The sequence below is a fragment of the Lissotriton vulgaris genome, chromosome 12 (genome assembly GCF_964263255.1).
Source record: "Lissotriton vulgaris chromosome 12, aLisVul1.2, whole genome shotgun sequence".
Taxonomy (NCBI): Eukaryota; Metazoa; Chordata; class Amphibia; order Caudata; family Salamandridae; genus Lissotriton; species Lissotriton vulgaris.
In genome coordinates this window covers 129,076,790-129,220,968 of record NC_141700.1, presented here as the reverse complement: position 1 = coordinate 129,220,968, position 144,179 = coordinate 129,076,790, and the positions used below count along the sequence as shown (strand labels likewise).

At 45.6% G+C, this 144,179-nt stretch overlaps 1 protein-coding gene across 1 annotated transcript; it reads left to right on the top strand.

Moving 5' to 3' along the window:
• Nucleotides 1–37,189: 37,189 nt before the first annotated feature.
• Nucleotides 37,190–119,990, top strand: LOC147673631 (immunoglobulin superfamily DCC subclass member 3-like). The gene is made up of 14 exons (XM_086946386.1): nt 37,190–37,258; nt 56,908–57,216; nt 65,009–65,153; nt 68,167–68,297; nt 72,356–72,493; nt 72,908–73,066; nt 103,117–103,282; nt 106,077–106,327; nt 107,577–107,741; nt 107,856–108,044; nt 110,833–110,937; nt 112,637–112,766; nt 117,783–117,942; nt 119,673–119,990. Exons 1-14 carry the CDS (start codon nt 37,207–37,209, stop codon nt 119,766–119,768), a joined length of 2,196 nt encoding a protein of 731 aa, XP_086802512.1. The 5' UTR covers nt 37,190–37,206; the 3' UTR covers nt 119,769–119,990.
• Nucleotides 119,991–144,179: the final 24,189 nt, after the last annotated feature.

The window sequence follows — 144,179 nt, the reverse complement described above, 5'->3', positions numbered from 1 at the left end:
AATAAAGAACAAAAATGCAGAAAAAATGCAAATCCCTCAAAACACCCAGAATCACACCGGTGCGGGGAAGAAAGAAAAACACTAAACGACCTCACGCTTGCAAGTTACCATGGTTAGAAAGTAATAAAAAAGGCTTCTACAGCGCGAAATCGCGCTTGCCGGCAAGCGATAAAAAGAAAAAACTGCGCGCCAGCCACGCGTGTAAAAATAGAATAAAGCTTCTGCGCCACCTTGCGCCACTTAACTGGAGGATTGAACTCATGGGCGTTCTGTGGGGAGTGCCCAACGAGGAAAGGAGAATTAGGAAATTTTCATAGCGCGTCCTCGTGCTAATCTCTGAGGAATGCCGGTAACATTTTTGGATGACAGAAACAAAGGGCGGAGAAGAAGCAATTCCCAAGGAGCTGGAAATGAACAGGGACAGGAGCGTACAACTCGGGGCTAAGGCGTGGTCCAACTAGAATCAAAGCCAAGCACTCTAGGCAGGGTTCTTAGCGCTGATAAGCTGTTAGGAATCAGCTGACTGGTACCTGTGCAGTATGGGAAAGCACACCAGCCCCTTACCTTCCTGATGCATAATGGGAAATTTAGTTCAGAACCTCACCCATAACAGGATAGTTAACACCATAGCTCACAAGATCTTGAAGGATCTTCTGGAGAAAGTGGACTTGAATGAGTACCTCCAAGTTTAAACTGCAGATACCAGGGTTAGTGTCCCACATAATCTATATGAAGTAACACTCCGGATGAAGGGGGACATAACTAGAAAAATAAGAGCACTCTTTTTGGGAGAAGCTCTCTCAGGGTTATGACATTCTTCTAGCTGAACAAGACTGGCCACCTGAATTTGTCAGGGAGTGCCCACATGGTGAAGACATCATTATGCCAGCCTTCTCCAACCATATTCCAATTCATAAAAAATATACCTATGCCAGTTAATTGGCAGTAGCCCCGGCTCCTGCATTATACAAAAATCATGTAGAATGGGATGAGGATTCTCCTCACCATAACATCCAATTGAAAACTCAACCAACTGCGCAACAGCAGTATCCAGTTAAGCAAGAAGCTAAAAAACAGGTCAGGGAGATTTTAGATCAACTTGAATACCAAGGGGTTATTGAAACATGCACCTCGTCAATGAACAATCTTTTGTTTTCTGTCTCCAAACCAGACAATACATATCGTCTAGTTTTGGATTACAGACATTTAAACTATTGTTGCAAAACTTTTGCAGTACAAAATACACACAGTGCAGCATTAATGAATAACATTGTGCGTAAAAAATATAAAACATTAGATATTTCTAACGGTTTCTTCTGTCAAAACATTGCACCAGAAAGTAGGTATTTGACCACTTTCTCAATTATGGGGACACCGCGTTACTTCTGTCGTCTCCCTCAGGGATTCAAGAATAGTCCTGGGTTATTTTCAGCAAGGGTAACAGAGTTACTACAAACCTATGATGATGAGGCATCATCATAGGTTGATGACATCTATCTAACAGACGATGACTTGGATAGGCACTTGAACAGGGTGAACACCATTATATTGGGCTTCGCCTCTGAAGGTTATAAATTCAATTTAAAGAAATCGAGAATTGCCCACATCAACGTCCTTTTTCTAGGATACGAGTTATTAAGTGAAGGCAAAAGCATGGCAGCCAACTTTTTAGAAAAGTGTGTGCTGCTCCAACCTCCAACCTCCAAAAATGCTGAAAAACGTAGTCAATTCTAGGTTTCCTGAATTTTGGAAGAACTTACATTCTAAATTACGCAGAAAGAGTTCAACCTCTCTACGAATTAATCAAACCTGATTTCAAATCAAGTAATTGAACTCAAAAACACACAGAAATTTTGCGTTCAGTGCAAACAGACACGTTAGCAACAACACATTTACAAACTCGTGTAAACGTACGCAACCTTGTAATCCGAATCATTCTAGGAAGATGCGGATTCACGTACTTAACCTTTAATGAAGGTGAAAAGGTACGATTCTAGGATTCTTAAATTTCAGAAGAACTTACATTCTAAATTACGCAGAAAGGGTTAAACCTCTCTACGAATTAATCAAACCTGATTTCAAAACAGTTAATTGGACTCAAAAACACACAGACATTTTGCGTTCGGTCCATACAGACATGATAGCTACAAAACATTTACAAACACACGTAAACGTACGCAATCTAGTGATCAGAATCATTCCAGGAAGATGCGGATTCACCTACTTAACCTTTAATGAAGGAGAAAAAGTACCCATAGCTTACAAATCACACTTGTACACACAAGCAGAAATTAAATTCACTTCTACAGAAAAAATTCTGACCGGTTCAAACTGCAGTAGCAAAAGAGAGAGCCCTGGCACAGGGTAAGTGCATTATGGCCGTTACTCCTGTACCTGCCTTAGAGGCAGTGACCAAAGCGAGCATTCCAAATGCAAAGGCTTTACATACGAGATGAATACAATGGGTTAATTCTCTTGCTGCGACAGACGTTGAATACGTTTTTGACCCATATTTGAAGACACAAGAATTTCTCCAATACGAACAAGAATGTCCTCTGCAGACTGAAATTCTGCCTCTAGAACAGTACGAATGTATAATTTATACTGACCGATCAGCACAGCCCGCTGTTGGGGGTAAACAAGCTTATAGTGCTGCGTGCACGATCGTTAAAGGTTGCTGGCGAGATGACAAATTCCGACCTATGGTCACAAAAACTCAATCTCTAAGAGATTGTACAGCTCAGCGAGATGAACTACAAGCATTCAAGATGGCGCTTGAAAATACTGATCGCGAATTCCCCACACTCATAATGTGCGATTCCTATTACTGCATCCAATCTTACAATGAATACTTGCAGAACTGAATTCAAAAAGGTTTCAAAGATGCAAAAGATGGCACAATCAAGCATAAATTGCTTTGGGAACAAGTAGTTCAGTTACGACAAGAACTACAAAAGGCTCAAGTGATACATACACTGAGTCATCACCGTGATGGCGTTCACGTTGCAGGGAATTCATTAGCTGATGAAGCCGCAAAGTCAGCTGTGCAAACGGTTTCCGTAGCTGCAATCACTCGTTCAAAAACAAAAATAGACAGTGAAATAATGCTAGCTGTTAATGCCACAAGCAAAGGCAGCGGTGCAGTTACCTCAAAACTATCCACTCAAATACTCATACATAATTGATGCAAACTCCATTCCTTTTGCTGGAATCCCTAGAGTGGGGGATAGAGTAATTCCAAACAAGGAACGTAGAGTAGCTTTGATACACGAAGCACATTTGGGAGAGGGTCTGATACATTAGGGGATCTCTAAATCTATACTAGAATTGAAGGAGACGTACTGGTGGCCAGGGATGAATGGTCATATTCACACTTTTGCAATTAACTGCCATAACTGCAACAGAGATCGCAGCAGAGAACGCCACCAGATACCTGACTACAGTGTAGCCAGCCCAGTACAGACACCGTTGTTAGACCGCATTAGACTATCTACACGCAGACGTCCCTATGGACGAATGCTGTCCCACAACTATTAGGACAGATTTATTTAGATGTGGCCTCAGCGCTTGGCTGACGCTCGAAGTGTTATAAAAGATTTGCGAGTCTTTATCGGCACATACGCAGTCGGCACGCTACATTCTGACCAGGGTCCTGCGTTTAGCTCAAAAGCTTACAAGGAGGTCATGGCCAATCTGGGCGTTGCATTGCGGTATTCTAGTCCTTTCCATCCTGAGGGAAATTCGGTAGTGGAGAGAAAAAACCGGGACATAAAGCAATCTATAACAGCTAGGGTATTAGGCTTGGGTGACGGGTGGGTCAAACATCTAATAAGTGTCCAATGTAGTCTTAACAATCTGCCAAGAAGTTCTCTAGGGGGAATCACTCCATATGAAATCCTTTTTGGTACTAGAATGATTGTGCTGGACCTCGATTGTCACACTTCAGTGGTAGAAAAAAAAACCTTTGATATCAAAGACCGTTTGGCTGTTTTGCAGGACTTAAATGAAATAAGGAAAAGTCAAAGTAACTTGTTCCTGAAGCCAACGACCACTGAAGAGAAACAATCCGTCCCAGCAAGACCTGTCTGGATTTCAAAGATTGGGGATCTAGTCAGAGAAAAGATCGCGGACAAGAAGAAATTTGGGCCTTCTTACAGACAACCAGTACCTGTCCTAGCAATCCACGGATCAAGAACAGTATTACTCCCGCACCTTGCTGGTAAAAAGAACAGGTTCGTGCCCATCAACCTGGTCAAACCACATCATGTGGCCGATCATAAGTAGTAGGCCAAGTGGACTCCAAAGATGTAGCAGACGACCTAATCTAGCTACTATCCAAGAGGTTCAAACTGCAAGACTTACCACCTTTGAAGAATCTCCAGTGTGAAATGAATGAATATGCAACAAAGCAATGGAACTTGTACATCTTGAGACCCAAATAACAGTTCGTCAAGAAACGCCTGTCTACAATGAAATAGCAACTGACTATACAAATGTAAAAAGTGATCAAGTGGTTCCAGTGATTTCAACGAATCCTTATGCAATCCCTACAATTGACAGAACTGCCTCTGGCAATTTCATTAACTTTGATACGTTTTCCGAGGATCCTAGTGAACCTGAAACAACACCAGTAAAAAGAACTTTCAAAGAAGAAGCTAAAGAACTTTTTCATCACCTAAAAAAGACTTATCTGGTTTCACCATGGATTGAACTTTGGATTGTGTTTGGTGTACATTTTCTTCTACTTTGGTTGACTCTTGTATTTACTTTGGGAATGCTGATAAATGGAAGATATGCTGAAAAGGACACAGCAAGTAGGAACATAAACTTACTCCTCAAGCCACACAAATCATCTCATCGTGAACAAAGATACTTGTCATCAGTGAACATCACAGCCGTTCCTATACCTGGTGGTATAGCTTGGGACAGAACTGATTATGACATCTTTGGTCCTGCAGAGCTGTTGAAGATTCCACTTTAATTCAAGATTTCCTTGAGCGACTTTGTTTCATCTAGTACCTTTTCTGATGATTGGGACGTTGAGATTGGTAATAATATGATGTCAGATTTAGAAATGTCTGCAAAGTTTACAAATCATGAATACTTAGAAGGTTCATCAGATTATGAACAAATGTGTTATAATCATTATTGTCAACATTTCTTGCATACATCTGCAAATCCTAGAAATGTATTAACTTATAATCAATGGGAACATTGTCCTACGCCACCAAAGGGTAGCTCACAAACATTTTATGACACATTTCCATACTTTTCAGGTTTTAATACTTCAAATCCAGAATCCTTTTACTTTATTAATGTTAATAGAACAGGAATGAAAAGTATGTTGACAAATACCAAGCAAATTTATTCTGTGGCCTTTAATGCTCAGCTGTCTTCATTAGGTTTTGACTTTTGGAAAGACAACATTGAGACAAAAACTGTCTGAGGCACAAAAGACTGGCAGGTGCAGGGATTGGAAGCACTATTTAGAGCCTGCCTCATCCCTGAGCAAATTGTTTTTGAATGACACTGTGTTCAACAGACATCTTGTCTTGGGTTAGCCAAGATAAAAGATTTAAACAATCCGTCCATACTTACACCTGATAGTAACAACAATTCAAAAGGGGTGGTCGACGTACATACTATTTTGCTTCAAAACAGAACAAATCCTGATTGGAAAAAATGGTTAATCTGGCCCACGGACACAAACACCTGTCAAGATAGATTCCTGAACAAGAGCCAGGGTTTCTAATTCACTAGGCCAGATCCAAGATATGTTCGGAGACAGCATCCAGGAATAGTAACATCATACAGTGTAGGGAAACTGTGCCTTGAGTGGCTACAAAAATCTACATTAAAGGAAGTAAAACAACTCTTATCTTTACTTAAAGATGGCGTTGATCTGAGGGACTTCTTACAAGGACCTACTAAACCGCGTCATAAACGTTTTATATACGCCGGTATCTATGCTATTAATAATGAAGTGTGGAAAATTACGCAAGCAGAGACTGCAGAACGGATACGAGAAATTGATTGTATTAATTTAGAGAAATCTCTCGCTGTAGTTGTCAATGGGTTAACAACTCTGTCATCCAGAATATATTCTTTGGACAGCATAGTATCCTCTGCCATAGACATAATGGAACAGGACTTGGTCATGTTGCAACATTGTCAGTCGCAATTGCGTTCTATAATGCGAACCTCCCCATCACAGATTAGGCTGGAGTTTGGCATCCAACAACAGCTCCTGGCATGTCAGGGGGCCTATATCTGTGTATGGGACAAAGTAAAGGAAATCTGTACAAGGAACACTGAACGAATATCTGTGGAGGGAGATAGAGCAATCTCCGACCTCGCCAGCAGCTAAATACTTAGCAAAAAGTCTTGTAAATACCAGGCTGGAACAGCTCTGGGCTTCCTCCTCAGATCACAAAACGTTTAATAAACTGGTAAAGAAGTCGATTAAACAACAGTCGTGGGTACAAGATAAAGCAGATTTCTCAAAAAGAACGCACGCTTGGATGATTTTGAGTTCATATTCGGCAACAACTACCCAGAACTATTTTGATCTGGGATATGCCCAAAAAACAAAATGTGCTATTTAAGGTACAGGCTAGGCCTGTTGCCCTGCATTCAGCATCTCCCACACTGGCTAAAAAAGAAAGCAGGCACGCTATGCCGGCTATGTGGTAACATGCAAGAAGACATGCTTCATCTGCTATGCTCTTGTGAGAAAATTTAAGAGGAGCGGAAACTTCTTTTGAGACACCATTTTATTCGACACGGGACACGCACACGAAGGAGTGCAGTCCATACCTGCTTTTCATCCCAGGACCCTCAACTGAGCTGCAGCCATGTAAAATTCCTAAAGGCTGTGGAGAAAAAAATGCCAGGACTTGATTCTTGAACCGATTGATCTTAATCTGTGTTATAATATAAAATATGTCTACTGTCTAAATACTTGTGTGACAAATGAGAGGCTAACACGATCTTTTTATAATTAGGATGAACAGAACAGCAATGTTCACACCATGATGTTTTTAAAATATATGGGATTTTATATTGTGTTTTACTCTAATTCATATTTTGTATTGTATTGCATTGGTTTTAATTAACTGCGCAAATAAAATTTACTTACTTACTTACCCTTATCGCGTTCTATAATGCTATTAGGCTGGACATTACAAAGCCTACGTTCAGGCTATGTGCCTTGACGTCTAATCAACACTACGTCACTGTTTTCTGAATTTAATCTCACAGATAAGCAGGTAAAACTGGCACAGAGGGAGCAGACTATAGGGTGCTGAGCATTGAAAAACTGGAAAGATTGCCATTAACTGTTTATGAGAAACCAGCCACAGAATGGATAATACATGGTACAATCACTCTGCCTGTTACAATTTTTTCCATTTTCAGTATTGCTTAAAACGTATACCAGCAGGCGTCTATGAAAGGTTGGGTAAAGAATACATCAAGACATCCTGGGATTTAACATGTACACACAGATGTTGGAGTGGGGGGAAAGAAGTGTTTCTTAGTGGTACGAATTGTGAAAACACACTAAGCGGGTCTCTCCTATGTCAGGGTGTTAATTTACATGGGGCCTGTGATGGTTCCTCGAACAACTTATCCTGCCACCTGCAAGGTTCACCAGCTGAAGTGATTGATCCACTTTTTGGGCAACTTTCTAATGGAAGTTACATTATGTTGAATGATCACAACTGCTGTGGCATGTTGCCAGGAATACCCTATCTCGTAACTGTGTCAGCCAGGGTCACTTGCTGTATGCAAGTATTGTTTCCAAAAACCAAGACAGTCCGGAAGTCACCGTATTGGCCTTCACTGAACAGCTCTTCTATACAAACTGATACTTTAAGCAGAATGAAAGCCATTCTTTTATAAAAAACTGTGCCACTGACCTCGGCCAAAGAGATGTATGATCTGCAAGTTGCAAGGACTTCAGCAGAGATGCATGCCCTTTTATCCACAAACTGCCCTATAAATTTCTCAGAAATGTTAGGTCGTATCTTAAACATGTCTGACACGAGTGGTATTGTACATGTATTTAAGACAGTTTTTTCTGGACTGTTGGCACCCTTTGAAGCAGTCCTAGGAATATTTCCAAACTTCGTGCACTCTGTGTTTGGGGGACTGCCTCTCATTTTGAGGCTCGTAGCAGGGATACTATTTTTGCTCCTACTCCTCTGATATGGCAAGCCAACTCATCAACGACACCCAGTTCACCTTGGAAAACATTCTTCTGGCGATGAAGTGTCGTGAGCGCATAATCCAAATGTTGGGATTAACTAGTTTAAGAGAATTGAATACCACATGGTTTCTATCATTCAGACCAATTTGGCAAGATTGCATCTTACCTGTTCTGCAATGCCTGCTATACGGAGAAGAATGCGTGCTAGACATCTGTCTGACACTCCCATCAGTCATGCCAATGAAAGTTGATACTTTGCTTGGACCAGTGACGGCTCATGCACTGTGTTGTCCCCAACGGCTACCAATTCTGATGACTGCATTCATTGAGATCTCATAGACGCAAAATGCTGACGGTGAGGTACAAGGAGCGACAGCTACCATCTACTTTGAACATTGCTAATGCGACCAATGCTGACGGCGATGCTTCACATCTATGTGCGGTTAATCTTCTTAATGAGGTAATCCAACTTTCACCTACAATGGTAGACAAATTCTTTACAGACTTAGAATATTTTATGTTTTCTCCGAACAATAACACTGACTTTTGAGTCGGCACAGTGTTCTGAGAGACTCTGAATTCGACCTTCGTTTTTCAAAACAAGTTTTTAACTTTGGAACTCTGTTTTTTCTATGATTAATTTTGTTTTCCAAATTTGTATTTTTCATTTTTTTGTCGCAAAGTAATCTGCTTAAAGTAGAACTAGAATTCTTTGAAAAACTTCCAAGAGACAATATTTGACCTTGTCCACATTCAAACAGTTTATATATTCTGCCATGAAATGGTCTCGACCTTTTCTTCTGTATTTAAGAGCCATTTCATAAATGTATTTTCATGATTCATTCGGATAGCATTTTCAAATGTCATCTATATGCTTTGAATGAAACCTTGCTTTTAAATTAATACAGCACAAATGCTCTTTTCGTGTACTACCAGTACCAATACATTTGTATGTGTTTTGGGTGGGTTTTTAACACATCATGTTTAGATATGTTTTAATGTGTTTAGAACTTAGTAATGTCGTACATAATAAAGTGGAGTGGGTGTTGTATGGCGTTTTAGGCTCAGAGTGAATTTTCCCGATTCAGGCCCTTATATAGGTACAATTCACATTGCCTTTATATAGGCATAGAAATCAAACCCTTATTTAGCCCATGCAAACCAAATACAGGCATGGCTACTTCCACCCGTACCAAGCGTCACAACAATTTCTTGGAAAATCGGCTTAAGTAGTCCGGGAACTTCCATTTGCTTGAATATTGATTTCTCCAAGAACTTAATTAGTTTTACAATGAACAACTATTCCCAAGGGGTTCATTATGACATTCTGATGCCCGACTTTACGTCAAACTATGGCATTCCTAAACATCTTCAAGGTATAAATATACCTTCACTTGCTATAGCAAACTACGGTGGTTCGGAGCAGTTCAACGATCTACTTGCCCGACGCAGCTCGCTACAGCAAATGCCGAAGGAAGCCGACTCTCCAGCTGACGCACTGATCAGGAAGCTGTCCCTTCTCCTGCCGAGAATCCAGCTCCAGTGTTTCCGGCTCCCCTTGCGGGGTGTTGGGAAATCGAGTCCCAAGACAGAGATACCAGATCTCCTTCATTCTAACTAAGGTATGGAGCTGATTAGAACCTAGATAAATCTTGGATAGATTCTTGGCAAAGAAAACTAAACCTATGCTACACGATACTTACGTCTTCCCACGTACTAGACTTGGGTTAGGTACATTGGGGTAGGCGTATTTTAGAAGCACCAGTTGAGTATTTTAATCTATGTATTTATGTATGTATTTTTATATGGCTTAGAAACCATACAATGCTCTTACAGTATTATTTTATAATATTGTTCTCGCTGTACGCAATATACTTTGCAGTCTGCATAACGATTGTAGCAGTTCACTTCTCTTGCATGAGAAAGAAGACTATTCAATAAACCCTTTTTATTGAAAACGCCCGTCTCTCTATTTCTATGCAGCTCTGTAGAAACGAAGCATGCACGATTGACTGAGTGAAATACTCATCTATTGTTTCTGCAACTCTATAGATATATTTCTTATTCTTGGGAAATAAAGTTGTTATGTTTATGCAGTTGTCAGAAATTAATCCCTTCTTGTGAATTCGAGAAAGTTTCTAGTGACCTCTGAGCTAGCTGGCACTCAATATTAAGTTTAATATATTTGATAGAGACCTAGTCGACCTCAGTCCTATGTCTCATCTATAGGATATATTGTTCCAATGCGCAGAGCCTATTTGGAACATAGGAACTACACTACACGCACACCATGCACTCATCAGTCACTCGCACAGATCACCCTTCACTCTTGCCCTGCACCACACACAGGCACACCACTCACCCTGCATTTACACCACTCACACCACCCTGCACTCACTCCTCTCACTCTGCATGCATTCCTTTCACTCTGCATGCATTCCTCTCACCTAACACCCACATCGGCCCTCCCCTCATGTTGCATTCATGCAGTTCATCTGACACTCACATTGGCATAATTTCCACCCTGCACTCGCACCACTCAAGCTGCAATCTCTCACACTATTCACCATTACCCAGCACTTACATGAGCACACTTCTTACTCTGCACATATAAAAATTAAACATATTTCTACAAAGGCAACCACAAAATACCTGCTCTTTCCTTAGTTCCAGATGCCTACTTAATTCCATCTGCAACAACGGGGCTGGTGCAAGAGAGGAGAGTGGACTGAGTATGCGGGATGGCGCCAGGACGAATACTAGGGCTGAGGCTTTGGGGTAGGGTGATGGATTGAGGATTGTGTGAACACGTTCAGCCATTCCTGGCTTTCTATTCATCACAATGCTTCATTCCGGGACTTGTAGTTTTTTGTTTTTTTTTACATTGTAAGTTGGGTCACGAAAACCCAAAAATGCAAAGTGTTACTGGGTAAAATTCATGGTTGCTGAAGAAGTCAAGCATTTCATAAGATCAGCTGGATGCTGTGCTATTACATGTTAGAACATGGATTAGTTCATTTCCAATATGTACCTGCTTGAGCTACACGTGAAACCAAATATAAGACCTGTACAGCTATTTTAAGGAAGTGTGCTCTCCATTCACATCATGCTTGACAAAAACATTGGCCGGGGCAATATATTATTATTTTTGAATAGCGTTTAGAGAATATGTTTTTATTAAGGTTGACTAAAAAGCAAGGCAGGAGGGCAAGCTTTTCTTACACAATAAAAGCAGATTGACTAATGGAAGTGTGAGTGACAGTGTACACATGTATGAAAGAGCGCTAGAGATATAGTGAGAATGTGCGTGTCATTGTATGTGTGTTATGCGTGCAAGTGTGCTGCTAGTCTGGCATGTTGGAGGTTATTCTTTTCTTATACATAAGTGCTCTAGTAGAATATAGGTGGAATGTGTTACCTATGTAAATCTGCAGGCCCTGACATGCTTCTATTAAGACACCATCATTGGCTGTTGGGACTTGAACTATCTAACTGAGAAAGCCGCTATCCCAGTCATACCCAGGGCAGGGACACACCACACGCGCCGCAATACCTGGCTGAATACCCTGACATGATGCTCTTCATTCTTAGCATATGGGATGGGCACATAGCAAAATGCGGGAACTGGTATTTTGGGTAACTCTTGTCATAAGATTTCCTGTACTCATTTTATGGGGGGGTGTCAATGGCAAAATTCCTACCCTTGTATACTGGAGGTAATGTTTAGTGGTACCCATGGCTGTGACTGAAGTATCCATGGTCAATTTCTGACACTGTCCTATTGAATGTACTTCTTGGCATTAGGGGTTCACCTTAAAAAAAATGATGACCTTGGTATAGTGGAAGTAATTTCTAACTTAAGACAGTTGAACAAAACTAGAACTTCTAGGAAAGCCAGGCCTCCCTGGCCCACAATGAAATTACTGGAATATTTCATGAATGCACATAGGGGTTTGCAGTGTTTTAGCAAATTTGATCCCAAAAGTTTCGAAACATTCTCTAGGGAGAAGTCTACTCTCCCTTAAATCACCTACAAGAAATCTGTTAACTTGCTTTGGTTTTTGGAATTTGGGGAAAGTATCACACCCTACCACTTACATAGATCTTTTTCCTCATATAATGGGCATGAGCTTAGCTCTCACCCCATTTCTGGAAATGCTTGTCCTGCCCAATTGCTGGGAGCAGGACTGGCTTTATGGTGGTGTGACTGATGCATGCATACATGGCATTGACTGTGGTGGGTGACACTGTGTTTAACAATAATTTTTGGTTTAAAAGCACATGAACTTCCTTGTTCATCAGGTAGTTTTCAGGCAACAATAAAAATATCAAGATAACTCTGGTAATTTCTGTTTTTTTTTAATGAGGGTTCAGAATTGTGTCTGGTTGCAGTTTTGGCTCATCGTAAAGTAGCACGGAGGGTTAATGATCCTGCTGCAAAGTACATTTAGCATGCCCCCCCCGCGATTGGGTCTAGTTGCACCCGTGACTAAAACTAAGGCTCTACTACATCACTTACATAAAGGGGAACCCCTAGGTTTATGCCAGTGGAGCCTCATCTGGCTCTGTCTCGGGGAAACTTGTCAGCTGGTCCGTGACAGGGCCACTGGTTAACAAATGTTGGAAGGCCTATTGTTTAGGGCGGGCCTTTCTTGGTTAATTTCCTGCCTGAGATTTCCATGCAAGACTTGTTGGTCCCAGCAGAAAACAAGATATGTCCTCGACATGCAAGTAGGAAACTCCCTGTACATCATGGTCATTTCTTTTTTGGCCAGTAGGAAATACATTTCCACTGATAGGGCTACATCCACACTGGCAGGAGCACTTTAGGCAAAACTTTCCCAAAATACAGATGGCTACTTTCATTATGGTGGGCATGCTGACACTGGATGGGCCGAGGCAAACCTTCTGCTGCCCCAGTAGTTTAGTGGCCCACCCGCCTGAAGTTAAATTACCTCATAGATGTTCCCAGAGTCTGCGTTTAGACTTCAAACAATCTCCTTTGAAGCATCCGAGCATGAATTAATTACATGTGACAGGTTTACTCAAAGAAATCAGGATGTCGAGCTCTCTGGCAAATGTGTAGATTTCTGCATCTCAGATTCTAACAAAATTAGTGGATTCAGCTTTTTAGAGACTTTATCATTATAAAGAAATGTCTGTTTTTACATGATCACCCCAATATTTTGGAGTGATGCTGGTGGTTTCTCGACTCTGAGAATGCACGGAGGCCTGCTAACCAGACCTAGGTGCCAATGTTATAACCCCTTGCAAAATGTATGTTGAATTGGCTAATCCCAACTTACATAAGCTGTCTAACTTATAAGTCTATATTATATAGTACCAAGAGTACACAGAGCAGGTAAGACGGAGTGTCCCCACAGGGCTGCAGGCTGGTTGTGCCAACCTGTGTGGGACAAAGTACAACATGGCTCTCAACATGCCACTGCAGCCTGGAAGAACAGTTTTAAACTGCTAGTTTCAATTTGCCACTTACATCTATGGCACAGTCCCCACTTCCCTTAACAATATATTTAAGTCTCCCCTAAGGAAGGCCTATGGAGCCCTGAGGCAGGATCTGTATATTATTATGCAGGCCATATGCTTTTAATATGTTTTGACAGCAACACTTCCAAACTGTCGTTTTTGCTGAGGAAAAGTTAGTAGTCCATTGGCTAACACAGAGGTACCAGCTGACCCCTCAGCCCGGCTAACTTCTGAATTGGACTACTAAAATGGATACTTCAAGATATCAAATTAATCATGCATTAAACATCACTCTATGCCAAAGTCAAATTTAATGTCACTCTTAAGGAAAAGTAACTTTTAGAAGGTTGCCACTCTGTTGGACTGCCCTGCTCACCCCTGGACCTGGCAAGAGAGGCTTCACTGCCTGCTGGACTGCACCTGCTGCACCTTGGGCTAGCAAAGAAAGGACTGCGCCTGTGGATCCTGGCTTGAGGGAAAGTCGCTCCTGTGCCCCAGGTCAAAGAAGTTACTCCAAGGGCCAATCAGCTGACCCCTTGGAACCAAATGGACATAAGCCTCCACCAAAGGATATTGCTCGACCCCGCTGTGTACAGAGACCTGTAGCCCTGCAGCAGCTGACCGTCTACTGGCTTAAAAAGGACTTTGAAGGACCCAACCTCTGTGGCTATAGTTGCCCCATCACATCGATGGTCCACGGTATAACTGCAAGGACACCCCCATTGACCGTACAGCACCGAAAGCATCCTCCACATTCTGCATCCTCAGCATCTGGACTACTCCATTGACATCTACGGCAGTCTTGATGTAAAGTGTTGGATTGGACTTGAGACTGCTTTGGTGACCAAGTAACTGTCCAGATACTCCTTGTAACTAAATTGGTATGTATTCATTTGTAACATTAGGTTTTTGTCTTTTTTCCTTTAATTATTAGTCCTGAATCATTAATGTAGCCCTAGAACACATTTAAATATTTATATTTGTTGTTTGAAGCATCCACAAATAAGCGTTAAAAATGCCGGCTTTAGTTGATTTTGCTTTTTTTTGTACTGGCTGGGACATCAACATACCGCAGCGGTCGATTAATTTCAAGGATCCGCGAAGGTTAGAACAATGTCTGGATACAGGCGGACCACTGATCGGGTCCGATTGCTGCACAACGAAGGTCAGCTAACCCACGTTGCCCCCACAACTGTCATACCACGGACACCCCGACAGGCTTCAACTGCAATGAGCCTACGCATCTGCGTGACAAACCCTGCACCCGAAGGAATCATACCAAGCGAGCTGTAACAGCAATAAGCGCGTATTGATCGCTTACACCCTACTCCCCACGCCCTCAGCATCGGCGGAGGCGTACATATTATTCAAACCAGGCAAACTAATTGTTAAAGTCCTGAAGATGATCCCTTTATAACTAGAGCACGGGATCGAAACGTTGACTCCTTTGAGTAGAGATACACTTAACTAATGTACATTAATGTGTGTATGTGTTACTCCAGGAAATACTGATAATATTGATTCAAAACAGTGCCCTGATTGCTCACGTTCTTTGCCTGAAACACTTTTCCCTTTACTACCTTTCTTCCTATCCTTTCACTTACCTTCTCAGTACGGTACAGGACTGTGCCTTACTGCAATGAAATGTTTTGTTGCCAAATGTATTTGAACCTTTAATACTTGACCTGATTAATAAATTCCCTGTCCGGCTGGACAAGGATAGAATATATAGCAGCCTATTGTGGTCTATATAATATTACTGTATGATTTTGCTTAAGCTTAGGACCTGTGTTTTCCTTAAACTTAACTGATACCCATGGTCCATAGCTACCTATTGGGTTCCCCTTGTTTATTTAAAAAATTGGTTAATCTGTTGGCCAGTATTTTGGCCAAAATCTTAGTCTCTATATTTATGAGGGAAATGGGTCTATATGAACCACATTTCTGTGGTGGCCGCCCCTCTTTGGGTATCACCACAATAGTAACAGTCCTCAAGTCTTCGTCAAGTGCAACCCTTTCCCGCACCTCCAGATACATCGGCAGTAGATGTGTGCTAAAAAGTGGCCTATGCTGCTTAAAAAATTCCGGCGGGAGCCTGTTAGGACACACGGACTTTTTTGTTTTCATCTGGCCTATGGCGTCTACAATTTCTTCTTTTGTCAATTTTGCCTTGTGCTTCACTGGACTCTAGTCGGGGGAGTTGCATAGATTGTAAGTATGTGTGTATCTGTTCAGTGCCTGCTAGAGGTCGTTTTGCATAAAAGGCCTCATAATATCCTGCGAAAGCATGCGCAATCGCGTCTGGGGTCTCGTGAACCTGATCATCTTCCGTCTGTATTTGGGCTACCCATCTGCTTTCCATCTCTTTCCGGCTGAGCCAGGCAAGCAATCTACCAGTTTTATCACTGCCATCATACAGTCTCCTATGCATCGCTTGTTTCGCATGTTGCACATCATTTTTGGCTAGCGCGAGATACTCATGCTGTAAGATTTTCAGCTTTCTTAACCTGTGAAGAATTTCGATTCGGCCTGTAAGAGCTGCGCTTCCATTTTCACTACCTCCTCTGTATCTTTGCGTTTCTTATGCGCGATAATATTTTGAGCCCTGTCCCGGAGGACTGCTTTGTAGGTTTCCCACAGAATAGTGGCGGAGTCTACCGACCCTGCATTTTCCCAGAAGTATAACTCTGTGTCTGCTCTAAGCTCTTGGGTCACCTGCGGGTCTTGTAGTTCCCACAAATTCAATTTCCATTTTCTAGTTTGGTGTTGTGACTGTGCACCAATTGTTAACCATAGGGGCGAATGGTCCGAGAGACCCCTCGCTAGGTATTCAATCCTTTGTATTTCCCCTACTTCTCCCGCCAGGGTAAATATGTAGTCTATTCTCGAGAATGCCTTATGAGCCCCTCAATAGGAGTATGTTTTGGTCTGGGGGTGCTGTATCCGCAACAGGTCAGTAAGTGTCAGTGTGTCTACAAACCGTATAAGTGGAGTTTCCCTGGGGCCCCCTTGATAGACTGTTGTGCGATCCCATGTGGGATCCATCACATTGTTAAAATCTCCCCCTGTGATGTGGGTGTGCGAACCTGCTTCAAGACGAATGGCTGCCATTCTTTCCATTGTCTGCTTCTGTGGCGTGGGAGGCACATGTATGCTAATAAGTGTAATGTGTCTCCTGTCCCAAAGCCCTTGTACTGCCACATATGTCCCGTAAGGGTCACTCCAGGTGCGTTCTATCCTGAATGGCGGATTTTTCTTACTTAATATAGCAACCCCCTTGCCTCAATAGAAAAGCTCGCATGTGCCAGAGTTGTGTATGGTCTGCGACCCAAAAAATTGCATCTTGTGCCCTTTAAGTGTGTTTCCTGTAAGAGGATCACATCAGGGTTCAGCCGTTGACATTCCATGCTAGAACTGAATATGGGGAGTGATTAACTGTCATTCTTGCTGTGTCTGTATTTCCCCTGTGCCTCCCCCCGCTCCGTACCCTCCCCCACCCCGAGTGGCCTCAACCAATACATTCCTACTTAGAACATTCCTTTTTTGTTCCAAAAAACTAAAATAAGCTCACCCTTCCATCCCCCTCACCCCACACTCAACCCCCACCCAATCGACTCCCCCACGGGTCAATGTGACCAACTTTGTCGCTTGGATCAGGAGAGGTCTGTCACCTCCCCCCCCCAACCGTTAAACCTTCAAATTAAATTACTCTCAAATACACAAAAAGAAAAGAGAACTGCACACACAAAGGGAGGTGGGAAATCCCATTTCTCTGCTTACTGCCCGTACCACTCTCCGAGCCCACCACTGCTCATCATTCGGCCACCTCTCCGTGTCCAGTTTGTGTCTCTGCACCAGCTATCATGTCCAACCCCCCCAGGTTTTCAAGAAGGTTATGTTCTGCATGAGGGGATGTTACCCCTCCGAATCTGTGGTGATGTCTTCGTCCGTACAGTCAGCCGACCTTAGTTGGGCTGCTTCATCTCCTGCAAGTCTCTTGTGATGCCTGCCCCTCCGCTAAGTGCTCTCAGAGACCGCCACTCTCGGGGTCCTGCCTGTGGCCCCCCTGGTGTCATAGGGAGTTGTCCTGCTAAGGACCCTCTGGGATGTCTCTCCGTTCCTCCATTTGGGCCTCTGCGTCTGGGGCCTGTTACTGCGTCCGCTCGGGGCTTTCCCACTGGGCGATCACTGAGTCCCCGGGGGTCAGAGCACTGGTGTTCCTCAATCCAGTGCCAAGCCTCTTCTGGTGTCGTAAAGAACATTGTCTTTGCCTGATATATCACCTTCAGTTTTGGCGGGAAAAGAAGCATGTAGGTGATTTGCATCTGTCTCAACTGATCTTTGACTGAGTTGAAAAATTTACGCTGTTTCTGGGCTTCTCGCGAGTAATTCGGGAACACCATGATTTTGGTATTGTTGAGCCTGATTTCCCCCTTCTTTTGAATACCTTGAAGGACAAGGTCACAGTCTTGGTAGTTGAGAAACTTCGCAATCAGCAGTCTTGGCGTCGCCCCTACTGGAGGCAAAACACCTCTCGATGATGAAGCACGGCAGAAAGTGCGTGTTGGGCAGAGTGTCTAGTATCCACGTTTTCAGAAAGGCACTGGCAGCTGTCCCCTCGGCGTTCTCCGTAAAGCCGATAAAGCGGAGGTTGTTTCTTCTTGTCCTGTTTTCCGGCTCATCCACTCTCCACATCACCTCCTTCATGGCCGTCTTCAGTTCTGTAACCTCCTTCCGAAGGGTATGCGTAGTGTCCTCCACCTCTGATATTCTGTGCTCTGCCTGTGTGACTTTTTCTGACACATTGCGTAGATCCTGACTGAGTAAGTTGACATCAATCTTGATGCCGTCAATTTTACCTTCAAATGCCTCCCTGGAGGAGCAGATAGCCCGAAGGAGAACATTGTTGTCTGCGCATCCATGGTGGTCGTTGCTGGGGGGTCCGTCCCCAGCAGGGGCTTAGCAAATTTATCCAATTTCCCCTGCTTCTGAGTTTTAGTATCCTTGTTACGCGCCATTGGTGGTCCCTCTCCTCAGTGCCTAGGTTCCGTGATGAAACCGCTAGATTCCCTCCGTCCTGTGTGAGGGGTTTGCTGTGTCCGTGTAATAAGTCTCTTAAGGCGCTATTATTACTCTTCCGGGCCAGCCACCGTGGTCCTCCTGTCTCCGCCTGGTGTCTCTCAGCTCTTATGCCTCTCCACTGGTACCTTCACAGCAGCAGGCCTCCTCTGCCATCCTGTGACAAGTGGGCTATTCTCCTCCTCCTACGCCGAGGCGGCTAGGGCCCACAGGCCTGGAGTGCGTTCTTTCCGGTGCCCTGTTCCTCTCCCCTAGTGGCGGGCACGGACCACCCCACGCTGCCCGGTGGCGTTTTGGCAGATGTCAATCGCCCCCGATGCCAGGTATCAGCAGCACTCTTCCGGGATTGCAGGTCGGCCCCACAACCTCTTTATGCCCATTTGCCTGATGCAGGCACGGTATTGTGCAGGCTCACTTTTCTCGGTGCGACGTCAGATCGCTCCCTACTGGTGTCCTAATGGCCTCTCCTCGGGTGCCGGCCGGACCACAGCACGCCGGTCCCGGCACCGTCCTGCCATCTCTTCTGCCGGTGTCCCCCGTGCACTACTCGATCCACCTGTCACTGGTCAGACTGCATCGCTGCTACCCCCCACCCCCAGCACCGCCAACCTTTATCGCAGCTGCCCTGTAATCCAGAAAGGTGAGATGGGAAGGGGGGAGCGAGAGCACCTTCTAGCAACCCTCCAAGCAGTCGCCTCCCCAGGATCGTGGTCTTTTCCCTCCAACAGCCTCACACACAGTCACTGCAAAGGCCAAGGAGGGGGGAGGGGAATGAACGTCCCACTTCTCACACCAGCGCTCCGGCCGTCTCGGGATCACTAGTAATCCTTGCTGCCAACTTCAAGTGCATCCACAGAGGCAACCAGTCTTCCGAAACATCGGGAAGGGCAGGGAGCGAGGAAGGCAAGTCACCGCCTACCCTCCGTGCGCCAATGGCCGCAGCCGCACCACAACTGTCCCTCGTCGTCAGCCTCCCACGGTGCCTCGGTCTTTCTGGCGGGCGGGGGTTGTGGGAGAAAAGAGAGACACGGCTGCGTCACCCTCCGGTGCAAATCTCTGTCGCGTCTTCCGGCTAAGCCGCATCCTTTGCCGCCATCCTGTCCTTCCTGCGGGGTCCCCTCCCCTCCCCTCGTCAAGTCTCCGGCCACCTCGGCATTGCACGGTGCCCCACCGACCCAAACCTGTTCTCGCACAACGCTCCCCGCTACCTCATGCAGGGGTGCATGCTCCTGGACCGTCTGAGAGCTCAAGATATTATCAGATCACTCGCGGGTTTGGAGAGCTCCGGCAGGACACGTCTAGTCCGCAATGCTGCTTAGCCACGCCCCCCTTGCCAGCCGCATTCTTATCCCTGATGACCCGGGCCGGTTCAGCACCTACCGATGCGAATCTTGGTGCCGAAGGCACCCTTGGGTCTTACATCAGTTTCTCAGCCTTATTTTGAAGGGGTAGGAATGGAGGAAGATTAAAAGGGGTCACTGGATTCTTTTCAAGACCAGCCTGAGCACGAAATGGACTGGTATGTGGAATTGGGTGAGGCCAGTGGACTGGCTACCTTTGCAGTCTGGCCTGCTTTCTCCCCCTACCGTGGCTACAGAGGAGGGAGCTTCATATGCTATGGTGGTGAGAAGGGCAGCTGAGGTCCTGAACCTTCAGCTCACTTCGGTGGAATTCAAGATGAACATCTTGACAGAGGTCCTGCAACTGAGTGTCCCCTTCTCAAGAACCCTTCCTGCCTTTCAAAGAGGCCTTGACCCCTGGGAAGTTGGCCCAAGCCCGGCATAGGGGCTCCTGTGAATAGGGCAATCACTCACTGCCAATGCCCTTCACCGGGTGACCCAAAATTCCTCACTAATCACCCAGTCCCGAGAGCTTGATAGTCTAAGCCTCCGTCTCACAAGGTGTGTTCCCTTCTGCACCCCTGGACAGGGAATCCATGAGGTTGGATAGTTGGGGCAAGAAAATGTTTTCTTCCTCCAGCCTCAGATTGCAGTTGGTGAACAACGCATTCCTATTGGGCAGTTACTCTCTCTCCTTGTGGAAAACAGTTGTGCAAGTGCTGCCACAGGTCCCGGAAGAGGCCAGGGCCATTCTCTCCCTAGCTATATCTGACAGGAGAGCTACGGCAAAGTTCACCATTCGTTGCGGGCTTGCCACAACCGACTTGCAGGGCAGACAGATGTCATCGGTAATGGACGGCAAGTTAGTGACAGGATCAGCCATCACCTCCACCACAGCCATCACTTGGGGCAGGTTGTTTTTTCAGATAGCCCAAAGGGGCTACTCCCTTTCCTTCGAGACTACCCGTCCCTCCGTGCCTCTAACATGACCAGCTGAGGGAGCCCCACCTGAACTTGCTTCATCAGGAAGTCAGGACTCTCTTGGTCAAAGGAGCCATAGAGAGGGTTCCTGCAGCAGAAGTAGGCTGTGGTTACTATTCCCGGTACTATCTGGTCCCAAAAAAGGACAAGGCCCTTCGTCCTGTCCTAGATCTGCGAGCCCTCAAATACTTCCTCAAAAATGAAAGTTCAAAATCCTCACTCTGGCTCAATTCTTGTGTGCCCTAGACCTTGGAGACTGGATAGTAGTGTTGGACTTGCAGGACGCCTGTTTTCACATTCCCATCCTGCCTGCTCATCGGTGTAACCTGCCGTTCACGGTAGGCCACATGCACTTTCAGTTCACAGAATTCCCCTCTGGCCTTACCAGCGCCCCACGGGTGTTCACCAAGGTGATAGTGGTGGTTGCAGCTCATCTGTGCAGATCAGGGGACCAGTCTTCCCCTATATAGGCGACTGGCTGTGGAAGGTGAGCTTGCCCCAGGCTGTCCTCTCCCACCTCTAGACTACAGCTTACCTCCTTGCTTTCTCTGTGGTTCACTATCAATGTGCCGAAGTTGCACCAGACTTCTTCTCTGACGCTCCCTTTCATCGAAGCGGTTCTGAATACAATGCAGTTTTGGGCCTATCCTCCTGAGCGGTGAGTCCAGGATATTCAGACTATTATACCGATGTTTCGGCTTCTATCCTGGATTTCCGTGAGACCGACTCTGAGGCTGTTGGGTCTTATGGCCTCCTGCTAGTGACACCTGCCAGATTCTTCTATCCATCAAGGGGGGAAAGCTGGCTCAGGTGTTCACGGAAACCACAAATGCCATGTGGTACAGCAACAAGGAGGGTGGTGTGGGATTGTGACAGTTTGTCAAGAGGCCCTGCGTTTCTGGACATGGCTAGAACAGCAGAGCATAATCCCTGGTGGTTCAACATCTGGTGGGTTCCCTGCACGCCAGAGCAGACAAACTAAGCTGTCGATGCCTAGTGGATCACAAATGGTGTCTCCATCCGGAGGTGGCGCAAGGTCTCTTTCAAAAGTAAGGCGAGCCTTGGTTATATCTGTTTCCCTCAGCCAAGAACAAGCAATGTCAGCAGTTTTGTGCGCTGGAGTTTCTAAAGCGGCACTCGCTCAGAGACCCTTTTCATCTCGAGCGGAGCTCAGTTCCGCCAATACAACTCCTGTCCAGAGTGCTCAAAAAGATCAGGAGCGACTGGGCACACGTCATTCTTGTGGCTCCAGACAGGGCACAGAGAGTCTGGTATCCCGAGCTTCTCCAATTGAGCATCAATCCTCTGATCAGGCTGCCCCTTCAGTAGGATCTTCTGTTGCAGCAGCATGGGAGGGTCCTTCACCCAAACCTGTCAACTCTGCACCTACTTGCATGGAAATTGAGCAGCGATAGTTGACAGCATTTGACCATCCTCCCACAGTCTGTAATGTTATTTTGGCAGCCAGTCGTGCCTTTATCAAGACTGTGTATGCCTGCCAGCGGACAAAAAAATGGTCAAATATTAAACAGAAAGGTCTATTGATCCTCTTTCTGCTTCTTTCTATTTTGACCCTTGCCCAGCAGGGCTCTGCTCTGGGTACTCATAAAGGGTATCTTTTGGCCTTGTCTGCCTTCTTGAAGCTGCCAGACCAACCCTCTTTATTTAAATCCCCTATTGTAAATACATTTCTTAAGGGGCTTGTACATATGTTCCCACCTGCCCCACTCCTCATACCTCGTTGGGACCTTAATTTGTCTCTCACCTTCCTGATGTGCGCTCTGTTTGAACATCTGCACAACTGCCCCCTCCGGCTGCATACCATCAAAACAGCTTTTTTAGTGGCAATCATTTCTGCCAAGAGGGTGAGTGAATTTCAGGCTCTGTCATCCAAGCCTCCTTACCTGACCATCTTCCCTGATATGTTGGGGCTTTGCACTAGGACCTCTTTCTTACCGAAAGTTGTAACACCATTCCACATGGGGCAATCAGTCACCTTTCCCACTTTCTATGCTTCTCCACACCCCTCTAAAGAGGAGGAGCGACTCCACCATCTGGACCCAAATACAGCGTTATAGTTTTACCTCGACCACACAACTCTCCATAGGGTATGTTCGAACAAGATTGTGCTTTGCAGAAGAGGACTATCACGCCATGGGTCGTCCTATGCTTCAACATTTGCTACACTCTTAGCAAAAAACAGCCTCCTGAAGGCTTTAGTGTTCATTTCACCAGAGCCAACGCTTTTGCCACTGCATTGCAATGTGAAATTCCAGTCCTCAACATTTGCCAGGCAGCAACGTGGGCATCTCTATACACGTTTACTGAACACTACTGCCTGGACAGTCAAGCCGAAGAGATGGCCTTTTTGGCCGCTCTGTCCTGCAGGACTTCCTGGTCTAACCTTGTCCGCAGTCCCTCCTCTGCAGATGATATTGCTTGGGTATCTATTCAAAGGTAAGGAATCTGCCGCTAGATGTCTCTATCAGATGGATAAGTTACTTACTTTTGGTAATGACTTCTCTGGTAGAGACATGATCTAGCCGCAGATTCCTTACCGACTCACCCATCCTCCCTGCACTGCAAACTGGTTTTTAGGGTCAAGGCTGATCCCTTTCTGGGCCCTAATTGTTCTAAACACACCACTGTCAGTGCACTTCATGCCTCTGCCCTCCTGGCGTGGAAACTCGTGAAAAGTGAATGAGGTCAGCGTGCTGAGGTAGCACCTGTATAGGTGACGCGGATGTCACTTCCTGTGCGGACATCGCCACTGTCACGCAGAGCCGACTGATGCTACCTACTGGCAGGCAAGGGTATTGCTCAAGAAAAAGTCTACCGGATCCAGCCTGACACCTGGGAAATTCAAAGGTAAGGAAACTGCAGCTAGATCATGTCTCTACCAGATAAGGCTTTACCGAAGGTAAGTAACTTGTCCATTTAGACAAAGACTCTAATATGTCTAACTTCAGATACCTGCTTCCAAGTCTTGTGGTGGAATTGCGAGTACAATATCAACCATTACTGGGTAAGATTATAGTCCAAAGCAGAACTAGAGTGTGGTGCCTATACCTCACTCCACAGCTTTCTTACACGTGCAACACATAATCACTAACCCCAAGTGGATGGGTGTTTGGGAACTCCCTTTCCATGCAGTGTACAGTTAATATGTACAATTAGATGATTAATCTATAACAATGTGTATTTTATATCATACTTACAGATCCTACAGCCTGTGAATTATCAACACTACCAGTATGTCCAACTGTTGTATATATATATGTAGTGGTTTTCTTCACCCACATGTGAGCTATTTCAGAACTGAAAGTCCACAGGTCCTGATGAAAATCTGAGCACCTCATTAGACAGGGCATTGAACAGGCTGAAACATGTTGACTCTGCTCTCGGTTTGAATTATCCTTTTTTCTTTTGTCTCATGCAACTGGGGACAGAAATAAAGGCTTGTAGTCTACCAGGAGATAGTTTTAACTGCACTCTGTCCTCTGCAGCCCCCTTAATTTTCATCTCTAAACACACACCTTATTTATACAGATACCCTGCCATCTTGAAAAGTAGACCTCAAAAGCTTGCCTCCAAGAGGATAGCAGCCCACATTGGTACCCTGCCAGGTCCCCTTGTGAGGAGGGCCCATTATGAAGCATGCCACACAAAAGTGGGTTATGGGCATCCGCCCCAAAGTGGTGGGTCAAGGGCACCCGTCCCCGAGGACATCCCTGTCTCAATATCACCATACATCTTCTAATACACGCAAACATTCTTAGACCCGGAATACTCTGTTGTTGTACAGAAGAACACATGTATGGATGGGGCTGAAGTATCTCACTTGAATATACATTCTAATGGATATAAGCCTGCATCTCTATAAACATATATATACAAACACACATTAATATAAATCAGATTCATGAATATAAAAACATACATGAGTTTAAAAAAATACACATCGACAGACACCTGAATGAAAATACATATGCCATGATATAAACACACATCTGCATATAAATATGCATATTAAATAATCATCAAAAACGATCCTATTTATACTTATTGTTGGCCTCCATAGGAAACAAATTATTTTTGTTGCTAGGAACGATAGCCATGTGAACCAGTTTGTGAACCTCTTACGGGTTTATGAACTAGGTACCTGATAAGTACAATTTTAAAAATCATTATATGGTCACGGTATTGCCAAGTCTCAGCCCCTGCCCTGGTAATGGATGTATGTCGTTACAACGCATACCTTTACAACGCATTTTTTACACCGCAACATCCATTACAACGCATTCCATTACAACGAATTCTTTTAAACTACCTTTACAACGCATTCCACTAAAACGCATACTACATTTACAACGCATGCCATTACAACGCATACCATTACATTGCATGTATGGTAAGTATTGGATAGTGTAGGGGGAAAAATTACTATTCTAACTCCAGGGGTGTGCAACAGTAGGGTAAGTGTTGGATAGTGTAGGGGTAAAAATTACTATTCTAACTCCAGGTGGTGCAACATTAGGGTAAGTATTGGATAGTGTAGGGGTAAAAATTACTATTCTAACTGCAGGGGGTGCAACAGTAGGGTAAGTGTTGGATAGTGTAGGTATGCGTTGTAATGACTGCATTGTAATGACATGCGTTGTAGTGGTATGCGTTGTAGTGACATGCGTTGTAATGGTTGCGTTGTAATGGCATGTGTTGTAATGGATGTTGCGTTGTAAAAGTTTCGTTGTAAAGGTAGTGCGTTGTAAAAGTTGCATTGTAAGTGTTGTTTCCCCCTGGTAATGGACCCCTGCTCCCCATCACCCCCTTTTGGCACAGACCACACACAACACTTTCTTTCTGAAACATTTGGACTAGGGGTCTTAAAATCCCGGCTGTCGTTATTACACACAAAAACATAACATTTCCAACTTTAAATATCATTTTTACAACATAATACACAGAAACCGCATAACACCCCATACATTATTATTTACCAATTTTGGGGTGGATAACCTTAACAGAGACACTAATACAGAGTGTAGAAGGGTGGCTTAGTATATGGTACACACTTAGAGTGCACTAATCCAGGCAACCCTTATGTTGATTTTAGTAGTCTTTGATAACCTTAGGCTCTCAAAGTGGTAGCTGTGTAGAGCAGCTTTAAGTCTTATCTTGAAGAAGTGTAAAGCTGCTTTATTTTACCACATTTAATCAACAGTGTAGATTATATGAAAAAGAACCACACAGTGTTTATGAAAAATAAGGCTATTTATTACACAACACAATCACTATCAAATTAGTATGTCTCCTACCCAGAGTTATCAGCAATACACAAGAATACTTCAAAGAAATCAGGTAAGTAGCACAAATATACAATGGTCTCAAAAGGGAGACCAAACCACATACTAAACAAGTGGAATGCGAACTGCAAGGAAGAACGGGACTTGGACGGGACTTGGAGCAAAGGACTCCGGGAGCTGGGAGAACTAGGAACTGCCCAAGGTAAGTACCGAGGAACCCCACGGAAACTGTGTGCAGAGTGGAAACACAGCCACATGCCCAATAGAAGTCAATAGTGAAGTTGAAGTTACAGTTTTAAAGTAAAAGGACCCTTTCCAGAGGACCCCGAAGAAACACTTTGGAGGAAGGAAGGTTGGAGTGCCACCCCACCCGTGGATGCCCCAGGAACCAGGTTACCTGCACCAGAGAAGCCAGGTGCATAGGGGTGAAGTGATGTTGGAACCTCCAGTAGACGACAATGGAAGACTTGGAATGAAAGGCCTCCGGAAAAGTTGGTGAAGAAGTCTGGTGAAATCCAAGGGTGGATTATTGAAAAGGAGAACCTGCCAGCAGAGGGGAAAGAGTCTATGTGACTCGGAGGTGACAAGGAGGCACAGAGGCACAATGCCCACCCTTGGCAGGGAGCTCAGAAGAGTTGACGGGGACCTTTTTGCTGCAGCTGTGGGGACTGTACAAAGCTGAGGAAGACCAGGAGCTGTACACAAGCTGTCCCACGTTGGATGTCACTGTCTCGTAGTCGGTGTCCGGCAGGAGCACCAACAAGTCTTGGTAGCTGCAACTGGCGTAGAAGACGATGCAATTGTTGGGACCAGCAAGTGCCAAGGGATTCACCAAGTGCAGGAGAGTCAGAGAAGTCCCCGAGCAAGCAGGGGAGCCCGCCAAAGCAGAAGAAGACCCTTGAGAGGACCCATAGGCCGAAGGGACAGGAGTCACAAGAGGACCTCGGGCAGCTCACCAAAGATGGAGGCTCACAGTGCACGGGATGCAGTGAGGATGCTGATCTTCGAGGGATGAGGTGCTGGAGGCTGGAGTTTCTTGTAGCCCAAGATCTCTGGAGTGCAGAGTCAACAAGCCTTGGCAATGGCAAGTTGACACAGTGCACAGGGATTTGGTCCCAGCAGTTCTGAGGAGGGATACTGTCCTCAGACTTGCAGGGAAGACAGGTCAGGCATCAGGAGAGCCACAGAACCACCATCTGTTTTGCTGGGCCTTGGGAAGTCTGTAGGACGACAGGAGCAGCAGACCGGCAAGCTTTGTTGCGGTGCCTACAGATTTAGGGGTGTGACTCCTTTACTCCAAGGGAGATTTCTTCGGATGTCCTTGATGCCCACAGGTCTTCTGGAGAACCTGAATGAAGCACAGAAACAGATGAGGCAGAATACTTGCAGAACAGCGAGACCAGGAGCAGCAGGAGTCTTCCTTGATGCAGTCTCGGTTCCAGGCGAAGTACAACGAAGTCTTAAGTCGCCAGACTGTCGAAGAGTGTCTTGATGTCAGAGGTGAGTCTTGTTCCACGATGAATCTGAGGACCCACATACAGGGGAGCCCTAAAATACCCACAGAAAAGGTTGGAATGACTCAAGATGCCTCCCAGAGGAAGGGCTAGACAGAGGGGAGGATACTCCCCTGTCGTTTGGCCAGTTTCGTGCCAGAACAGGAACCAAGGGTTCCTGACCTGGTCCAAACAGGTGTATGGAAGGAGAGCACCAAACATGCCCTTCAATGCAGCCTTGTGGTGCTGGAAAGCACCCTTCCCCCAGCCCAATACACTAAGTCCTGTCTGGGAGATGGTCGCACCTTCCTGTGAAAGGAAACCTATTGCTCTACCTTCCCCTGCTCAAGCTCAGCTCGGCAGAAGGAGAGCAGAACATTGTCTGTGGTCAGCAGCAGCACTAGCTTGCTGACAGACCCTGAATGGCTGTAACCGGGAGTACAGACGGCTCCCCTAAAGGGCCCACCAGTACATGGTATCATACCTACAACACCGTAATTGGTATTGGGGTATTATTCTAACTTGTTTGATAACAAACCTGACCAGGTTTGGCGCAGCCATTATATAGTTAGACATCGTGTAATGACTGATGTCCACTATAGGTCTTAAAATGGCTGATCCCACTTAAAAAGCCTGGAGCATCGACTCCAGGATGGTAGGGGTGTCCTGCTCAAACAGGGGCACTCTCACACTTATAACCAAGCACCCTGCCCTCAGGACTGAAGGGCCTACCTTGGGGTTACTTATAGGTTTTACGTGCAATTACCTCAGATATCAGAAAACGTATCTGTCATGAGAGGTGCAAGCACCATCACACAGGCTGCAATGGCGGGCCTGTATTCAGAATTTAAGTGGCCTTTCATGGGTGTTACAATACATGCTGCAGCCCATGGGAGACCACTGGTGTATCTATGCCCTGGGTACCTTAGTACCACATATTATATACTTTAAAGGGTACACCAGTAGCCTATTGTGAAAGTACAAAAGTACTTACCAAAGCCATTTTGGAAGAGGGAGCACAGACGCTGGGGTCCTGGTTAGCAGGATCCCAGCAAACTAAAATCAAAACACTGACACCAGGCAAAAAGTGGGGGTAACCATAAAAGCAGCTCCTACTTTACTACACATAGCCATTCCTAACCATAGCTAGTCTTGTCCCTGCATATCCTGCATCGAGCCTATGAGTGAGATCATGGCTCGTCCACCTGTGAGCCCCCCTCCCTCTGGAGTGATCTTGTGCAGGGGACCCACCTGCCTGCAAGGTTACCTACCTCTGGCACCCCCCTACACCCTCAATATCCCCACAAAGGGCCTGTCCTGCTAGCTTAGGTGCCCACGTGTGGATTGGCCTTAAAAGGCCTGTTGGCTGTGTCCATTCCCACACCCCCTGCACCCTCTAGCCAGCTTGCTACAAGCAAGCAGCGAAAGAGACCACTTTGTCTCTCTGCTGCCCCTTTTAAAGGGGCAGGGTCTGGCGTGAACCAGCTACCCGGCAAACCGGAAGTATTCAACTACTTCCGGGTTGCTGCACCCATATCGACCAACACCTGCGCGACTTGTAGGCTGGTGCCTGCGGCATCATATGCTGCCACCATCAGCCCCACTGGCAGGGACCGGCATCCCACCATAGGCACTGCACCCCCTAGTCTGAGTCACCTTGGCATATGGTCAAGATATCACCGAGTCCTAGCCCCTGACTTGGTAATGGACCCCTGCGGTCCCCTCCCCCCAGAGCCCGCCCCCCCCCCCCAACACCCCCTTTTGGCGCAGACCACACACAACACTTTGTTTTTGAAACTTTCGGGTTAGGGGTCATAAAACCCTGGCTGTATTTATTGGACACAAAAAAATCTAGTATCAAACCTTAAATATCATTTTTACAACAAAATACGCAGAAACCCTCTAACACCCCATACATTATTTACAATTTGTTGGATGGCTAACCTTAACAGAGACTAATTCATAGCTATTACTAACCATTACTGGTCTTGTCCCTGCATATACAGCATTGAGCCTTCGAGTGAGATCGTGACTGGCCCACCTGTGAGGTCCCCCCAAAGGCATCTTGCACAGGGGACCCATCTGCCTGCAAGGTTACCTACCTCGTGCACTCCCATCTCCCTTAATATCCCCCAGAGGGCCTGTGCTGCTAGCTTTGGCTCCCACACACCTGTCTGAGGATTGGCCGTAAAGGCCTGTTAGCAGCATGCACTCCCAACAGCCCCCCACCCCCTCACCCTCTAGCTGACTTGCCGGAACCACCCTCTGGAGGAGCCTGAGAGACCGCTGTCTCCACCTATCCCAAGTAAATAGGATGCTGTATATGGACCGTAAGTGCCCCACCAATCATGACCTCACCTGCCACATGCCAGGATAGTTCCCCCGTCTGTCCCCCCTTTCCCTCCACAAGGTCATGCCCTGCTTTGCCCATGGGTCAGCCATGTGAGAATATTCTCCAGAAACATCTTGTTGCCTATTTTTTATAGGTGGACCCCATCCTGTACAAAAGAGCTCTCCCCCTTTATGTACCCATGCGGGATAGTCTGCAGTTTCAGAAACCTAAACAACTTGTCTACCTTCTTATTAATCCATTTCACACTGTGATAAGGGGCCCAGACCAACCCCCCTCCTTCCCATAGCAACCGTAAGATGATGTGGGACCATGCTATGAGTGATTGTGGGCACCTCTTTGCCAACCATCCCATGTCGGTAATCAGTGCCTCAAAGAAGCCTCTCCTATCAAGGTGTACCAAATCATTGCACTCCAGATGTACCATCAGTACCCCTGGAGGCGTACCACCCTTGCGGAACCATGCCTCTAGTGTGTTCCTCAACTGTCCCAGACAGAGCCCCCCTTGCCTGTGGAAAGACACATGGAAACCCGCCTGGTAGGTCCGGTTGTCAAAGTTACCTGCGGAAAAAACATGATTTAACCGTTGCACTTATGAATAGCCTATTAAAACTTCCATCAACTCTGGCACCGCAGCGTGCGCCAGGGATGCACAGGAATCCGGTAATTGACGCAACACTGCAGACTTCCTTCCTGCATCACAGGACAGGAGAATCCCTTTGCTGTGGCCTCTGTGGCAATTCGGAATGAATGGGAACTGAAATCCATGGAGTTAACTCCCGCCGCCCTGAGCGTCAACCCAAGCACCCTGGGGAACTGGAACCTTGTCAATGGGATGCCATCGGCATGTACTAAAAGGGGGCTTCCCACCCCCTTTGGCCTATGCGCCAAGATTAGTTTGAGGTTGCTCACAGGACAACAGGCATTACCTGATGCCTTGTGCAAGATGGTGTGGTCCCTTATGCCAACCTGGTCTATCTTGGACCACGGTACCGCAAAACGAGCCCTCTGAATTTTGTACGTGATCCAGCTGCAGCCCTCTCTGTCAATCTTTTTTGTTCTTGCCCACCACTTCCCCACACTTAAGGCTCTGTAAAAGGCCACCGTAAATGCTGTCCTGTAGAGGTGAGCCTCCTCGGTGGACCTACAGACACTCTCTAAGACACCCATCACTGCTGCTAATTTGTCTATACCAATGGGGCGTCTGGTATTCCGCTGGGTCCTCTGCAAATGCTGCCATCCCCGCAAAGCCCCCTGCACTCTGAACGATCTGGCTCGGTCTTGGTGGCCCCACATCTATGAAGAGAAAGAAATTGCTGCTATGGGCGTGGCACGCAAGCTGCAGAGCGCCCCCGTTCCTCAGTGCTCCCAAAAATGACAGGATCGAAAACATTCAGGCCACACCCTCTCCCACCTGTCCCCCAGGAAACTACAGTACGCGATGAATGTCCCTTTATGAGCCCGACTCGTCTTGTGTGCTAAACTGGCTGCCACATGGTCCGATAGGTTTAGGCAAAAGTGTCCAAAGACGGCCCGGAAAAGGTGTTGTGCTTCCACTGCTTCTGGGTGGTGGGACCTGAAAACGTGCATCTTGAAACGAGACAGAGCATCAGCTGCAATATTCAGCACCCCTGGACACCTATGTTGGTAACCAGCCCTAACTCCACCCAGGCAGCCAACCAGCACTGCGCACACCATGCCGTGCCCAGGATGGCACCAAAACCCTCGCTACCCGCAGCATCCGTAAGAAGGCCCGGCTCCTCACTGGTCTTGACGAGGCTGGGCCACACCATTGTGTCATTTAAGTCTTGCAGGAATGCCAGCCAAATATGCATATCCTGACGCACCTCGCTTGACCACCATAAAACATCATTATGATCCCACTCTAAGTCAGGACTAGTTGCCTTAACTCCTAAACTCCTTGTCGTATTCTTTCCATCCCACACCGACTTAACTCATCGTTCGCACATGCAATACTGTTCTGGTAACACGCCAGCTCTGAACCCAAACCAGTGAAACGCTCAGCTAAGATTGCCTGATAAATGGAAAACCCTTTAATCCAATTGACTAAAGTCTCCTCCACCCTCTTCTTGTACTGCCAATGACCCCAATACCTGGAATGCGTGCACTCTTTGCACATTTTTGATCCATCCCTATCCGGTTTGTCCAGGATCAAATTAAAGATGTCCACATACGCCCCTTTCCAAATATCTTCCTTCACTTCGGGCGCAATATGTCTACACAACTGATCCCGGCCTTACCATACCTCTTAGGATGCCTATCAACAAAACACTAATGACTGTTTAATCGCACTAATTGGGTGTTCCTTTCTTTCATAAGGGTGAAGGGCTGAGTGCTCCCACCCGGTTCTGAGTTTGTGACCCTGATAACAAGTACCTGGGTCCTATAGTGGATGTGTTATTCATTCCCAAACCTGGCCTGACAGTACGGGCTTCACTGTTCCCATTGGGCACAGGGTCAAGACTAATTTGCATATGGCTGGGTCTAGACTGGACTGGACTGGCATGGGGAGCAAATAAAGCGATAGATTTAGGCCCAGATCTCTGTACTGGTGCTCATGTTTGACATTGTTCTGTATTCTGTCCATCAATTGTTCTTTTTGCATTTGTCACCCTGAGTGGAAAGAAAATCAAATAACTGTAGGGTATCTTTGGCCATGCCCTCTGCCCACGACTGAACAATGCCACTGAAGACCTTGAACTGCAAACTCTTGTGCTGATTGGTTTGATGCAGGGTATGACCATAGGGCATGCCTAGGGCTCCAAGTGGTCCTGGTCTCAGACCCTGTAGTAATTAAAAACCGACATATCGGGAACTATGCCATTGTCCTTAACCGTCCTGCTAAAAACACTGACAGACTTCTATACAATTAACGTAAAAACGTTAAGATAATCCATGGCAGCGATTTAGTTCCAGTTTATTTCACGTTGTATTTAATGTTACATTTTCTAACAGTGTTAGCTATTTCCTAAATTATATATTTTTCCATGTAGCATATTACTTTTGCATAATGCTTTAGCTTAAATAGCTACGGATCAATGACAAAGCCAATAGTCCTAGCTGGTTTTAGCTGTATGTAAGTTGTTGTGTTATTATTAAGGCTGCTGGTTTTCCGTTTTTATGGATTTTTACAAATAAATATAGACAGAAAACAATGTGTTTTCTGCCTGCCTTTATTTTTAAATATGGATAAATACAGACAATTGAGCTTCTTTTAAGTGACCGTCCTGTCTTTCATGAATTATAGGCCAACAGCTGAGCAGATGGACAGCATGGGAAATTTAAAAAAAGAGGATGCAATTTCATAAATAATGCCACGTGTCAACATACATTTGTGGTACAATGCTAATATTTACCAGTGGATGTTCAGTTATATAATATTTGGCAGCTGAAATAGCTCAAACAGACTGACATCAAAGTATGAGTGTGCCTCTATAAGTTAAATAAATATGGAAATGTACAGTTTTACAACTTCATTGTTCCGCAAAACAGAAAATAGATATGGATAAATACAGACGGAAATGCTAAAAAAAAAAAATCATAAAACCAGGAGCCCTGGTTATTATATATGGCCTCTTCAAAAGAAAGCTCAGAGAGGCACACACGTACCGGGCACACTGTGGCAATCACAAAAATATAGTATATAGTTTATATGTTTAAGTCCCAGCCTTAATTACATAGGCCACACACCCTTTACTGACCGCCCGCTTTATTCATCCCACTTACAGCCCTGGTTATGCCCCCGCACCCCCCCCGCCTCCTAGTCGCAACTAAAAGACCCATTTTACATGCTCGAAGCAGGCACAGCCCCCCCCCCCCCCCCTCCATACATTGCTGAAGCCTTCACATTGCACATCAACATCATAAATGCTGTTGTCAATTCTATCACTAGGTTTAATGGGTCCAGCAGTATTTATTGCTTGTGAGCAGAACTGCAGCAGCCTTTATCACTGGTTACATTTTTAAGGAGAAATCTGGGGGACGTCGGCACCTCTGCTTCACAGCTGCATTTAATGTGTTGACGTATATTTATGATGTGAGGGGAAATGCAGCAGCCGCCTTTATCGATAGATTCCCTCCTTGGAGTTGCTGATAGTAAATCTTTGGCCTTACATTAGCATCTCATGTCTGTGGCCATAACAAGTACATGGGCTATGTCTTCATGGGGACACTTAGTTGTTGAAAGTGGTCTTGCAGCTCCCTTTGATGCCTGGCAGGATAAGCCTTGCTTGGGAGTGAGGCAGCAGACTTTCATTCACATGTTCTCTACAACCGCATGGATTGTATTATTTGTGATGGTATACAGGAGTGAAAATATCCACGCGCAGAGATGAAGACCCTTTTGAATAAAAACACATGAACAGAAACATGTTATATGAACATGTGCATACATGATGGAAATTCACACCTATATATAAACTCAAGCACATGGGTATAAAAGCGCACATCTTAAAACACAAACAAGGATATAAACACACTCACATGGATATGAGGCATGCAAGGATTTAAACACAACACACATTAACATCACGCCCACCAGTGTATAGGCAGATCAACAAATAAACACATTAATGGACTACAGTATGCAAAAGGCCATAAACACACTCATGGATGTGAACACGCCTACATACCCAAACCATAAACATAAGATAAACATATACATATGTAAATATTAAAGTTCACACAATTATAAAAGCACACGCCTAAACTCCTATGTATGGAAAGATACGAGTACATAATACCACTCACACAGTGGAGGAGAAGGGTACCTGCGGCTGCGATCTTAGATCTCCGCAGGATACCCTTCACTTTGTTTTATTGTGCCCATTTTACACTATGCCAAGACGCAAGTTTTTGGTGGGGATCCTGAAAGACTTAAAGTTTAAACATGCTTGACGGGCCCTGAGGTTCCTACAGGAAGCGGAGGACGCTTATACCCTGTTCTGTACGATAAACTTTATCTGAATAGCAATAAGACTGAGGAATACTAGAGAAACTGGCCCCTAACATGCTTCGAACATTTAAAAATTTAAATCCCCTAGTCCATTCCCCAATGTCAGATAAATTTAACATTCATACCTTTTATACAGAAAATTATTTACTGTTTTTAAAATACCTTGTGTGTATTTTGTATCTGTGCTTTTATGGTGTCTTTTTAAGTACCGAATAAAGATTATAAATTGAAATTGAGTACATAATACAAAGACTTGGGATTAGAGACACGCAATAGAAACAAACATTCATTTTTAAACATACATATACACGCACCTATATATAAACGCAAACATTCAGTCATACATAACAGACCCATATATACGTACAGATCAATGGATTTAAACATGCACATGGGGATAAACAAAGACACACGTGGGTAGGAAGACACACACGTGGATTTCAACACACACACACACACATGAATATATAAAAAGACACTATATAAACACCCACACATATCTGTATTTACACCTACATATGTGTGTACATACTACAAATACATGTGTGATAGAAACACAGGCGCCTCGTTATCAACTCATACGTGGATAAAGATGAATACCTCCTACAACCATGCTGATACATGAATGCACACTAACAAACGGATGTAAACACACATGCTTGATATTAACACATGGGTATAAACACACATTGGAATATAAACATACATACGTGTAGCTATCACTTAAATGTCGATATTAAACCACTGGTCTATGGATGTAAAAATAAACCTCTAAAGACAAACTTGGATATGAACTCTCACACACAATCATATAAACACACAAATGAGGATGTAAAAAGCAAGCAGGAAACACATCCACACACCTATGGAAACAGACCTATTTATCAATACACATGCACTTTCTCTGGTGTCCTTGCTGTATTGTATGTTCTGCACACAGGCACACACATCCACACCTCAGAGCGAACCCAACGCACACGCGCGCGCAGAACACGCTCTGCTCCCCCTGTACACGTGCTCCCCACATCTGAGTGTCATCCGTGGGCCTAGACATCTTAAAGTTGTGTTAAAAGTTGGCTAAGGAACCTGCTCACTTTTGCTACACCAGCGACCCTATAACTGGAGACCACCACACAGCGCGTGACCCCCTGTGTACCCCACACCTCTCTGCCCCACGGCTAGGCCTCCAGACGTGCATCCCCTGATGCTGTGGGGGTCCCGCCCATTGGTACCCACCATCCATCTGCCCCCTCCATGCACTGGGCCAGACTGCTGCTCCCATGAGCTCCCCGCCCCCCAGGTCCCTTTGTGTCCCATCGGGCAGCGACCCCCCATCCTGCGCCCCAGCCTTCCTCCTGCCCCATCTGCACCTCTCGCTGACCCCGGCAGGCCCGCTCCAGACCTCAGCAGGGCTCCCTCCGGACACTCCATTGACCACTCTCCCTTGGGGAGACCCACGAGGAGCCGGGACCTCCCCTTCATCATCTGCCAGCAGCCATTGGGCGTGCGGGCCTACCCCAGCCCCCGAGCCCCCTCCGCCTCACCCCAATTGTGCCTCTGTCTTCCTTTGACAGGGCATCAGGGCCGAGTAACAATAGGTCATCACTTGAGCCGCTGCCGGCCTGCCAGGAGCATCGAGCGACCCAGGGCGGCCGGACACAAAGCTGCGCCGTCGAGTGGACACTGGACACCCTGACCGCGGAGACCAGGGCACCGGGGCGCGCTCCTTGGAGGACCACTCACTTGAGGACCGGACGCGACCAGCATCCGCGGAGAGGCCTCCGGCGCCGCGCGCATCACCCCGCATCCCAAGGATGCTGCGAGCGAGGACCACTTCTGAGCGCTGACCCCGCGCGCTGCCTCTTGGACCCGCGGAGCGCTCCTCCGCGCCTCGCTGCTTATAAACATTGTGTGCGTTTCTGGGAACGACCCTTGGATCTGGTGATTTAATTTGCAACGTTTGGGACCCCGTCTTGGCAGGATCCAGGCATGTTCGGCCTCGGGACGTGGCTGGCTGCCTGGGCCATGGTGCAGCTCTGGGGTAAGTTAACCCTTGACACGACTCCCCCAGAAGAGAGATGCTCTCGGTGGGACTGAGCCTGCCCTGCTCGGGGGTCTTCTGTGGGGGCTCAGCTATGAGGAGGAGATGGAAGAGAGGGTAACTTTCAAACCGTTCCCGCCACTTCCAGGAAGTTTTGTCTCATCATGAAACTAGAAATGAATGGACCGACGAGGGCGGCCTGCCTTAAGCGAGGTCCATGTGGCTAGTGGCCTTCGCGATTCATGTCCTAGGGGGGAGGTTAGGTTTGTCCTGCAGGAGCTCTTTATCCCGAATTCTCTTGCTTGGCCAGTCGTCCTTTTCACCATACATGACACATCCCCAGCCCACACTCTTTCGGTGTATGCCCTTCTGCCACACTCTTTACTGCCACAACTTAGGAGTCACCACCCACTTCAATATATACCTTGCTGACAGACATTCTCGGGAGGTGGGGGACCATTCAGAGCCCGGGCCAGGAGCCTCGGTCGGAACTTTATGAAGAACCAGGCCATCGACCCAGCCTCAGACAGCACCTCCCAGCCAGCACCCGCACCCCCAGCCAGCACCCCCAGCCTTCAGACAGCACCTCCCAGCTCACAACAGCCCTAAACAACCAAGCGGAGGCCGAAGGCCCCACACACAAGATTGTTGGGGCCTCGCTGAGGTTGTAGGGCTCAAACAGCCCTGCCCACCAAACATGCCAACCCGTACAGCTGCCCACAAACCGGGACAGAACTTTCAACCCGCACCCAACACAGGCCGAGTAAAGGATGCAGTGAATATTAAGGCATCGAACAGAATTACCAGGCTTACTAGCCAGGGCACGAGGTAGCATCCGCTGCAGCCCCTAGTCAGACCCACCGGAAGGCCCTTCTGACCACAAAACAAGCTCACCTTCTGAGATCCACACTTTGGGTTACTGAGAGTGCCGCCATGCCCTCCTCGGGATAGATTGTGAGGGTGGTAAGAAGGGCTGAGCCGAGGGCAGGGTCTCAGAGGGCCTTGAAGCGAGGCCCTCGGCTCAGCCCTCCGGCCTCGTCCGCTGTGCACCAGCGCCAATATTTGCCTCTTCCGTTTGCTCTGGGCCCATGGAGACACAGCCATGTTAGACAAGCATTGATACCTCCCAACACGAGAGAAGGGACGGAGTTACTTGAGAATTCTCGCCAAGGCTGGGAAGTAGTCCAGCGGCCATGCCCGAGATAAAACCGCGGTTTTTGTAGCGCTTAGCAGGCCCTTCAGCATCCAACCGTATGTCTAATCAAATATTGTGCAACTCAGTTCAGTTGTTTTATTAAATCAGGAAGATGAAAGGCCGAGCCGCCCCTGCCGGTGCTGATAAACACATTTCTCTCGCACACGCACATATCTCAAAAGCTCTATCACATACACGCCTCAATCATACACACCCATACACTCCTCATGCACACACACTTGTCTCGCGCTCACACACACCACTCTCTCGCACACACACCACTCTCGCACACACACATACAACTCACACGCACATACACCTCTCTTGCACACGCACATACAACTCTCTCGCACACACTCATACAGCTCTCTCGCACATACACATACACCTCTCTTGCACATGCAACTCTCGCACTCACACATACCACTCCCTCGCATACATACCTACACCTCCCTCGCATACACACATTTCTCGCACACAACCCTCTGTTTCTCTTTCACACACTCTCTCCCCCTTCTCTGAAGCGCAGTAGCTGCTAACCCCAGTAAGCTGTGTGTATAAGAGCCTATGGCGGCCACTGCTGTTTTAATAACAATCGTCGCCGTGAGACGCAGTCGCATCTCTCTGGAGGTGGCAATGGGGATACTCAGTTATTGAAATCCCTTTTTCCGAGGGCTCCGCGTGTAAAAATGCCTCCTGGGAGAACGGGCAGTGCCCCGCAGGTCACAGTGAGGCCACGGGTTCGAATCCAACCCCCCCCCCCCCCCCCCCCCCGATTGTGATAAACAAGAATGGTATTTTAAATGTAACAAATCTTTATGTTGTGCAAATAATTCGTGCCTTAAGAACATTTCCTTGTTTAGAACATTTGCAATCTTACTGCAAGCCCCCACAGCCAAAGGAACTTTTGTGCTTTTAAAAAGCATTGATTCTGGCTACACGCCTTGCTTCGGGGAGGACACTGCAGTGTGGGCAGTGGGACACCCGGGTTTGCACTGACCAGCTGGTGCACTCTGGCATTTATATTCAGTGCAAATGTCGGCATTGCACTGATGGGTGTTGAAGATGCCAATCTGCACAACATTCTGGTGTGTGCCGTTTGGAGCAGGCGGTTGGCTGGTGGTGGTACCCGAGGAACCACGTGCGTTTCATCACCCCTAAAAAACTTGTGGATAAGCGGAGTGTCTAATGATCATCGCGTTACACGAGAGCCTGCAAGGTAGCTCAGTCGATGGAGCGCCTGCTGCAGCGGTCTTTGTGTAAACTACATGTCAACATTGTGAAGCGGGCAGGTTTGTCCAAATCTTCCCTCCTCCTGAGGTCAAAACAGTTGCCCCACTAAGATGGGTAATACTGTCATTGTAGGTACAGGACAGACCAATGTTAAACGCTTTAAAACTCAAATTATTTTGAAAATTGTGGAGTTCCCCTAAGCAGAAGTGGGTAACATGATGGTATAGAGTATTACTTTGAAAAAAAAAATAATGTTTGATTGAGGCAATGCTCTACAATTCTTGCCTCTTCTATGTAGCCTTTTTCTTGTGACATGTTGATTTTTTTCCCATTGGCATCATATTATAATTAATCCTGTAGCGAGCCTTTTTCCTACTTTGTTTTTCATGGTTTGCTTTTAATCACCTCAGGGTACCTCGTGGTAAGGTAGTTTTCGTGTGTTGCGTTAGATTGCCTTGTGTCTTAGCCTGTTTGGAATTGTCTTGCTTTTTGTGCTGAAATGTGAGGCATTTTCTGTTTGTTTGCCCTATGGTGCCCTGCTTTGCTCTGTGTTGCCTTGGTTTGCCATGGGTTGCTTTTTTTCAAGTCTTGTGGTAGGTTCTCTTGTGTTGTTTTACTGACCCCATTAGTTGTCTGTGTTTGCCGTGTCGCTTTATTCAAGGCCTGCAATGCCTTAGGTTGCCTTGTGTTACCTTAGCTTGACTTGTTACTCTACTTTTCCATGTGTTGCCTTTCATCGCTCTGTTCTTTCTGTACCATATGGCTTTGCTTGTCTTATCTTCCTTAAGTGAGCTCTAGTTTTTGTTATGTGGCTCTAATTTGCAGATGTTGGTTTACTGAGCCATATGGCGCCATCGTCTAAGCTTGCATTGCCTTAGTTTGGATAGGATAGTCTTTGTGTGGTTTGTGTTGACTTAGTATGCCATGCCTTCTGTTGATTACGTTTATCTGAGTTAGTCTTCTGTTTACATCTTTTTGCTTTTTTGCTTACTTTGCCACATTTTCGTTCCATTATTTTGACTTGGGTTTCTTTCGTTTTCTTCATACGTCCTTCAGAAGTTGTGCGAACTTCTCTTCGTTTGTTACTGTTCCTAGAGGTGCCTTCTTAACCATCTCTCCTCATATTCTCGGGTTTGTGTGTCCCCTTACATTACTTTCTGTCAGCAAAGATTTTCATGGTGTGTTTGTGTTGACGCGAGTGGTATTTTCTAAAGAGGTTCAAGATCAGTTTGGTCGCCCGACGGAAGTTAGGCCGAGGGCTTAGATACAGTGAAGACCTTGATATTGCCCTAAGCCACTTTTCACAAGGGTGGCAGGAGGATTTTTTCGATGAAAAGGGGTAATCAGAGATGGGTAGTAGGGTTTGATCAGTAGGAAGGGATAATCAGAGATGGGTAGTAGAGTTTGATCGATTGAAAGGGGTAATCAGAGATGGGTAGTAGGGTTTGATCAGTAGGAAGGGATAATCAGAGATGGGTAGTAGAGTTTGATCGATTGAAAGGGTTAATCAGAGATGGGTAGTAGGGTTTGATCGATTGAACGGTGTAATCAGAGATTGGTAGTAGGGTTTGATCAGTGGAAAGGGGTAATCAGAGATGGTAGTAGGGTTTGATCGATAAAAAGGGGTAATCAGAGGTGGGTAGTAGGGTTTGATCAGTGGAAAGGGATCATCGGAGATGGGTAGTAGGGTTTGATCGATAAAAAGGGGTAATCAGAGATGGGTAGTAGGGTTTGATCAGTGGAAAGGGGTAATCAGAGATGGTAGTAGGGTTTGATCGATAAAAAGGGGTAATCAGAGATGGGTAGTAGGGTTTGATCAGTGGAAAGGGGTAATCAGAGATGGGTAGTAGGGTTTGATCAGTGGAAAGGGGTAATCAGAGATGGTAGTAGGGTTTGATCGATAAAAAGGGGTAATCAGAGATGGGTAGTAGGGTTTGATCAGTGGAAAGGGGTAATCAGAGATGGTAGTAGGGTTTGATCGATAAAAAGTAATCAGAGATGGGTAGTAGGGTTTGATCAGTAGGAAGGGGTCATCCGAGATGGGTAGTAAGGTTTGATCAGTGGAAAGGGGTAATCGGAGATGGGTAGTAGGGTTTGATCGGTGAAAAGGGATAATCGGAGCTGGGTAGTAGGGTTTGATCGATGAAAAGGGGTAATCAGAGATGGGTAGTAGGGTTTGATCAGTGGAAAGGGGTAATCAGAGATGGTAGTAGGGTTTGATTGATAAAAAGTAATCAGAGATGGGTAGTAGGGTTTGATCAGTAGGAAGGGGTAATCAGAGATGGGTAGTAGGGTTTGATCGATGAAAAGGGATAATCAGAGATGGGTAGTAGGGTTTGATCGATGAAAAGGGGTAATCAGAGATGGGTAGTAGGGTTTGATCGGTGAAAAGGGATAATGGGAGATGGGTAGTAGGGTTTGATCGATGAAAAGGGATAATTAGAGATGGGTAGTAGGGTTTGATCGATGAAAAGGGATAATCAGAGATGGGTAGTAGGGTTTGATCGATGAAAAAGGGTAATCAGAGATGAGTAGTAGGGTTTGATCAATGAAAAGGGGTAATTGGATATGGTTAGTAGGGTTTGATCGAGGAAAAGGGGTAATCAGAGATGAGTAGTAGAGTTTGATCAATGAAAAGGGGTAATCAGAGATGAGTAGTAGGGTTTGATCAGTGTAGGTCGATGTATGATGTGCTGCTGTACTCCCGTCGAGTTCTGGGGTTTGTAGTCCTTTTTCATTATGGAATAAAATAGACTACAAGACCCAGAATTCAAAGAAAAACGTGAACTGGAGCAGCGCATGACGCATGGACCTAGGACACTTGGCGGGCTGGTTCAGTCGGCCAGTTGGCCTCTTCTTTTGTGAACTAAAAGGCACCGAAGAGGTGAACAACATGCAGCTTTCTGCAGGATTTAGGAAATGTTGTGCCATGTCTCAAAGGTCCACGGTGGATCTGAATGGAAATGTGGGACACGGGGCTGTGAATTCCAGCAGATTAACAGGCTCAAGGGAGCAAGCTGCTGATAGCTTCTTAATGAGCTTAATTGCCTCTTAAAGTTTTATTAATGAGGGGGAGGAGACGGTTTGTGTAAGGGAGGATGTAAGGCCTGCCTTCTGCAGATTGTCCCCCTGAGAGCGCCTCTCGTGTTCATTAAGCCATGCGCTGCCTTGTTTACCAGGTGCTAGGACACGGGGACCTTTTATTGCAATTACAGAAAAAAATTGTCACCAATTTACGGGTAACCATGAGCTTTATAGTTCAGAGATTTTCTGGAGGTCACTTATGGTACCTTTTATTTTATCTCAGATGGGGCAGGTTGTAAGTGGACGCTGTGGCAGCAAGGGGGCGATGCTCCTGTCTGATGCTTTCTTTTCAGCAACTATTCTGGTCTGTGATTTTTGATCCAATTGTTTTCATTCATGCAGCAAGACTTCAGCTCCCAGAGTTCATCTTGTTGTTAAATAAAAGACTAGGACAGGAGTATTGCAACCTGGTGACATGGAGTCATCTGGTAATCTCACAAGAGTAGCGTGTTTGATGGCTTGGAGCAAGACAAAGCTTCTAGTTAGTAAGACGTTTGCTGTAGGTTAATATGGCATGTCAATGTGTGTGCAGGAATGTGAATACATGTGAAAACAGGCCACATTATGACAAGAAGACGCTTTCAATGTAGTCAGCTGCCCCTGTGTCAAGAGTGATTCCTTTCCCCAGACTGACTTGGCCGCCATCAGCTTTTTGCATTCAGTCGTTTGTTGATGTCTCATTGATAAATCTATGGACTGATTTGAAGAGTCCAAAAAAGAGCTTTAACAGCTCACAGACATGGAATCTGCCAACCAGCAGAGCTGCTGTCCTCGAGCCACAGTTTGCTCATTCCTAGCAAGTGTAATTCATCCTGGTAATTGTATTATCTGAGGGTAATTTGTCTATAAACTTACTGGCAACGAATACAATATTTCAGAAGTTGTTTTTAGAACCTAGAGAGGAGGCGCTCTGTTGTCCCTGCCCCTTGCCACGAGAGCACCGCGGGCCAGGCCCCTTTGCCTCGTACAAGCTCCCTGGATGCAGAGACATGTAATGACAAGAGGAATAGAGCTTGGCGCGCTGCCCTAAGTTGCCCGATAGTTCCAGGGCACACTGATAGCAGCTTCCCAGCAGTTTCTTTAGAAGTTAGTATCATGCCTGTTCATCCTAGCAGTTCAGTACAATTTACAGAATGCACCGATTTGTCACATGGCCTTTTAGGGAAGCATTCGAAGTACACAGGTGTCACAAAGTCATTTGTTAACTTATGCTGGCAAAAATGCCAGGCTGTGTGAAGGGCCCCGAGCCCCACCTTTCATCGGTCCGATGCATGCACCCCATCTGTTGAACACTCTCAAGAAGGAGGGGGGGGGGTGGGGGTGACGGGAGACTGGTAGTTCTCCACTGCCCTTAGACCAGCAAGGACAGTGCGTGTTTTAGGGGCTAAATGGGAAAGATTATATATGCCCTGACTGGAGGTGGGAATAACATCTCCTGGGAGATAACTGAGTGACTAAACTAAGACAGTATTTACAGAGATATCAACCAGCTCCCCCCGTCATGGAGGGACTTTCAGCAGTCCTGATTTGTCAGACAGCTTGGTGTGATGGGGCCAGTCACCAAGGGCTTACAGAGGCAATAGTGAAAGTGTGTGCACCAGCACGCTCACCACGGTTGGGCGCACTTGATGAAAGTATATAGTTGTATGCTGTGTCGCGTGTTATGGGTTTGCATGTTATTTAACATAGTCATGCTCTGGCATGTTTTGTCATGTTGTCGCATGGTGTGTTATGTTATGAGGTGGCATGAGTTATGTATGGTATTAAATACTAGGTTGTATAATGGCATGGGTGCTGTGACATAGCTTGCTGTTGTGGCATCTGATGTTACCTGCTAGGTTGCTGCCTATCATGTTATGTGTGGCATCACCTGCTGTGTCACAGTACGTCAGGGCAGGGCATCCTTTGATGGGTCATTTTACTTTGTTGCAGCAAGGCTATGTCGGTGTGTGATAATTTACATTGTTGCATAGTACGCTACAGCATGTTATATTATGCTGTTGTGTGTTATGTTGTTTACAAGATGCTCTGTGGTGGTGTAGTTATGTTGCGGCATAGGATATTATGTTGGTGTGTGATATTTTTAAATGTTGCATATTATGCTACAGCATGTTATATTATTTTGTAGTGTGTTGTTTTGTTGTTTACAAGATGCTCTGTGGTGGTGTAGTTATGTTGTGGCATGTGATATTATGTTATTTACAAGATGCCATGTGGTGTAGTTATGTTGTGGCATGGGATTTTATGTTGTTTACAAGATGCTCTCTGGTGGTCTAGTTATGTTGTGGCATGGGATATTATGTTGTTTACAAGATGTAGTTATGTCGTGGCATGGCATGTGGTGTTGTGGTGTGGAATGTTTTGTTGTTTACAAGATGCTATATGGTGGTGTAGTTATGTCGTGGCTTGAGATGTTATGGTGTGGAATGTTATTTTTTTACGAGATGCTATGTGGTGCAGTAGTTGTGTCGTGGCATGGCATGTGGTGCTTTGGTGTAGAATGTTATATATACAAGATGCCATGTGGTGCTGTAGTTATGTTGTAGCATGGGATGTTATGATGTGGAATGTTACGTTTACAAGATGCCATGTGGTGCTGTAGTTATGTTGTGGCATGGGATTTTATGTTGTTTACAAGATGCTCTCTGGTGGTCTAGTTATGTTGCGGCATGGGATATTATGTTGTTTACAAGATGTAGTTATGTCGTGGCATGGCATGTGGTGTTGTGGTGTGGAATGTTATGTTGTTTACAAGATGCTATATGGTGGTGTAGTTATGTCGTGGCTTGAGATGTTATGGTGTGGAATGTTATTTTTTTACGAGATGCTATGTGGTGCAGTAGTTGTGTCGTGGCATGGCATGTGGTGCTTTGGTGTAGAATGTTATATATACAAGATGCCATGTGGTGCTGTAGTTATGTTGTAGCATGGGATGTTATGATGTGGAATGTTACGTTTACAAGATGCCATGTGGTGCTGTAGTTATGTTGTGGCATGGGATGTTATGGTTTGGAATGTTATGTTGTTTACAAGATGCCATGTGGTGATGTAGTTATTTCGTGGCATGACATGGGATGTTATGTTTTTTTACAAGATGCTATATGGTGGTGTAGTTATGTTGAGACATGGCATGTGGTGTTATAGCGTGGAATGTTATGTTGTTTACAAGAAGCTATGTGCTGGTGTAGTTATGTTGCAGCATGGCATGTGGTGTTATGGCGTTGAATGGTATTTTGTTTACAAGATGCTATATGGAGGTAAGTTATCTTGTGGCATGGCATGTGGTGTTATGGCGTGGAATGTTATGTTGTTTACAAGATGCTATAAGGTGGTGTCGTTATGTGGCGGCATGGCATCTGGTTGTATGGCGTGGAATGTTATGTTTACAAGATGCCATGTGGTGCTGTAGTTATGTTGCGGCATGGCATGTGGTGCTATAGTGTGGGATGTTATGTTGTTTACGAGACGCTATGTAGTGGTGTAGTTATGTTGCGGCATGGCATGTGGTGCTATGGTGTGGGATGTTTTGTTGTTTACGAGATGCTCTGTGGTGGTGTAGTTATGTTGCGGCATGGCATGTGGTGCTATGGTGTGGGATGTTATGTTGTTTACGAGATGCTATGTGGTCGTGTAGTTATGTTGCAACATGACATCTGGTTGTATGGCGTGGAATGTTATGTTTACAAGATGCCATGTGGTGCTGTAGTTATGTTGTGGCATGGGAAGATATGTTGTTTACGAGATGCTATGTGGTGGTGTAGTTATATCGTAGCATGGCATGTGGTGTTATGGAATGAAATGCTATGTTTAAAAGATGCTATATGGTGCAGTAGTTATGTCGTGGCATGGGATGTGGTGCTATGGGGTGGAATATTATATTGTTTACAAGATGCTCTGTGGTGGTGTAGTTATATGTGGTATGGGATGTTATGGTGTTTAATGTTATGTTTAGAAGATGCTATGTGTGCTGTAGTTATGTTGTGGCATGGCATGGGATGTTACGGTGTGGAATGTTTTGTTGTTCACAAGATGCTATATGGTGGTGGTCTAGTTATGTTGCGGTATGGCATGTGGTGCTATGGTGTGGGATATTATGTTGTTTACAAGATGATCTGTGGAGGTGTAGTTATGTTGTGGCATGGCATATTATGTTGTTTAAAAGATGCCATGTGGTGCTATAGTTATGTTGTGGCAATCGATATCAGGTTGTTTACAAGATGCTCTCTGGTGGTCTAGTTATGTTGTGGCATGGGATATTATGTTGTTTACAAGATGCCATGTGATGTAGTTATGGTGTGGCATGGGATATTATGTGGTTTACAAGATGCCATATGGTGCTGTAGTTATGTTGTGGCATGGGATATTATGTTGTTTGCAAGATGCTCTGTGGTGGTGTAGTTATATTGCGGCATGGCATATGGTGCTATGGTGTGGGATGTTATGTTGTTTACAAGAGGCTCTGTGGTGTTGTAGATATGTTGTGGCATGGGATATTATGTTGTTTACAAGATGCCATGTGGTGGTGTAGTTATGTTGTGGCATGTGATATTATGTTGTTTACAAGATGCTCTTTGGTGGTTTAGTTATGTAGCAGCATGGAATGTGGTGCTATGGTGTGGGAATGGTATGTTGTTTACGAGATGCTCTGTGTTGGTGTAGTTATGCTGTGGCATGGCATGTGGTGCTAGGCATGGAATGTTATGCTGTGGCATGGTGTTTTATGTTCCAGCATGCTGTGTTGTGTTTTGCAGTGGGCGTATATCGTGCAGTCTTGTAGCATGAGCTCCCAACCCCCAGGCTGCCTCAAGAGTGTCGCCGTAGCCCCTCCCCCAGCGCTTCTCTGCTTCCCAGAAGGCCCTTAGTGATGCAGAGGCACAAGAGGGGCATAATTAGATCAATTATGTTGTCCACTGACACCAGCAGGCAAAGGAGCTGCCGCAGCCTCAATTGTGCTGAGAAGAGCAGCCTCAAGGCGCAGGCCAGGTTGTCATCACAGCATAAAGGACTCGATTACAAACCCTAGCACCAGGAATAATTGGGTGAAAAGTTAGGGCAGCTGCAGTAGAGGCGCGTCCCTGCACCCACTGGGCAGGCGCGCTGGAAAGAACGGGTCAAGGGATGCTTGTAGGGCTGGAGGGGAGTTTAAATAGAGAGCGGAAGGAGAGATTTAAGTGAGAGCCAGCAAGGGACATTTCAGGATGTCTGAGGAACATGCAGAGTTTAATGTGAAAGAGACCCCAGGAACTGGATAGAGCGATTTTAAATGATAGCTGGGAGGACAGCCATTAAGATCTGGGAAAAGGTTTAAATATGAACTACGAAAAGGGGAGATATCTGGTATCATGAAGGAGTGGTTTTGCGATGGACCTGGGACTATGAAGGAGATGGTTACATTGGCTCTGTGGAGATGAGAGGGGAATACATGACAACTGGGAGCAGAGAGTAGAGGTACAAATGAAATGATCTAGGAGTAACAAGACGGTTTTTAAAGGAGATCTGAGGGGTGAGATTGGAAGAAAAGTTAAAATAAAGTATCATGAGCAGGTAGGAGTCATTTAAAGGACGCATGGGGAGCTGGAAGAAGGGAGGGCAAAGGAAGGCTGGAACAGGGAGGGGAGATCCTAGAAGCAAAAGAATAGTTCAATGGGGATTTGAGGATTAGGAAGGCTTGGTTTAATGGAGGGGTCGGCTTTGTTGTAGGTTTAATGGAGCTCTGGGGCAACCAGAAGAGATTTATAGGAGATTTAGGGTAAGGAGAAGAGATTTATAGGAGATTTAGGGTAAGGAATAGAGATTTATAGGAGATTTAGGGTAAGGAGAAGAGATTTATAGGAGATTTAGGGTAAGGAATAGAGATTTATAGGAGATTTAGGGTAAGGAGAAGAGATTTATAGGAGATTTAGGGTAAGGAGACGAGATTTATAGGAGATTTAGGGCAACCAGGAGAGATTTATAGGAGATTTAGGGCAACCAGAAGAGATTTATAGGCGATTTAGGGCAACCAGAAGAGATTTAGGGTAAGGAGAAGAGATTTATCGGAGATTTAGGGTAAGGAGAAGAGATTTATAGGAGATTTAGGGTAAGCAGAAGAGATTTATAGGAGAATTAGGGCAACCAGAAGAGATTTATAGGAGATTTAGGGCAACCAGAAGAGATTTATAGGAGATTTAGGGCAAGGAGCAGAGATTTGTAGGAGATTAAGGAAGCTGGAATCAGGGGGTATATGTGATGAGATTTGAGAACCTGGCAAATGTTCAAAGCTGGCTGTCACCCCATGGAAACTGCTCTCAAAGATGTACAACAATTACAGTCAATCTAGATTAGCCCAAAAACTCTTTTGGTGACTGTCGGCCACAACCCCAATTTTGGTGGAGCGAAGGCTTCTACTTCTCTTCTGCTGAGGGCAGCCCTACCATTGTTTTACGCTGTCTGTTTCTGAAGGAAAGCACTCCCGGTTCATTGCTGATGGCCGCTGTACCTCTGTTATCCCAGGAAAGCCCCTATCCACTTTGCTGATGGCAGCTCACGCTCTGGGACTCTTTCCTCGTTTCTTCCTGACCTCTGCCCTCTGCCTGTCTGCCATCCCGTGGCTGTCAGGCAGGCACATGCCTGTCCCCGTGCCCAGACCCTCCATCACCCACAGGGGGCTGCCAGCCTTGGCGCGGTGCCATGCTTGGAAACACACTCCCTCCTCCCTGCGGTCACCCTTCAAAGACTTGGCCGGCCTTCCATTGAGCTGTGCTTGCAGCCAGCTCCTCCCAGCTCATGTGGCTGAGCCCCTCGGCCTCTCGCTGCCGGGTGGTCTTACATAATGGCGGACACTTAAAAAAAAAATTTGTTCACCTTTAGCACTAGTGTACTAAGATCTTGGCATAAAGGGGGTTTACCCATCACCTCAATACATATATATGCTTGTTACAAACTTTGCTGCACTTATGACTAACACGCAAGGCCGTCTGTTTCTACTTTGGCAGGGGTTGTTGGATCATGTGTGTATCTTTTACATTATCCCAGTGTCAGCCAGACGTTCCACTGCCCTAAGATGCATGAAATGTGGAGGCGTGACGTCACACAGCCAGGGATGTTTGGGGGCCTCTCTGAGTCAGCCATGAAGGGAACATGTTTCTCTCGTCAGGTGTTGGCAGCAGTAGGTAAATCTTGGCCATATGTTTGTTCGTTCAGTCATTCACGGTGTCACTGGTGGATTCAGGATGAGAGGGAGAGACATCTGACAAACAGGAAGTAGGGGTTGAGCAGGTGTGGGCACAGAGGCACTCGGACAAGCAGGTGGAAATAAGGACTTCAAACCTGCGTTCATGCCCCCCACGGGGGTGCGCTTTTGGGACCTGGGAGGTTATACACCCAGGGACGTGCAGTGTGGATGTGCGTAATGACGTGTTCTCGATTGCAGCTCTGGACCCAGGGGGGTGTTTGCCGTATCTGAGGAGGTAGAGGGGAGCGAGGGCCTTCTGGTCACTCCCCAGATAATAGAAATACCTATGCATATTTGACTGGTCAGGCAGACGGGGAGCGAGAGAGGGCCTCGAGCCCCAGACCCCTTTATCTGCCCCAGGACAAAGAGTGGGGGACCCCGCATCTGGACACAAGGCCCTCCATTCCACAAGAGGCCCTGCCATCCACGGCCTCATCCAAGCTGCCCGCCGTCGGGGTCGTCGGAGGGCACGGCGCCCACAGAGGGCCAGACGGGTGACAATGGGGCATCCGGGGTGAGTGACGGGGAGTCATGGGAAACTCACCTCCAACTCATCATGCATGCGCCCGGCGGGCCAGATGGAGGGCCGGGCTCCTCCCGCAAGGTGGGGCCCATTCAGGAGGCCGCCATTGTGGTGGGATGGCTCCACAATGGCCGCCGGTGACCTCGCCTGACCCGCGCCATTGTGCGCCTCCCCGGGCCGGGCCCCAGCGCCTATTGTCCCGACCCGTGGGCTTCTAGGATGTGCTTTCTGGCCTCGCACCCTCTGTAAGAAAGACATCAATCAAGACAACTTTCTCCCCCCTCCTCCCTCCCCCATTGTGGTTGGCTGAGTTAACTTTGCGAGTGTCCCTCCCGCCACCGCCCCCTCGGCCTGAATTTAGTGCCGCGCACAATCCTTGTCATTCCATGGCAGGGTTTGGGGGGAGGCCGTGGGGCTGAGGAACATTACACTAATGGCCCCCAAATGAGATTAAAGCAGAGGGGCTACCCCTGGCTGGGCCGCACTCCCCAACACGAACGGTCCTGTGTCCCCGCCTCAATGGACGCACAGACTCACACCAGGCGCAGTATAAACATTTTGTAAGCCCCAGATACATGCTGTGCATTCAGTCTCCAAACAAACCCTACTCTATGCACATACGGAGGAGCGGATTGACTAACTCGTGGCGCAATGCACACAACTTGTGTTGCTGCGACACTCCCTTGCACCATTGTTTAAGGGTGGGTACATTCTGCCAAGCATATGCTTTGTACTGGAAGGGGAACCCCTTCAGGTACAAAAAGTATGCTTTAAAATGTGTCCCACTTTGCACGAGTGCTGTTCAGTGCAAAACGCGGAATAAGATGGTAAAATGTGGTAGGTTTTAAAATTTGCTCCACTGTTATGCCTGCATTGAGGGCGCGTAACTTTTGGCCCAAACCCCCATCCATAGATGTTAATAGACAGGGATTTGTATTTCCAACCATGGGTGATTGCCCGGGAACGCCCATGTACCACACATGGACAACACCCTTGCCGCAAGGGAGCGCATAGCACTGCTTTGCAACACTTTCGACATCTTTCCAACACAAACGCCCCATACATATAATGCAGCATAATCCCCTTGTCGCAAAGAAGCGCATAGCACTGCTTTGCAACACTTTCGGCATCTTTCCAACACAAATCCTGATTTGCATTGGAAAGTAAATACCACCAGAATACTTTGCACTGGATCTGCATCACTTTTGTGAATCAAAAACACCCCAAACTGTTAGTAAATCTGGGTGAAAATACCACTGGTGTACACACACACACAGACCCAAACACACACGCCCTCCCCCATACATATAATGCATGGGACACATAAACCAGGCATTGATGTGTACACAAAGTGCATGTTTCATACATACAGTCAATACTTACTACAAACACTTAAAGAAGAATTCACGCCCTACAATTTGGGAATGCGCCCTATTCATTTCGTGCACACAGTAAAATGTTTGGAAGATCCATACTCTTTGTTTGCTATAAGCATTATATTTCATATGCAGAACATACATCATATTCCTCATATACTCTTTCCAAAGACACACAGGCAATTTGTAGCACACACTCACAGCCTCGGTGTCTATGCGTTACACAATGTACGTGTGGTACAGCACCACAGGTTGGCGGCATCAGACCATTAACGTTGATTCCTGGCAACCACAGTGGGCACATCTGGCTGGCAGGCCGCTCCATGCCAGGGGGCCGCCATCTTTCCAGCCCTGGGATCTTTCCTCAGTTATTCAGGAATCCAGGTCTTGGGTCCAGGCCTGTAAACCCCCTGTGCTGCCGGCCTGGAGCTGTCTGACGCCCCCCCAGTGTGGGGGACGCGTAGGGTGGCTCGCGACCCCTCCTCGTGAGGGCTTTCCTAAGGTATGAGGTTGTGATCCTCAGGGTGGGTGGTGGTGCAGGTAGGGATTCCACAACAGTAGCCCTTGTTTCTCCGTGCTTTGCTCTCCTTTGGCTCATGGACAGTGGGGGTTAAAGGTGCTGATCTCTGCATGGGGTTTGGTGAGAGACCAGTGTGTGGATGTCCCCAGGCCGGGCCCTGGAGGGGGCGCTGCATGAAGCACGGAGGGTTACATTCCCTGCCGCTGTAAGCGGAGGGTCAAGAATGACTTTGCATGGATGGCTGCATTTGCAACTAGTTACGCTCCATAATTTAGTAATTTCTGGGATCACAAAAGATGATGTTCTACCACAATGCTAAAATGTCTAACACACACCCACGCACACACAAACACTCTCTCACACACTCTCTAATACACACTTTCACTATCTCACACGCACTCTCTCATACACACCCTCGCTCTTTCACACACACACACTCTCTCACATACACTCTCTCTCACACAGTCTCACACACACACACACTCTCTCACATACACTCTCACACACACTCTAAAACTCACACACACTCTCACACAAATTTTCTCCATCTCACGCGCACTCACACACACACTCTCATACACACCCTCTCTCTCACACACACACTCTTTATCACACACACACACACTCTTACACACACACACTCTCTCTCACACACTCTCTCTCACACAGTCTCACACACACACATTCTCTCTCTCTCTCACACACACTGTCTCTCACACACCCACTCTCCCTCTCACACTCTCTCCCTCTCGAGTTAAGTGTAGTAAATCTATGACTACCCCTGTAAACGTACCTTGACAGCATGCTGCAGTCGATATTTGTGATCGCGAGATTCTGACATAGATCCCTATTTCTTATTCAGACAGAGGAAAGCCCTAGAGGGAATTTGTGTTAGCCAATGCTTTATACTGGGCGGAGGCGCTGGCCTGTCCATGGTTCCACATTTCTTGAACTTCTGCTATGAAAAGTGCAGTTGGAACCATGCACATCTTGAACCTGCTTAATGTGAAATGGCTTTTTTTGTTTTGTTTTCACCACTGGAGTTGGTTTGCCCATTTGCCCAGCAATCCATTTGGACGTCAAAGGGCCAGAGCAGATCTTGTCAGATCTCCAGGTCCTGAACAGATGGGGCCAGATGCCAGTGAGGGGCATGGCAGAGGGCCATGAGGGGGGCGCAGTGTTTACTTATTACAGAGTAAATTACCTAACCATAGTTCATGCCCTGTCACAACTCGACATGAATCCAAGTGGTCAGAGGGGGTGCCTAGGCCTATTGTCAGCTCTGGAGATTGGCCAGCTCTGCTGGGGGCAGAGCCAGTTACATGTTATGCTGGAAGGAAACCGGGATATTTAATAATAGGACAGGCAGGAGCCTCTGAAAGAACAGTAGGGCTGGCTGGATAGAATTTCAACCTCCGCTCGACTATTTAACGCCCCTAACCAACCACAGCAGAACAGGCTGTGCTTTGTTACACCTATCCAATCCACAATAGGAGAGACAGGGCCTCTGAAAGAACAGTAGGGCTCACTGTATGTCAAGCCCCACCTGACCATGTGACGCCTCTAACCAATCCACAATAGGACAGGCTGAGCCTTGTCACCCCTACCCAATCCACATTAAGAGAGACCGGGCCTTGTCACCCCTACCCAATCCACAATAAATGAGACTGGGCCTTGTCACCCATACCCAATCCACATTAAGAGAGACCGGGCCTTGTCACCCCTACCCAATCCACAATAAGAGAGACTGGGCCTTGTCACCCATACCCAATCCACATTAAGAGAGACCGGGCCTTGTCACCCCTACCCAATCCACAATAAGAGAGACTGGCCTTGTCACCCATACCCAATCCACAATAAGAGAGACTGGGCCTTGTCACCCCTACCCAATCCACAATAAGAGAGACTGGGCCTTGTCACCCCTACCCAATCCACTAAGAGAGACTGGGCCTATGAAAGAACAGTAGGGCTCACAGAATGTCAAGACCCACCTGACCATGTGATACCTTTAACCAATCCACAATAGGACAGGCTGAGCCTTGTCACCCCTACCCAATCCACATTAAGAGAGACTGGGCCTATGAAAGAACAGTAGGGCTCACAGAATGTCAAGACCCACCTGACCATGTGACACCTTTAACCAATACACAATAGGATAGGCTGAGCCTTGTCACCCCTACCCAATCCACAATAAGAGAGACCGGGCCTTGTTACCCCTATCCAATCCACAATAAGAGAGACCCAATCCACAATAAGAGAGACTGGGCCTTGTCACCCCTAACCAATCCACAATAGGACAGGCTGTGCTTTGTTACCCCTATCCAATCCACAACGAGAGAGGCTCGGCCAGGTCACCCCCTATCCAATCCACAATAGGAGAGACAGGGCCTCTGAAAGAACAGTAGGGCTCACTGTATGTCAAGCCCCACCTGACCATGTGACGCCTCTAACCAATCCACAATAGGACAGGCTGAGCCTTGTCACCCCTACCCAATCCACATTAAGAGAGACCGGGCCTTGTCACCCCTACCCAATCCACAATAAGAGAGACCGGGCCTTGTCACCCATACCCAATCCACATTAAGAGAGACCGGGCCTTGTCACCCCTACCCAATCCACAATAAGAGAGACCGGGCCTTGTCACCCATACCCAATCCACATTAAGAGAGACCGGGCCTTGTCACCCCTACCCAATCCACAATAAGAGAGACTGGCCTTGTCACCCATACCCAATCCACAATAAGAGAGACTGGGCCTTGTCACCCATACCCAATCCACAATAAGAGAGACTGGGCCTTGTCACCCCTACCCAATCCACTAAGAGAGACTGGGCCTATGAAAGAACAGTAGGGCTCACAGAATGTCAAGACCCACCTGACCATGTGATACCTTTAACCAATCCACAAAAGGACAGGCTGAGCCTTGTCACCCCTACCCAATCCACATTAAGAGAGACCGGGCCTTGTCACCCCTACCCAATCCACAATAAGAGAGACTGGGCCTTGTCACCCATACCCAATCCACATTAAGAGAGACCGGGCCTTGTCACCCCTACCCAATCCACAATAAGAGAGACTGGGACTTGTCACCCATACCCAATCCACAATAAGAGAGACTGGGCCTTGTCACCCCTACCCAATCCACTAAGAGAGACTGGGCCTATGAAAGAACAGTAGGGCTCACAGAATGTCAAGACCCACCTGACCATGTGATACCTTTAACCAATCCACAATAGGACAGGCTGAGCCTTGTCACCCCTACCCAATCCACAATAAGAGAGACTGGGCCTATGAAAGAACAGTAGGGCTCACAGAATGTCAAGACCCACCTGACCATGTGACACCTTTAACCAATACACAATAGGATAGGCTGAGCCTTGTCACCCCTACCCAATCCACAATAGGACAGGCTGGGCCTTGTTACCCCTATCCAATCCACAATAAGAGAGACCCAATCCACAATAAGAGAGACTGGGCCTTGTCACCCCTAACCAATCCACAATAGGACAGGCTGTGCTTTGTTACCCCTATCCAATCCACAACGAGAGAGGCTCGGCCAGGTCACCCCCTACCCAATCCACAATAGGACAGGCTGGGCCTTGTTACCCCTATCCAATCCACAATAAGAGAGACCCAATCCACAATAAGAGAGACTGGGCCTTGTCACCCCTAACCAATCCACAATAGGACAGGCTGTGCTTTGTTACCCCTATCCAATCCACAACGAGAGAGGCTGGGCCTTGTCACCCCCTACCCGATCCACAATAGGACAGGCTGGACCTCTGAAAGAACATTAGAGCTTGCTGAATGTCAAACCTCTCCTGGCCATGACACCCGTTCCCAGTTCCACCAGCCTTTGAGGGAAATCTCCTTTTTTGCAATTGGACTGTCCGCCTCTGCCTAAGGCCATACTTTTGCCTTCACGGGGGCAGCCTCAAAAGAGATTAGTGCTGGATGAGGGAACTCTTCAGTGGACAGTAAAGTCGTCCATTGAAAGGAACAAAAAGCGTTTCCCTCCTCGCTGGTCTCCTGAGTGGCTGCAAATTCCTACCGATTTTCCGCCTGTGTCAGACCATGTCTAGCTCATGTTATGTCTTTTTTTGAGGACAAGCCGCGAGAAGTCCCGTCGAAGCGACAGGGAGCCAGACGGCGCACGAAATGGCGGCACCCCACTACCGCTTTCACTTTGTTAATGTCAAGGGCACTGGTCCCCTTGTATGTACAACATAAATTCAGCAAACACATTTAGCAATGGGACATGGGGGGACTTGATTTAGGGTAATGGAGCAGGAGTGTGGGCTTTGGCACAGAAACTCAGGATTAAGCTGAATGAAGCAAACTTGCCATCTCATTGAGGCTTCCAGATTTATAGGTGGCAGATGAAAAGGGCATTCTTTGATGTCTACTGTAAGAGCAATCTAATGCACAGCATGATGTTCCTTTATTATGCACAAAGCTGCTAGCCGTATGGAACTAACTTTCTCTATTTTTTTTACCCCCACACAGGGCTAGGCCAGGCTTCAGAGTTGGCCTTCGTGATGGAGCCTGCCGACGTCATTGCTGTGAGAGATCGCCCATTGATACTGAACTGCCAACTGGAAGGCGAGGCCCCCATCAGCATCGCCTGGCACAAGAACGGGGTCCCACTGCGGAATGATGCCCACACTACCATCCTTGCCAACGGCTCCCTGCGGATCGAGAGTTTTCACAAGAAGCGAGGTCCCAACAATGAGACGGACGTTGGGGAGTACAGCTGTACAGCTCAAAACCGCTACGGCCTTCTGGTCAGCCGCAAGGCCAAGGTGCAATTGGCATGTAAGTTGCTAGAGAGTACGTGGTAGGCTGAAGCCGCGGTATCACAGTTCTTTGAGGTAGGCTCTGCTCCTTACATGCTGTCAGTCGTGACACCGGAGGTCCATTGGGAGAGGCACTGAATCTCATCTTCGAGGACACAAAAATCAGTGTGGGGTAGTCACCTCACTCCAGGCCATTAGACACTGTCTCCAGGCTGAATGTTTCACCTAGAAATCGTTGACTTCAGATGTGTTAGTCTAATTTGCTTAATGGAAGCAAAACCAGACTACAACACCCAGAATGCATTAGGATATTTCATGAAAGTTCGAGATCAGAAACAGTGTCCGTAGTGTCATGCACTACATATTCTTTCTCAAGAAGCATTCAAGCATGGGTAGGGCATTGTTCCAGCTGCATTACCATATTATCCATTTTCAGTCACATTAGTATTAGGTCTGGCGATAGCCAAGCCCTTTTGATTTTATTAAAGATTATATATATGCAAATCCATATCCTTCACTGGCAGTCACCAGTAGGTAGTTATAGTTAGAACCTAGTTTCCATAGGAAAATAGCTTTTGTTTTGCTAATAACTTTGGTGCCGTTTGATAAATCTTCACACATTTTTCCAAACTAGTGTGCCAGTCCCTCTAGCTGCTGTCTGAAAAGTTTCAGAAGGATCCGTCTCATGGGGGCCGAGATAAAGGGCGGGGGTCCCAGTACGTGTTTGCCCCAAGCAATTTTCCATAGGGATTTTATACACAACTACAGCCCGAACTGCTGAACGGAATTGCACCAAATTTTGCAGAAAGCTAGATTGTGGTGTATAAAAAGTGCTTTTTGCAATTTGGAGTAAATCTGTTCAGGAGTTTTGGAGTTATTAAAGTAAAAATATTTATGTATATCTAGTTACAGGTACCCCTCCGCGGATTTGTGGATCCACGCGCCAACAATGTCTTGATTGGCTGGCACCTGAGAAAAAATTTGCAGCCTCAATGTTTTGCATCAGGACATGATTCCCAAGGGAGAAAACAAAATGTACAAATTATAGGAGTCAGGCTAAAGGTACCCTAACCCCATGGGAGTAACGGAGGGGTCTCTAAGGGACTCCTCATGGGCAAGAAGTTGTCCAAAAATATTTTTTCAGTGAGCACGCAAGGATCCCCAGATCCTCACAGATTCAGGTGGATCCAGACCCCATTGAAAAAAAAAACGTACACCCACTCACAGACTCGCACACCTACTCCCACACTCAGTCACTCACACACTCACTCACACACCCACTTACACACCAACACAACCAATCACACACCCCTCTCACACACCTATACAGCCACTCACACATCCATTCACAGACCCACAAAATCACTCTTACAACCACTCACATTCAGGCACAGCCACTCACATACCCACTAACAACCCCACACAACCTCACAACCACTCACATACTCATTCAGACACCCATACATCAACTCACACATCCTCTCACCACAAAGCCACTCTCACTTACACAGCCACCCAAAAACCCATATAGCCAGTCACACACCCACACCATCACTCACATAGCCACTGACACACAGGCACTGATACACTTATAGAAATTGCAATAGCATATGTTTGTATCAAATATTTTTTTTAGTATCGAATGTGTGCTATATACCTGTCAAACCCCTTATTTTTCCAAGAATTCAAGACGGATACACAGATCCATAAAATGAATTTTAAAAAATGTATTGAAAGACTGCATACGTTACCTTACCTTAATTAATTTTTTGTTTTAAAACATAATAAAAAGAAGTGTGTAAATAAAATGTCTTTATAAACTTGTGAAAATGTATATTAGTGAATTGAACTTATGGGTCAAATTATAGCACAATTTATATAAAAAAAACAGGTGAAATTCACTAAAACAGCAAAGGTTATTGGGACATTCTAGCTACAAGATAGCATAAAAAAATTGCATACATTTACTTAAATAACCAAAGGTTACAGGTATGTTGTAGTTCAAATATAGAATTTAAAAAAGTAGAAATTCACTGAAAAAATCAAAGGTTACAGGTTCATTGTAGTTAGGTTCATAGTTTACACGCACAAAACCATAAAAATTCAGCAGTTATAGTTATCTCAAGTAACTATAACTCGAGCACCCGCCTTGCACTGCTAATTACCTCACATATTACATCACTATTGACATCTTCTAATGACATCATTGATAATATCACTGCAACATTTGTAGTGAAATTATTGATAAAAACTGTGCACGGCAGGGGCACGATTTATAGTTACCTGAGATAACTATACATGCTAAATTTCTATGGTTTTGTTTGTGTAAAATCTGAACCTAACTACAACGTCCTTGTAACCTTTTGTTTTTTCAGTGATATATATTTATACATATACATATATACAGCTCTCTTCATCCATTGGGCTGATGTTGTCATTCAGATATTTTGCACACTATGGCATACAACTAACTTCACTGAGAATGATGCTGTGCTGCTCTTTCACAAGGACCTCATCCGCACATAAAGTAGTTCCCTTCAGTGCCAAAATGCACTACGACAATGTATGCTTTTTAGATCCAAAATATATTTAATTTTAATCAGTGTTTATTTTTTATGTTGGTGGGGGTCCTACCTATCTGGCAACAATAAAATCTCACACAAAAAAATTCAAAAACAAGCACTGGCAAAGCCAAAATTCTGGCATCAGACGCCAAATCTATTAGCTTTTCCATGGCTTGTTTCTTTCAACTGCCTGACACACTAGGCTCGCTTACTTTTGTGCTTTCTGTTGTATGCTTAAAAGAAAAAAGGATTGGCAAAGCCAGAAGGTCTGGCCTTGGCAAGCTAATGCTACGGTTAAATGTGTTTTTGTTTCGTACAGCATGTACTTACCAAAAACAAAAGAACAAAAAAAGGCTGCTGCTTCAACATGGTGGCCTTTTGCTTTCAATGAAAAATGTAGTAAAATCCTCACATTCTTTATTTGGAAATTCCACTGAGACGTTTAGTTAGAAAATGCATTCAAGGCTATTGTGAAACTTTGAGACCTAGCTCATATCTCTCGAAAACAAGAGATTAGCCAGGGAGGTTACAACCGTTATTTCCCTCTAACTATGGCATGTCATGTACCTCTTCATGGACAAAATCCACAGTAGATCTCCAGGGGTTACCGCTCCAGAGGTAGAACTTGTGATCCACAGTCCCCAAAGGACCGCATCCTTCTGGACATGTTCCACTTTATAAAGAACGCACTATGCTTGCAATTGTCTCTTGTCATGTTATGTTAAAGAAAATTTGTATAGGGCAGTGTTGGTCAGTTGTTGGGCCTCTTGGCTCTTTGTACAGACTTCTGTCTGAGGCTGTTTGAAGGGAGGTTCTTTACGAGGACATTCTTTCCAAAGCAGTGTTTGGAGTGGGTGGGATCTTTGGTGGGTGTGGATTATCCTCAGGCAGGTGTCCCATAAATGGGAGCAAGGGGTGGGCCTTGCAACTTTACAACCCAGCTTCTCTGGATGTTGCGTGTGCAAGTGACGATCCGTGCGTGGCGGTGTGCAGTGAGGATTCAGGTCTTGATCCTCCCTTAACCCTTGCTAGAAATTCTTTGCCTGTGGTGAAATTTCCTCCATGCACTAAGGTTGTTGTCCTCTTTCTATAACTCTGAAATGTCTCTTCAAGGCTACTCCAAGCCTTATTAAACAAAGAGAACATAAAAACTTCAGACGAGCCTGCCTCTTACAACACCAGGTCCATTTTGTCAAACAGGAAGGGTTTGAAGCTGTCGTGTGCTCGCAGCATCCTTTCTAAGAAGCGGGAGCACAGAACACTGAGCTATCTTACCAGCTAGGAGACTAGATGATGTGTGGATGGTCCTTGTCTGTCCTAGCTGACCCCCATCTCACCCCGAAGGTAGGGTTACCTTCACTGACCTCTTCATAATGGAAGCCATTTGCACAGGGACATTGGCCTGAATTATGGCAGTTCCTGTGCCCCATAAAGAAGACCAGGCAGGCGAGTGGAGAAAAGGACGGGGTTGAGGGGAAGGCCGCATTTCAATGAGAATGGGGCGGTAGAGGCGGGCGCCAGGAATTAAATTTATACTCCAAGCTGTTGGAAGAACAGGCCAGGCCATCTCCCTCCCCAACGCTAGGAAGAGTTACAGCCCTTTATAATTCAACCCTGGGGTAGGCGGACATCAGTCCCAGATCTTCCTCTCGGAAAGAGGCCTCGTAAAAAAGGTTCCACAGGGATATCGGGAGGCCGGGGCCCTTAAATGGCCAATGGGTCTGCGGCAATGTCAACTAATTGATATTCTGCTTATCATACAGCGTACTCTGTCCAGTTGTTACTGGTCAGTTGAGATATCATGCTCTTTTGGCCCTGGACCAATGGCCTGTCTATTGTCTCAGCGATACTGACTCTTCCAGCATCAGACCACGCCTGCTCTCGCGTCTCTCCCATAGACCCTTTCCCCTAGTTCCCTGAGTTCTTGTTTTCCTATTTTGCTTCTCTCTGTAACCCCAGATGTCCCTAGTTCAGTTTTTCTCCAGCATCTGTTTCATTTCTTTCCAGCACCCCTGTTGGAGCATCTAAGGTTCAGGTGTCAGCAGGAGTGAGAATTGAGCAGCTTGCAATGAAAAGTGAATTGCTTACCTAAGAGAAAAAACAATGACTCCGGCATGAGTCAAGTCAATGTGGCCATAGAATCTGACCAGGAAGCGGACCTTGCTCTCCCCCTGTCACTCTTCATTCCTTGCTGTTTACTTGTATGACCATTCTGTTCTAGCTCCATCAGAGAGAACTCTGCCTTTCATCCCTTTGAGTTACAATGCATGTCTACATGGAAAAGAATGAAAGAGCACACATGATAATACAAAAAAACCCTACAATTTCTAATTCTTCATATAATTGATTATAGTAGCATAGGGCCCAGGTGAAATTTGTGTTACCTTCGTGTAAGCCCGCGCAATTTTGCTAAATTCATGTTACAATTGTTAAGTGAAATTCCCGAAATTACACTATTTCGCCACGACATGTAATTATACGCCATTCGCTGTACTCATTTAGTGTGAGCGCATGGGAGCAAGGCAAAAGACCAGAATGTGAGCCTCTGTTTTTGCAAATTTTTTAATTTTATTTTCCTCTCGTGGACGTATTTCACATTATTCGTTGGCACCAAAAGCGGTTTTGCATTTGTTGTAATTTTGTGTAATTCTTCTGATATTTCACATAGTTCCGCAATAGCAAATTATGCAAATGTTGCCCACCTCGTACCCAAATTAACACTTATATGATCAATCGAAGTACAAAGCGATCTAGCGCCTGGCCATTGGCTTCAACCATCTTTTTTGAAGGTTGATAAAAATAAAATCCATCTATTATTGCAATACCTTGGATGACGTACCCTTGGCATTGCTTGACTATAACTTAAAAATATTAATTGTGCTAATTATGGCGTCATACATTGCTTATATTAAACGGCTCTGCTAAATTCTGAGCTGGCACCAAGTGTGAAAAGCATCTGTAAGAGAGCCATCGCATTGACCAATTAAACACTCTGTTCTTTTCAGTGATTCCTTTCATGTGACTGTCGTTGACACTCATTAGTTGCTCATTAAACATTGAACGGCTTCTGCGTTTTTTGCCTTTGGGTGCCCTGTTGGGGTCTAGGACAGGCAAGCAGAAATTTGCATGTTCCAGCCCATTCTGGAAACGCTGTTTAGAATGCCTACACGCTGTTTCCCAATTGGCCGGCAGCTCGGATCCTCGCGCACGCTGACTTCACGCATTTTAAAATCCTGACGCCTGCGCACGCGCATGCCACGCCTCCTTGCCGGCACAGACCCCTGTGGGCCTCTTGGCTTTCCTTCCACAACGCTACCAATATCATTCCCACCAATAGAACGATCACTGACAGAATGAATAATCAAATAATGAAAAATTCCACAAGGAGCAATCGGCAATAATTACAGGTAGATAACCACAATAGGAACAGCATCAACAAAGCTAAACCATTAGCATATAAGAACAGATAAGGCACAGGGCACTTAACTCTTGCTGTGAGCAGCAAAGAAAGAGGAGTATGGGACTGTGCAGACGGCTCTTATGGGCTGTGGAGGCGGGGCTTATGAGAAAGCATCATGGGCAATGTAGTTCATTTAAACTAATTGTATGTTGGTTTTGGCTGCTATGATTTTGCAGTAAAGAATAGAGAAGCATAATCTGATGCCTCCGGTCTTGTAATAGAATCACACCACTCCCTGCATCAGTTGACCAATATCGGCGCCACGAATAGGCTGCACCAATCAATGGCAGCCTCACCCGCACGCGCCTGCATGACTCCAAGGGTGACCAATCCGTGCTTTGCTACTGCCCTGGTTGCAGCAACGTGCTCTATAAATGCAAAGGCAATGAATGACATAAATTAATTTATTCTACATATCAGCATGAACAATACATGCATCTAACCTCAGAGCAAGTAAAAGCAGTAATGGTCTCATATAGAGTAAGATAGAAATAGAAAACAGACTTATGAGGCAGCAGCTTCACCACTCCTGGCAACAGCAGGATACCCCTGGTTCGAATCTGCCATATTACTGTTTTGGAAAAGCAAAACAGTGGTGGAACCATGAGTGAATTATTCACAACCATTAATTTCTGTGGCGCCGTACAGCCCTTCGTCTTTTTTTTTTTTTTACCAGTTCTTTTTTAAAATCCCAATCTTGTAAAGTGAGAGTAGGTATATAGCCGCTGATAATGAACACCCATAAAATGGAGCAAAACATTGTGGCAAGAGTCACTCCTACGTTACTGGATCTTGTAAAGGAACTCGTCTGCTATGCCATTCCTCTCTATGTCTCAGAACTAACCGGCAGATTGAAATGGGGGTGTGGCAAGTGAGCGTGGGGGCATGGTCAAAGGCATGGCTAAAAAATATATATATTCTGTAACTTTTTTCGGTCTTTCACCTTTAGGTAACTACATATAAAATAACACACAGCTTAGATGAAAACTAGATGCAAGTTATGTTAATCGGAAATGCACTTTTGTACATCATAAAGCCTGCATAGGTTAATGCGCAGCTCCAGAGAACCACAGAATTGAATCCTGGTTGGTGCAGTTGAGAATAGTGACTTGTGTATGTATAGCGCTACATGGTGCCAGTCCATGACAGAAAGCACTGTGAACATGTAAGTCATTATTTTAAACTTGCATTACATACAGTATATTATAGGCTACTACAAAATACACAAAAATGTTAAAAAAATGTGTTTAAAAAATATAGATTTTTGTAATACCCAGACTGTACGTACTGCAATTTTTTTATAACTGTCTTTTAAAAGCACACACTTCACAGCTTAGCTTTGTTGCTCCCTTACAATACCATTCCATCAATTAAAGCTAATACCGGCTCCCAGGCACCCTAATACCTAATACCGGCTCCCAGGCACCCTGTGCATTTGCAGATTGGTCAGTAGGCACATTTATATTTCTTTCAGGGAACAGTCACCCTGGCAAGAAGGCTTGTTTAGGTGTCTGCCTCACTCACGGTTTCACAGCACAGAAAACTCCCAGCCTTACACTTTAGCTGAAGCCTTTCAATTTTCAAAATGAACCGCCCCAGGACAGTTGCCTTTTCACAAAAAGTAGGGGAACTGATTTTCAATAGTCAAAACAGCATGAGCATCGCGTTCCTTTCACCCCCCCTCCCCACACTTTGACCGCTGGGTGTGTGTGAAGACCGCCTTAGATTCTAATAACCTTTATATTTGCAATAACATATCTTCCCCTCTTTATTTCCCTTGGCTGCAGCGCTGCCAAAGTTTCTTATGCATCCAGAGTCCATGGCGGTGGAGGAAGGCGGTGTAGCGCGGTTCCAGTGCCTCATCTATGGCGTGCCGGAGGCAGTCATCACCTGGGAGCGAAACCGGACCGCGCTGACAACAGAGGACTACAGGTGAGTGGACACTGGCGCTCCCTTATGCCCAGGAATTGGGTGATGTTTTAAGATGCTCCCAGCAACATGGGCGTCTAGGAAACAGCATTAGACCCCGGTACTTAGGGGGGATCTCAGTGATAGGAGGACCCTCACTCTGAGTTGAGGTTTTGATCCCAGGAACAAGGATGGTCCCAAAGGAGGCCCTGTTGAATGGGGCGCATAGGCTGAGGAGCTTGAGGGCTCTTGGTGACATGTGAACAAGCCAAAGACATGATGAGATCTCTCAGGAGGTGAGTTCAGTTGAAGGCACATGAGCCATGGTGCTGGGGTTCTATCCAGGATATTTGTGGTTGACGGAGAGAAAACCAGGCAGCTTGTGTATTGTGCAAGAAGTATTTTCGGTTGTCCGTGTGTGATCCATGAAGTTGGTGGTGTCCCTTAGAAAGATCTCTGAGCTGATGTTAAAGAGTAGAAGAGAAGGGGTGTTGTTGAAGAAGCGGTACACTACGGAGCGAAGACCGACCATAACTTCATTGCATTTAAGATGGATTCAGACCAATCACTTAGGAACTCTGATGCCATCACCACTTCCTTCAACTGGAAAATATACGTAGGGTAAGAAGAGACCACGTCCCAGCAACTACCAACATGTAGTATGGGTTACGATGGACTCCTAAATAGCCCCATACATTCCATACAAAGTCATGTACCAACGGGAGTGTTGGCCAGAGGGTTTTAGTCTGTTTAAACTGGAGCCAACCAAGCCCAAAGACGGCAGAAAAGAATCTACTGAGAGCAACTGGGAAAAGTCTTCTTCCTTGTTGTTACGGGAGGCAGAGTTGTTTTAGGCTTCACAGGTAAGGGTTTCAGAATAAACAAATCAGTGGCACCAATCCATTTTTCATAATTTTATCTCCTTCTTGTCCAATATTAAAATCTGTTGACAGAACCACCTTCCCCAGCTCAGACGAGGGATATAAACTACCTTGAAAATAAGTTTCGTAGGTGTGGGGCCACCAGAGCAGGAATGGGTGGTTTTTGCTTCCAGCAAATTGCCCCTGTGTGTGGATACAGAGGGTGAACCTGCCTCTTCATTTCCAAGTCACTAATATTCCAATTTTCCTGGGATTACCTGAAAGGTGAAGGACGCAGGCAGTGTTAGCGGTGACACTTCATTAGGTCAGACAAAATCCTTAAATAAGGTTGGTAGATGACTCCATGACCTGGGGACACAATGTTCCTACTCTTAGGATTTCAATTAACAGCCAAATGCTATATGAGATGCATGGACTTGGGGCACATCAAATGAAACAACTAGACTAAAGTACTATATGACAGTGGCTTGTAAACGGCAAGGCTGGGACTGGAGCTATGTGTTAGTTATACAAAATGGCCTCCAAATTCCAAGGAACCTTGAGAAGCAGAAGTTTAAAATGCATTAAAAAGTGGACTTGATGTTCTTATTAAGGAGATCCATGTTAGAAAAGAGGGAGGTCTGTGCCTAATGATCAATATTAATATTCAGGATAATAATTCTCAAAATCTAAACTTCTTTTCAGAGCATAATGTGCCGTTTTAATTCTTAATCCAGAAATACATTCACACAAAAGGAAGAACAGCCGACACGTGTGTCGCCCGGTGGCCGACAGGCCGAAGGTTTTTTAAGGGCAGGGAATCTTGTTGCGGTTATACGATTTGAGCACTCATGTCTTTAGTTGTAGTCTCTGCGGTCCCGAGAGCCACTGGGTGAAACACGTGTCTGCTGTTCTTCCTTTTGTTTGAATGGATTTCTAGATTAAGAATAACACAGCACATTATGCTCTGAAAAGGAGTTTAGATTATGGGAATTATTATCTGGAATATAATATTATTGATCATTAGGCACATACCTCCCACTAGGGCTAAATCTTTTCCTCAAAACTAGTGGCTCTTGGGTGTAGCCATTTGGGAGACGTGTGCCAACCACAACATTTGGGTCCTGACCCCCTTGGCGTGAACCCTAGCACCATCTACCCACTGCTTATAAAAATAGATGTTATAAAAGATGTTTGAGATTTCTTTGCCATTGCCTGGAATAGTAGAATAGCTCAAAGCCTTAAACGCCCTGAATGTTCCTCTTGTGCCAACAGACTCTGTAAAATCCCTAGGGATTACTCTTGACCCTAAACTGGACATGAAAAAACACATCTCAAAAGCTGCCAAAAAGTGCATTCCTTAACCTGAAACTTCTCTACAAACTAAATCCCTTCCTCCCCTCGAAAGATCTGAAACAGGCCACTCAGGCACTGGTGCTCTCCAGAATTGACTATGGCATCGCAGCTCTGACTGCAACAGCCAAATCGCACCTGGGACCTCTGACCACTACCCTCAACGCCGCAGCAAGAATGGTCACGGGAACAAAGAAATATGAGCACATCTCCCCGGCACTCAAGGAGCTGAAGTGGCTCTCTATTGACCAACGAGCCAGCTTCCGTACAGCTTGCCTCACACACAAAGCCCTGCATACAGGCAAACCAGAATATCTGGCCACCAAACTCAAAAGGGCCGGTCAGTCTAGGAACCTCAGAATCTCCAACACGCTCCTACTCATCCCTCTGAAATCACAGAAACACAAAACCTCAAATAAATCCTTTGCGGGTAATGCTCCCAAGATATGGAACTCCACCCCCCCCATATCAGAATGACCGCCTCCTTCCCGAAATTCAAGATGCTACTCAAAGTCCTCTTCCTTATGCGATCTGGATTGTAACGAGAACCCCACGTCTGAATGTGAAACACTACTATCTCTATGATCCCAGAGCCGGTTGATTGGCTCCCGATCTCCACCCTGTAGTGCGCTCATGTTGTTACTGTGCAGACTTTTACTTCCCGACTGTGCTCCCTGTTCTTGTTTACCGTCCACTCTGTCTTTTTGGTGCTTATTTGTATCTGCTGTGAAGCGCTCTGATACCCTCGGGTCCAGCTAGCGCTATACACAACTTCAATAAATAAATAAATTCATCTGCTTAACTCATGTCTTTTCATCCACCAGGCTTACCCTCCTGCCCACCGGCATCCTACAGATCACGGGAGTCCGACGCTCTGACACCGGCCCCTACCGCTGTGTAGCCACCAACATTGCAAACACCAGATACAGTCAAGAGGCCCAGCTATCGATCACAGGTGAGTGCCGCAGTGAGACATTTAATCAATCGTGCCACTTGTGGTACTCTGCAGTAGTTAAGGTTACTTAACATTACTAGAACATTCAACTGATATCCCTTGGGATGAATGTTGCACTTTATAAGTACAATATATAAATAGTAACTATGCCTTGCTTTTCTTGGCGATATTTCAAACTAATCTACTATTGTATGCTCTACTGATGAGTGCTTAGTATTGTGTCTACTTCAACAATGTTAAGTATTGTTCCTCACACTTCCCATCTAATCTTCATGCATCCTTGGTATTGTGAAATATTCCCTACTACTCTACATAACTCTCTAGTATTCCACATTCAACTGCGCTTCTTTTATGAACTATTGAATACTACTTACTATTCAACATCCATTTTTTATTGCTCTACTATAAACATTACTCTGTCCTAGTTTGCACATTTCTGGATTGTTCCACTGTGTATGAAATACCTCATTCTGTCCTGCATTCCTCATCACATGTTGCTAGGACATTTTAGTACCTGCATTTCTTCTTTGCAGCAATTACTCCTTACTACGCCACACTTATTTTCTCTCTTGTACATTTTAAAACACATTGTACAGTAACATGTTTGATCCTACATTCTGTTTTTTTTAATATGCCTTTTTTTAGTGGTACACTGAAGTTCTCTCGTTCCATGTGAACTGTATTTTTTTTTGACTATTCTTTAGGCTATGCAATTCTTCATTACCCTCCAGCACCCCATGTCGCACATGATTCTTTAATAATTCACAACATTCCTTAATACTTTGGTCTGTTCCACATTGGTGCACATTTTTTGTAATATTCCTCACAACTCTTTAGAAGTCCACATTTTTCCATGATACTCCACATCACTTGAAATCTCTGTTTTATTTCTCCTCTATTGCTGAATGTACTTGAATATTTTGTTGTGTATATATCAAGCTAGGGCCCTGTTGGCCACAAGGAAAGTTGAAATTATTCATCTAGTACTGTATTGGCCATGTTGGATAGCCTCAACCACAAGGTATGCTGCTAGAACAATGATGGATGTGACCATCTACTTTGACACCCTTAGGGTAAGTTACATACACAATACTATCTTGAATCCCAGAGACCGCTCAGTAATTAGAAGACACCAAAGTTCTTGTAACAGAACAAATTCAGTAGTTTCAAGCAGTTTCCAATATGAAGGCTATTACGCGATAACTCCGCTTTGGGAACTGAAACAACTAATAGATTACATAAGGGATGGGAGTTGTAATACCACAGCCTAAGCACTCTACAAATGGTGATCCTAATAAGAAAATATATGAAAATGAAGACATTTTGTTTGAGATGCCAATTGTACACAATGTTTTTTGACAACAAAAAGGAGTCAAATATTTAGTCCTGAAAAAGGCTAGTTCTGTATTAAGACATTGCAGAAACATGTCAACACTATTGAAGTTGAGCAGTAGGTTTATATTTGATGTTTTAAGACAGACAATTAAAAACAACAAGCATTTGCAATGCAATAGGTCTGGCAATAATTAAGTTTGAGCTATTGGCATTGCTAAATATTGCAACACCAATTGCAACAAAAGTCTATAAATTGTAGGCCAAAAAAAAGTGTATCTATTTTTGTAGCAATGGTGGCATGCTGCGCTTTAGATGAATATGTTTAAAAGTAAAGTGCGCCATCTTGCGATTGCTACAATAGTTAATTGTGGATGCGTTAACAATTGATGTGTGCACTGATGGTTGGTGGTGTGTGTGCCTGTAGAAATCGTGCACTGATGGCTGGTGGTGTGTGTGCCTGGTGGAAGTGTGCACTGACGGCTGGTTGTGTGTGCCTGGTGAAAGCATGCACTGATGACTGGTGGTGTGTGTGTGCCTGGTGAAAGCGTGCACTGACGGCTGGTGGTGTGTGCATGTGCCTGGTGAAAGCGTGCACTGATGGCTGGTGTGTGGTTGCGTGTGTGTGGTTGTGTGTATGGGTGTGGTTGTGCTTGTGTATGTGTGTGTGGTTGTGTGTGTGTGGTTGTGTGTGTGTTGTGTGTGTGTGGTTGTGTGTGTGGTTGTGTGTGTGTGGTTGTGTGTGTGGTTGTGTGTGGTTGTGTGTGTGGTTATGTGTGGGTGTGGTGTGTGTGGTTGTGTGTCTGCTTGTGGTTGTGTGTGTGTGGTTGTGTGTATGTGTGGTGTGTGTGGTTGTGTGTGGGTGTGTTTGTGTGGGTGTGGTTGTGTGTGTGACTGTGTGTGTGGTTGCGGCTGTGTGTGTAGTTGTGTGTGTGTGTGTGTCTGTGTGTGGTTTTGTGTGTGGTTGTGTGTGTAGTGTGTGTGGTTGTGTGTGTGTGTGATTGTGTGTGTGTCTGGTTGTGTGTTGTGTGGTTGGGTGTGATTGTGTGTGTGGTTGTGGTTGGGTGTGATTGTGTGTGTGGTTGTGGTTGTGTGTGTGTGTGTGGTTGTGTCTTTGTAGGTGTGTGTTGTGTTTGTGGTTGTGTGTGTGGTTGTGTGTGTGTGTGGTTGTGTGTGTGTGTGGTTGTGTGTGTGGTTGTTAGTGTGGTTGTGTGTGTGGTGTGGTTGTGTGGTTGGTTGTGTGTATGTGTGTGTGTGGTTGTGTGTGTGTGGTTGTGTGTGTGGTTGTGTGTGGTTTTGTGTGTGGTTGTGGTTGTGTGTGTGTGGTTGTGTGTGGTTGTATGTGTGAGTGTGTGGTTGTGTGTGTGTGGTTGAGTGTGGCCGTGGTGTGTGTGGGTGTGGTTGTGTGTGGGGTTGTGGTTGTTTGTGACGTTGTGGTTGTGTGTGACAGTAATACTAAAAGCATCTCAAAATAAAGGAACACAAACATCGAGTTTGTGGAAAGAGAAAGCATGTTGTAAGTCAAACGGCAGCAGCAAAGCATTAACACAACATGTTCTTTGATGTTTAATGTTCTTTGAACGATAACGTCAAAGCGAAAGTGATCGCAGGTGAACATCAAAGGGGCGCTGCTAAAGTGATCGCGGGCGAAAGGATCTCAAGCGCTTAATGAGTATAACGAGGTCTGCCATTTGGCACCTCTGCTCCTAAGCACGCGCCCGTGCACATGCACTGTAGCTCTAGGCTGGCCAGGCTGGCCATGGTAGCATTTGAGCCCTCACTAAATGTCTCGCCAGATCAGCACATGCACTGGGTCAGGCGAGACATAAAAAGGAGAGTAAAATGATGATCTCCATACATGTTATGCATACATATGCACATTTCCTACCTGCTTGTTTGAAAAGTTGAGTTGCTTAATTTGGGGTATATTCACACATTTTATGATACAAGAAAGGTGTTCTGCTTAGGAGCTAGATGTGAGCACCACAAACAAATAAATTCTGGTTGAAACTGGTTAATTGAGCTAGGATATTTTTAGGAGGATTGGTTCGCAGAAAAGGTTTTTCACCTGAAACTGGATGGGTGCAGGAAACATCTACTTCCATAGTATTGTAAGGGGGAGGGGGACAGAGAAAGCCTCCAACACCCACTTTAATAAGAAGACTCAGAGTTTGGCCCAAACATGAAGCGGAGGGTGAGAAGAGCAGCCTGGATAGAACTTTCTGATGTCAGGACAAAAGCATTGAAGGTTTTCAGTGGCCACAAAAGGGATACTATGACTCTCGTTTTGCTGGATGTACAAACACGTAAAACCTATAAAAACAATGGTTGTAAATAGTGACAAGGTAGCACCACTTAACAGAAAAAACAATTGTAGGGAGCTTGAGAGTAAAGAAAAGTAAGGGAGGATAGGAGTTAAAATTAATTAAGGATATTGCCGACCGGACATGAAGAATAGAAAGACTTCTGACTATGAACACTCTTCATCACTCAACAGAACTATTAGTTTGACAATACTCTTCACTCATCCTCGAGATCTCACTCACCCTCAAGATCTGAGCCTCTCTGTTATTATTTCATAGCACTCTGCAGTTTTGCTAAATAGACTTTCTCCACTTTGCACCACTTTATGCCATGTGTTGTGCCCTATTACTCTGCTGCTCCTGGTTGATTTAAATCTCCCATTCTGTTGCAAGGGTTGACTTGTCTTTCTTCTTTCACTAAAGTTTCGGTCCCAAGAACTTATAAGGAACCAGCGATCCTTTCGGGTCCTCAGAACCTGACCATCACTGTCCACCAGACTGCAATCTTGGAGTGCATTGCAACGGGCAACCCACGACCCATCGTCTCTTGGAGTCGGCTGGGTAAGGATGGCAGATAAGCTAATTCAATTTACCCCTTGTATGTCTTGTAAGATTTGTCGCACTTGATAGTATTCTGCATTTGGTAACCTTCTGAGATGTACGAAGAATAAGTAGACCAATGCTGGGATCTTCGTCTGAGGGAGCAAGGCAATCTAGGTTTCATGAAAAGTTGACCACGAGAAAATAGAACTGCGCTGAAGGGATTGGAAAAGGGAGTTATTCACTATACTCCTTGCCAGCGAATATTTTACTTTTTATATTTTCTATAGTGCTACTGTTCCTCTTGGGTCAATCTGTCAATGACTTGAATTAAATCCATCACAATGGGGACAAAAAAGAAAATTCGGAGAGACCGGGAATAGAGGTGGAAATAGAACGATATTGTTTTCATCTTGTATGTTGTTTCCTTTGCAGATGGACGCTCAATAGGTGTGGAAGGGATCCAGGTACTTGGAACTGGAAACCTAATGATCTCCGATGTCTCCGTGCAGCACTCGGGGGTTTACGTGTGTGCAGCAAACAGGCCGGGCACCCGTGTCCGCCGTACTGCACAAGGCATGCTTATGGTGCAAGGTAAGTCTGGAAATCCCTTGGTGTGCCCTTTATCTTTGAATTTCTATAGTTTCTGCATAATGTGGAATACCATTGGTGTACCCTATACAGAATACCATTGCTGTGCCCTCCTACTGGAATACACCACAGTCTCGTCTTCTTACCTGGGAATATTGCTAGTGTGCACTTGGTATTGCTAATACCACTGTAGTGCCATTCAACTTACCGACAAAGTTGACTGGCCACACCAATTGATGTGCCCTCTGATTTGGGGTTTGTGTGGTGTGCCCTCACTTAGTGAATGCAATGGCGTGATTCCATGCTTGGTCATTGTTTGAAGTAGTTGTCACAACATGTCATCCTTTTGGGGATGACTGAGTTGATAATAACATCTAGTGCTGATACAGAGAGGCTTTCATCTTTCACTTAAGGTGTTCATTTTAGTGGGAGTTGTGGTTCGTCACATGGTGGGCATTGTGGGTGAATTACTGTATACATTATATTTAAAGCTCCCGGTTTTATGGTATTTTTTTGTTGACATTTCCATTTGTATTTATCCATATTTCTTTTTTGCTAATTGTATTAGTATTTATCTGTATTTATTTTGGGTTATCTGGAAAAATGAAGCTGAAATTAGTAAATTTCCACATTAATTTAACCGGTAAATATGCACTCATGCTTGAATGCCTACCAGTTTTCAATGCTGCAAACCCACAGAAGATAAATCAATAAACTTATAAGAGAATATGCAAATTTCAGTATCAACCATGTACACATTTCCTGCTGTTAAAACCTCTTTACTATAATTCCTTTCTTTTTTAGCCCCCTTACCTATGATTCCACACAGCTATTGGCCTGGCAATCATGTCAAACAGTATTCAGAATTACTCAAAAAGCAACCCAATTTCCGTTTTTATCCACATTTAAAAAATAAATACAGACCAGAAAATAAATGTTTTCTGTCTGTATTCATCTGTAAAAATCTGTAAAAACGGAAAACAGGGAGCCTTAATTATATTGAGCATCAGATTCTGATTGATTGTGTGAGTAGTGGAAAGTTATTTCCTGATAGTGAGAGGGTGAGGATCTTGGGTTCCATTACTGGGAATTATTTTGTTAACTTAAGTGGCTGAGGATAATTGATTAGAATACCAAGTTTTTAGAGCTTTTTGATTGGATCTCATTACTTTCACTTAAAAAGTATATTGAGAACAATGAGCAATGGGGCCACTTTTGTAGTTTAAGGTAGTGAGGGCGCACAGGTTAGATTGAAAACTGAAACCATACTGGTTGTTTGAGAGAGCGTGAACGTCTTGGGTTCGGAAAATGGGAGAAAGCCTCTCATTGGTGAAATAGGGGGGCGGTTTGCTCATTAATATTACACCAGATGACGCTACACTGTATTGGTATTCGTCTGTACAAGGAAGGTGGACTGTAGGAATGTTGGTCATCATGTGATTTGTTTTACTCTGAAATGTTAAGGTGTGAACTGTAGCAGTCACGGATCTTTAGCATGTTGTTATAGAAGATGATTCTAGCCAGATCATACACTCAATTTCTTCTGATTTAGATTTGGAGACTTTTTATTTAGTTCCAGTGATGGGGAATTCCAAGTTATTGCCACACTGTGTCCCAAGCTGGCATAAGCATCGAGGCACTTCATAGCTTGCTTACGCCTTGATTGTCTTCTCAGGTTACTTTAAGCCACCATTCACAGGCTGGTTAGTTTGATCCTTCGGTCTTTTCATGGTTGGTTTTTGGTTTGAGCACTGAGTCATTCTTAAGTGGATTTGAGTAGTGGATCAGTGTCTGATCGGTTTGTACCTTCGATTACTCCTGGTGTTTTCAGCATTGTGTCACAGTTGGTTTGGTTTGAGGCTTAGCTCACTGCTTGATTAATGTGAACCTTTGGTCATTCAATTAATGCTTTTATTATTGGATGTTTGGTTGGTTTAAGGCTTGCCTCCCTATCAACTTGGTTTGAACCTCTGATCACGGTCTAATTTATTTGAGCTTGGATACGCAGTCAGGTTTTGGCTGTGGTCCCGATCACATTCATTTTAGCAGAGGTTGTCTGTTGAGTTGGACTAAACTTTGATAAAAGACAACTTTGTAACCTTGGAACTCTGTCTAATTGATTCGAGCATTTGGTCACTAAGTTGCTTGTTTCAGTGTTCTTTACAGGCATGGTTTCAGTTTTGGATAACTGCCGGGTTGGTTTGGGCCTTAGGTCATATGGCTGAGATACCCGCCACCCCCTCTCAACACAATCCCCAAATGAGGGAAACCGGAAACAGTTCTTGAAGTTTTTGGAAGTGGGAGGGAGTGACCCTCCCGGCCGTATTTATTAAAACAAAAAATTAAAACATTTAAACATTAATGTACAATTTCATACCACACTGCGATGTTTGGCTAACCTTAACAGATTCTCTAATACAGAGGTTCTCCTAGCCGATCTAACATCCTACAAAACATTTACTTGAAATATTAAAATTGTACATCCTAACGTTTAAGGGCCAACGGCAAGGTCGTAACCGGTGTCAAGATCCCTAACCAGACATACCCCGCCCACTTGGGAGGGGCGACAGCACTGAGGCGTACTCACGTGCAACTACTACAATTTCCCTTGTCTTGACGGGGGCACTTATCAACTCGACGCCAGTTAAAGGTCGTTCGAAGACTCGTGTGAGGTATCTAGAAGGTATCGTAGACCTCCCCCCAACCCCACACAACTTACCGCATCTGCCGTCGCAGATGTCACTGGCCCCGGGAAATTCCCCAGGAGGGGGCTGTAACCCCTCCTACACAGGAAGGGGCCTTGACCGCCTTTCCTCTTCTTCCGGCGACCCATCCTTAGAAGGGACCGCCTCCCCGTTGAGGGGCCAAAGGCCACCTCCCCCGAGCGCTCCCATCCGTGTTGGGTGATGCCCACTCATAGGGATCTTCCAATTAGTGCTCACCGATCATGACCTTACCGCCTACCGACTGAAATAAATACGACAAGTGCTAACTAAACGAAACTACATTGGCCACTATGACCGAAAACCTGTGTCTAAATGGACCTTAAATCCGACATTCTTTAATCATCAACTTGTAACATTATACCAATCTTTATTACACATCAAATATCAACATAACACCAAAACAACCTGAAAACGAAATAGATTAAATGATCAACTTTATTAAAACAACTAGCTGTCCTCAGGGACTGGTGGGTGGGTCAAAATTGGCTCTTCGTTCCGTCTCGAGCTCACGTGCAGCGGGGAGGTGCAGCTTCAGAGCACAGGAACAAGAGGATGTCTTCTAGTCTTGCGTCTCTTTTTATCCATCTTCAGGGCGGGCGTAAACCCGCCCCTGCCTGCCCCGAGGGCGTGGCCGGCGGCGTCCGTGTCTAGGCCAGCCCACTCAAGGGCGGGAAAAAGCGCGCCCCGGCTACGCCGCTTCGGGCATACCAGCCGAGACGCGCCTCCCGCCCAAAAATGGCTTCCCGGGGGGATCGAGGCACTCTGCCATACGTTCGGGGGGACCGAGTGGTCGCCCCTTTCCATATGGCTGAAATACCCGCCACCCCCTCTCAACACAATCCCCAAATGAGGGAAACCGGAAACAGTTCTTGAAGTTTTTGGAAGTGGGAGGGAGTGACCCTCCCGGCCGTATTTATTAAAACAAAAAATTAAAACATTTAAACATTAATGTACAATTTCATACCACACTGCGATGTTTGGCTAACCTTAACAGATTCTCTAATACAGAGGTTCTCCTAGCCGATCTAACATCCTACAAAACATTTACTTGAAATATTGAAATTGTACATCCTAACGTTTAAGGGCCAACGGCAAGGTCGTAACCGGTGTCAAGATCCCTAACCAGACATACCCCGCCCACTTGGGAGGGGCGACAGCACTGAGGCGTACTCACGTGCAACTACTACAATTTCCCTTGTCTTGACGGGGGCACTTATCAACTCGACGCCAGTTAAAGGTCGTTCGAAGACTCGTGTGAGGTATCTAGAAGGTATCGTAGACCTCCCCCCAACCCCACACAACTTACCGCATCTGCCGTCGCAGATGTCACTGGCCCCGGGAAATTCCCCAGGAGGGGGCTGTAACCCCTCCTACACAGGAAGGGGCCTTGACCGCCTTTCCTCTTCTTCCGGCGACCCATCCTTAGAAGGGACCGCCTCCCCGTTGAGGGGCCAAAGGCCACCTCCCCCGAGCGCTCCCATCCGTGTTGGGTGACGCCCACTCATAGGGATCTTCCAATTAGTGCTCACCGATCATGACCTTACCGCCACAGGCCGGATAGTTGACCGGCTATCCGGACCCCCCAAAAAAACTCCTACCTAAAGGTCATGTTTCAAAGATTTCAACCATGCTAAGAGGTCCCCTAAGAACAACTCATTCCCCACCCAAGATAAATGCACACCATCCCCCGAATACATCCTGTCATCATTAATACAGTTATGAGAAATAGAATGCAATGTCCTGGAACGGAACAACCTACTCACTTTATTGTTAAGCTTTCCAACAGAGTGATTCAAAGCAGGTATAGAGATAGCCCCCCGCCACACCTTTCGTGGAATCAAATGGGACCATGCAATTGTGCACCCCGGAACTCTCCTCGCCAACCAACTTACAGTGGAAAGCATTGCCTCCAGGAGTAGTCGTCTACCGACGGTGACCAAATCATTGCCCCCAACATGCACTATTACTATAGACGGCGGTGACCTTGTCCGCCCTAACAAACCCTCAAAGAATGTTTGAAACTGGTCAATACAGAGACCGCCCCTTCCGTAGAAGGACATCCTGTACCCGTATTCCCCAGCTACGTGAATCATGTCACCTGCTTTGAATACGTCCGCGGCACGCCTCACGTATGAGTGGCCCACGACCCACACCTCCTTTTTCACAGCCGGTGATGTCTGACCGCTGGCCCGGTGTAGGGTCGACTGCATAGTCCGCCCGCCTCGTAGGCTTGCGTAACTGAAACCAAACAAAAAACAAGAAGCGTGAGTACAAAGTACATAATTACAGCTTCACAACATGTGCAACCGCACATATCTTTTATAACAATTGGAGGACCAACGCCCCATTCGTTTCACTTGCTCAACATCAAGACCCCTGGCTGTAGCTTCCGTAGCAGCCCCTATCCGAAAGGAATGGGTCCCAAATTCGCCCGGGTTCAAGCCCGCAGCGGCAACTGACATCGCAAGCACCCGCTGAAACTGAAATTTCGTCAGTGGGGTGGCGTCCGCGTGTCTTAACAAAGTCCCCCCCCATGATGCCACCCTTCGTGCTAGGTAATCCTCTAAACACTTTACCGGACATATGGAGGACCCAGGAATCCTGCGTACGACGACGCAGTCACCCATCCCATCTTGGTCAGTCTTAGACTTTACAAAGGAGACCGTCATCGTTTCTCCCCTGATCTGAACATGTTCCCGGCACAAACCCCCCGCCACATCCATTTTGTTCCTTGCAACTAGTTCGCTTACTCGCATTGCTCCGTGAAATGCTAGCGTAAACGCGGCTCGGAACAGCACTGCCTCAAACTGAGATGAACATGTGGCAGGAAGTGTAGCCAACAACTGGGACAATCTATCCAAACCTATCGGGCGCCTTTCATCTACTCTGCGACCCTCAAGGCGTTGCCACCCACGCAGCGCTTTCTGTACAACGAAAGACGCTGTTGGGTCCTGGATAGCGTGTGCTCTGGCAATAAAGGAAATGGCAGCACGATGCCTCTGGGCCGTAGCCACCGATTTCCCAGCCCTACGTAAGGACATCAGGAAATTCACCACCCATTCCTCATGACCCCAAAGTTGCTCTCTATCACTCCCCAAAAAGGCTAAATAGGCCCGAAACGCCCCTTCATATGCCTTCCTCGTCCTTGGTGCTAGACTCTCTCCCACGAGGTGACGAAGTTCGGGGCACCGATAGACCAGAGAGCTTCGGTAAAGGGTGCCGGCTCCGGGTCCGCTGAGGGAAGGAAACCCAAAAAAGCCTGCATTTGAAAACGAGACAGTGCGTCAGCTGCCTGATTCATCACCCCTGGCACATGTTTTGCTCTGAATAGCACGTTCAATTGCATACATAGTAACACAATTTCTTTAAGCAGTCTTAAGATCAGTTTACAACGTGCTGCCTGACTATTGATGCACTCGACCACGGTCATATTGTCCGACCAAAATATGACCGAGTGATTTTTGAACCCATCGGGCCATGTTCTCAAGGCCACCAAGATGGGAAACAGTTCGAGGAAAGCAATATTACTCGTCAGACCCCTCTCATGCCACCAAGTCGGCCATCTTTGAGCCGACCATTTCGTGCCGAAAATGGCGCCAAAACCTATGCTTCCCGCAGAATCTGTCCATAGCCCCAGCTCCTCAGAAGACACGGGTGGTTTATTCCAGACGATTCTACCATTGAAATCCGCCAAGAATGTTAACCAAATACGCATGTCCTGGCGGATCTCGGCCGATAGTCTCGTGCGATGATGGCCTTCTTTAAGGCCGACCATCGCTTGGGCAATTGAACGGGAAAAGGGGCGGGCCATTGGTATTACCCTCAGGGCAAAATTCAACTGTCCCACCACTTGCTGTAATTGTTGCAGCGTAACTTTTGATGCATTTATACACAGTTGCAGCGCAGCCCTGAACTTCAACACTTTCTCGGCTGGCAAACGGAAACACCCCTCAATGGAGTCCAACTCGATCCCCAGAAACTCGAGGCAAGTCGTAGGACCCACTGTTTTACCCGGTGCCAATGGCACACCTAACTGTTTCATCAACACACAAAATTCGGCCAAGGCCCGGCCACATTCAAGACCCCCGGCTGCCCCAAGAAATAAGAAATCATCAAGGTAGTGCATTACATCTTGGAAACCCGTTTTCTTTGTGAAAACCCATTGTAGAAAACTACTGAATTTCTCGAAATAAGCACAGGATATAGACACCCCATTGGCATACACTTATCCATGTAATAACAACCCTGAAACATGAAACCTAGGAGACGCTGGTCGTCTGGGTGTACCGGGAGCAATCGGAACGCTGACTCGATATCTGATTTCGCCATCAGCGCCCCGGGCCCCAGGCGATTCAAAATGGCTACGGCCTCATCGAAAGATGCGTACCGCACCGAACACACTTCTGGATCGATTGCCTCATTTACGGAACGACCTCGTGGAGCTGATAAATTATGAATTAGTCGGAACTCTCCAGGGTCTTTCTTGGGGACTACCCCTAATGGAGAACAAACAAAATTCTGGACTGGGGGTAGACTAAACGGGCCAGCGACCCGACCTCGAGTCACCTCTTTTCGGATCTTATCCCGTACTACGGTTGTATGCTGCAAGACGGAAAGTTGGTTTTTACACTTATCCACACCCTGAAAGTCCCCTACCGGGATGCGGAAACCATACGAAAAACCGTTTCGCAGCACCCCAGCAGAAGTACGATCCGGGTAATCACTGAGCCAAGGGATCATTGCCAGGGTATCAATGGGAGAGGGTAAAGGCGCCCCTCGGACTATATTAGACCTGTTTGGCACCTCCTCTCCCCCCGTTATCACCCGTTCTGGCTCTGCACGAGGTCTCAGGATGGGACGACCCACAACTACTACATTCATGTTTGAATTTACACGATCCCTGCGGTCTCGTACATTTTCCTCTGTTGTAATTAAAACAGAAACCCTTCCTTCCGGTATTGCCGGTAGGTTTCGAGTGATCGTCGGCCCCCGAACCTGATCGAAAGGGCGTCCCCGCATATTGTCGGGAGGATTCACCCACATTACTTCCTACCAACGGCATTTTTAACATCCCTGACTCCTTCATTTTATCCCAGGTCAAGGCATCATAACAATCCCAGGTTAAACTTTTATTATGCTCCTTTTCCTTTCTGAACATATTATCGTAACAAAACCAATGATTACCCTGGTGCGATGTCGAGTACCCCATGATTCGTGATTGGTAGATTGGGAACTCGGAAAGCAACTCAGGCCTACGTTCCCCCAGGATTGATGTAAAGATTCCCCAGGCATTGCCCCAATTGGCGATATTCTCATTCACTTTAAAGGCGGCCATCTTTGCGCACCAAACACTCGGATGCATGAGGTCCTTCTGACTCTTTACATGCTCCACCTCATAATGATCAACAAGTAACGAAAAAATGTTCACATACTCCCCCGCCCAAATCTTCTCCTTAATTGCCAAAGGAACATGTTGCCCCAACTTTTCTCTCCGAGAGGGTGTTGACTCATCCCTCGCGATCGGCAATGGCCGCTTACCTGCACCTGACGCTGCCTCTGTGGTCGCAACCGTCCCTGGTGTCTTGTCCCCCACTGCAGCCGGCACGGGCACCTTGGCTGCTTCCCGTTTCTCACGCAATTGCTTAATCAGCTCCTGCGCTTCGACAGCCGTGGCGCCCTCGTTACCTTTTCCCAACCACGCTGCCAATTGTGCTGCCAACTCGGGCGGCATATCATCCTCGGACACGGGGGTGATCGGATTCCCCTCCTCTGGCACGGGAGTTGGAGCCTCGAGCGGAGCACTGGGACCGGGGATCTCCTCTCCCGTTGCTCCCCTCCTGGGCCTCTTGTTTTTCCCTCCCGGGGCTGCTCCCGCCAAAGAACGTTTTGGGCCCCTTTCCTCATTCTTGTCCACCCGCTTCTTTAGCTCGGACATCTCTTTCATGATAACACGCAGCATCTGGTCGGTATTCATGCGCTTTCCAACCTTCTTCGGCATTCTCCAACAAAGTAACTGAAAAACAAACAAGAACGATTAAAACGCTCAAAATTGGCTCTTCGTTCCGTCTCGAGCTCACGTGCAGCGGGGAGGTGCAGCTTCAGAGCACAGGAACAAGAGGATGTCTTCTAGTCTTGCGTCTCTTTTTATCCATCTTCAGGGCGGGCGTAAACCCGCCCCTGCCTGCCCCGAGGGCGTGGCCGGCGGCGTCCGTGTCTAGGCCAGCCCACTCAAGGGCGGGAAAAAGCGCGCCCCGGCTACGCCGCTTCGGGCATACCAGCCGAGACGCGCCTCCCGCCCAAAAATGGCTTCCCGGGGGGATCGAGGCACTCTGCCATACGTTCGGGGGGACCGAGTGGTCGCCCCTTTCCACTCTCTTCTATATTGAGTTTTTGGACTCTCCTTAGTTTGTTTGAGCTAAGTGTTTCACCGTGGTTAATTAGATATTGCGCTCACTCCTGCTTTGGTTTGAGTTTTCTGTTATCTGTTTTTTAACACTGGGTTTTGGAAGAGTGTTCAGATCAAAACTAGTTTGCCTCCTGAGTTGTTTCCTGGTCAGTTACATGGTGAGTCATGTCCTAGTTGTTTTGACCCATGTACTTTTGTTTTGCCATAGACTAGCATTAGCCAACTTTGTGGTTGGTTGAAATAGTAGGTCGTTTTCTGACCTTAGGTTTCCCCTTGTTGGTTTTAGCCTATTCAATCTCTCTGTATGTTTTAAGAGTTGAGTATCTAGTTAGTTGGTCTGAACTACAAATATGCAGCGTCTGACTTGTATTCCTGTTATTTTATTAATGTGAATTCTCTTTATTTTTATCTGGTAACTGACTGGTTACTTAATACCAACATTTGGGTTGAAATGTGGGTCAGTCTTCTGTTGGTTTGTGCTCCAGCCCCCTGTTTACTGAGTTTGAGTCATGGGTTTCTCTCTTTTCTCTCTGGTTGTTTTATGGGTTATGTCTTCCTATGGTTGGGTTGAGTCTTGGGTCCCTTGCTGGTTCGTTTGATGCTTAAGTTACTCCCTTGTTGTACTGGTCTCCTCATCACTGCCGAGTTTATTTAAGCGGAGGGGGAACATGCTGGTTGGTAATGGCATCGGAGGGAGTTCAGATTGCTTAACGTGGAAGACGAAGCTCTGATTGGTGGTTAGAGCGGAAGTGTGAGCACAGCTCGTGGGAGCAGGTGGAAGACCCTGGCAGCCTTTTAATACTTATCATCATTTCTCATCTGGCCCGCATAAGAAAGAATGGCCTCCAGGCTGGCGACCTGAACCTGACATCTGCCGGTCGGTCAGACGGTCCATCCCCCATGTCCAGCCAAGAGACCAAGGAAGGGGGGAAGGAAGAAAGTCCCTATAAAACCCCTTGACCCTGAACTCCAACCTTTGACCCGGTAGGCCTTGAGATAAAATAAACAGGGAGGGGGACAATGGCTTGGTCTCTGCTGTTGTTCCTGCATACTGATGGATTGATGGCATCTTATTGAACATCGGCGGGGGAGGGGTGGGAGAGAGAGTGAGAAATGGCCGGGATCTTTTCATTTCTCATTGTTCGCAGATGTTCAATGTGAATTTTCCATGTCTGGCTCTGCCACATTCAATCTGTCAGATAGTCAGGCCTCACATTATTGTCACTGAGCCGTGTCCAGCTCTGCCGGCCCCCACGACCAGTCTATGTCTTCATGTTGAACTCGACAGTACATAAGTATAAAAAATTACCCAAGCAAAGTGAAGATCTAATTTAAATGCGTATTTACAATCTTTATTTTTATTTAATATCCAAGTATGCAAATTGTACACTTCATTTCAGTAAGATTTAATGATGTTCATTTATTGGCGAAATCCGACACTTTGCAAACTAGGCACGGTAAAGTACATGTAATTTCATTAAGCATGCATATGATTTCAGTCTCATTTACAATGTTTAGGTTACCTGGCACCTATTACTATTTAAACTCACAGGAGATGCACAATGTTTTAATTAATTAATGTGAGAAGTCACTGTTGATGTGCGCCCTCGATTTAATGTGGATATGTTTTATTCCATGTTTTATGCACACTTAAAGTTTAATTGGAGTGCTGTCATTATGCAAAACTGGATATTTTCTTTCTTTTAAAAAGTGTGCTCCATCATAAATAGTCCTTAGCGCCGAGCCCAGTATCAAAATACATTTAATCCATCCAAGAAAAAAACTCAACATATATATCACAATCTCTGGGACATATTTATTAAACAATAAAGATAATATATGGGTGCAGTAGGGTCAGTTTTGTCTCTGATACTTGGTTCAATTCAATAAATAGATTTTAAATTTACAAGAGTTCAGGCTCGGGCCATCCTTTCACTTTTCTGATAAAAAAAATAATGTTTTATGTTGCTGTGGTGACCAGATATCCCAAAATGTTTTGCCTGTTATGTTTTTGGCTAAAATAAATAAGGCTAAAGTGAAAAATACATAGAATTTAATATACTTTTAGAAGATGTGCATGAAAATGTGCCTTGAAATGAGTCTGATGGGTCATATAATTTTTTCTTTAAAAAAAATAAACATGTTGGCTTCTAATATCCACAAGGTTGGCCAGGATTCCAGAGCCATCACTTCCCGTTCAAGGTATACTGAGTGTGTCTTTTGAATGTTGTGCGTTGATGTCAACGTGTTGGTTGCGTTTGATTGCGCTCGCTCTAAAGGCCCAAACATCACCTGTAAGTAGTAGAGGTAAATGTAAGTAGGTAAGACCGCGAGGGGTTGTGAACCAGCCCTAGCAGTTGAGGGTGAATAGAGGGGAGCAGTGGATCGAGAGAGGTAAATTGGCTATAAAGGGTTGACTGAGGGGGAGCATTGGCATAAATGGAACAGAGCGTAAAAGATAGACGAGATAAAGAGAGCAGGTAGGGATAGGGAAAGGATGTGTTGAAAAGGCTGCATGGGGTAAACAAAATGGACAAGTGCTATTAGAGTGAGGCAGCGAGTAGATAGAGAGGGGACATGGACTATATATGGAAACACGAAAACACCTTTTAATAAGACAACATTTCAAAGGTACATGCAGAAGTGGTATTCCAAGCCAGTGGGGGTGTGTGAGGGGGGGGAGATCTGGTGTCAGGGAAATAGACATAATAGGAAAACCAGATGGTGCCATGTTGTGATGGACCGGTCCAAGTGCCCAATGTGCAACCCATCCCCCCTACACACACATAACCCCAACTCTCCAGCTAATAGCAGCCTGTAAAGGAACACCCCCTGCCCCTGACTTCGAGTGTCTAGGGTCTGGAGTGAGCCGGCCCATTCTCTGCCCTTTTAATTAATGACACGGTGAGGGTGGGGGGTGGTCTCCGCCTATGAAGGGGGCTGGCCCGAGGAGGGTCTGTTCACAGCCCTGAGATCAATTGCTCTTTCATTTATGAAAGGGAAACAAAAGAATAGAAAAGCTGCATGCATAATACCATGACCCCCACTTCTAGACTGGAGGGGGTCTCACGCCCACTCCTCCGGATCACTTCCACTGTGCAAGAAAATCTGTTTTTAAAACACTGATTTCTTAAAATAATTATTTTCTCTACGAAGGGAACTGCCCCAACTAGCAGCCCACACAGCAAGAATGAGGTGTTGTGATCGGGCTGCTACAATGCTTAGTGCATCAAAAAATAAACTTAAATACAATTTACATTTTCAAATATGTATACATTAATGCATAATGTCATGAAAAGGCACATTGTTACTTATAAAAAAAAATAACCACATTCACAGGAAATCGGTTTAAAGCATTTAACGTAAATATGTTCTTTATTTCATGGGCGTATAGAAAGAGAGAGCAAAATTGGTCCCATATAGCTTTTCCTTTCAAAAATAATCGTGATGACTCCCAGAAAATAGAGGCATTACTCCAAACCAGGATTTTTAAAAGTCATCCCTTATGTGATTAATTGAGCCCGTTCATAGATATATCTGTCTCTCCATCAGCTCTGTTTTTAATCAGAAATAGCACAATTTTGTTAATTTCTCAATTTCTGTCTCTGTCTTGCTTTTCGTGGAGATACTATATGTGCAAAAGGCAGAAATTAAACCTAATTTTTGGTGTTCAGCGTTGGCCCTTGTTGGCTGGATCCATGCCATTTCATATTTTCAGGACAACCCCTAACAATTTCCCTGATTTCCTCTCAGAATCATTGTATCTTGTATCCTAAAAATCTGAAATGGCTTTGGTCTGCGTGGGCGAGCACTGGACATGTCAATGCTAGTGTAGAGTCAATCTGCAAGTGGAATTTCCCCTTTCTTTATTTCTTGAATGGTAGTGTAGAGCACATATTGAACTATAACCTCATAGGTGCTATATTACACAACTGAGAGATGCAAAGTTTTTAGATATCTGATGGGCAAAGGGCGGTGGTACCCCCAGCGTTCGAACCAAAGACTTGTAGGGAAGGAACAGATCTCTAAAGCGAGTATATAACCCACGAAGCCCTCTTACCCAACTGTGCCAGGGTGACCCCCTGAAATCGACGCATCTCTTGGAGGGGCGTGAACAAAGAGCGGCCAAAATAATGGCTGAGCAGAGCAAAATGCCAAAGGACCCAAGCGCTGAAGGCAGAAGGGTGAGTTATGCCTCTGTATTATGGCCAAGCTGGCAGGACAATGTGCGCTAGGAAGGAGCAGATAAGGTCCAGCCCATTAAAGTCCATAGCCGGAACGAATGGACAGCGTATTGAAATAGTGCCCGCTCCCCGAACGAACCACCAACGCCCCTAAATTATCCAGGTAATAGGACGGGAGATGTCCTCTGTCTGACCCTGTCTGCATTATTTCAGGTCCTCATGTGCACCATATCATCCCACACCTCTTTCACCCCGAATGTATTTGGTGACAAAGGGAATCTGGATATTGCGCGTTGCATCAACGCTTATTTGCAGGGCCAAGGACGAGCAGGTAGTTGAACTGCCACAAATGTCACGGGCTGTCCCTCCTTATGAAAGAATAAGATGAAACAGCGAAGCATGCGCGGGATGCACTGTTGTGTTGGTTTGTTGTGAAGTTGGATGGTTTTCCACAGCGTATTTGCCACAAAATGACCCTTCGAAACCCTATTGGCGACATTTACTAAATGATTGGTGTAACTTGGTTTTACTTGGGTGTGCAGGAAGCGTCGCAGAGTCAGTCATTTACCTTCAGAGATGGAAGTTAAGGCCGTGGGAAATCCGCAGTTAGCGCAGGTTTTCAGCAGGTGCGTATTTACCATGAGAAGTGGGAACACGCGTGTTCTGAGGGGTGGACTGCAGGTAACCTTTGGGGATGTAGTGAGCACCCACAAAGTCATAACCCCCTGTCTTGTGTTACAATGTTTTTTGCCCCTTGTACATCCCACGTCTGCCAACACTTCAGCCTCTCAGTAATGTTTTTATGCAGCCATATTGCAGACCCACACACTTAGGGGCAAATGTAATAAACCTTTTCAACACCAAAAAGTCAACCAGAGGGATGAAATGCAGTGCAAGGTCTTGATAAAATAATGGGAGTTGGGGATTCTGAGTAACCGAGGGGGGAAATGTTCTATCAATGTAGTCGCGTGGACACCACAGTCAACAGCTGAATGTACTCAGAAAGCTGTAGAAAGAGCATATTATGAGAATGATACTAAAAATGTAACCGAAATGTGATGCGCATTTCACGTTGTCCAAAACCCCCAATAAAATACGGGTTTTTTTTTAAAAAAAAGGTCTTGATAAAAAATGTACTTTCCAGCACAAGACTTTTTGGGTCAGGAAAATTGCCTTTAAAGTGGCTGAAATAGCCCCCCCCCCCCACCTTGTACAATACAGCAACTTCGGTTGCTCAGCTGCGTTGCACTATAATTTAGTAAATGTGACTCTAAGAGCGGCAATACAATTATTATTATTTTTTTTTTTATATAGGGCAAACTCGACCCGAAGGTATCAGAAGACTTTACAGCGTTACAGGTGGTCACATTCATTTTGTTAGGCAGGGGGACATTAAGCCCCTTGAGCCACTTCTGCATCATTTTTCCCATGTTAAAAGTGACGCAAAAGTGGCGCAAGGGGCTTGTAAATCTGCCCCTAAGTGATTTGCCAACGATCAAAGGATTTTGAGCATCAATTCAGAGACTCGAACCCGGTTCCGCAGCTTAGAGATTGACTACTCTAGCTGTTAGACCACATCCTCTCCCCTTAGACACAACTATAAGTTGAACACTATTAGTGCTTACTCACTTAACTTCACCCCTTCGTTTCCCCACTTGTAAGGTTATTTTTGAATGAATGAGGCTCTATATAAATGCAAATACCTTATTTTGATCCGGTCACCCATAGGGCACACCAAAAACTGGCTTGTCCTATTGCTGTTCCATGTATGATTGATCAGTGGTCATCACTTGACCACGCCCTGAAGGCTGAATGGTCGAGTCTGCCCTGCCGGCATTCACAATTGTAATTTCAGATTATACACGAATCCATGAGGGAGGCCTTGGGCCAGGCAGCTGAGTCCTCAAACAAATTTACTGCAAGAAAGACAGTCTAGGTGGAGCCATGTGGAGGTCACTGAAGGCAGAGCATTCATTGATCAGAATTTGCATGCACAGGAAATAGTCTGCTAAGAGCATGATCTTGCAAGCTTAGTCCTCTGCCAATTCCACAAGTGACAGATAAGGAATCCTGTGGAACCTCGTGACATCACACAAAGACCCTCGTCTTCACATAACATCACAACAAAGAAAAGAGGTCATTGCATGCATTAATAAACGGGGACGCATTTCAGAAATAATTACTTCAGTTTTACGAGCTGCCAATGCTGATTTTTCTCTTTCTGCTTAGATTATCTTTCCAATAAAATTCAGATGAACTCAGGGATTTTCTGTACTCTCTATTGACGAAAAGGGTGTTGGCGCCCATTCTAGTGCCTTAGAAAGGAATGACAGATTTTAAAAAGTGCTTTACTAAGTAACTAGCACATTGTATGATTGGATGCTGAAATGCACAGGGGCATCTTCCAGAGCCTGGTTTCAAGCAGCCAGAAGCCCAGGTTTGAACCAGAAAAGGGTGCATCGAGGGATGGACGCAGCCATTCCCAGGGCGAGGCATAGAGTGAAGGAAAGATGTTGGCATAAATTCATTTGATTTGATTATTATTTTTGTATAGGGTGGGTACTGCGTTTCTGCTGGGCCTATACCACTTGCCAGAGGGCTGAGGTGGTAAGACAGCAGGAACCATCCATGGGATGTATGCGGAGTCAAGACCATTAGTCTGGTCTAGGATTAAAGTTTTCAGGCCTTTCTAAAAACCACCTGATGGTGAAGAGACAATAGTAAAACGGATCGGTTCTGTCTTGTGTTCGAGTCTTGCGACTGCAGATAGAACCTTATAAATCTCGTTGGGCGGAGCAAGAGATATTTTTGGGCGATCGACTGGAGACCTCTTGTTGGTTAGTGTGGATGGATGTTTCCTCTTTACGCCAAGTGTAATTTTGTTTAAAAGTGGTTGCATTAATGGCAATAAAATTTGGCCTACAAGGGACGTCCCATTGTTTCAGTATGCAAACACAGGGTAAGATACAGGCAGTGGTCAGGTGGCGAGAACGCTTACATAGGATGCATGACACACCTCAACTTCTCAAGAGATAATAAATAAATGTAGTTACTGGTGCTGTAGTCTGGATTTGCGTAAAGTAGTAAAATTAGCGAGGAAGAGAGAGGTTCTGAGCTTCCTACAGAACTTCAGGAGCTCTTAGTTAATGGGGAGGATGGTCCGCGTTCCAGGGCTCTCTCGTTCGACCCCCTACATTTGTGTTTTTGCAGTTTTATGTACATTTGAGGGACAGTTTGTTTTTAGTGGAGACCTTCTTATGGAGGTACTTGCCACCTAATGTCTAACTTGTTTTAGTAGACTTTGGTTGACAGTAGAATTTGAAAAAAGTCTTTCTGTGTGAACGGAATGATATATGTCCTCCAAGGGCACCTAGCTCTAATGGAATAAACTGAACTTCTCTACTTTCTGATTTTCTTGTTGAAAAATCGCTCAGTTTGTAGGTAGCCTTTTGCTTCTTTCTTTTTAGAGGTTTGTAAAGTACTGCACATCACGGCGAAGCTGCCTCAGGGCAAATTTATATATATGTGTGTATATATGTATGTGTATATATATGTGTGTGTATATACGTATATATGCATGAATGTATATGTGTGTATATATACATATATGTATATATATATGCGTATATGTATGTATGTATATATGTATGAATATATATATATGTATATATGTGTGTGTGTGTGTGTGTATGTATGTATGTTCCGAGGCAGTCCCTAAAAAAAGTGCAGGCAATAGAAATGATTCGAAGCACCCACGGCAGGCGCACACAGTGAGAACGTGTTACAGCCTTGTGCACCTGCGTTGTGCCTTTGCTTTTATTCATTAGCTCACGACACGTCTGGTTGTTCATTGTGCTGCAGTGTCTCTAACAATTCAAGTCCAATCCTGGAATTTTGATCCCCGAATCCTCTGCCCTCCGGAGCTTCCCACCCAATGGCTGGACCTCAGCCAGGCCTGCGCCTTCCACCACCTGCGAATGACGTCCTTATTGGAAAGCAGCTGCCCTGGCGAGGATTGTCTCATTGCGTCAACGCCTCGTCTCCCCCCTCTGCTGGCTTGGTACAGTCCACATTCACCGGTCTCTGAGTAACAGTGCGCCACTGTGGGTTCGAATCCCACCCCTGTCCAAAGTCAGGGGGCGTCTCGAACTCTAGAGGACTATTATTATTGTTAATATTTGTAATCCTAATCCCCGCGGCTCCTGGTCCGTTACTGGGATCCAGGTGGCAGCACCTAAGTGGCTAAACCAGCTTTACAACCAGGGCTGGGCGAATGAATGCCTTCAATAAAAAGCAAAAAAGGCCGCGGTTTGTGCACATTTCTGTTTCACTCCGAACCACGTTCGCAGCAAGGCAGACAGATGAATCCCTTCAGGGAAGGCTGCTGCTTCATGTCTCTCAGCGGATTTATAAGGAGACCATGAGATGGTTCGGGATTTAGGGCACTGAAGTTTGTTACAAGCTTTGGGTGCGTAGAAATATGTTCTAAATTCTAAACGCCTCGAAACAAAGAAATCTGCAGAAGGAAATCAGATGCAGCTCAAAACTCTCGCCAGTTTTATCTAAGACAGGCCAGCAGATTTGCAGAATGTGGAGCTCAGAAGTAGGAGTTCAAAGTTTGCTCATATTACAAATGGACCTTTGCAGAGTCTAGCGGTGTCTGGAGTTGGCTGGTAGCGTTTGCCATGCATTTGCGTCCGAATCGACCCCAAACCGCTGACATGCTACACACCTAGTAACTTTTGCATGACGGCCTAAATTCAGAGACTTGACAGCAAAGACAGGAAACTTCACTAGATGGATAAACCGCCTGTGGTTGAGGTAAGTGCTAGTACCGGTGGATCAAATACTCCTTCTGCAGCTTAGCTCTACCCTGGTAAATACGTTACTGAGAACATGTGTCTGTAGGTTAACATGCATGATAAGGAGTGGAATCTTTATTCCTATCCAAGCGTGACCACCACGCACAAGTACCTCAAAGCGTGAGTTCACCTCAAACTTATACGATGCATCCATGAGAAACGAAAACTTAGAAACTGAAGTTGATGGTCCGGCTTTATCATTTGAAAAGGTCCATTTCAAACCGTAATATACGAAGAATCCTCCAGGTCTGCTGCAAACCTCAGCCAAGAAGTGATCTTAATCCAAAATAAAAACCCTCACTTTGCCCCAGCTCTGCTGGCTTGAAGGCTATGTGTGGAATTGAAGTTTAAGGTTACAAGACCCAACTTATCCCTCCAGAGAGGGCAGATTGCAGTGCTGGTCTGAGAACTTGGAGCATCTGGCCATCCAAGAAGACCTTCCGTGGACCGCATGCTCATACTGACTGTGATTACATTTCTTTTTCCAGTGTGCTCGTGTGACAAATGGAAACTACAGAGAGCACAGAAGATCGTGGTATGTGTGTGAGGGGGAGAATAACAGGTAAGTAAAAAAGTCAAAACAGTTGTTGAACAAGATGGGGGTTCAGTGGTTCGCGAATTATTTGATGTTGCGCTCCTGTTGACGAATTCAAGAACAAGACTTACAGGAGGAGCCTTGGTGGTGTAAAGAGCAGTCCAAACGCCAATTGCACCTCAACAGTCGGGTACCGTGGAAAAATTGATCATTGAAGACTCAGCTTGGACTTGGTTCTGAAGTGGTGTCCCTTGATGAAGTCCTACTAAGCACTGAAGGCCACAGGGAGATTCTTTTAGACGTGGAGGCAGGCATAGCTTGGGCGGCTGCGGTATATGTACACTTTGCACACTGTACCACCTTTGTAGCTCAGCAGTGTGGGTAATTGAAAAAAATGGCTGCCTTCTGTGTTCAGCCTTTGTCATCACTGCTGAAGTTTAAAGACTTATGACAGACCCTGCCATGGTGCTAGTTTTAGTTAACGGGGACACTTGTCCATTAGTAATCTTACTGAGAAAAAACCTTTACTATTTTCATAATGTCCTTAAAAGCTAGGTCAAATGATGAATGTATAATACTGGAACCGATCATGGCCGACATAAATTGAATACTAAGGAGTATCAAGATTGTCGCAGTGTATAGTAATTGGCAGTCGGGCTTTCTACGGTTCTTAATGATGGCCGTCCTTTGGGGCTTGGTTACCCAAGTCTTTTGCTTACTTGACATTACGGATAATCCACTGAACTGAAACACAACATTGACTGGAGCTGACCAAAACCAAGAGGGTAGACTGCACTTGGAAGACGGTTTTGGACTTGCGTGTCCTCTCAGGAAACTGTGACCTAGCAGCCTTGACCATGGCTTTTGCACTCAAGAAATGGTTATTTTTTTTAGGTGAAAAGGGTTGGAGCCAAGAGCAGATGTCGGCCACATCCCTCACCTCTTTGGGAATGGGGTCCAATCACGCTATCAATCAGTGTATTTTTTTGTATGATGTTGAGGACACGCGGATTGGGGAACACGCTGTGAGGACCGATCCTTGTGTTATAGTGAGAGGGGTAGCCATTTCCCGCCGGTCACAAGACCCGCCCCCACAGAAGAAAGGGGCTACGACCTGCTTCTCCTAGCTTTGTGCGTGCTGAGCTGGGTTTTTGTGACCCGGCGCATAGGGACCTCATTGATGGATCACGCCTGCTCCCTAATGAGATGCAGCGCAATCGCTGCAAGTTACCCACACAGTCTGCTGCACCCTTGTTCCCCCTTTAGAGTCAATGGTGGCTGAATGCGACATCTGCCCCCGTTGCCCTTTCCCACACTGACACTGAGGGCTGGGGCTATTGTTGAGTCCCAGGGGAGGCAGCGCAGGCGGGACAGGCCAGGCCAGCTGGTCAGCAGTTTGTCCTTTTTTGGAATGACCAGAGACCTAGCTCTGTATTTGCTATCTTGTGACCATGTTTGTTCAGCAAATGCCCACAAGAGAAGTATGTTTACTAAGTAATCCTGGGTTTTGTTGCGTGCTCACTCAATGTGCGCATAACTTTACATGTTGGACTTTTTTTTAAACATGGTATGTTGAAGAACATATCCGAGTGCCTATGATAAATGATTGTATATTTGTGTGTAGTGCCAGTTTAGGTTTTTCTCAATATTGTTTTGCTAGTACACAGATAGCTATTTAAGCTATTTTTTGTGATTAAGTTTAGGGCCATATGTATCAAGCTAATTAGCATTCGCGAATTTCGGCCTTTGCGAATGCTAAATACCTAAATGGTATGTTTCAAACATTTTTGCATCAAAATAAGGAATTGCCAAATTTGCTATTCCTTATTTTGCGATTGCACTTAAGGAATCGCAAATTTAGCGATTCCTTAAATGCAATGTATCAAAGAAAAAAAATGCAAAAAATTCCATTAAGGAATCGCAAATTACCACCAACTTCTAGTTGGTGGTAAGTTACGAATTATTCTAATAATGCATTTTTCCCAAAAACCAAAGGTGCCATATGACGCCCATACATGCCCTTAGGGCATGTATGTGCGCCATATGCCCCCAAATGTCTTTTGGCCCATAGAAATGAATGGTTAATTTGCGATTAGCAATTTGCTAATCGCAAATTAGGAATGGTAAGGAATCGCTATAAAAAAGCGATTTTGTATATACATACCGTTTTGCGAATTCCAAATAGCGATTCCTTAAAATTTGCTATTTGGAATTCGCAAAACGGAACTATGATACATATGGCCCTTAATTTGTTTGAGTTCATGACCCAATTGCGTTTACTTTTGTGCATAAATACAGTTGATTATTAATTTCGGCACCTTATCTGATGGGATTAGTGTTCTTGTGTATGGGACTCCTTTATGCATTTTGGTGTACAGCTGGATCCATGCAGGCGGCATATCGGTGACGTGTTGTGTCTTTCTGCATACGGTTCTGTGCAGTGAATATGTGGTTGCAAGTAACTTTTGCTGCATGTATGCTTGATGTGTAGCATGTGTGTTTGTGTTGTGATCCAGGTTACAGCAGTGGTGGCCCGTGCACATAGATGAACTAGTTGATTGATCGGAGGATTACGTTAAGAGGGGCACAAATTCGATGAACAAATATAATAAAACAATCAAATTAAATAATGGTGCGGGTGCCGATGGCATGGTTTGCTTAGGGTGCCTCTAGCTGGCGGGGTGAAGGGGTCCACTGTACAGTGGGCATATTAGGTGTGTGGAGTTTCTGTGTTTGCTTGGGATGCAAGTAAGCAGGCACACCATGTCTTCTACGAGTATTGAGTGTTGTATACATTTCACTGCGTCCGACGCAGCTTTGGTAGTTTAGTCAAGTTTCAGCCGCTGTTTTTCTTGGTTGCACAAACTTGCACTGCTTTTGCGTTACCAGGCCAAACACCGTATCTATCTCCTGTGTATGTTTATAAATCATTGTGCAATGCATTAGTTATGCCTGCTTTGTGTTGGTAAATCTTCCACTGCCTGTGCTGCAGCTGTTAGTGAAGTTTGCACTGCACCTCGTGTTGGTGGGCTTTGCATTGCAGCTGCAACGCGTAAGTGCAGCTTGCATTGCGTTTGCTGTAACTGCTGTGTATCGGAGAACCTTGGATTTCTGTTTTACCCGCATTCGGCAAAGTAGCTGCCTGCACTCTTCGGCACGTGCCCTGCTGCTGCCTTCGGTGTACGCCTGCAATGCTGCTGCTGCAGGCCGCTAATGCACATTGCCTGCTGCATTCGCTGCCTGTGGCCTGCAACGCTGACGCTGTACATGGGATTCCTCGCTTGCAGCGCTGCCTGCTCCCATCTAAAGTTCAGGTTTCTAGGAGTGCGAAGCTCTTTAGACTCCATTGAAGTACATTAGACACTTCCATTAACAAAATATTCCAAACAAATTATAAAAATGCAAAAACCCGTATTTTTTAAGTTAACTTTTCATGCACTAGAGAATCGGACATCACATGGCTCCAGTGTATGTGTACTCTGCACTGATTGGCTAATTGGTGAATCGTGTCGTCTCTTTATATCTGGCTCTGTGCGGCTTATATACACACTGTACTATTAGGGGTTTCACGTTTCAGACACACTTCTGACATGTGAAGGTCTATGTTCACCACTTCTTTCTCCAGTTCAGTGTATCTCTCACTGATGCAGATACTTCCGGGACAGGGGGGTGAGGGGTGGCGGTCATCTCTTCCGGGAATTTATTTATTTTATTTTATTTTATTTATGCAATTTTATATAGCGCGGACTTTACCAGAAGGTGTCAGAGCGCTTCACATAAGGACCAATAATGAAACACAGGAGAACACAATACAAATGCAAACAATACGTTACATGGATCAAAAGTGACATTAGTGAGCAACCAAAATACATGAGGTAGCAATCGGTGCATTACATGAGAAAAAAGTGAAATGGGTGCAGGTTACAAAGATGTACAAAATACAAGTCGAAGAATAATACTGCAATAAAAGGCAGACACTCCATCACAAGAACAAACGTTACGTAGGCAATGGAGGCACTTGTGCAAGTATCTAAAGCAAACAAAATGTGTGAGGTAGCAAACAGTGTGTTATAAAACAAAAGTGACGTGTGCAAGTTCCAAAAGGGTACCCTACCGTACACAGGTATTGGGATATTACTAAACATTTAAACTACCAGAACACACTGGGGAGGAAGACCATACTCCTGGCCAAAAGACTTTCCAGTAATGGGAGGTCCAGAGACACACTTCTGACTCGTAAGGGTGTCTGTAAAGTTATCTTGCCACCGACGCTGCAGAGACTTCCAGAGGCAACGGACTGACGCTGTGAGTGCTCTCCACGGTCCTGGCGCCTTGATGGCGATAGTTCAAATGAAATAAATAGAGGATTCCGTTTGCTGGGCAGTGCTGCCATCTAGCGGTTTGAGAGATCTTTAGGCGTATGAACAAATGTGGCTCGCGACGACCATATCTACAATCTAGCATTAGGTTGTGCAGCTCGGTAAGCAGTGAGAAATGACCGATGGAGTGGTACTGCCCCCGTCAGGCCAGGAAATCACCTGCAGGCGCGGTAGATTTCTTTTGAATAGCTTTTCTTTGTGTTTAGTCTTGCTTTATAGTACTACAAATATATTGAGTATAATGCCTGATACATATTTACATTTCTTTGGAAGTCCTTCCTGGAATGCAGCACAGATGGTTTGAACGCAGTTCAAATTAGAGGTGCGAATGGTAAACAATAAACAGTGAGAACCGAGCCAAGGGTCTGGCTTGGCTCTAAGAGCCCGTGTCCGAGCCGAGCCACGAAAATGTTTGGTACATAATTTGAGCAACAAACATTTAAAGTATAATAAAGACTCTTCAAAATGCAAGAAGGTGCACGAGGGGAAGGTCTTTCAGATTATATCACTGTATTGCGAGGTAAGTATTAAAATCCTAGATTTAAACAGCTTAGAAACACGCGTGCCCCTCATCCCAGCCCTGACGACATTGCAATTAGCGAACTAATATGCAAGTCAGTGTCATGTGTGCCTTATATGTGGCCTAGATTATTAATATAGATGGAGCAAAGTAGTAGCACATTAAAGTCGGGCACGAGAGAGGCTATTGTGCAGCACACATAATGATAGTGAAGAAAAAGGAGGCTTACTGAAATAAAGTAATTGCTTAGAATCACACAATTTGGTCAAGCGGGGGAGCCAGACGGATCCCAGGCTCTCTGATTTCCCACCAGATTGGTATTTTTTTCCTCTCTCTCCTATTTGGAATATATTATTAATTCCTTGTCATTCATTTTTGGCGTGCGAGGTTAGAGCAAGGGTGGCAGGCATGAGCCCCATGAAAGCTCGTGCCATTTCGGGCTTGAGAGGCCAATAGAACCTCGAGCCGGAGCTTGGCATCTGGATCAAGCATTGCTCAGCTTTCAGTGCTTCATCCCACTTCTAAATGAAATTATAATTGTTCATAAAATAGTGTAAGCGCCTGTTCATTAAAAGTCCCGTTGCAAGGGATAATCTTCATCCGAGGACAGCCACCCTTTGTCCCCAGGAAGCCACAATGGAAAATCCAGAAACATCAGAATAGGACTTGCACACCATCAGGCTGCAAATCATTTACAGCCGCTTTTAATGGCCTACATAGCCCTTTCTTTGTTTCTAGTCTCGCTTTGGATTATGGACCATGTAGTTGTGTATCCTACGGTTCACCATGCTCAGCTGCATTATAGCCAGTCTTTTGGCTCAGCGGATCATAGTTACTGTGGTGCAACAGATTTAGTGAGTGTAATACCCGACAAGTGTTTCACTCTTCTTGAAGCTACTTTAAAGGACTGCGTCAAAGGTGGTCCGGAAGCATTTCAAATAATCTTTTTTCTTCAAAATAATGCGCAAAAAGTGAAATGCATATCAGGCATTGCCCTCAATATATTTTGTTCTACTACAGTGGTTGTCGTGCACTTTTATGGGCTACTGAGCCAAAGTACTGGATATAATGAAGTTGTAAAGGTGAAATGTATGATATATAAACTCATAGTCCATAATCCAGGACACAACTAGAAAGAAATGACTTCTAAGTCATGAACTGCACCTCGAAGTGATTTACTGACCTGATATGTGAAGGATATTCGTTTGCTTTGTGGATTTAATACAAATAGTTATTTAACACACACATGCTTCACAAACACCCATTGGTCATTTCAACATGGCAGCAGCCTGCAGATTGAAGTCACTGAAGTCCTAGACTGTGAAGCACCCGTGGCCTCAGATCTCAAAGCCAGCAGGAACTAACAATCAGACAGACGTAGTTCGCATGGAGGAGGTGAAGGTGGAAGACTGTTTGAAAAAATAAGACCATTTGATTCACACCAATCCTGTAAGGCCTTTATTGTGTCCCTGCAAAGCTTAGTTCAAGTTAATGCCCCCAACAGGATATATGATGTTACAACGCGGACTTTTACTCCTCATACCGTTACAACGCGGTTTTTACAACGCGGATACTGTAACAACGCATGTATTTACAACGCATTTTTTTACAACACAGGTACCTTTACAACGCAGACCATTACAACGTAAGTATTGGTAAGTATATGTTAATATTAATAATATAATAGTAACTTAATTTTAAAAATATAATTTAATGTAATTTTAAATAATTTAATTTCCGTTAATTATTTTAAATTTAAATTAATATTACTTTATTTTTACCATGTACCCCTGTACCCCAGAAACTGAAAACTGACCCTAAACCCCAAAAATAAATTAAAGTAATTTTATGAAATATAATTTAAATTAATTATTGAAAATAAAAAATATAACTTTATTTTTACCCTGTACCCCTGTACCCCAAAAACTCTAAACTGACCCTCAACCCCAAAAAGTAATGCAATGTAATTTAATTTAATTTATTTACTATTAAATAATTTAATTTAAAATTAAATGTAATTTATTTTTACCCTGTACCCCAAAAACTGAAAACTGACCCTGAACCCTAAAAATACCCCTTTACCCAAAAACTAAAAACTGACCCTGAACCCTAAAAATACCCCTTTACCCAAAAACTGAAAACTGACCCTGAACCCTAAAAATACCCCTTTACCCAAAAACTAAAAACTGACCCTGAACCCTAAAAATACCCCTTTACCCAAAAACTGAAAACTGACCCTGAACCCTAAAAATACCCCTTTACCCAAAAACTAAAAACTGACCCTGAACCCTAAAAATACCCCTTTACCCAAAAACTGAAAACTGACCCTGAACCCTAAAAATACCCCTTTACCCAAAAACTAAAAACTGACCCTGAACCCTAAAAATACCCCTTTACCCAAAAACTAAAAACTGACCCTAAACCCTAAAAATACCCCTTTACCCAAAAACTGAAAACTGACCCTGAACCCTAAAAATACCCCTTTACCTAAAAACTGAAAACTGACCCTGAACCCTAAAAATACCCCTTTACCCAAAAACTAAAAACTGACCCTGAACCCTAAAAATACCCCTTTACCCAAAAACTAAAAACTGACCCTGAACCCTAAAAATACCCCTTTACCCAAAAACTGAAAACTGACCCTGAACCCTAAAAATACCCCTTTACCCAAAAACTGAAAACTGACCCTGAACCCTAAAAATACCCCTTTACCCAAAAACTGAAAACTTACCCTGAACCCTAAAAATACCCCTTTACCCAAAAACCCAAAACTGACCCTGAACACTAAAAATACCCCTTTACCCCAAACATATAACATTTAAAAAATAACTATATACTTACCAATACTTACGTTGTAATGGTATGCGTTGTAAAGGTACCTGCGTTGTAAAAAAATGCGTTGTAAAAACATGAGTTGTAACAGTATCCGCGTTGTAATGGATGCGTTGTAACAGTAGTGCGTTGTAAAAAATGCGTTGTAACAGGTGCACACCGCCCCCAACAGCATGCACACGTCCACCTGCAATAAAGCCACCATCCGGCCCGTCATGCATCCGGGCTGCAGGTAAGCCCAAAATAGTCTTCATGCTACATCCACTGAAAACAAAACAGAAGCAGCCCTGAAGGATAGCATTAGGTGTCAAGCTATGCAGTGAACTGCACAGAAGCAAGGAGTAGATGCATTTGAGTGATGCATCAGCTTCATCCTTGAAGATATTCCAGGGCCCGAGTTACCACACATTGAATCTGGAGGACCAGAGCATGTGCACTGAAGCTGGTATTCATACTGTCAATTGGTTGACCACTTTGAGGCTCCTTGGAGTTAAAGGTCTCACTGGGGTCACATTTGGAAATTCTGGTTGTGCTCAGAATTCAGAGCTAGGCTGGGCATTCTCTAGGTAACCTCAAAGCTCCAGGGGTATCTGTGCAAGTAATGCACCCCAGACCACACATTTCTTTAATTATTTCAATGCAAAAGTTTACGGAACTCTAGAGAACTAGACAAAGGATAGTATCTTCCGCATCAACTACTTCTCATCATAAGAAGGTGAGCAGTGATGGGAAGGCAAGCGTCATATTGATGATGTCTTATTTAGAGTTCGGCAGACGGAACACTACATTAGAACCTTGACCGATGTCCGACGGCCGTAGTACAAGTGCATTATAGCCTATCGTTCATGTATTCTAATTACAGTTATGAGTTGTGTGATAGCTATCACTCCCTCGCAGTTCTTCCCACATAGATTCCCATAGGTCAGATCTACGGACATTTATCAGACTAAAAAACACATTAATAAAGGCAAAATATGCAGAACTTGGTGTGTAAAAAAATGAGTCTGCCTAATAAGCCTCTTTTTCAAGTTGGAAACTCACAGTGGATATTTAGCACATGTGTTAAATTCCTGACCCGCTGGTAATGGTATTTTCCTTAGTCCTGACCTTTCCCTTTTATACCTTGATGGCTCACACACTCTACTTTTCTATCTCTACTCTATGAGGCTGTCAATACTCACCCGTTCCCCATCATGTTCTACCCTAAGCGATTAAATCACCAGTCTTTCTTCAAAGCGCCAATTATTTCTTATTTCCTTAAAGTATGAAAATAAATAAGCCACCCTATCATTTGATCTGTTCCTATTTGGGAGTATAATATCCACCCCTTAATAGCTATTTTTAGGCCATGCCTGTAAGATCTGCTTTAAAGCTCGGGTTCGTCCTGTAGCTCCTCATTTGTTGGATCTTGCAAAGGTTATTTTCGCCACGATGGCATTGCTACAAAAAGCAGGTTACCATTTACAAGGTACTGCTGAGTGTGTTTCTTGTGAAAACCAAAGCACAGTGGGGCACATTCATCAGTATACCCCTCCCCCCACTATATCGCTTCTACGACATCACCAGGTAAGTAGATTAGGTCATTGCAATAGACAATTGGGTTAGGTGGACTATCGATAAAGCAAGAATTATACTCTACGTTCCATGACAATGTGGTGGTAGCCGTCGCACTATTGCACATTCATTTCATGGACCTCAGTATCGAGTCATACAAACCATTGCTTCTTGTTGAAGTGGGCTTTGTAGCCACAAGGAAAGATGTCCATCCCCAAGATAAGAGGTACATTCTGGATTATGATTCTAGAAAGAATGCCTAAGTGTGTCAACGTTTGTCATAAATGTACCCACGGAGGCGCCTCGGGTCCCCCTTTTGTAAGTTCACTGCATTAATGTTCTACTCTAAGAGAGTGAATGCACTGATTATTTGAGTACACGAGTGAAGCTTGGGGTGGGATCCTCAGGGCTTGCATAAGTTTTCAGGTTACTATGGGCCCGATTCACAGAATTAACTTAAGACTCAATCCTAAACTTACTACTATTTTGGTATTCACAGAATGCACCTACTACTTTTGGCATTCACAGAATGAACTTACTACTTTTGGTATTCACAGAAGTTAGGATTTTGTCTTAAGTTTGTCTTAAGACAAACTTAAGACAGATTTAAGACAAACTTAAGACCGACTTAAGTTAGGATTTTGTCTCAAGTCTGTCTTAAGTCTGTCTTAAGTCAGTCTCAAGTCTGTCTTAATACTAACTTAAGACAAAATCCTAACTTCTGTGAATACCAAAAGTAGTAAGTTCATTCTGTGAATGCCAAAAGTAGTAAGTTTGGGATTGAGTCTTAAATTCATTCTGTGAATCGGGCCCTTAATGCCTTTAATGATGGGTGCCTCTTGTGATGTGCTCAGACTACAATGCATTTCAAAGTCTTCCAGAAATCTTCACATGCCTAGCAGATGAGCGTCAAAACGCAAATTAAGACGAGCAAGCTCATTGGTTAGCTGGGTGCAAATCTACTATTATTTCATGAGGTGCAGCAACCAAATGTGTTGCATTGCGTTGCTTGAAAGGGAGAGAGCAAGACAGCGCCATTTCAACAGAGATGTGTCGCTGCTGCTCTCTTGTCGAGAGTGGTGTGTGTGTTTTGTATGGGAAGGGTACCCTTCCAGTACAATATATTATGCTTCGGCTAACGTAAAAATGTTCCCACTTTGTGTGTGTGCTGTACAGTCGGAGGTTTGAAAAGTTTGGCAAAATTTAAAAAATTTCTCCTACTTTGCAACTGCCTCGATGAGGCGTCACTGATATTTTTGACACAAAGCCTGCCATTTTTAGTAGCTGGGCCTCTGCGTCAAAAACCACTGGTGGTGGTGTGGGAATCCACATGTACCATCCTGGGGATGCAGCAGCTTCCCACTACTTATCAGCAACTTTCCAATGCAAAGCAAGTTTTGTGCTGGAAAGTAAGTAACAGATCAACACTTTGCACTGTTTTGCATTAATGTTGGTGGCTTTGGACACACAGAATGTATTTATGAATCTTGCCCTTAGAATTGCATGTGAGTAACCTATGCTGCTCAGGATAGATGCACACCCTTCTAGATAATTCCCTGGACAGCAGCATTATCCCTCAGGTTACATAAAAGCTGCTTGTTCAGACATTGGACAACTGAGCTATGGTTCTGCCTACACCATCTCTCCTCAGAATTTGGCGCCATTATTAAAAAGTAAGTGGTCAGTGTTTTTTCTGTACTTAATACTGTCGGGCAACCTTTTTCTGTGTCACTAGTGATATGTTCATGTGTCTTGGATCAAATATGTTCGTAGAGTGGAGAAGTTGGATTAAAGTATCAGATCCACTGGTCCCACCGCCAACTACTCAAGAAAATCTTCCTCCAGACACATTACTATTGTTAGATCTTTAACTCATGTGCTACAAGTAGTGATTTTAGGGTTCCTTAAACATGACCGTGCCCTCGAGGCACCAGATGCTGGTTGAGTGTGCCCTTTCCTGGCATACGGTGGAGCTGTGTTTGTGGCCGTTGTCAGGCACAGTGCCTGCTGGGCATAACTGTGGTTGTCCTCTAACCTTCGCCTAATCTCTTCCAGCACCTCCCGAATTCATCCAGTGGCCGCAGTCGGTGAGCAAGCCGCCGGGCAGCAGTGCCATCTTCACATGTGTGGCACAAGGGGTGCCCGAGCCACACCTGCTCTGGCTGAAGAACGGCAAGATCCTGACGCCAGGGGAGAACGTCAAACTCAGCAACAACAACAGGTGAGGATCTCCAATCAGCATGCAGATGTGCTCACCTTTGCCCAGAGTAGCAGCCCCGAAGAGCAAAGTGTAGTTTTTGTCTAAAAAATAAAGGCCGGTGATTCACCAGGGTAACATACACATCTGAGTAAAATACACTTTTGAGTAGGTTTACAACTTTGTTTATTGGCAAAATCTGAGTATAGGTTGCTGCTTTAAAAAAACAAACAGCAGTAAGTCCAGCACCATACACGGGCATTATAATAAAATCTCATAGGAACTAATATTACATTTAATAATTTCAAATGGTTAAGAATATATATAAATATAATCTAACATGAATAAATACCACCAGTACATATTTATTACTTCCTTAGTAAAATATAACTACATTATTGTTTTATCCTATGTCAGTTAAAAAAATGTTCTTCTTTATGTGGGATTTATTTTGATTTAACTTTCAAAAATCATTTCTTTTAACATATTTCCATTAATTAAAGATTTATTTCAGAATTAAGTTAATAGTTGGCTGAAGAGTAGGTCAACATTTGGCTTAAGCCGAATACAAGACAATATGGGGCAGATTTACAATAACCGGCGCATCCCTGCATATCAGCAGGGATGCACCAGTTATTGTGTGTCACGGCTGTGACAGCATGGATGCGCCGCATTTACAATGCTGCGCACCATGGGGCAAAAATGGACAGATGCGTGACACATCTGCTGCTGTAAAGGCGGCGCATTGCTAGAGTTGCGTCGCAAGTGCGACGCAGCTCCAGCAAGGCTTCGGGGTGCCCTATCCTTAGAATGTTGCGTCTATCCTTACGCCGGCTTCAAGCAGGCGCAGTGTTTTGACGCAGCATGGCCTTAAAAGTGCCTGAGTGAAATCTTGTAGATTTCGCTCAGCCACTTTTAGGAGGCGTTCCTGCGCCCAAACGCCGTCCCCAACTGCGCCCGAACGCCTACATGTGATGCAGGGCTTTACAACGTGACACATTTCCCAGATGCGTCATGTTGTAAATACCCCGCAGCATGGCGCTGGCTTTGCGCCGCCGCTGCGTCACAAAAGTGACGCAACGGTGGCGTAATAGAGGCGCAAGAGGTTTGTAAATCTGCCCCCTGGTTTATTAATGACTTAAATCCAACCTGGATAAACTCCCTTTAGAAAACCAATGAGAACTCTTTTATAAGTGTGTGCCTCTCGGTTATTTAAATCCTCTAATAAATGAATTAGTATAGTTTCAACTACCGACCATACGGTGTCTTGTCTTGATCATCACCTCACCCTCTGCAATTGAGGCTTCGAACCAGCAAATGTAACATTGTCCACAGACAATATTTTGATTTCAATGTACAAAATATGAGTTTCGAAGCTGAAGCAATTTTTGACTAGCCAGGATCAGAATTTTTATAATGTCTCATTTAGTCATTCAGCTGTTAGTCGGTAAATGTAAAACTATTCTGCTGAATTTAATAATTTTTGTCAAACTTCGACTCATGATCATTTTGAAGCAAACTTCTTGCGCCCAATGCCAAGACTTTACGTAGGGACTAATTAAGCGATGTGGCCCCAAAGAATTGTACATACATTTGCGCGTTTTACCAAAAAGCATTTTTTTTTAACAGAGACAGTGCGGTGTCTGCCATTGAGCTGTACCCGTGGTGCAGCTCTGAGATGATGAAAAAAATAACCTGTCTGAATAAGAACATTGGACTGGCCCGTCTGTCTGTCCTCTCTCCTTTCCCACCGTCCTCACTTCCTCCTTCCTCCCTCTCATCCTCCCTCTCATCCTCCCTTCTTCTCGTCTCCCCACCGCTCAAACTCTCTTTTCTAAGACTTTAATTCTTTAGTCTTTCTCTCTTTACTCCTCACTCGCTCTCTTCCCTTATTTCTAGTTTACGTCCTTCTTCCGGCATTCTGGGATTCATCTTTCCTTACCCTCTCCTCCCCTCATTCGTCCCTCCCTCAATGTAACTCTCTTCCTAGACTTTGCTCACTTTCTCCCTTCCTTTATTCATTACTTCCTTCTTGTGACATTTTTCCCCCATCTTTCCTCCCCCTCTCCCCCACCCTCAGATTACGCCTTACGCCTTCTCATACTCGCATCTCTCCCACACTCAAACTGTCTCCCGACTCTGTTTCTTTACTTCTTCCTTTCTTACTGCTTGCTTGTTCTTTGTTCATTACTTCCTCCTTTTCCCGCTCCCTCGCTTCTTCCGCCCCTAGCTTTCTTTTACTCCCACTTCCTACCTCTTTGCTTCCATGCCCCATGTCAAGGGTCTTTCTTCCCTTTTTATTTCCGTTCCTGCTCTTGAGGCGCTTTTTATTCCACAATTGATTGTTGGTGCTGTAACCATCCCAAGATAAAAAGACAACCCCACCTAGCCGCTCCTTCCCCAGCTTCCCTCATTCCTCTTACCCATACTCTCTTCTTCCTATACTCAACCCATCCTTTCACCTGCATTCCCCTCTCGGTCCCTCTTTATGTGCTCAGTCCCATTCATTCTCTCTCTGTATGATAGGCCTTATCTGTGGCCAAAAGCTATGACACATCCCTGCTTCAAGGGTTAATATCCATCATAACAGAGCAAGTCAATAAGATCTTAGACTTAGGCTTCATCTCAAATATATAGTTTGTGTATGAAATTAAAAGTGTGTCCCTTGTTTGTGCCCCCATGCGGAGTGATGCACTGTTGGCATATATATGCCATCTCTCATTTTAGAGGCCTAAGGAGGCTGTGGGACTTTTTGCTACAAAGCCCTCACCTTTGTACTGTGTTCACTAAACTCTTGCTCTCTCTTTCCTCTCTCTAGCACACTCATGATCCAGCGCATTACCTCCAGTGACGAAGCCATCTACCAGTGCATCGCAGAGAACACTGCCGGCACCAACCAGGCCAGTGCCAGACTTGCAGTCACAATATCTAAGGAACTGCCCGGTTCGCCGGAGGGCATCAAAGCAACCCCTGTGTCCACCACTGAGATCCAAGTGACCTGGGCTGTTCCACCACTGGAGGTGACAGACGGGATCATCGGATACGTTCTCCACATCCGCAAGGCTGGAGGTGTGTGAGAGTCAATGGCATGCTCATATTGTGGTTCCCGGCTCATGACGAATAGAGAGGTAGATATAAGGGGGGGAAGAGCAACATGCAGAAAATTCTTCATCCGAAGTGCATGGAGATACTGCTAAACATCTGGTAGGGAACCCTGAGATAGAGAGGGGTAAACCTTTGGGAACCCAAGAACTGTGAGAGAACATTATGCACTGAAAATCACCCTCTGTTGAGTAAGGGGATTGGACCTAGAACCCGTTCTGCGACTGTCAAAATGGTTGTCTTTATTAGATCTAACAACCAATAACCCATGCCCTTGCACTACTCTGTAATACCCTTCATTGGAAGCACAACAGTATAACCAAGAATTTGGGTGGTGGACATTGCTGTTTCGCTTTCACTTCCAAAGAATGTATAGCCCTACTGATACCTCATCGTGACATGAACGTCTTTCTTGCCGCATGTTTTGGATACAGTTGCCAAACTGCTTTATGAGATCCTATGATGGATTAGTTTGGGGATGTTGTGATTGTGTGGATTGGACAATGCTTATTTAGGCTCTCGGGGAATGTCACTCAGGAAGAATACTTTAGATGTGTGTCCCAGGTTAGCTCCATTCCTTTCTGCTTTCCCATGTTGACTACGCTTGCTAATCTCCATTGGAACTGCTAGTCGAAGAGTCTAGGCTTCACACGGGCCTGGGTCATCCAATCTCCTTACTCTGAGAATAGAACCTTTTTATCAGCCTCTCCTTTAGTGCCAAGTTTTTGTTTGTAGAATTATGAGTGAGTTTCAGAAAAGAAGCTGAGGTGCTCTGCCTAATTCGGAGCTTTCACAAACAGTGAGATTCACTTAGTGGAAGAATTAGCATAGATAATCAAGCAAATTTGCCAAATGGTGATGTGTATATCGTTGCTTTATGTCTCATGAGTTAGAGGTGTGCACCTTTATATATGTATGTCTTCAATAATGTCATCCTTACAATAGGCAGCAATAATCCATGCTACATCTGATCACTTTGTTTCAATGTCAACCAACTCAACTCACCGCTCAACGAACCGCTGTTGTTTCTTTTGTACAACACCTCTGTTTAAAATGTTATAGCTGCTGACAAAATAAATAATAACTGGGTATGGTCCATATAATACCAGTGGACAGTCTCCTACTAAGGACTTTGAGCAAAAGCATTTCATTGCCAACCCCAGACCACCAGGTCATAAATTCATAATTCTTACCATGATGTCTGTATCCCTCTCAGAACCCGACAGCCGTGAGCTGCAGGAAGCAGTCAGTAAGACTACCTTCAAGCATGTCTTTAATAATCTGGATCCTTCTACCACATACTCCATCTACCTGAAGGCCTACTCCCCGCTTGGCGCCAGTAAGGACTCCGAAGCCATCCTGGCTACAACTATGGGAAGTGGTAAGATCAATGTTTGCTTCCTTTTTCGTAAGTCACTGTGCTTGGTCGAAGTGCATTTCTTCATTGAAATTGCTGTAACCTGAAGGCATACTCTTACACACCCACTTTCTTCAGTTCCCGCAGCTCTCAGCTTTTTCACAAAGGTGATCAACTCCACCGCAGTGCAAGTGTTCTGGGAGCTGCCCACGAAACCCGGCAAGATTGAAGGTTTTAGGCTTTACCACCGTAAAATCCCCTCCAGTGTTTTCGAAGGACCATTGATTCTCTCCAGCTCTTCAAATTCATTCATCTACACAAACCTTGGTAAGAGCAACCTGGTTGCAAGCTAAACCTCACTCCATTGAAGCCTCCAACCCACTATTGACCTGGCTTCCACCAGTGCATTAAATCCGCCTCACTTTTCTCTGGTATCTATCATATGTTGTCTCCATTTATCTGCCTCCCAATCTCTTTATTCACTGTTCCATCTATCCCCTCCTCTGTACACCTTCCTCGCAGCCTCCAAGTAAATCTCTTTACTGCCACTTGCCTATCTGCTCATGGATGTTTATCTTGATTTTGCATTCAGGTGTCTGACACACATCAATCTTTCATTTGAATTTTATCTTATGCGCAGATGGCCATTCATTTATTCATGCCTCTCTTCCTGTGCTCACGGTTGTTCAACCTTCTCATCTATCTCGCAACCCCTAAAGTCTTGTCATTACCATCCATCCTTCCATCTCCGATCATGGGTACCATTGCCATACTTCATCCTCTCTGCTCACTATTGCTCCATGCTCTTTCCACTGGACTATTTTCCTCTCTGTTAGCTGCACCACAGTTTGTCCATCTCTACTCTATCCGACCAACTGTAACTGTTCATCTTTACTCCCAAATGTGTATTCATTCATCCATTCCTTTTTCCATCTTTTCTGTGGACCAATCTCCCCTTCTATCTCCTTGTCACAACATTCTACCCCTCTATCTTTGTTTTCACCAAATGTATATTTCCAGTCATCTGCAATCAACTATGCCACTGTCAAAACTCATCTTTGGTGTCTAAGTACCAGCCCATTCTGACGTCTTCTGACCATCCATGGGACCAATATTACTTCCCTAGGACCATTTGTCTCATCTGACCATCCGTGGGCCTGTTCTCACCTCTCTAAGGCAGCGTATCAACCTGTTCTTCCTATTGGCCTGTTCACACCTCACGGTGCCCATGCCTTACCAATTCATTCTCGTCCTCCCTGGGACCGTCTGTCAACTTGCTCTCAATTTCCTGTGGGCATCTACTGGCTGGTTTTCTCCTTCATGTGACCATCTACCGGCCAGTTCCCACCTACCTGAGATCGTCGGTGAGCCCATTTGCACCTTACCAGAACTGTCGATCAGCCTGTTCCAGCCTCCATGGAACGATCTATCTGCCCATTCTTTCCTCTCCGGGATAGTCTATTGGTCCATTTCTGGGACCATCTTTCTTGTGTCTTACTGTGCACCACCTTCTCTGTGTCAGTCTTTCGAACTACATGTTCATTCTTTTACATTTCTTTCTCTGTTATTTTTTCACATTGTTTTCACCTAACCATCCTTTGGTTCCTTTTTATTGGTAGGTTCTCCTGACCCTCCATTCAACCTCCAGCCTCTCGTTTAATCACTTCACACATCCATCTCGCTCCTGGATGTTTCTACCCATTTTCCTGTTCCCTTTCCCAAGCCAAATTTTTATCTGTATCTCATTCTCTCATCAAATCCGCCACAAGTCTTCTTCCCAAACCTTTTTCATTTTCCCAGCACCCTATAACCCACTCCACGCCCGCGTTTAATACTCTACTTACCTTAAGCCTTTCTTGGTCCTTACCACCGCCATCCTCCGGATGGTCCTTCACACTGCCCTGTATCCCACCATCCACTGGCTCCTCCATCGCATCCTCCCAGTAATGACATGCACATTTCTTCCATCTCTAGCTATCTGTGAATAAGGATCAGCGGTCTCTGCTTAGTTTCTGTTAGTAGGTGTGCTTCCTTCATGCTAATGCTCCTGGGTCTCTATGACGAGCGTGTTTATGCCATACATGCCATGACTATAATGAACCTTCAATCAATCAGGTGTTTGTTAAGCGTGACTACTCAACCGTAAGGGTCTCAAGGCGCTGGAGGGTGTTGGGGTGGGGAGGGTCGCAGGTTCCAGTCCATCAAGGAGGGGGTCTGTCGAAGAGCCAGGTTTTGAGGTTTCTTGCGAAGATGGGGAGCAATTTTATCTGTCTGAGGTGGAGCGGATGTTCGTTCTAGGCTCTGGCAGCGCGGAAGGAGCAGGAGCGGCCTCCCGATCTGGTCTTTCTGGTGCGGGGGACCACGGCGTAGGAGAGCTTGTCTTCTGTCACTGCATTCTGGGTTTATAGACCCTGGTACATAACTGTGAAGTTGTCCCTTTTGGTCCCTGCAGTGTCATAGAGGGCCTGTTTCCTGAGTTCATTCAGCGACATCGGCATTTGTACACTTGATATAATGAATACAATTTTAGTTGTTGCATTTCTCACAGTGCTCGTCTACTGTTGCATTTCTTGGGTTTTAGGCTCTTTCCTTTCTGCCTTCAAATGGCTGAGTGACAACTGATGCTGCTATGAGTGTATCCTTATTTGTGGTTTTCTCCATTCACACTAAGGGGGTTGTGGACTAACTACTTGTATGGGTGTTCGCATTGCTCAAAGCGACGCAAAGCATTGTGTTGATTGACGTGCTGCTTATAAGGCCTGCAAGTGCAGGACACAATCTAGATTGTGCAGCACCGTGCAAACCCCTGTGAAATTCTTAGTAAATGTAGGCCAAAATTAGATTTGTTAGCATCTTTTGTTTCAAATGTTTGTCGCGGTGTAATCATAACGTCATCATTTTCTACACATTCTGGCTTCTAGTCACAACACATCTCCTATACTGGAATGTTTTATCATCAAAGTCACTTCCATTGCATCAGTGAGGCAATGTTCTTGCTTTTTGTCTTGTATAATTTCTCTGCAGTAAGACTTTGAATGAATTACCAATTGTCCATGGAACCGTGTCAGTGTCTGTCTTTCTTATCCTCCATTTTGTTTCTGTTCTTTGTTTGCAGAAGCCTCTGCCTTGTATGAAATCAAACTGGAGGCTTTTAATGGCAATGGCGTGGGAAACTGCACCATGCGATTTGTATCCCTGAAGGAGGGCGCGGAAAAGCTGGGTGAGTAAGGGTCACTGGGACGTCGTTAACGGGGAACAGTGATTTTAAACATGGGACTTCTGTAGGAGGACAGGACTTAGTTTGTGCCGGCGATTGCAGGTGGTGGGCACTGGCATTAATCGTTGGGGTTGGGACTTATTTTTCGTTATATGACTAACCCAGAGCAAGCGAGAGACAAAAAAGGCAGAATAGAGAGAAAGTAGGAAAATAGTGACAAAGAGAGAACTAAAAAGAACTTGTAAGAGTGAGGTAAAGAAACAGGAGGTGTTGATGTTGGAAGAAAGAGCCAATAGGTGAACCCAAGTCGGTGGGCTTTTCATACGGCATTTGCCAGTAGCAGTGCCATTGAGGGCCTCATAAGGCAAACCTTGGATACTGGATGTATTCTACAGCTGAGCATATCTCACCCTTGCTCTACCCAGTTATTAAATCACGTCCCCCCATCATGCTTCAGTGGTCAGGAAGGAAAACCAACATAGATGGACCCTATTAGACTCTGGGGTGGAATTATTGCCCCCCCCCCCCCAACAAAAAAAGATGGGTTTTTTAGACAGCAGTGCCATCTAAGAATTATCCGCCCAGCGCATTTTAGTAAGGCAGCTTTTATTTGACTATTTACGCAGTACGTATGCAAGCTCACGGCCCGCGAGACCCCGGGGATCGTAAATGCGCCTTTTGTCCATGAAACTTAACTGCTGTCTCTGTTGCTTGGGCACCCCCAGTTGCCACCTGCAGATTTATGTGGCCCAGAGGCCTTGTTTCACTACTGACCTCCTTTCTCCATGCCCTCTCCAAGCTCCCTTACTAAGTCCAAGGCACGTTTCATGAGTCGGTGCAGACCTTCAGGAGCTAGCCATGTCCACACATGGGTCACAGAGGAAGGAGGCTCCCATGGGGAGTTAGAAACAAACATAGCTACTGCTCTGGCCATGCTGTGCTCTCCAAGGTGTATACCTGGGCCATATAATTTAAAACCACCTCATTTGGGGGGAGTTGGTCACAGATTCGTCAGATAAGATCCATGGATTCTGCTGTAGACAACTCTTGACCCAGTCGGCGATACAAACGCTTGTAAATAAGTTGTACTTTAATGAGAAATGCACTGATTTCTGTAGCAGATTCAGGCTTTTCATGAGGAGTCACTGGAGAGAGATTTAGATTGGGCAGAAATGTAATCTCATGGTGACTATTTCGATTTTGTGAATACGGCATCCTAGAAAACAAATGACTTTAAAATGAATAATTTTATACAAAATTGCTACTGAAAATCTGTTTAATATGAAGACCTTTCATTATTGCAATTAAGTTTCCTTCTACCACCATTATTGCTCAATTCATGGTTGATGGGGGATGAGAGGACACGTCTCGTGCTGTCTCAGTTGTCTCCACTTCTTCTTACTCATGGCCTTCCGCCTCGATACCTAACCTTGGTGCACAGAAGCAGCCTGAGGGCAGCACGTGCCACTTAACAAGCCACCTATCAATCAATACGTAAAAGAACGACACCAGCATAGGCTTGGATGGATGATAGCTGTGAATTGATTGGTCATCCACACAGCAGACCCATGTTAAAGGTGGCCAGCACAAAGAGGGTATGAATATTAGTCACCCAGTAGTGAATAACCCAAAAACATTCTGCAGTACAAACCAAAGGAGATCTCCAAATGTGATTGTGATTACAAATGTGCTCTTCCAGCAGGTGAAGATCCGGTGTGCCACTGCAGCCAGGAAGGAGAGACGTCTCTGGCCGGCATCGTGGTGGGAATCCATATTGGGATGGCCTGCATCATCTTCTGTGTCCTCTTCCTCATGTTCGGGTATCGCAAGAGGTAACACCAGATGTCATGAATGTTTAGTTGTGTCACTAAAGCGATTATTCTACCTCTGTCCAAGGTCTGTACGTTCGAGCCCAACAAGATTTAGAGTTGGGGTGTTTGAAAGCGTTCTCTGGTTCACTTGCATACACATATATTATGAAGTTTCACATTTACACTGGTGAGCCTACCACTGATTCTTTGTCTCCATTTCTTGTGGACATTTTGTTTGTTTCCTTTTCACACATCCATTGGACAGGGGAGGATATATGCCATAGTGTTAATACAGGTGGAGCACTCTATTGGTCTTTTAAGTGGTACCTTCCAGTCACTGTTTGGATGCTAAAGTGTACTGACCAACACACAGGCTGCCTAGTGCCATACATACACCTTTGCATCTTGAGTAAAGGTAATACCCTTTCAAGACTTTGCATGACTCTGTAGTAACGCAAAGTTTTGATAAATCTTACCCGGTGTGTTTATTCAAAGGTTGCTGCTTTGTCCACAGTATATAATCAGGTCACAGTTTTTCTAGTGCAATATCGTTAAAGCCTCAAAGACTCAATCAATCAATCAGGGGACTTGTAAAGCGCGCTACATACCTGTGAGGGTCTCAAGGCTGGGGGGGGGGTGGGGGGGGTTGCCGCTTCAGGTCTTGAGGAGTCTTCTGAAGGCGAGTAGGTCTTGGGTCTGGCGTAGGTGGGTTGGGAGGGTGTTCCAGGTTTTGGCACGAGGTAAGAGAAGGATCTGCCACCGGATGTCGTGCGTTGGATGCGGGGGACATCTGCAAGGGCAAGGCTGGCGGAGCGGAGCTGGCGGGTGAGGGTGTAGAAGCTGAGTCTGCTGTTCAGGTAGGCTGGTCCGGCGTTGTGGAGTGCTTTGTGTGTGTGGGTGAGGAGCTTGAAGGTGATCTTCTTGTCGATGGGGAGCCAGTGCAGGAGGGGGGTGATGTGGCTGTGATGGGAGGCATTGACGATAAGTCGAGCGGAGGCATTTTGGATGCGTTGTAGTCGCCGTTGGTGTTTGGCTGGGATTCCTGCGTAGAGTGCGTTGCCGTAGTCCAGTCTGCTGCTGACGAGGGCCTGTGTCACTGTTCTTCTTGTTTCGGTCGGGATCCATTTGTAGATCCGGCGGAGCAAGCGTAGGGTGTTGTAGCAGGAGGAGGAGACTGCGTTGACTTGTTTGGACATGGAGAGGGAGGAGTCCAGGATGAATCCTAGGTTGCGTGCGTGGTCGGTCGGGTTGGTGCTCTCCCTAGAGCGGTCAGCCACCAGGAGTCGTCCCAGGCTGAGGGGTGGGTCCGAGGATGAGGACCTCCGTCTTGTCCGATTTCAGTTTCAGACGGCTGCTCCTCATCCAGTCGGCGATGGCCTTCATGCCCTCGTGAATGTTGGTTTTGGCAGTGTGGGGGTCCTTGGTGAGAGAGAGGATGAGCTGGGTGTCATCAGCGTAGGAGATGATGTTGAGGTTGTGGTGGCGGGCCACTTGTGCGAGGGGGGCCATGTAGATGTTGAACAGTGTCGAGTTGAGGGATGAGCCCTGGGGGACGTCGCAGATGATGTTGGTGGCTTCTGACCGGAAAGGTGGGAGGCGGACGCTCTGGGTTCTGCCAGAGAGGAAGGATGTGGTCCAGTCAAGAGCCTTCTCTCGGATTCCGGCTTCTTGGAGGCGTGTCTTTAGGGTGCGGTGGCAGACTGTGTCGAATGCGGCTGACAGGTCTAGGAGGATGAGGGCTGATGTTTCGTCGTTGTCCATTTGGCGTCTGATGTCGTCTGTGGTGGCGATGAGGGCTGTCTAGGTGCTGTGGTTTCGTCTGAATCCAGATTGGGACGGGTCCAGGATGTTGTTGTCTTTGAGGTGGCGGGTCAGTTGAATGTTGACGATTTTCTCGATGACCTTTGCCGGGAACGGGAGCAGGAAGATGGGTCGGAAGTTCTTGAGGTCCTTGGGGTCCGCTTTGGGCTTTTTGAGGAGGGCGTTGATTTTGGCGTGCTTCCAGCTTTCCGGGAATGTCGCTTTTTCGAAGGAGATGTTGATGACCTTCCGTAGTTGGGGTGCGATGGCCGCGTCTGCTTTGTTGAATACGTGGTGTGGGCATGGGTCTGACGGAGATCCTGAGTGAATGAAGACTAAAACACTTCAAGAAAGCCCCTTTTGTTGTTACACTGCAAAGGTGGACTTGAACTGCACCTCACCTCCATCTTCAGAACAGAAGTTAAAATATAAAGTGCTTAATCTCAATGCCACCTCCTTCATAAAACAGACGAGATGGCCTGTCCTCAGTGGCATCAAGATTCAATAAAAAGAAGCCAACCATGTCCCAGCAGAATATCTTACTCAATCATAGAAGCCATTGGTGGGTACCAAGCAAACTTCTCTGGGTTGACGTTGAAAACAAAACCCTCAAGCCAAGCACCAGCTGCAAGAGGTGTTTAATACATTTATTGTTGAAACTTCAATAGAACCCCTCACAGATCTCCATGAGACCGAAGTAGTTTTCTGTAACATTACTATCCATATGATTATGATGGATATGAGAATACAGTGGGTCCCAACACGATTCAGCACCGGGAAGCAAGCCGCACTCTTACTTCCACTGGACATTCCCCACCTGCAAATATCCTTGCATTTCCACACCTAATCAAAGGACTCCTAAATCATTTGAAATGCCATTCACAAACCAGTAATAGCCAAAAGGCCTCCTGTTTCAACTTCAGCTGTCGCAGTTTCTGTTTCCTGAAATGGTTGTTACCGATATGTTGTTTTTTACTCCATTCTTGGGGATCTAAGATTTGGCTGCATTTTTCCTCTGTCTTGTTAACTAGCTCTGTGTTTCAGTGAAGCACCATGTTGCTGTGTTGGCCGTCCTCCCCGAGTCTTTAATGGTCTCACTCTGGCACTGCCGTGCACATATTGCAGTTTGTCTACACTGCGGGGCCGATCTGTGTTCTGGCTGTTTGGTAACACTGTGACCCTTAATTGAGCATTAACTGTACCATGATAGTCTTCAGGTTGATTGCTGCTTTAGTGATACCGTGAGAGCATCCTGGATTGACTTGGCCTTCCAGCTCTCTTTTACACAAGCGTTTCAGTGCCTTAGAATAGCTCTGTGTGAACTATAGTTTGATTAACTTGGTTAGCTGAGTTTTGGTCATACTAGGAAAGGTCGTGGTTAGTGTAGTTTCAATGTGCCACCAACGTCCCAATCTAGGGGCATATTATCAAGACAGGCGAAGAAATTATCGCTGCTTTAGCGGCAGAAAACGGCCTCTAAAACGGCGATAATGGGCTTGATAGCATGCTCTATGGAATTCCAATTGAAGCCCATGTTAAATGTGAAGGACATCTAACATGGACTTCAATTGGAATTCCATAGAGCATATTATCAAGCCCATTATCGCCGTTTTAGCGGCAGTTTTCTGCCGCTAAAACAGCGATAATTTTTTCCGCCTGAATTGATAATATGGCCCCTAGATTTTAATAAGACGATGACTGATAAATTCAGTTATGGTACCACTCTACCTTAGTTGAGGTCAATTTTGGATGACTTCTACTTTGGGTGACCAGTGTATACATTGTCAATTATCAAAAGTGTTATTATTATTTTTTTTTTTACAAAGTTTTACATAACACAAACTCGACCCAAAGGTTTTGGAGTGCTCTACATGAACCCCAGATAGATACATTACACTCGGTCACGTTCATTTTTTAGGCACGGGGAGATGAAATGACCTGTGCAGAATCACAGAATGTTGAGCCGACAGAGACTTTAACCTGGTTCACCACTTCCAAAGTTGGCAGCCCTTGCCGTATTCCCACACGCTTGGTTTTGCTTGGTGCTGTTACTACTTCTCAGTTGACCTCATTTTGATTGTTTTATAGTTCCTTCTTCGTTAATTGTAATTTTGGTTCTACCATGGGTGCATTGTTTGTGGCAAGTCATAAATTTCTATTGGGTCTGCCTTGAACGGTATATGTATTGTCTACCATGAATTTGCTTTAAATCTGTGTTCACTGCCTCCAATAGTTTAGTTTACTTTTGATTGCTTCAAGGTTTGCTCAGTTTTATGTTTCTTGATTGGGCGACTTTTAGTGTCTTTTGGTTATTCCCTATGTCTGTACAGTACTTCAACATTTACTGACTCAGCAATGTCCTTTCTTGATTAAACTTAGTCGAGACTTTATCCTGGTTTGGCATTGAATTAAATTCTCTGTGGCTATGTCTTTGTTTGTCTGAGATCAGAAGATGTGTTTAAGCTTGTTTTTGGAAGTGCCTTATTTTGTATGTCGACGAGGGTTTTGTTATTGTTCTGCTACGGCTCAATATGGGTTTACACCTTGGTTGTGGCTTGAATGAGCTTACTTACCTTTAGTTGTAACCTGGTCTTAGCTGAACTATGTGCTTTGGCCATGTGAGATATTGTATTTACTTGTCTCATGGGTCTTACTTGTCAGCGAAGGGCTCTAACATGTCTGAGTTCACATTTCACATTTCACTGTGCTTGTGTCCGAGTCCGCGGTGGATGTTTTTTAGTTGTCTTTTGTGTGAACTTGTGCTTGGTTGTGCCTCACAATTCCACAGGCTGCATAAAGGTTTTGTCTTGTTTCTCTCTTCAGTTACTTCGTATTAGCTAAATGCGGCTTTGGTATGAGCAGTGTCGATTTGGGCACAGGTTCACCTAAGTAGAGCCAGGCTTGATTCTGGATGTTCCTTTGTCTTGTCAGAGCTCAGCATGTTCTGTAGACAAACTCCACTTTGAAGGTGCTTGTATGTTTCCAATGCACAACACTCTACTTTATGTAGTTCTGTGTTTGGTGAACATCCCTTTAGTTGTCTCTTGGCCTTATTTGTGCTGTTTTAGCTGGGCAAAACCCTGCCTATGGGTCAGTCTGGTATAAAGACATTTTAGACCGTGCAGTAGGCATGTGTTTCCTTTGTCACTTATATGTTACGTGTAAGGTTTACTTTGTCAGAATGTCTTATTTTATAATCTGTCTTCGTAGTAACATAAACCTCTGTTCCTGCTACAGCCTCTTCTGCAAGAAGGGAACCCAAGACAGCTGGACCGTGCCACAGGGATCCGAAGCCGCCCCCAGTACCCTGCAGGAGTCCCAGCAGAGTGCACGGTCCCAGGTGGGGAGGAAAGAAACCGGAGCAACTCCATCTGAAATGATAGAACTGGTCACTCAGGTAATGGCATGTTTGGGAGGGAAGGTCCAGAGCTCTGGGCCATAACTGATACCAAGATACAAGGGACAGAAAATGGTGGACTCCAACACTCCTAGTTTATACCAGAATGTTTCTGAGAGCATTATCTCAGTTGCATATCATTATAAGTTATATAGTCGTATTATCTTCTCTAGAAGGTCAATATGTGCAGGAGATCCCACTACAACCCATCATGCACCCTCTATTCGCTCACCAAAATCCATCCGATCCTAATCCGGTGATGGGCAGCTTGCATCCCAAGACGCTGCTCCTCTTTTACTTTGGGAGGAACGCAGCATCTGTACATGCGTCATCACAGCTCCGCTCCTGCTCAAAGGGGCTTGCCAGGCCTAGCTGCAGCAGAATAGGCGCCAGGCTCTGCAATCAGTTGATCCCTGCTGAGGGACTCGCATCAGGCCACAGCGCAGCCCAGATTCACATACAAGTCACGCAACGCAGAGCAGAATCTGAAGGTGCAGCACTGCGTTGCGTGAACAGGAGAGAGCAGAACTGTGCCCTATCTACTGAGATATGGAGCTGTTCTTTTATCTCCCTGAGCTACCACTGCGCCAATTCATTCATCCTTGCCCCATAGTCTATGTGTGTCTCTGTTGTGCCATGCACAGGTGTCTGTTCCAGTACAAAAACGGTGCATGTGCGCTGTACAATGCAGCACGCATGCAATATGGGAAGAACTAGAAGAAACGCAAAAAAGTTTTCTCATTAACTCTGCCTCGAGGAGGAGCACAAATTGTCTGCAAATCCCTTCCTACAATTCTTTGTTCAAAGAGATTTGAGGCAAAAAACGTGGGTGGTTGCATGGAAACACACATGCACCAGCCATGGAACACCACCTTGACGCAAAGTAACGCATTGCACAGCTTTGGGTTATTTTAAAGTTACAATACAATTGAATTGTAAATCCCACCACAAAACTTTGCCTCAAGTTTGCAGTAAAAAAGTAATGCAAACCAGACGCAAATTGTTTATAATTCTCGTCCCGGGTGTGCAGGGACCCACACATACACACATGGCCTAAAACATGTGAGGTCCCAGTGCATGCCTGGACAAACGTGCATGTACACGCACACATTTTGTGCACTGCACCCAGTTAGTTATCAGATATATCTGATTATACTCTAGCACCTGCGTATGGGTTTTGTGGAAAGCATGGTACATATTCGAAAAAGAGAGAATTCTCCCCAGCAGACAATCCTCTGCTAAGATTAACAGCTACATAGGGATAATATGGTGGAGCTAATTTTGCTGGAGGATTATCCATCAGCAAATAATGTTCTAGTGGTGGATTTCCAACTTCCTCGTCAAGTTGATGGGTCTTCTGTCTCCTCTCAAGTCTGGGATTGACTTCGAGTTGGGTGGTTATCGGAATTCCTGGGATTTCTTAATAAAGTGATGAATCCAGAGAACCCACTGGTGGATTCTCCTCCAGAAGCATCATTTCCACCAGAAATAGGAGGATGTTTCATTACCTCCGAAACTCAAATCAATCCCTCAGTTGTCAGGAATGTTGAGCACACCAAGCAATGTTTGAAAGAGAGGACATGTGCTGCTCTTGCAATCCTGATAGCATTGCCATCACCAGTATAAATGAGTCTTAATTGTAGCTCTTAGCCTCCTGCTCCCTTAATATTTCTGTTTTATTCTCCATAAGTGCTTTAGTATCTGATGAGTGGTCCTTCTCTTTCTTTCAGGAGCCTCAATTTTCCAGAGAGGGGAGGTCTGACCAGGGCTCGCCACAAATCCAGATCACGGTGGAACACCACCCCTCCGGCCATCCAAGTGGCTAAGCGGTGACAAACATACAACCATCTCTTATACGGTGACCTTGGCCCTGGGCTGGGCATTTTTCTGTTGTTTTGCCTTGCCTCTGGGCTTCGGGTTACCGAGCTGGACTCCTAAAAAAAACCAACAAACCTCCAAAGAATCTACCTCACCTAAGAAGATTGTTCAAAGCACCGCTTGGACGCCAGCTTGGAGTGACACTTCCGTCTCTTTTGAAGCATCCAAGAAATAATTATATATATTTTTAAAATAAGCAGAAAAACCAAAACTACCTCAGAATGCTTCCCTTTACAGGGCAGCTTCTGATGCCTCATCCACCTAGCGTGGGTGCTTTTATGTCTGTGCATTTACTAATGGGAGGATGGGTAGGAAGGGGAAACACCTTTTCCAGTGACACTAAAAGCCACTGGATTAGAAGGGATGATTTTTAAGCAAATAACCAAAAAAAAAACACCCACTCAATATTGGGTTTCAAATCACTGGTGCGGCGGTCTGGTTCGGACAATTTTAAGAATCAGCCATTTACGCCATGATTATAAAGAATTGAAAAATTGAAGGTAAAAAGTATTCCCTGTTTCCCCTTCGACTTACCATCATCAGAGGCAAGGCTAGAATTTGCTGCCAGAATCTTCATGCCATCTCTCAGCCTCACTTGTTGTGCTACATGGGCAGCCATGTCTTACTTGCCCAGGGGATTCTCCAAATGGGGTGGGCTTCTGCTACAATGAGCAATATACCAAATATACAAAAACCAAATATGTACACATGCTTGTGAATGCAGTTGTGCCCGCCTTGCTTAAGGAATCCTTCCAGGACACCATACCTCCCCTCATTCCGTGCTGCTGTGTCTGGTACCATGTTTTACATGTCTCTCACTAAATATTTTTAAGAAAAGGAGCTAAAATACTTCCAAAGATGTAGAGCTTTAAGATTCTAACACAATTTCCACTTTTCTTAATGAAAAATTAACCAAACCTAGTAGCTAATTCATAGATGATATCTGAGGGTTACACCGAGCTAGAGACAGCCCCAAAGGACATCGTATTTGACTCATACGCTACGTCACCACAGATCCACCCTCTAACTACTTCTGCAATGCTTGGGCCTGCCCATCAATTGGTGTTGGAGCAAAGCATCCTCTCTTGCCGTAAAACCTCTAGTATGTTGCGATGTAGACATGGCGCCAAAGTCCTCTTCTGTCCTCAAAACAAGAAGATTCCTGTGTTTGCGAACAGCCGTTCAGTCTTTTAGTGGATTTCTCCTGGGGTCGTAGTTACAGAGATGACCTGATGGAGCCATCGCTACTGCTGATGTTCGAGCATGGGTTCTTCTCACCTGAGAAAAGTATGTCGCTCTTTGGGCGCGTCTCTAGCCCCTCAGTGTATAGCACTATCCTTCAGTGCTGCTTTGTTCACCACTGTCTGCCGACTGCATGTTACCGCCATACTATTTTCACCGCAGATTTCCTAAAGCCAGCTGAGTCAAACAGTCCTCCAAGCACCATAAGCTTTACCTCCTTACTCCTGTCTACTCTTCCTTGTAAAGTCACTGTGGGAGGGCACAAGACACATTTGCATACATTCTGTTGCGTTCAGTTGTCAATATCTTGGTATTATGTACCAAAGTAAACTCCATAGTTTTCTATAACTTCTAATACATAAAGCTTGTGCATTCACAACCATAGTGACAGGAAAAATATGTCAACATTAGCCTGCAAGGGATTTACAGCAAAAATGTAAGCACAACTACTCTATATATTACAACAGGAAAACATGTTGTGATGGATAAGAGGGTCTGGGAATTAAGTTACAGATCAATTTAATAATATTTTATGTACAGTTTTTATTGTTTATGTAGTGAAGGTTTCACATCTAGTGAACAGTTCCATAACCAAGATGTAAACAAGTAACTCCAGCTATGTGCCTGTTTCGGTACATGAGAAAGGGGACTGGAAATAGGGATTTGATATCAAGTGGTTGTAGGTGATGGTGACGGCCTACCCTACAAAGTGCCTGATTGGAACAGCTTAATAGATGGTACCTTCACAGAGCTCCATGGGTGAAAGCAGCTGAAGTCTGGATTTCGGAGCACTAAAGAATCGCTCTTACCTGGAGGACCTCAACGTTTCTCTGCAAAATGTAAGGGGGTGTGCGATCTCCCCTCAACGTGACTGCCAATGGACTTGTAATGTGGCCAGGACTTATTGAGAGTCAAGGACTGAAACACCTGCCTGCAAAAAAGCCACACTATGCCTGCATTTGGAAGACCTGCCTGATGGCATCTTGCTCCTTGTACTTTTCAAAGCAATATAATCTGCTCCGTCCTTACCTTCAAATCCGCTTGCCAATGGTGGCTGAATTGAGCATGCCTCCTGAAGCGATGGACTCTGGACCTCTGGATAGTAAGCTTCATAGATTTGGGATACTAGCATATCCCAACTGGCCGAAGAAAACCCCTATAATTCCCTGTCACAGCTTTAACATGCCCCTGGCCTTCATGTACTAGATAGGCTGTACTGGATCAGCCAATGTGGGTTAGTGCCCGAGGTTGTAGGTGTGCTGTTTGAACCAGCAGGAATTTGTGACCACTTTTCAGAACATTTAAATTGGCTTTTTGCTGTGCATACTATGCTACTTTACATGCTTCTGATGTCTGTGTTGGGCATGACGCGCCCAATGGTCATGATGGAACTGCCGCTGGTCTTCTCTGGCCTACTGTTCTGTTTTTCTCTCCTTGGGATCGCTTCCCTTTATTTTCATTCTTGTCCCTCTCACATTCTGTAACTGCTATCTTTCATGTGTCTTCTATTCTGTCCCTCTTTAAAATGCCTTTCTGGTTTTTCCTTTTATTCCCACATGTCCTTATGTCCATACTTTTTTACGGTAACAGCTGAATAAGCAAACAATGGTGGATATGCAGCATTTCCATCTATTTCTTCCGGAGCATCGGTCCCTTCTAGGTCTGAGAGTGCGTGTGTATTCTTTGTATGTCAAGCAAAACCAAACAACCAAAAGAAATGTTTGTGTGGAAAAAAAGAATTTTAGATACCTTAGAGTTTGGCCTAGAAACCCTTTTGTAGGCAGAGTCTTAACTTTCTATTCCTGACATTGTGCCAAAAGAAAAAAGATGTTTTCTTTATACCTCCTTTAAAATAATTTTAGAAATATGTAGTTTTTATAGGCAGATTTTCAATAGTGTATTATGTGTATTTCTCTTTTTATATTAATATGTATGTTATGTAGGACATGGCAGTGGTTCACTGGACGGTGCTGTGTAGCCTGGGCTCTTTAAACCAAATGACAAAGTTTAAACAATATTTACTCAGAATATCTTAAAGTTTATTATATACCTGCATTCAAGTAGGGAGAATCCTTTCCTTCTATTGTTGTCTTTTTACTGGTCAAGTCTGTTCACACACTAGAGGTTGTGCTCAACGGTGCATCTCTCTTCACCTAGTTCTCCCGCTTGACCACAGCTTGTCTCCCTCCAACTGACTAAATTTGCCTTTATTTCATCTCCCCAAAACATGGCCAAAGGAGTACTAGGCTTCAGAACCAACTCCCAAGCAGTTTAGCTCAATGTAGAGGAAGTAAAATATGTAAGAGACTTGGCCCAAACTTCACAAGCCTCTCAGAGGCACTGCCTATGTACGAATATTCTTATCTGCACAAGACACCATTCGTTTGGTGTTGCAACATTAATTTCATACAATTCTCCAATCATGAACTGGGACTCACTTATTAGGTACCAAACAGTGGTCTTAAACTGAAGCCGTGTATTAAGGCATGCCTCTCCAGAATATTAATGACGAATCGGGTGCTGTCCCGAGAAAGGGCATTCAGGACTATCACAAGCGCAGTCTCAAACTGTTCGAAAGATAAAACATCAGTCTCAAATTGGGTATCTGTCTGAAAGTAATATTCATGTATAAACTTCATTATCATTAAACCCCAGCCTTAAACTAGAAAAGTGCCTAGAGCCTAGCTTGCCATATGAACTATAAGAGCAGATAACACCAGTTTCGCACTGATAACCTTCACTGAGCGGAGCTTTTTGCGTGAATTTCCCAAAAATTCACCACCAGTCCGATAAGGAGGTTCCTGCTCAATTACCAAAATATACACCACCAGTCGGAAACTAAGGTTCTGCTCCAAGCTAGACTTCCCACATTAATCATTAGAATAGAAAAAACTATCTAAACATTTATTAAAAAATACCAAACTAGGGATCTGCCAAAGCTGGTCTGTTTTACCCAAGAGCTACCACAACATATGCTACTCTCAGTCCTTTAGTGTGCTAGATTTCCACAGGTCATTAGCAATCCATACAAAGCCCTGAAGCTGGGTGCCTCCCATTTGCAAGTAAACGACCAAAAGAATTTACTCTAATCCCACACTGGGTTCCTAACCTGATCTCCACTTGTCTAAAGAATTACCAAAACAGATTACACAGGCGTCGGATAGGGGGAAGTCAATAACCTTGTTTTCCCTAGAAATATACAGAGACAGAGCCCGCTATTCTGAAGCTCTGCCATCCCAAAGAAGCTTGGCTCCGTGAACCCCAGTAACAAAGTAGCTCACTTGGGTGGCCATGCTTGTGGTCTGACTTGAAATTTGTAATCCCAAAGAACAAATGAAGTAGATCATACACTCTAAAGCGAGTAACTGTAAACAATGAAACTAAATTCATTATTATATGTAGAATCTTCGGAGAGAGATGTTTTTACGGGAAAGCACCAAAAAGTCTGCCTTAGGTTTACTTAGATAAGGCAGGAACTCTGCTTTCTCAACAATTCACCAAAAGAGAGTCCATTAGTGTACTATTCAGGAAAAGACCTGATGGAAATGTCCTCCATCTTCAGAAGAAGTCACACTAGCCTCATTTTTTTGTTGAATATTTCTTCTGAGAGCTACCTTCCTATGAAATTTCAGACAGGGCAAATCATTCTTGTATACAGGACCTATTGTGAGTGACGCTTTCTCTACCAACTGGCAATTGCAGTTCCACAAATCTCATTTCGGTGTGGTTCTGCAATAAGGGCAACCCGTTTGTAAATATTTTCAGGAAAAATCCTGAGAAAGAAACTGTACATATCCAAAAGATGTCACACCAGCCTCAACCCATGCACTCTTACTTTAGGTCATTCAATCACCAAATATGGTAAACCGATCTCCTACCAGGCCCCGTCATAACACCTGCATACTGTTCACATTTGTAAAAGAGGCCCCTGCAGTCTCATACTGTAGTCCATATACTCAACACATTTCCAAAGAGCTCTTAAGTGATCAAGCCAACAAATTTACACATAAGGGTGCACCAGTCTCACACTGTGTACCCATCCTAAGAGCTCTACTGAAACAGCTTCTAAACGAAATCACGCTGTCTCGTATTCCACATTTTTCTTGAAAGCCTTAAGTCATACTGGCCTCATATGGGGGCAAAGTTTAAGCCGCATTCTCAACAAATTTCCAAACAATGTCAAACTGATCTCATACCAGGCACTGGTACCTATGAGAACCTATGCCGACTGGACACATTTCTAGAAGAGATCACACAAGTCTAGTACTGAGGAGGTGCCTTCAGATTTTGTCCTAAAATATCCAAAAAGAAATCGTACCCATCTTCTAATTGTGATTTGTTCTGAGATCATTTCCTCAAACAGAAAAAGCCGGAAGAGATTCGACCACTACCATAGTATTAACGTCACTAGAGCCCTGCTTTCCCAACAAAATACCAAAAGAGGTTTCCGCCATTCTACTCTCACATTAGAGGTATATGCTATATTCACCAACTAAAGGAGATCACACACTGGTCTCTTTCCCAAAGCACAAGCTTAGACTCACAACCGTTTCTGGAACCACTGAGTAGAACATGTCTTGTTGATAAGTGACTGCTAGCACCAATGAAGAACTGCTAAGAACATAATACTGCAGTGTTTCTCCACCTATATAAAAAGCTTTAATCTCTCATGAGACACTTTTCTTCCTATTATGTGGAGACGGAAGAAATGCTGTCGGAGAAACCAATGTCCTGTGCAAGGAAGAGGCACAGTTTGTGCATTTATGGAGCATGTAAGACTCTAGAGTAGCCGCAGATGATATTCAGCCTGCAAAACATTGAATTCAAATTTGTGTTCCTAATTTTCGGACGTATTTTTAGCGAACCAGATTTTCTTTTTCTCCCAAAATGTAGGGACCCGGGTTGTGTTCCTGCGTATTTTTGGAATAGTTATTTGATCTTTATGTAAGATTACTGCAGTACATTTTAGAGATACTTTCATAACAGATGTTTAAAGTGACAAACTTTCCATGACAATGCAAAACCTGCTTTTTTTCTGGTTCCGTTCACCAACGTCTCTTTCTAGGTGTGCCTCTCCCACTAATCCAAGAAAGAACAACTCTGGTACTTATTAGTAAATTCCTATGTTTGTTATGTTTGATTCCGCATGAAAGTAATTTCTGAACAAAAGTTGTTTCCGATGCCAATCACATTGGTTGGTTTAGGTTGTTGGACTACTTGGTTGGTTATTTATTTCCACATACTTCTTCGATGATGGGGTGGGTCAACATTTGATTTGAAAGGTTGGCAAGTCTGTTTGAGTAGGATGATTGGTTGGTTGACAGTTTCGAATGTAAGAGCGTTAAGTAAAGCAGAGTAGTTTGGTGAGATGATGTACGGGATTATTGAAATTCTTGTTGAGCTCGTTGGTTGTGTGGAAATTTAGGATCAGGCTGCCTTGTATGGATTGTCAGTTGTTTTTTATAGTAGACTGATTGATTGCATGGCAGACATTTCTTATGTGACCGGTGGATTTTAGTGTGTTATTTTACTACTGGTCAGCTTGGTTGCCAGGACTGCTGCTTGAATAACTGAAAATGCTGGTTGGTAAGTTCTTGGCTTTTAATACAGTTGATTGATTGACAAACGTTTGGTTGATTGGGTTGTGAAGTGAGCAATTTATCCCAGGCTGTACTTGCTTACCTAGAAATTGATTATTCACACTTGTTAGATTTGCTGAGTGGTCGTTTTTTTTTTTACCAGAATTGGCATACTGGGTCGATTTGATTGAATATAGCTTGCTTGATAAATTCATTGAGTGAAATTAGTTTGTTGAGCTAATTAGTGTAGTTAAAGAGGTTATTTATTTGATTAACAAGTGTAATCTTGCTTAGTGAGTTAACTGGTATGTGCTTAGACAAGGCTATTGTTTGGGTATTAATGTTTATTAGCAGTTTAGAAAAAGCTGTATCTGAGATCCTATATATATATATATATATATATATATATATATATATATATATATATATATAAAAATATGCAATTAACATCTCCGCATACTTGATCTCAATTAATATTAGTGATATTGTTTACGCTAATGGCTTGCTGCCAATGCCAAAAAAATGGATGACTCATGCGAGTGGCTAAATATCATGGAATTTTCCTCAATATTACACACCAATATCCAATATTGGAATCAACCTGTTAGCACTGTCAGATGTAAAGAGAAGGCAGTTACTCAATCCAGAAAATATCATATACAAGAAAGTTATTGCGTGTGTGTGTGTGTGTGTGCGTGTACATGTGTGTGTACGTGTGCATTGTTGCTGAATGGATGCGCTTCTCTAGAAAGAGAGAGATCGAATACAAAGTGGTTTGGAGAGGAATGTAGACTTAACCAACCATCCAAGTCTTGTCCAAAACATTGTTGTAAAAGGTACGACCTATTTTCTTGTGATTAATATTATTTTTACCTTTTTCTTCCTTTAATTAAGGAATCTAATGTCAATTTATATTAGAATGCTTCTAACTATTCTTGTGTATTTCTGGTCAGGCACATCTCTGATGAGTGCTGGAAAAACGTGCAGCTCCCCAAAAATCCACCATAAATCCTTATTTATTTTTTACTTGTGCCCTTACTCTGTATTGAACAAACTGAAACTCTTCTTTGTACCAAAGGCCTACAATAAACAATGAAATGTACTGCAACGTCTCCAGTTCTCATGCTTTGGTGTTAGGGTGACCAGATTTTCAGAACCAAAAAACAGGACAGCCATTGACATAGAAATAGGACAGAGAGTGTGTGTGTGAGAGAGTGTGAGTGTGAGTGTAAGAGAGAGAGAGCGAGAGAGTGTATATATATATATGTGTGTATATATATATATATATATATATGTGTGTGTATATATATATATATATATATATATATATATATATATATATATATATATATATATATATATATATATATATATCATTAAAATGAAAGACTTCCTCAGCCATGCCGGGATGCGTTGCAAGGGGATCTTTGTGATTCTGGCCTCCAGTGATGTGCTCTGCTGGGGATAGACATTCTGCTAGCGTAAAGGTGGCTTTAAACAAGCCCATTGCTTACCAGGGGCTAGATTCATCGTCACTCTTATTTACGGGCTTTTGTTTGGGTAGCGCGTGCAGGTTTTATTACTTCTGTGTGGGTTTATCCCTCCTGTGGGGCATGGCCAAATTACTGCTTTTGTTTCTCCTTGGAGTGTCCTTCCACTGCTCATTGAAGAGCTCTCCTTAATATGTTATCTGTGAGGAAGCACCCCATAACACTGCGTCTGTTTGAAGACCGTCTATTCTTGTCCTGCTCCCTCCACTGCTTCAGACATGCTTCACCATGGCGGAAAAAGTTTATATTCAGACTGCGCGTCTTCAGTCATTTGTTTGAATTTTGTTGAATGTCAACATGTCCTTCAGTGTTGCCTCTGCAATCAAACTCCCACCCTTCATCCATGTTGCTTTTGCCAATCTGTCCTTGTGGCTTTTGACCCCTCTCAGCAAATATGTCTTTCTTACGGATTCAAACATGGTGCACCATAGTTCTGAAAGTATAATTTTGGTCTGCGAGTCACTTACATTTTTCCGAAAGTTGTTGTTTTAGTTGTGTTGCCCTCTCTTCCTCCATCTGTCCGTATGTCGTTGCCCCCCCTTTCTACCACCGTCTGTCCCTTTGGCCACTGACCTGTCTCTCTGTTACCATACAATGACAGGCCATACCATACTACACAATGTGACATTCCATACATATGATGAGAGGCCATACCAAACAATGACATGGCATACTATACAATAGCAGGCCAAGCCATATCATGCTATACAATGAGGATGTAGTGTAATAGCCAGAGCTGTCGACATGGGAAACACAGTTCGACGCTTCGTGTCGCCTCAACATTGTATGATTCTGGACAAATCATGTCATCTCCCAGTGCCTACAAAACAAAATTGAAAGTATGCGTCCTTGTGTAAGGTGACTGGCGTTCATGTGAAGTGAACCAAAACCTTTGGGCGCAATAACAAACTGCAAAACAAAAAAAATGACAAGCTATGCCATACCATACACAACATCCGTGCAGTTGCACAACATGGTTATTATAACATTGACAAGGCAAATAAATCTCACATAGAAGATACCTTTTTGCTTTGCCAATACTTGTTTAAGAGCATATATGAGGTAAGTAGCTCATTTTAATTTGTTGAGCAAGGACTCATGGCACTGTTGCGGCGTTGGATCAGGAGCAGCGAGATCTGGAGCTGACTTGCTAAACACTGCTTCCCTCTTATTCAAGCAGAGAACATACTTCATATTGATAAATATATTTCATTCAGTCCTGTTTGTATACCTCTCACTTATGAAGCTGAAGGCTAGAGCGAGAGTTCTAGCAGCAGCGACTGCTCCACAACTGATGATGCCCATAGTTCATCTCCATACACCTGATGGCCAGACGCTTCCTACCTCTTCAACCACCAATGCCCATCCTTGCTACCACAAGAGAGGCTCCAGGGGACATGGTCCCTTCTTTCTTCTCAATAAGAAGCCTCGCTTGAAGAGCCTGGAGGCCATCCAAGACATTGAAGCATAGGCTGGTGACCATGTGTCCACCACCAATGCCCATCATTGCTACAGCAACAAGAGAGGCTCCAGGGAACATGATTCCTTCTTTCCCCCCAATAAGAAGCCTCGTTTGAAGAGCTTAGACGTCATCAGGGCTCGAGTCGGGGTACCACGCAGGTGGACGGCATCCCCCCACTTATTTTACCGGGGGGACGCCATCCCCCCTGCCAAACAGCTGGACTTCACTCTTGTGCCTCTCTGGGATGAGGAGCTCGGCACCCTTTGTGACGTCACTTCCTGTTGTGACGTCACTTCCGGTGACAGCGTCCCCCCACTTCTTTTTTTATGACTTGTGCCCTGGACGTCATCCAAATCATTGATGCGTAGGCTGGCGACCATGTATCACTACTTGGTACTAGACAAGGCCACTGAGACACTGCGCATTGTGATCCTGCTAAAGAATGACTGTATCAATGCTCTGGAGATAGCTTCTGCTCCCCACCAAAGCTATCTCTAGTCATCATGCCCAAAACTATTTTGCTTGTGCAAAAGGTATAGAGAAAACGTGCCGAACTGGCTACCTTAAAAACAAACAAACATCAAGCTTACGACAGAGTCTAATCTTTGTCTCTTCTCCCCCCCTCGTCTGGTTTATTAACCTATTTTTTGCAACAGGTCTTGCCACCCAACAATGCTCACTTTGCTGGAGAATTAGAACATACTTGTTCTGTTTGGCAAGTTACCATTGCACAGAATTATCCTATATTTAACAACTCCTCTCTTGCCAATAATCTTTTGTGTCAATTCCAAGCCCTCTTCGAGATACTAGTTGTTGATCTATTCTTCTAACCCTGTTTACTAACAATTCACTCAAAATACTGATCATCAGATTAGAAGTTACAATATTCAAGTGGGTGTTTTATATTGGGAAAAAGCCATTCCAAGGTGGCTGTACCTACGTAGTACCTTTACTACGCATGTATAACAACGCATGCACTGTTACTATGCATAGCCATTAGCAAGCATTATTTGTACAATGCGGCGTACGTAGTAATGGCTATGCAAGTAACTGACGTGCTATCGGCTTCATTGTGGTAAAGGTACTGGCGCGGTGGCCTCACCGGAGGAAATGGAGAGCCTTCCGCTTCCTCTTTCCGATCTGTGCCATGGCTCGCATAAGAAGAGGAGCCTCATCTATCGAAGGTAAGGGGGATTCGGCATCGATTTAGGGCTTTAGACAGGGTTGGTTTTTTTTATCTGAAAAGTACTGACCAACTACTAATTGCTTCTGTTTCGTTAATGTCTTTCTGCGGCTCGTGCTGGGATTGAGGTACTTTTTTTTATCCACCTCCTACATCAGTATGTGTATCACCACCCTTATCACCGCCACCCTACCAGCACTACATCCAACGATCACCACCACAACCCAAATTGCAATTACCCTAAGCTCCACCAGCCCCCGAAACTACTAACGTATCACGTTAACCACCAGCACCTAAAGCACCACCGCCCTAACCAGCCTACCACCACACCCATTGCAGATAAAATTGTAAATTGATACTTGTATAGCGCACTACTCACCCGCAAGGGTCTCAAGGCGCTTGTACGAATACCGCTGTGGAACCCATCCTGGCTTTCCCTGTGAGGCGTCCACTCCTGGGCACCCCCAGGGTGGAGGCCAGGCATCCTTAGCGTTGTGGGGGCCGTTGTGGAGATTAAGCAAGCTATTGCCCAGAGTTGCAGAGTGGGACTCCATGAATGGAATAGGCACCAAGGAGAGAATTATCAGGTCCGTGGAATTTTGAGCCCAAAACCTGCAGAGGCGGGGAATTGAACCCTGGTCCCGGGCTAGACCTCTGCATCAGGGTCTGCTGCTCTAGTCATTGAGCCACACTTCTCCACTCCACTCCACTCCACAGATACTAATCACCATCCTAAAAACTGCACTACGCTAACCACCACCTTCACCACTATACCCTAAACACTACCACCCCCCGTCACCCTACCCAACACCAAAGTAAGGGCCAGCCTAACCTAACCATCACCTGTAGGAAAGTGCCCCTTTTTTACATGGTCACCCACACTTTTTGCCTGGTATTTGATGCAATTTTGACAAGTGCACTGGGCTCCTGCTCACCAGGTCCCCAGTGCCAGATCCCTGTCCTTAAACTGTACAATTGTTCCCTCAATTGACAATACATATAGCACCCCCTGTACCTAGGGCAGGGAGGCGAAAGAGGGTCCCAAGGGCTGCAGCATGTATTGTGCCATGCTAAGGAATCCCTCAGCACCAATATGCACACTGCCCTTGCAGGCTGCATGCCTTGGCGCAGATAGAAAAACACGACATGGCACACATTCTTGTCATGGCACCCTTATCACTACCACCTCATTAACCACCCCTACAGCAGGCCTTACAGCCCTAAGGCAGAGTGCACTATGCTACATGTGTGGACGTATCTGCAAGAACAGACATGCCCCTGTGCTGTCTAGTTGAATTACTAGATAGTACAAGTAAACAGGAAAGCCATCTTAAGTATATGTACTGGTCATTACGTGTTTCCCAGCTACACAGGCTTCACTGAAACCTAGGGTATTTGGTATAATATGGATTTGCCTAAATAAATCCATATTGATGCTAGTAGTGGATTTATTAAGGCATGCACCCAGAGGGCACCTCTGAGGTGCTCTCTGAAAACCTACCAGCCTCTAGTGTGCTGGCTGAGAGGTGTCAACCATCCTGCCACCACAGACAGGTTTCTGACCCCCTGCAGGTGGTAGCCTATGCTCTCAGAGGGCAGAAACAATGCCTGCTCTGGCTGGAGGTATCTGATAGAGACATCTAGCTGCAGATTTCTTACCTTTGAACTTCCAGGCGTCTGGCTCGATCCAGAAGATTTTTCTTAGCAGTTCCCTAGGTGGCGTCGGTCGACTTCATGTGACATCATAGTCGTCTTGACGTCCGCGTCGTCAATACAACTGCCAATCTGGCACGCTGACGTCCGTTCATTTCGTTACGTTCCAGCCAGTGCTCATACGTTGAAGAGGGCTACCCCCTGTCAATTTTTGACAGACATTTTTTGACTATTTGTCGACTTCTATTGATGTTTAGGAACATGTCAACTAAGAAGACCTCAAGGTTTAAGCCGTGTGGCGCCTGTCACCACACCATGTTGGTTGCACATCCCCACTTAATGTGTCTCTGGTGCCTGGAGTGCGACCACGACTCGAAGTTGTGTTCTGACTGCTGGGCCATGGCGCCCAAGGCTTTGAGGGAGCGGTCCCTAAAGCTGCTTGCGGCCCGGCATCGCAGAGGTGATCTCTGTCCCCGTCTAGTCGAGCGGAAGGTCCGAGCACCACTCCGGTAAATCAAACTCCTCTTCGTCGAGGTCAGGTAAGAGGCACCATACAAAAACACAAGAAGTCGAAGCGTGATTCGACTTCATCCCGCCGACTCACGATGTGGCGGAGGAACCTCGGCGTTCGAGGCCCCACTTATCGAGCGGGTGCCTGGGTCGGCTCTGCGTTTCCCTGGCTTCCTGGGAGCAACCCCTGCCCAGCGCAAGGAGTTTTATGACACCATATGCACAACATTTGTGTGGCCTGACCCTGCCAGCGCGCCTTTGGCAGGATAATGGAGGAGTACCCGTGGGTCCTGCGCGCGCGGCTCCGGCCCGAGCGCCAAGAACTACGATTGGACCCGTTCCCGGACCGGTGCCAGTCGCACCTCCGCAGCAACCTTAACTGGTGCCACGTCCAGCACAGAGGTCCTCGGCATCGCCGAGTGCCCACTGAGCGCATCCTCGATCCTCATATCCGATGACAAGGAGCTGGTCGGGCGACCTCCGATGCAGAGACCGGCGCCAACGGAGCCATGCGGCTCAATGCCATTCAACCTGCCCTATTCTGAAGGGTTAGGGGTGGATGAAGAGGAGGGGGGGCATGATCCCTTAGAAATCCCACACCCACAGGAGATGGACTGGTACGAGGAACTGGGTGATGCTAGTGGTTTGGAAACCTCCCCAGACTCTGGCAATCTATCTCCACCTACCTTGGCAACGCAAGAGGGGGCATCATTTGCTATGGTGGTGCACAGGGCTACAGAGGTCCTGGACTTGCAGATCCCTACGGTGGCAGTCAAGACTAATGTCTTGACAGAGTTCCTGCAACCTGGGGTCTCCAGCTCAGAAGCCTTGCTGCCTTTTAATGTGGCCTTAACGGACGTGCGGTAGGTGAACACTGCATGCCTTTTGGGCCGTTATTCCCATTTTATATGGGACACGATTGCGCTGGTGCTGCTCAGGGTCTCGGAGGAGGACCGGGCTCCACTCTCCCAAGCTATTTCAGATGGTAAGAAGCAGCAAAGTATGCCATCAGTTGTGGCTTGGACACAACAGATTCACTGGGCAGTCATTTCCATGACGGTCGCCACGCCTGGCTAAGAACGTCTGGTTTATCAGAGGATATCCAAGATAACCTCATGGGCATTTCCCTCGATGGCTCTGGTCTCTTCTGAGACCAGGCAGATACTGCCCTTGAGCGTTACAAGGACTCGCGGGCCACGACCAAGTCATTGGGCCTCACCACAACTTCCCAGCCGGCATCTGCTTTTGGCTCCTTTTGTGGCTATGAAAGGGGCTATTGACCGAGCCAACCCTATTCCGGCCAGAGTGCCCGCAAGCTCAGCAGCCACTCTGGGGCCATGGACGTGCTTTACTCCGACCCCGTGGGTCGGGAGCCAGATGTCGAGCCAGGCCATGATTCCCTCCTCCACCGAAAAACCTTCCTAGTCCGATCCTAGAGGATTATTCACACCTAGTTGGTGGCAGAGTATTTCATCATCTCCACCACTGGCAGGACATCACATTGGACAGGTGAGTGTTGCAAATAGTCCGAAGGGGTTATTCCCTTCCCTTCGAGACTACTCCTTCAACAATGCCTCTAGTATGCGATCGGCTGACGGAGGATAACCTTGCCATGCTCTGCAAGGAATTCAAGACTCCATTGGCCAAGGGAGCTTTAGAGAGGGTTCCTGGGCCGGAAGTAGGCTGTGGTTGTTACTTTTGCTATTTTCTGGTCCCAAACAAGGACGGAGGACTTTGTCCTTGTGAGATGTTGGCCTGATATGTAGTGTTTCCAATTCTGGAACCACTGGTTATCAGTCCAAACAAACCCCAAAGATGTCAGGTTGTAAGTCAACCTTGTTAGACAAGCTATCCTAGTGGTAGCATGGACTAAGCAGCCTTAAAGGCTTAACTTAAGAGGTCGTGTTAAGCGAGCTGTTTTACCACATACAATCCTGTAATCAAATGAAAGGACACCACACAAGTATATATTATAAAAATATATGTATTTATTTCTAAATTACTCCCCAGTACTCTTTATGAGGAAAGGGGCACAAGCGTTAAATCAAAAGCACTGTTAAACATATAAAGTTGGCACAATTATGGATGAGGGCGGGGGGCCACTCAGACCATATACTAAAAAAATGGTATAAGTAACACTTATCGAACAATGGTTAGGCCTAGGGCCTAGAGATTCGCTGGGAGCAGTCAGGACTAGCAATGATGAAGTCGGGAGTAGCCCACAGGAGACGGGTGCAGCACGGAAAGTGCGGCGCGCACCAATGCACTGTCAATGGTGCGTAAAAGTTAGTTAAAGTGAATTAAAAGAGACTTCCGCTGAACCTAGGAACACAAAACTTTAGACACAGACCCTAGAGGTGTGTACCAGTGTAAGGACACCGGCGTTGCAAAGTTACCTCACCCACAGGCCGTGGGTGCACAGGGTCGAAGTGGCGTCGGGTTCTGGCACGCAGGTTCTTGGTGCTTGAAGCTGTTGCAGCTGCAGGCGCTGTGAAGCAGAAGTGTCCGGTGCGATCCAAGGGTGGATCGAAGTAGAAAAGTACCTGAAAGCAGAGGGGACAGAGTCTGGGTCACTCAGCAGTGACCAGGGTGGAACTAGGACGGAACCAGGCAATGTCGGGCGCAATCAGGCGGTTGTCGATAGGCTTCTCTCCGCTGTCACGTGGGCTCTGGGGCATCTGCGACGTCCAGGAGCAGGTCACGATCTGTCCCACGTAGGCTCTCGCCGTCAGCACCGTCGGCTTCAAGATTGCAGCAAACAGCACTTGGCAAAAGCAATCCACGCGGAACCGGGAGATTGCTTATCACTCGAACCAGGAGGGTCAGAGTGGGTGCTCCTTTTCACAGGAGCTGGTGCAGATCTGGAGCAACCAGAAAAGCAAGTCGTATTTCAAGTTTCGTCGGCACAGGGGCCACAAGCCAGCTGGCAAGTGACCGGGCCAACGCGTCGAGCGCACACAAGCAGAAGGGCCCCACGCAGCACTCGTCGAGTGTGGAGGGGTGAGCTTTGGTGCAAGTGGAGCTCGGGGCTGGGGCTTCTCAAACCCCGGTGCACAGCTTCGAGGGTCACTCGTGGGCTGCACGGTCAGCGTCTCGTGGCCTTTTCAAGATGGCGTGCCCCACGCTTCCGGTCGCCTCCACGGGTCTCAGCTCTGCAGGGACTGTGGATCGGGCAGGTAGAAGGCAGGCAAGCTTGATCTCGTCGATCTCTGTCGCTCGAGTTCCGGCGGGAACTGCAACAAAGCAAGGGTCGAGGGCTGGATGGTGCCTGTTTGCACAGGGTGGTCACTCCTTGACCACAAGGGAGATTCTTCAGTCTTCTCACGTCGTGTAGAAAGTCGAAGGGTCCAGATTTCGTTTCTTATGTTTCTTCAGGATGATCTGAGTTCCATTGGGACTGCTCCCCCTCTTATTCGAATCTAGGGGGTTGGACATCCTGCTAGGTCCCCTCCTATGGGTGGGACCCAGGAAGGGGGTGGTTACACCCCTCTCCTTTGATCCTGGCCGCGCTGGGACAGGGGCTGGGAGGCCCCAGAACCGGTTTGGCCGGATCCTGCCAGGGGCAGCCTTGTGCTCCCCAGGCAGTGTCTGGTTTCATTGAAACCTCCCTACTCCAATCCACTATCTCCTGTCTGGGGTGGTTTGACACCGCCCTGTGACAGGAAACTCTTTGTCCAGGCCTCCTCTGCCGGGTTTCGGTCAGCAGCAGGAGGTCAGACCCGTGTCTGTGGCAGGGGCATCCATTTTGTGGATCTGAGGCTCATTTTAAATCAACCGCGTTTCAGTAAAGTAACATGTCTTCTCCCTCTAGAAGGGTGGAATGCTACCCCCGTCGCCAGAACTGGCGAGGGGGTAGTATTCCAATTCGTATGACACCTTACACGACATGTTTTGATAAAGCCAAACCAAAGTTGCTATATAACCGCGAGGATTATAAGGCGCTTAAGAGTATATGGTATGGCATTATCCCGGATCAGCTTAGGGAGTTGTTCCCGACAGCTGCAGACAGGCTCAGCTCATGCCAGAGCACCATCTCACATAAAACCACGCACTCTGCCTCCAGGATTGATGAGGCCTTCCATAGGAGTGGCTTACAGGCTATATATGTGTCCAGATATAGGTTTAGATATAGGTATACTATATCTAAGCAAGGGGTGATTACACCCACTTGCCCCAGCTGAGTGATCAGCCAGTTGTGTCAATTTAGATAGCCAGCCAGGGGTGGCAAAAGATATGCTGCAGCCCCTGGTAGGCCTTGGATGCACCTATGCCCTGGGCACCTATAGTGCTCTGTACAGGGGCTGATAAGGTGACCCAAGCCAATCTAGTTATGCACCTAGGGTACATGGAATCCATTTTACAGAGAGAGCAGATAGCCTGGGGCCCTGATTAGCAGGGAACCAGGCCAACTAAGTCGAAAACCAGCTAAACACAGGGCAAAAAAATCTGGGGTAACCATAGTCAGGTAGCCACCTTCCTACAGTCCTATCCTAGATCTCAGTACCCTCAACTACTTTCTCAAAAAGGAGTTCAAGATGCTCCCCCTAGCTCAGGTCCTGTCTGCTCTGGACCCAAGAGACTGGATGGTAGCGTTGGACTTGCAGGATGCCTATTTTTATATCCCAGTCCTGCCTGCCCATCGTCTCTACCTGCGGTTTACGGAGGGACACAAGCACTTTCAATTTGCAGTGCTCCCCTTCGTCCTCACCAGCACCCCCTCGGGTGTTCAAAAAGTGATGGCTGTGGTTGCAGCCCATCTGCGCAAATTAGGGGTTCCAGTCTTCCCCTATCTATACGACTGGCTGTTGAAGGCAGGCTCGCGCCAACCAGTTGTCTCACACCTCCATACTATGGGGAACCTTCTGCATGCGCTTGGGTTCACTACCAACGTGCCAAAGTCACACCTGGCTCCCTTTTATTGGAGCAGTTCTGGACATGGTACAGTTTCAGGTCTATCCTCCCGAACGGCAAGTCCAGGATTTTCAGGCTATGATACCGATGTTTCAGCCTCTATCCTGGAATTCGGTGAGAATGACTGAGGCTGTTGGACCACATGGCATCCTGCTGGTGAATCATGCATGGTGGCACATGCAGGCTCTGTAGTAGGACCTGAAGTTCCAATGGTCACAGCATCGAGAAAATCTCACAGACCTTCAGTGGTGGCAAACAGGCCACGATTGGATCAAGGGCAGACCCCTCTCCCTTCCCCACCCAGATCTTACAGTAGTAGATCCATCCCTTCTGGGATGGGGTGTCCATCTGGGAGAGGTGGAGATCAGAGGACTCTGCTCTCCGTCGGAAGCCAAGCTCCATATCAATCTGTTGGAGCTTCAGGCGATATGACTGGAACTGAAAGCCTTTTTACCGTCCATAAAGGGAAGGCTGATACAGGTATTCATGGACAACAATATCACCATGTGGTACTGCAACAAACAGGGTGTAGTAGGGTCGGGGACTCTTTGTAAAGAGGCCCTGCGTCTTTGGACTTGGCTGGAATAACAGGGCATTTCCATGGTGGCTCAACACTTGGCCGGATCTCTGAACGCCAGGACAGACAAGCGCAGCTGAAGGTGCCTTGTGGATCACGAGTGGCGTCTCCATTTGGAGGTAGTACAAGGTTTCTTTCAGCGGTGGGGAAAGCGTGGGTTGGATCTGTTCGCCTCCAAAGAAAACACGCAATGTCAGCTGGTTTGTGCGTTGGAGTTTCCAAGTCGGCTCTCGCTCTGCAATGCTTTTTGCCGCAAGTGGAGCTCAGGCCTCCTATACACCTTTCCACCCATACCACTCCTGCCCAGAGTACTCAAATGCGACTGGGCCCAAGTAATTCTTGTGGCTCTGAACTGGGCATTGAGAGTTCAGTATCCCGAGCTTCTAAACACGAGTATTGATCCTCCGATCAGGCTGCCCCTTTGGGAGGATCTTCTGTTGCAGCAGCAGGGGAGGGTCCTCCACCTGAACCTGTCCACTGTCCGCCTCCTAGCGGTGACAGTTGACAGCTTTTGAACTTCCTCCCTCAGTTATTCTGGCAACAAGGCAGCCCTCCACGAAATCGGTCTATGCCTGCCGATGGAACACATTTTGTAAATACTGTACAGAAAGGTCCATTGACCCCTGGTCTTCCTCTCTGGCAGATATCCTTTTGTTTATCCTTTCCGTGGCTCAGCAGGGTTCTGCATTGGGCACTCTGAAGGTATATCTTTCAGACCTCTCAGGTTTTTTTCAGCTACCAGAACAGCCTTCACTTTTCAAGTCCCCTCTGGTGCAAAGGTTTCTGAAGGGGTTAACCCACTTGTTTCCCCCTTCTCCCCTTCTTATGCCACAATGGGACCTTTAATTTGGTCCTCACCTTCTTGATGTGCGCACCGTTTGAGCCGTTGCACAACTGTCCTCTACGGTTGCATACCATCAAAACAGCTTCTTTGGTGGTAATTACCTCTGCTAGGAGGGTGAGCGAACTGCAGGCACTTTCATCACAGCCTTCTTACCTGACAGTTTTTCCGGAAAAACTAGGGCATACTTTTTGCCCAAGATTGTAACTCCTTTTCATCTGGCACAGTCAGTTACCCTGCCAACTTTCTATGCACCTCCGCATCCTTCCAAGAAAGAAGAGCATCTCCATCGCCTGGACCAAAAAGGACGTTGTTATTCTATCTCGACCCAGTAAAGAGTTCCGGGTGGACGAGCAACTCTTTAGAGGATACGTGGGAGCAAATAAGGGGCGTGAGGTTCTAAAGAGGACCATCTGTCATTGGGTCATCCTCTGTATAAAAATCTGTTACGCCTTGGCTAAGAAGCAGCCTTCTGAGGGCCTTAGGGGCCCATGCCACCTGGGCAAAGGGAGCCACCACAGCTTTCCAGTGTGGGGTCCCGATTGCTGATATCTGTCAAGCTGCCACTTGGGCGTCTCTGCACACGTTTGCCTTACACTACTGCTTGGATTCTCAGGTTCGCAGAGAAGGCCTGTTTGGCTGCTCTGTCCTGCAGGATTTCCTGCTTAACACTTTTCCACAGTCCCTTCTCCGGAGAAGGTATTGCTTGGGTATCTGCTCAAAGGTAAGGAATCTGCGGCTAGATGTCTATCAGATGGACAAGTTTATTACCTTCAGTAACGCCTTATCTGGTAGAGACATAATTTAGCCTCAGATTCCTTACCGACCCACCCATGCTCCCCACACTGCGGCATTGTTTTTCGTGTCAGGACTTATCCCCTTCAGGGCTCTAGCTTCTTCTTTAACACTTGGTCAGTCACTTCATGGCTCCACGCTTCTGGTGTGGAAAGTCGTGAGAAGTACTGACGTCAAAGCGCTGGAGTGGCGGTTATATTGACGCGGACGTCACAACACCGGCAAAGTCACGCAGAGTCGACCGACGCCACCTACCGGCGCGCTGGGGTACTGCTAAGAAAAATCATTTGGATACAGCCTGACGCCTGGAAGTTCAAAGGTAAGGAATCTGAGGCTAGATCATTTCTCCACCAGTTAAGGCGTTACCGAAGCTAAGTAACTTGTCAGTTAGCCATCGGGTTTGGAGGAGGTGACAAGTAATCAGCATATCAAGGCAGGAGGCTTCAAAGGCCTTTGCCACCTACGATATGGGACCATGGCTTCCCCAGGCAGGGGAAATGCCAACCCCCCTTCACCTATTTAGCACCAGGAGAGGTGGAAAATTATATATGCAGGGAGGTGGGTTGCACTACCAGGCCAGTCACATCCCTATGGTGAGCTGCCTGAAGTGGCCCCTTTTTGGAAAATTCCGCCATCTTGGTGATGGCAGAATTAGGAACTCTAGGACAGGGTTATGCCCACTTTCCTCAGGAAGTGGTCATAAAGGGACTATAATTACCCCAAAGGGAAGTAGCCCATTGGCTACCACCCTTAACACCACTAAATCTAGGATTTAAGGGAGCCCCTAGCCCCAGGAAAGCCGATTCTACCAACGTAAGAAGAATGAAACAGAGGAGCTGCAGGAACTGAGGAGGAGCACCTGACCTGGTGCCAATGAGGACTCGTCCTGCAGCTGCTCTGCCTCCAAAAGCCTGGAAGGACTACCTCAAGAAGAACCACCATGAGGACTCCAGACTGCAAAAAAAAAAAAAAGACACTGGAAAGCACCATTGCACCACCCCCCCCCCCCCCTTCCCAAGTTGAAGTGGGCCGACAAGGTCTGAGACGCACAAGTTGAACCCCACCTTGGGTTTGCCCAAAGTGGACTTCCAGTCGCTGCCTACAGCCCCCTCAAATGCGAGCTTCACCTGAAACACAGAGCCGAGCCGTCGAGCCCAAGAACAAGTGGATTCATGGTGTCTCTATGTGCCTGAGCATTTCAAAGACCGAGCCCCCCAGTCCCAGCTTGAAGCCTTTTTTTATCCAGGACTGCCACCCATTGAAACTAACAGGGCACCTGATGCCGAAAAGCCCCTCTGCACCGAACGCCCCAGAGCCTACCGAGATAACCTGTTGACTTACCTTAACTCATGAAGATTGCTCCTGCAAGTTGCTGCTAATTACCTGTATAGAGTATATGTGTTTTTCCCCTTAGGATAACATTACTGCATTAGAGACAATACAAGCGTATTTACCTTTTTTCTTCAAAAAAGAACTTAGAGAATAACGAAGTTCCTAGTGTCAAAAATTATATAAAGATGCATGTTATTTTTCTGTATGGGTGTGGATCTCCTTATTGGGCGTGTTGATCATTTATTGACTGCGTACGCAACAAATATCTAATGCGCCTCCTTGATGAGCCTCAAGCTGCTCGACCACAATACCACATAAAGAGCACCTTGGGATTGTTTAAGCAAACCGGTATTCACTCATAAGGGCTACTTAGACTCCCTAAACAATCTACTTCTTTTTGGTTTATTATATAAATAGCCAACTTCCTACACCACCCTAACCCCCACTACCCAGTCCCTAAACACCACATCCTAACCACCCCCAAAACCACTACTCTTCCCACCACAACCATCATCTGACCCTAACCACTACTGTACCCCACCTCCTACCACCACCCTAATCTATCAACCACCCTACGACCTTCACCACTACTCCATCACCCCACCCACCACCACCGCCGTAAACACCACCTTTATCACAACCCAAATCACTACCCTATTCATAACCACTCTACCCTAACTACTTCTGCCACCTTAACCACCACCCACCCTCAACCACCACCAAATTCACCTTAACCACCACTAATTCACTACCCCTAACCACAACTACCTTAACCATCACCACCTTTATCATTACCACCACCGTAACCATAACTACCACCAACCTAAGCACCGAAACCCTAATCAGCCTACCACCATCCTTACAACTACCAATAACCCCCCCATCCCATCATCCTTCCCAACATCCTACACACCACTACCTAAACCATGATCACCCAAATCACTCTACCACTTTGACCACCATAACCAGCGCTACCCTACTACCACCCCTCTACCCTATCCACATCCATTCTAACTTAACAACCACTCCCACCCTGACTGACGCACAAGTTACTTACCTTTGGTAACGATATATCTATAAGAAACAGTAGTTAGTTTAGATTCCTTAGCTTAGAATATCCCCAGGCGTCAGATTGGATCCGGAAATTTTTGCGTAGCAGTACCCTTGCGCGTCGGTAGGCGTCGTCTGCGGCTCCGCGTCTGTCGTCGGCGTCGTTGGCGCCGGAATGATGTCGCCGGAGTACTTAAACGATGCCCTCGCGCGCTGACGTCCGTTCTTATACACAGCTTTTCCCCGCCAGAAACGCAGAGCCATGCTAAAAACCAACACTGGTACCATGAAACTAGGGCGCTGAAAGGGGATGACCTTAACCCTAGATATCGGTTCGCAGAACGGGGAGGATGGGTGGGGCGGTAAGGAATCTTATACTATCTACTGTTTCTTACAGATAAATCGTTACCGAAGGTAAGTAACTTGTGCATCTGAAAGAAACAGGTTATTATTAGATTCCTTACCTTAGAATAGATAACCCAGCAATACCAACCCCGGTGGTGGATTGGCGAACCAATAATCACACCAGAAAGTCCTGGAAAACGGAACGGCCGAAAAAGCCATCTCTCCGGACTTGGCTGTCCAGGCAGAAGTGTCTTGCGAACGTGTGCAGCGAGGCCCACGTAGCTGCCTGACAGATGTCCTTCAAGGGGACTCCCCGGCCCAGGGCAGTAGTAGCCGCCGTGGCCCAAGTGGAATGGGCCCTCAGCCCAACAGGAGGCTCCTTCTTAGCTAAAGAGTAGCATGCCATGATGCACAAGACGACCCACCGAGAGATGGTCCGTTTGTGCACTGCCCGTCCCTTCTTAGTGCCCACGTAACCAACAAAGAGTTGGTCATCCACCCGGAACTGGCGTGTGCGATCCAAATAGAAAGAGAGCGCACGTTTCGGGTCCAGACGGTGGAGCCGCTCTTCCTCTTTAGAGGGATGCGGAGGCGCAAGAAGGTAGGCAAGGTGATGGACTGCCCAATGTGGAAGGCCGTGACTACCGTGGGCAGGAAAGAGGGTCTTGTCCGCAACACAACCATGTCCGGATGGACAGAAAGGAAGGGAGGCTTGGATGAAAGAGCCTGGAGCTCACTCACTCTCCTGACAGAGGTGATGGCTACCAGGAAAGCAGTCTTAAGGGTAAGAAGACGGAGAGGACAGTTATGAAGTGGCTTGAAGGGGGCGCACATCAGAAAAGTAAGTACAAGGTTCAAGTCCCACTGAGGCATCACGAAAGGAACAGGGGGGAACATATGAGTGATGCCCTTTAAGAACCTATTAACAACCGGGGACTTGAACAAAGAAGGCTGATCAGGTAGCCTTAAGAAGACGGAAAGGGCAGAAAGGTAGCCCTTGATAGTGCCCAGAGCAGAGCCCTGCTGGGCAAGAGAAAGAAGGAAGAGGAGAACCGCAGAAAGGGGATCCACAGCCTTTGCTGTGCACCATGCCAAAAATGTGTTCCACCTGCAGGCATATACGGACTTTGTGGAGGGACGCCTGGCTGCCAGAATCACATCACAAACTTCAGGAGGCAAGTCAAACGGCCTCAACTGTCGCCGCTCAATCTCCAAGCATGGAGGTGGAGGCTGGACAGGTTCGGGTGGAGGACCGTCCCCTGCTGCTGCGACAGAAGGTCCTCCTGAAGAGGCAGACGAATCGGGGGATCGACAGACATGCTGAGTAGC

Excerpts from the sequence above, each read along its gene's own strand:
- LOC147673631 (XM_086946386.1), top strand. The coding sequence starts at position 37,207 with ATGTTCGGCCTCGGGACGTGGCTGGCTGCCTGGGCCATGGTGCAGCTC. Across the intron at positions 106,328-107,576 it reads CCACATCCGCAAGGCTGGAG|AACCCGACAGCCGTGAGCTG; the intron begins GTGTGTGAGAGT and ends TATCCCTCTCAG. Across the intron at positions 117,943-119,672 it reads TGATAGAACTGGTCACTCAG|GAGCCTCAATTTTCCAGAGA; the intron begins GTAATGGCATGT and ends TCTTTCTTTCAG.